Raw genomic sequence first — 144179 nt, 5'->3', positions numbered from 1 at the left:
AAGTTCTTGTTTATATCTCAATATTGCTGTTCTGCTCTAAATGTTAGAAATTTGTGATAAATTCATAGACTTAATCCCTTATTCCAATGTATAGGACGTAATTTAAACATTCAAATACTCGTGACACCCAGACGAATGCTTTACGAACATCTGTAGGATTTTATTTTGAATACTCAAGCATTTTCGAATTCCATCCGCCAAAAAGTTGCTTTATCATATTATCTTTTGACAATTCAGAAGGATATCATTAAATGGGTAGAACTAATGTTACTTCAACAAACCAGCTTTCACAAAGTTAACTTTTTTTACAATTTAGGTCTGTGATATCCTTATGTTTATAACTGTGACGAACGGCGAGTAACGATATATATAACGTTTTAATCAAATTGCATATTATTCGATATTCATCTCCACTTAAGATCAAGTTGAAATAAATGGGTTTGCCACAGATCTTGGTAAAATTTGCATACAAAAGACTTGTTAAACTACAACTCAATAGAAAAATAATGCATTTATCTTTTTTATTCTCTGAAATACATCTGATTGAATTTTTTTTCAAAATAAAAGATCATTTTGATAAAAGGCAATTAAAATCGGTGAAAAACGTCTTTATGTCTAACAGTCATAAAATTTCCGATTTCAAAAAAAGTTATATTCTTAAAACAACGTATGTTGTTCATACATTTATTTACTTTCTTAAAGATGTCATATATTAATAAGGTCATCCACTTCGTTTTTACGATATACTTTATAGAATGTGGTGATTTGGGTAAAAAAAAAACGTCGAAAGAAGCGTATTTTAATCCTTTTGTAATCAATAAACATCGGGTTTTCACTACTATCTAGTTAACATATTGTTGTAAATGAAGTTGTTACTCATATGATCATTTTACAGTTTTGAAAAAAAAATTGTTTTTGAAGAAAAATCTAGGTATTTGAAATTGACGATTTGATTATTTTAAGACAAATGTAAGCATTTTTTTCGACCACTTTCTATACAAATACATACCTATTTAGAAAGAATTGATATTCAAAAAGCTAAATTATTTTCAATAAAAGGACTTACAGCTACATCCTGGATAATATTCTGTTTCGGACGATGTACCAGATGGACATTTCACTGGTCCGCTACCTGTTTGTAAAAACAAAATCTTGTTTCCATAATCGTACAAAACATCAGAGCAAAACAAACATTAAAGCCTCATCTACTCATATACACATGCGTCATAAATGATTATTTTCATTTTACAGTATAGCTTTCATGTTAAAGGTATTATCTACGAATTGTTCATTGATTTCGAAAGCGTTTTTTTAAATTTTCATTTGTATTATCCTTATTTTTTCATTTTTTTAGTTATATAAGATTAATTATTATTAAAATTTGGTGGGTTCAAAAAGGTTTTTTTTTATTAATCTACACCAAGAAAGCTAAAATTCGAACCCTTAAAAGTCAAAAGTACATAAATACTTGATAAACATTACAACATAAACCATCCTGATAAGAATTTTCGAATGCAACAAAGGAATAATTTCCCTTGGGAGGTTGAATCTGCGTTGATAATAATTCATCAGAATTTAAGAGAGGTTCTTATTAAACCGTTGATGATGACATACCGACTACTAAACTGGTGACACCAAAGAGGACAAGCAGCTCATCAACAGCAGAATTGAAACAGTTGTAGAAAATAAAAATAACTTTAGAAATTCGACGCTTTAATATATGTACATTCGTCAGGTAACGTTTAAACCCGAGAACACAGAGAGCGAGGGATGTAAAAAAAAAAAGTAAAACATTTATCGAGCTATGTTGCAAATAAACTCATCAGAGATACTTCTATTGAAATTGTGTATCAGCCACTATCCATCAAAGTTCAATTGAAGTTGATTTAAACAATTATCCGCGACAGTATGGCCTTTAACATTGGAACAATGGTCGACAATAAAAGGCCCCAGTATGAAAAATATGTAACAAATTAGTAGAGAAAACGAAAGGCCTAATTTATAACAAAACAATTGAATCTACAGGCTCCTACATTTGTGACGGCATTAAACATGTTTATGAGCACTTGAACCTCTCCTAACACGGAACAATTATGTAAAGTACAAAATGAGAACAAACTATAAAAATCAGCTGAAACAGGCTTTACTGATCAGATGCATACTTACATAAATACATCTAACCAAAACATAGAATTGACGTGGATCGGTACTTGTTTATCCCAAAATCGAAATAAAAATACTTAAGTAAAGATCTTAGATACTCAGAATAAGTGAATACATATAAGTCTAAATAAATTCAACTGCCGATTTGTTAAAAACAAACGTTCAAATAAAATTGAAGACGGAATAGCGACCAACAGCAACCACTGCAATACAGATCCCTTAATTGGGACAGGTACTTTTTATAATGATTCATTTTCTTCGTGCACAAAAAGAATACGAAAATTCGCAGCAACGAAACACATCATAACACAAGTAGCAGTAAATGATTTACTATATATACATATCTAATAGATGGAAAGTTGGAAATTTTAAACAACTGCCACACAAATGGAAGGTTTATAGTTATGTATATATTTATAAACCAGGTTTAACCCCATTATCTTCGAAAAATTATTGTACCAAGTCAGGAGTGTGGAAGTTCACTTGTTCTGTTTATTGATAGCGCTTGATAAATTGGTTTTGTCAGTTTTTATTGACCACCCCATTTTGAGCTAGATATTTTTTGTTGTTATTATTTAGACATCATGTTTGCTATAATTACCAAAACAGTAAGATGCATTGGAAGGAGTCGGTTGTAGGTAGTATATATAGTATCCATTACAATTTCTTATCTCAATGTTAATCGATATTTCGCACACACTACTATTTGTCTGCATACACGCTTCTCTGGTTACATTTCCCTCTGCAAAATTTGGAAGAGTCCCTGAAATATACTATACTATCAAGTAATGCAATGATTTGTTTTCTATAAAGATCAAATTACTTGGGTTTCATTTATTTCGGTGTGTAACCATTTTGGCAGATTGATGGAAACTTACATCAGCATGACTATCTAAGTTTGTGGTTTGGAAAAGTTTGCATATATTCCTTATAAATTTTTAATTCGTTGAACATTTAAATTCGTGGTTCCCATGTTACCATGAAATCCACGAAAATTAGTATCCTTACGAGTATTAATGAATCCACAGTATTGGAAAATCGATTTCCATTGATATGTTTGTTGTATAGCTTATATTGGTAAGTACTAAATGGTTAAAGTTTCAGTTCTATAATTTACTTTGACAATTTATAAACATATTTCAAATTCTGGAGTAATTTCAGTGCTCTGCTTGCTGTATGATGCGATAACATCAAGGAAGTGTTTGACGATTTTTTTAAACAATTTGTAAAGACAAATGACCCAGCCGCTATAACACAAGACATTTTGTTAGTTTTAACTTAAATTGAAACTCGAAATCACTAAGTTAGAACATTAACAAAATGATTTTTCTAACCATTGAGCCAGATAGGGTTATCTGTTCCACAATGATATGCTCCAGGAGGTGAAGCTGGCATCAAAATATAGCTATCACAGTTAATTTTGTACCATCCCTCTTCTAATACTGCATCATTTATTGGACCATCTGTTGACCAATTAACTACAAAATCCTTTGAGCGTTTTTCAACATTTATCATCGTTGTGTATGACCTACATGGGTCTTTGATGGCTGAAAGAGTGTAAAACTATATTAAATATGTATCACTATTTTAGAAAAGCAGATATAAAAAACATTAAAAAAAACTTTGAAAGTCTTAGAACATTAATATGTAATAATATGCATTTCTTTATCCTGATATACTTTTTGATCAAACGGATAGTACAACAAATTGCTTCTAACTAAAAGTCTATACACTGCCTTATTCATATGATTATATGATTATATGTTCAACAAATTTTTCAAAGCACTTCTGATCTCATACTTTCTAATTGTTTACTAGTTCTTCAGTTGTACACACTCATGGACCTTTTATTAAGCACTGATCTTCTTCCTGTCCTTTCATTGTATTCGTCAGTTATATATTGACATGATGAAACAGTTTCTGTTTAAAGTCAACCTATTTCAGTGAAGTCAACAGTTTTATTCTAAGGTAGAAAATATTGAACAAAACTTTTGTTATAATTTTTCTCCGTGTTTACTGGTATTTAATCCGTTTGTCGGAATTTTTATTTTTTACTCGAAAACCGTTTTTTTTCGTTATGACTTTCGAATCCAACTACTGTAGTACAATCGCAGCTATCAGAAAGATTATCATAAGTAAAATTCATTTATTGTCTCATCAAAAACTACAGCACAATAGATTCTTTACGTTCAAATGTGATATTTTGGTTGTATAAAAGTACAAAAAATTATCTCAATCATAAAAGTTGTCTAATATTCATTTACTATACACTCTGGACAATTTCAGAATCAGACCTTAACATATGTATAAAATCTAAGTTATATTTACTCAACTTACGACGTAAGTCGCAAGTTCATTGTTTCTGAATGCATGCAATATTTCTTATAATTGTCTCTAACTAAAAGTTAAATGAAGGAGAACATTTACCGGTTTGGTAAAGTCTCGGCAACATTAACTTAAAATACATCAAGGAAACATTTGAAAGCGCTTGACAAGAAAGTCAATGAGAGTACCAAATACCATATCGTAATATGTGAATGGTCTTGACATGCAATTAGTTTTTTAACAGGAAAACAAAATTAACATTTCAAATAATTTAAAATATCAAATGATAAGTTTTTATAAAATTTGCTTTTCATAAAATCGAATTATGGAGTGAATACATTCAAACTTGTACAAAGAAAAGTTAAATTAATCTATGTGCAAATCACTATGTGATTTAAGAATAAAGTTTGGTTAATTTAGAATATTATCTTAGTTTTACAAAGCTAGGATGTGTCATCTACTGCAACAAAATTATTACACGCATATCAAAAGGACACCAAAAGCACCTCACAGCAGTTTTAGACAGTCCTTTACCTAAAAAAACTCAACCATAAATAATCACGGGTCATAAAGGTATATGGTAGATAACATGGCAGGACAATTAAGATGAATAGGGATATTTTTAAAAGGATTACCAGAACATTTCAATAGCGAATTTACCGACTGCGAGAAAAAAGGTAGCACACATGAGAGAAGTTATTTAAAAAACACTTTAAGATATAATAAGATAAATATGTAGCACTACGAAACGATTTTTTTTAACAATCTAGAAAATAAGGATATGGTTATCAATTTATATATTACGAAATCCCTAAACGTATATACACATAGCTTTGATTGTTTCCAAATTATAAAAGCATCCAGTTCAGGTATTATTATTAAACATAAACTCTAACATCCCTGCAACAAAATATTGAATGATACTTGAACTGCTCCTACCATTTAAGTGAGAGATTTAAGCCTCGGTCACACCTTACCGGATAGCACGAACGGACGCATAACGGATGAAAATAAAAGTTTGTATAAAGATGTATAACGGGCACGTGACGGATACAAAACGGAAACGAAACGGACGAGTACCATACAAAACGGAAACGAAACGGACGTGTACCATACAAAACGAACGCCTAACGGACGTCCAACGGACATTTTATCCGTTGGACGTTCGTTCAAAGTTTTGAACATGCTCAAAATTTTCCACCGGACAGAACGGACGTCGACGGATAAAACGTACGCTTAATAAACATGCAACGGATATGGATGGATGTCTATCAGATGAGAACGGAAGTCAAACGGACATGGACGGATTGAAAAAAGTTATCCGTTAGGCGTCCGTTCGAGCAGTCCGGTAAGGTGTGACCTAGGCTTTAGCTAGCTATAAACCCAGGTTTATCACCTTTTTCTACTTTTGGAAATGCGTGCACCAAAGCAGGAACATGACAGTTGTTATAAGCAAATCAATATTAAATGTATATCCATTTTCATCTAATAAAAAACTTAATTTGATATTCGAATTATTGTATCTGTTATTAAGTATCTGTCTGTGTAAATATTTTTTTTTAATTATTGACTTACTGTCTCCGTGATAGATCTTTATGTCACGAACAGACGAAGCCAATCTAGCTATTCTTTGTCGAGTACCTCCATATTTATTGACACGATACACATACCGATAGTCAGACCAGTTGTCTGTATAGTATAGATAGTCATTGTACACAGCAATGCCATTTATTGAATAATATGACGACTTGTGTGAAATTCGCTGAACTTCCTTGATATCAGTACCGTCCAATGTAGCGGATTTTATTGTGTTTCCAATAGTCCAATAAATTCTTTTGTCTACAATATCTATAAGCAAATCATCAATCGAATGTAGTGATAATGATATAGTTCCAAAGAATTATTGCATGTAAGATTTGAGGAATGAGGATAAATATGTCCACCACAATGAACTTAATAAGCAAAAAAAGAAATAATTCGTCTTTTACATATTTTTTATACCTTTCAAAATTTTGAAATATAAAATAACAGCAATATTATGATTATCATACAACATTCCAAAACGTATATGTTGGCATTCTTTTGTTTAAAACAATCGTTCAAAAGAAGTAAAAGCTACAATGATTCTTTAAAGACAGACAACCATTTTTCGTTCTCAATCAACTTTATGTGATATTCGAATACAACTATCATTAGATATATCTGATAAAACTGTCACCAGTTTGAAACAATGCAAAAAAAGAATATTCATAATTTATTTTTTACAATATATTTATTAAATATCTTTGAATTTCTATGTTAAATTTAAGTTTCGTAAAATATAATCACATTTCACTAGACTATATGCATTTCTCTTCAATAAAAGAGACACATACATCAGATTGTGGTTACAGCTTCTCTAAAATATATGTCCCATAGTAATAGCACGTTAAAACAGTATTGCTAATAATCCTTTCACAATAAGTCAATTTTGTTTTCTTATTTGCATTTTTGAAGCCAAAGTCTAAATATTACATGTAGTTATTTGAATAGAGATAAGCAACATAATATTTTAGGTAATTATTTTTATATTCAATGAGAACTAAACTATTGGCTGTTATAATACCTCACTAAGATATGGACAGATAATGTTTGAGTTTTATTGTTTTATCAGAAGTTTACCTAATGTTATACGTGAACTTGTGGTCATGAAACTATCAATTAAAACTCTTTCAGTATTGTTTCCATCTAATCTGCATCTATCTATTGTCCCCTCCGAGGCATTCATGAAGTAAATCCAGCTATAACTCAACAATATATATATATTAATGTTATGCTATTTAATAGAGAATTGTCTGAAAATCTAGCTGTTCACTTCCTTTTTCTTCATTAGTGGTAAACTAAAGTAAAAACTTTCATATAAGTAACGGTTGTGCAAATTCATCCTATTAAGGCAAGGAAGTAATTCAACAATAATTTATCAGCATATGCAAGATAACTTATCAGTATCAGGTATTTTTGGCAAACAGTCCGTGTATCGCGTATTTTATGTATGCCTGGTTTCTAATACCTCCATAGTGATATTAATTAACATTATTCTAACGAAGATTGTAATTTGATCTCTGTTTATTCAGTATTTTGTGGTCTTGAATTATTCTCCATTTTTCCTGTTAATTTGTTTGTCTTTCTGTACGCTCGTTTTTCTTCTAACCTATTTTACGTACGGTAAACACAGGCAACTGCTTAGTGAGCACGAGTCTTTAAAATGGGATCTTTTCATTTTACACCTGTTGCTCATAAGGAGGAAAATCATACGATCTTAAAAGTTCAATGAAAAAAACATTTATCAATGGCTTATAAAAATGAAGTCGTTAATATTATCAGCTTATCAAATAGTTCAACAAAAGTAGAAAAATGAATTCTTTTTAAACGTATTTCAATTGCTTACTTTTAAATTGTTAAACACTTTATTTAAATGTTTGAAAAATATTAACCATGATATCTGTTTTGTTTTGTTATTATATTTTATAATGTGTACCTATTGTTAAGATCTAAAGCTATATATCCTATGGCACCATAATTCCCATTTTCCAAAATAACTGTTTTGTTAAAACCGTTTGAGTCAGAGCGGATTAATGCTTCATAATGGTAATCTGACCAGTAAATATGATCATTATCAGAGTCGATGGCAAAACTGTGTGGATGATATAGTGAAGAATCTTCTATAATTATCTCTGTCTGTCTTTCATTTTCATAACATGGATAGCATACCCTTTAAGGTAAAAAAAAAACATATTTTTCAAATCATTCGTATGTACCCACATATAATATTTATCTGTTTTATATAATGAGTTTGCCAATATAAGTTATCATTATATGAACTCATATATTCATGATTGATGTAAACGGTTAAAGTTTCATCAACATAATTATATTAACAAATCTTCAGTTTTCTATGTTGTGTTTTGTATATTGTTGTTTTTCTTTTTGTTTGTTTTCGTTCGCTCTCATCCATCTCGTTGTCAGTTTGTTTTCGATTTATAAGTTTAAATGTCCATTTGGTTTATTTCACTCCTCTTTTACCAAACAATATAAATTCTTTACAGTTTGTCATACTATTCTTACATTTTCTTTTAAGGGGGCTCGCGGACCTAAATCATTTCTTTTTCTTTATAGAGGATTTTGCTATATTTTTTTAACTTTATGTTACAAAAATTAGAAAAATAAAATTTTAAAAAGGGGTCACCGTTCATTTACGCTCACAATCTGCCTTCGAAAGAAGTATACATTTTTGTAAAGGTACTTTTTTCTGTTGAACTAATAGGAGGAGTAGAGGTATTATCGAGATATAAAAAACGAATTACAGAAATCGCTAAAATTTTACAATATTTTAGTTTCAAAAATAAGTACAGCTTATTGGAAAATAATAATAAGATATTTCAATTTTAATGCAAAAAATGGAATTTTTGCACCAAAGGGAAATAATTATGCTATTTCGGTGATATATACATTTTAAAAGTCATCTTGGGTCAAAACTCTTTATTTTTTTTAATGATTTTTTTGTACCATATGATTAAGTGACAACTAATAAAGTTATAAATAAAGTGTGTCATTAAAAGAAAAAGGTGGTTTTTTTTTCTGAAATTTGCATACTCTCGAACTTCCTTAAATATATTTAAATATGATGTAGATCTGGTGATTCTTATTATAAGCCACATCTCAATATGTGTGAAACAATTTATAAGAACATAATATTTTAAGTCCTTCAATTTATTCATCAACTGGAGCTGTTGCAATGTTTGTTTTTCGATTTAAGAAATCTGTTTGATTTAGGCTTAGCTTGGTTCAAATGAATGCATCACCTGCAAAAAAGCACAATAATACTGGTTTTGTTTTATTATTACTGAATATCATTGTAAGCTTGTACTGTTAGCTTTATTTTGAATTGAAACTGAGAAAACGCGTCACTGATGAGTCTTGTGTACACGTAATGCACGTCTTGCGTATCCAATCATAAGCCTGGTACCTTTGAAAACGTATTAAGACAATTGAGATGATTTCAGTTTCTCAGGTGTAATTTTTCATTTCTACGCTGCCACCTTCACCTTTATATAAAGTATATAACTCTCAGATGATGCGATATTTTTTGTCATGGCGTTGTGGGTTTCTATTCAAACGGGAATTTTCCTTGAATATATTTCAGGTTTTTTTTAACAGCTTTTCGAACTTCAAACTTTAATGAAATATGAAAATAATGTTAAAAATACCTGCGCATGGTACCATCATATGAGCTAATCGTATAGACGTAGGACTTTGAGAGGTGATAATCAATTGAGTCATATGTGGGTAAATCAACTACTAGTTTGGTTACTGTACTATCGTTTCTGTTAATTAAATACAATCGGTATCCGTCCAAGGCCAGCATGTTAGGTTCAGTGCCTACAAATGACAATAGTATACCAATGCCAGTAATGTCAATGATTCTCGAACATATAAACACTTTAAAGTAAAAAAGGAAACGCGCATTAACGAACCGCTTGATTTGTCTTTCTTATATGCCAGTTGTCAACAATACACTTTAAAAAATGCATTTCTGTTTTAGTGCATTTGGTGATAAATTATTGCAAGCTCAATATTTTTCGAGTTTACTGCCGACTTTTACGTTAAAGAAAATACAAGTTTTAAGGTTTTCCATGTCGTTTTATTTATTTCAACAGTTTTTAGCAGGCTGTTCAGAATTATTAGGTTTTTTTCACTTCTGAATGACAATAAATTAATTTAAACAAAGAACTAAAAGAATTAAATACTGTAAGTTTGATATAAGAATAGATTTTAACTTAGACTGCAAATCAAAATTTTTCATAATGGTTACATGTAATTACCACTGAAGATAAACATATACTTAAAACGTTCAGTATTTTTCTTATCAAGAGTTTTGAATTGAGATCCACAAATTCAGTTAATGGCTAAATCTCATTTCTCTATCTATGTGTATGCATATTTCATCTTTTAATATGTAAATGCTTATATATGCATTAATAAACTGCAGTCAAATCTCTAAGGTGCTTATCATATTCTTGCAATTGTGAAAGAAATATAATTATATAACTATCTAGTAATTAGTTGCTGTGTGTACATGGGAGAAAAATACCCTTATATCTAATCAGTTGGGGCTGTATTTCATTTTTATGCAGCTCAAAACACCATCTTTTTAAAGGGGAATAATCCTTACAGAAATTGCTTGTCTCCCATATAACATTCTCTTCCATGTGCATTGAATAACTGTTCAATGTTCTATTGTCATGTATTTCATTTTATTATTTCATTGTTATAACACAAATCATTGTAATCATTGCATAAATTTAAAAACCTGCAAGGGTCCATAATTGGATTAATAAAGTATTCTTATTCTTATTCTAAAGATGCATTTTTCGACTGTTTGTTCAATTATCTTCAAACGTTGTTAAACATTAATTATTCCCAAAGAATGAAATAAGAGCATATTTATGTTTTACCAAAATCCGTTTGTGTTTATCTGTTGAAATAAAAAAAATCGTGTGTATATATCTGAAGGATAGAAATGTGAAAAAAAGGAAATGTCTAAAATACTAATATTTTTATTACATGTTTGAATTGCATATTTGCAAATTATCTTTTATGCAAATTTTCGTAAAAAGAATATCAAGGGATCGTAACAGTATCGTATGCCCTAAAATATAGACAACAGTAGTATACCGCTGTTCGAAAGTCAAAAAACGATTGAGAGAAAACAAATCCGGGTTACAAAATAAAACAGAAGTAAACACATCAACTGTATAAGACTATAACTGTAAGAGCAAGCGTCTCCTTAAAGGTTAAAATAATATTTGCCATGGGATGGAGTAAATTATCTTCCTCCTATCAACTAATAGGAAATCTGTCATTTTAACATGAAGTATATTTATATAAATTACTTACTGCTTCTTGTCCAACAACGGTCTTGATAGCAACGTTTTGTATAACATCCTCCGTGTCTCCAACAACAACTGTTCACAAATGCAGGGAAAGAGAACAGCAGAACAAAAAATGTCAGAATCGTCTCCATGATAGAGAATAACTGAAATTTAATAAACCTTTTAGTTTGTTTCACTGAAAATGTAACGGGTTTAAAGTCGTAAATTATAGTTCTAATTAACAATAATTAACAATTGTTCGGTTACAAAATTATCATAAAACATGCAACGTTGGACAAGAAAAATACTTTGGTTAACAATGAGGAAGTATGGGGGATTTTCAGTCATAAGTTTAACAAGGGATATTAAAAAATTAGAAACAATTAAAATTTCATTTTAAGACTTGGGTTGGTAGAAAATAGAAAAACTAATGTGACTTACTAATCAAAAGTATGATGTAAAAACGTTACAAAATATTAGGAATGTCAACTAGTACTCGAGCACTCGAGTATCGCTCGATAGTATCGAGTATCGAATACCAAAATGATACTCGACTAATCAGTTTCCTGTTATAATGTTGTCGCTTACTTTGAGCGTAATAAAATATTGAGAGTGCCTCCTGGGAAATTAATTATTAATAAAAAAATACTTAAAAAAATATAAAGTACGATTCAAATGTTTGCGTTTAACAGTAATTTAAAATTCCTCTAAACGGCGGAAGGATATATGAACAAGAGCAATTTTCCAAGGCTTACCCTTTAAGCTCATCTTAGACATTCCGCCACCTCTATATCATCAAAGCATATATTTTTTTATCAATAGTACTGTTAACTACATAACACAGTTTAGAAATTGCCTTGTCCCAGAAAAAAGTGACAATAAAGTTGAGAATGGAAATGGGGAATGTGTCAAAGAGACAACAACCCGACCAAAATAAAAAAAACACAACAGCAGAACGTCACCAACAGGTCTTCAATGTAGCGAGAAATTCCCGCACCCGGAGGCATCCTTCAGCTGGCCCCTAAACAAATATATACTAGTTCAGTGATAATGAACGCCATACTAATTTCCAAATTGTACACAAGAAACTAAAATTTAAATAATACAAGACTAACAAAGACCAGAGGCTCCTGACTTGGGACAGGCGCAAAAATGCGGCGGGGTTAAACATGTTTGTGAGATCTCAACCCTCCCCTATACCTCTAACCAATGTAGAAAAATAAACGCATAACAATACGCACATTAAAATTCAGTTCAAGAGAAGTCCGAGTCTGATGTCAGAAGATGTAACCAAAGAAAATAAACAAAATGACAATAATACATAAATAACAACAGACTACTAGCAGTTAACTGACATGCCAGCTCCAGACTTCAATTAAACTGACTGAAAGATTATGAATTCATCATATGAACATCAGGCACAATCCTTCCCGTAAGGGGTTTAGTATCATACCATCATAACATATATGAGAAGAACATAACCCGTGTCATGCCAACAACTGTTTTTAAAATAAATGTGTTTAGTTCCGACGCAAAGACCTTATCAGTGACTCAATATTAACGCCAAAATATGCAATCTTTAATGACTTGACAACAGTATCGTAATTATATCCCTTCTTAATAAGTCTATTCAAAGGTTTTGTAAGTTTATGAGGTGAATACTGACACCTTTGTGCTTTATAAAGAATATTTCCATAAAAAATTGGATGTGAAATACCTGAACGTATAAAAAGTCTGCATGTTGAGCTATATTTACGAATGATGTCTTTATACCGATGATAAAATTTAGTAAATGTTTTGACTAGTTTGTGATATCGAAAACCCTGGTGTAATAATTTTTCAGTAATACATAAATTTCTCTCGTTAAAATCTAAAACATTGTTACATACACGAGCGAATCGTACAAGTTGAGATAGATAAACACCGTAAGATGGTGACAAGGGAACGTCACCATCTAAAAACGGATAATTAACGATAGGAAATGAAAAATCATCCCTTTTATCATAAATTTTAGTATTCAGCTTTCCGTTAGTGATATAGATATCAAGATCGAGGAAAGGGCAGTGGTCATTGTTAGTATTAGCTTTATTCAAAGTAAGTTCACCAGGATAAATTTCATTAATATACATACTGAAGTCGTCATTATTGATAGCCAAAATATCATCCAAATATCTAAAAGTATTATTAAATTTGTTTATCAGATGTTGTTTTGATGGGTCTTTGTTTATTTTGGTCATAAATTGTAACTCGTAACAATACAAAAAGAGGTCCGCAATAAGTGGTGCACAGTTAGTCCCCATTGGAATTCCGATAATCTGACGATATACGGAATCCCTAAAGCGAACAAAAATGTTATCTAGTAAAAATTCCAGGGCATATATAGTATCAAAGCATGTCCAATTAACATAGTTTTTTTGTTTATTGCTACTAAAAAATGACCTAAAAGAGTTTGAACATATATATTCACATTCTGATTTTTTGAATGCCCATTTAATTAGGTGTGTGAATTTTTTCTTAATGAGAATGTGAGGCAATGTGGTATACAGGGTAGAAAAATCAAAACTTTGAACAGATTCAAAATCACCAATATAAGCATGCAATTTATCAAGTACTTCCAACGAGTTCTTGACACTCCAAAAGTAATTTATTCCACTATTTGCGAAGGCCTTATTTGAACAATTTATTATAAGGTTTTTAATTGTACCAAGTGTGCTGGTAAGAATAATAGACAATTTAGTAGTTGAACAATGGCTTGAAGACGAAATAAATCTATATTTGTAAGGGGTTTTGTGTAGCTTCGGAAGCCAATACATAGTTGGGTTTGGCTCTGCTTGTAAAGCGGTGGCTAAAAGTTTATGTTTGTTACAGATTTCGTTTTCTGAAAATGGAGTCAGTTGGAATGTTGGTGAATTTGTGATTTCCTTTTTCAGAACCTCAATGTAAAATTTACGTCAAACAATAATAATATTATTAGCAGCTTTATCGTCCGGGACAAAAACAAATTCCTTAGCTAGTTCTTTTAGTTTATGTTTGATACGAGAAATAGGTTTATTGTGGTTATTGCTAATAGTTAAATGTTCTTTAAAATGTTGAATACGTATATCAACTATCTTCATTACTGAATTAAAAAAAGAGTCCAAAGATTTTTTGTCAGCTTTTTCCCGTTTTATCTATTTCATACAGTAAGTATGGAGTGAGTCGTGGATGATATTACGACACTCATTCCAATTAATAATTGACGGGGGACGATATTTAGGTCCTTTACTGAGAAATGATTTTTAAATCTCGGTCTTGAACGATGTTAAGATCTCCTGTTATAACATGGGAAATGGGTCCATAAATATATTCGGAATTACTGCAATTACATGAAGTAGGTGTATTTTCACTGATATTAACATCTTTACACAATTGACTATAATTAAACACAAATTTCCGGGTAGATTTCTTGTAAATATAACAAATAAGAGGTAGTTCAGTATTGTCAAAATATCCAGGAATTTGTTCTTTAACAGAATGGTCGTTAAATATACCGGCAATATTTAAAAAATCAAAGCCTTTATTGACATATCTAATTTTAATAAAATGTTTTTTATGATCTTCAGGGCGATCAATTTTGGGAAATAATTTAGAATAACAATATGCCATAATAATTTGAACAATTTCATACTTAGGAATGCTATATGAAATTGTGTTGCAATCCTCCAAAATTTTATTTAACTTATTAACCGGTAAAGAACAGAGTTTTGTTAACAGATAATGTCTGCCGTTGTTTTTTGAAATAGAAATTAGGTCCGAAATATTGGTATGATTGGCCCGAAATTTTCTTTGATTGCGATTTGTTCTACAACCGTGAGAACGGTTTTTACGAACAGTTTTAGAAACAATCGTTTCACCATGTGTCACCCCTTAAAAAAATATTAAAGGCATTTGTAAGTTCTTATCTTCATCCAATTGGCGATCATTAAATGAGTTTTTTTACGGTTTCAAAATACTGTTGTTTGAATTATCTTTTTTTTTGTATAGATATTAACTAATTGCTAGATTACATGATAGCCAGCTTACACAATTAATGCATGTAATAAATGAACTATCAATTATGGTATAAACTTCTTGAACTATTATCTTATAATATTGTTGAGGTATTTTACGTTCATAAGGTAACGACCCACACCACATAAAATGGGTATAATTGTGTGTTAGCAATCTGTAAACATGGTTAATATTAAACCGAGCGAGTACTTGAGTATCGCTCGGTAATTCAAACGATTACTCGATTAGTAAATATTCACCAAGTTGACATACCCACAAATCATATCACACAAATATAGATAAACGCAACAGTAGTAAACCGGTATTCAAAGGTCATAAATCAATTGAGAAAACAAATGCGGGTAACAAACTAAAACCTATGGAAATAAATACAAACACGAACTTAACTAAAACTAGTGAAAATCTCAGGTCCTTCAGAAGGGTAAGCAGATCCTGCTCCACATGTATGTAGTATGTTTTAAATGGTCATTCATCTATTTACTTAGTTGTGGCGATGTACACTTTTAGAATATATATCTTTTTTATTGTACCGTAGCACCAGAGACTACCCTAGTTTTTGTTACGGTTCTTGCTGCTCAGTCTTAAGCTATTTATCAGATGTCTGTGTAATGTGTTTGTCAATTACCACACATAAATGAAAAAAATCTAGATTTGGAGCATGACATTCCTCCTTTTTATAATTCGACGATTTCTTTGACATGTAAATTTGTGTTTACTATGTAATGTCTTGATGGTACCATTTATCAATATCTATGCAGGGAGAAATTGTTTGGGGGAGGGGAGGGGTATATACTTTTTTTTACAAAAGAAGGTTAATCACGTTTTCTCACGTTTTAACAAAATAATTCATTTTGAATCTGCATTTTATAATTAGCATTCCCAATGTCTTTTATTTCAAATTACATAATAAATTATTTTTTAATTAAGTTTAAAAGAAAAAAACTGTATGGTTTGTTAAAGTATTGGACCCGAGCTACAAATGTTAAACTAAATCAGTTTACATTGCTTGCATACTAAGTCCTTATCGTGTTAGGTGATTTAAAGAACTTATATAAGATTGTGTATTCATTCAAACCTTAAAACAAATTAGCTTAATTAGCTGTTAAAATAGCGACCAGGAAGTAAAGATTTCTGCAATTGTAAATCAACACAATGAGTCCTCAAATGAGATATTTAAATTTATGGATAATTCCATATTCTTTATACGTTTTACAATGCAGTATCTTAAAAATTATTTAACGGGGCAATACCTAAAAGATATTTAAAAAAATGTTCAATAAGTAATGAAAGTGAAATAGTGAATTCTAATATGACGTGTAAAATTGAGAATGGAAATGGGAAATGTATCAAGGAGACAACAACCCGACCATAGAAAAAACTACAGCAGAAGGTCACCAACAGGTCTCCAATGTAACGAGAAATTCCCGCACCAGGAGGCGTCCTTCAGCTGGCCCCTAAACAAATATATACTAGTTCAGTGATAATGAACGCCATACTAATTTCCAAATTATACACAAGAAACTTAAATTAAAATAATACCAATAAAGACCAGAGGCTCCTGACTTGGGACAGGCGCAAAAATGCGGCGGGGTTAAACATGGTTATGAGATCTCAACCCTCCCGCTATACCTCTAGCCAATGTAGAAAAGTAAACGCATAACAACACGTACATTTAAAGTTCAATTCAAGAGAAGTCCGAGTCTGATGTTAGAAGATGTAACGTACTTCTTTCGCTTTGTGAACAAACCCATGCTCTAAATCCACTAGAATTTGTTTGCACATGCGTATATTAACTTCTTCAGCATAATGACTTTTATCAAATTATCATGCACTTAAAATATTTCCTTAACTTTAACACACTTTCAAACTTAAATGGTGCACAAGATGTTACTTATTCATTTATTAAGACTGCTATGGGTTGCATTCCGAAATTTACATATTTGACCGAAATACGACAACCGTTCGTGCTGGCTGTTCAAACTCCTCCCTCTGAAAATCACAGTGCCAGCCGTTTGCATTTTTACAAACCAAAAAGGGAGGCCCGTGGAAGAGCCTACACAAACGCTTTTACACTTATACTTTTCGGACATAGACATTATCTTAATTGTCCTATTCAGAATAGAAATAATTGATGCAAGCTTAACTTTATTGTAGTTTTTACATGGGTAGGCATTATTTCGTGTTATTTTAGCCCTCACTATTGTTCGGGCAAAAACAATTACGAATATAATGCCTACCCAAGTAAAAACTACAATAAAGTATAGCTTGCATCAATTATTTCTTCAATAATAATTCACTTTTAGAAGTCGGTTTGGTTCAATTTTGACAAACTAAGAAACATCGCGAATGAATTATTCATATAATGCACAATTAAGGGGTCATAGCATCGTAGTTTATAACGTGCCGTGCAAAAAATGTGTATGCTTGTATAAATGCTCATATCACAATTATGTAAAACTTGCATTATTCTGACCATATGAAAAACACTTTAATCTTAGGGTCACTTTTTATCCTTCTTGTTTGTCTCTTATAGTTGAAAAAGAAAACAACATTGTAACAAAAATATCTTTTAAAATATTTACTCGCATACAACTAGCTCTTAGACATTGCACAATCCAAATGTATACATCTCATACCTGTTATCCATTTATCATAAACAACCCTATTGTTAATAAGTGCATAGTCTATCAATAACGAAAATTGTAATACGCACAATGTACTTATTTTGGAATAATGACAAAAATAAATTGGAACCAGTTCTCTAACTTCTGAAATAAGGCAAAAGTTTAAATGAAAAAGGTTCGTTTACAAATAAGCCTTCCGTGTCAATATCTGAATACAAGTCAGCATGAAGCAGACTTAGCTATAGTTAATAGTTATCAAAGGTACCAGGATTATAATTTAGTACGCCAGACGCGCGTTTCGTCTACATAAGACTCATCAGTGACGCTCAAATCAAAAATATTTATAAACCCAAACAAGTACAAAGTTGAAGAGCATTGAGGATCCAAAATTCCCAAAAGTTGTGCCAAATACGGCTAAGGTAATCTATGCCTGGGATAAGAAAATCTTTAGTTTTTCAAAAGGTTCAAAGTTTTGTATACAGGAAATTTATAAAAATGACCACATTATTGATATTCATGTCAACACCGAAGTGTTGAGGGCTGGTGATACCCTCGGGGACGAAACGTCCACCAGCAGTGGCATCGACCCAGTGGTGTAAATAGTTATCAAAGGTACCAGGATTATAATTTAGTACGCCAGAATAGATGTTAAAAAATAAATAAATTGCTCTTTTACAATTTACAATTTGTTTGTATACGATAGTTATTCTTATTTGAATTACATCAATGACATGTTTCTGTGTCTTAGAACTCTGTTAATAAAAACTACGTTCATTTATTTCTTTTTCCTATATTTTTCATTTACAGCATGTTTTTCTATTATTTACAAATTCGTAATATAACGAATCTTTGATTTTTTTCGACTGCGTTATTTTAGTTTTTTGCTTGCTTTTCCGATGTATGAAATTTGTATTGTTGACAAATGTATACGTTATGATGCGTTTCACATCTGTAAAAACTTTAGTCTTAATTCTTCATTAAAGGACGCCGAGCTATAAAAAAAATATAAGCACTAAAATACTGAACTCCTAGGAAAATTCAAAAAGGAAAGCCCCTAATCAACATGGTTCGCTGTGACAAAGGGTTACTTTGTTTTCTGTATAACATGAGAGTACCCATTGTACCTATTTTGATAGTAGTTTTATCTACGTTTATTAACGATCCAGAACAGTTTACCATACTGTGTCTATTTTGTAGATGTACTCTTAGACTGCCTTAGCTGTATTTGGCAAAACTTTTGGGAATTTTGGTCCTCAATGCTGTTCAACTTCGTACTTTATTTGGCCTTTTAAACTTTTTTGGATTCGAGAGTCACTGATGATTCTTTTGTAGACGAAACGCGCGTCTAGCGTATATACAAAACTTAGTCCTGGTATCTATGATGAGTTTATTTACTACTTTGAACCACATGTATAATTGGGAATCAATGTTAAATCATAGACAAATTGGATTTGAACAGATCTCCAAACAATCTAAGATTCTGAAACGATGATTACCCATGTTGCACCAAGGCTTAGCTTCACATCGGAAAAAAATGAATACCTGATGTTTTGTTTTATTTCCCACTTTTTAGTCGTCAATTGGCACTGCCTACTATTCTTTTTTTAAATGATAGATGCCGATTACACATTTTAAGTGCTTATTTTTTAAAGTTGACTTTTTGTGCATGTCACATGGCGACATTTTTATAGATTGTATTTATTTTTTCTAGGAAACTTATCTATTCAGACAAAAAAAACACAGAAATTAACACCTGCAACAATGAGCAAAGCCCATACTGCAAAGCCAGCTGTAAAAGGCTTTTATTGTACGTTTAAAATATTAGAATATTGAGATTTGTTACGATGACGGGCATAATGTCAGTCATAAAAAACAAATTATTTATGAAAACTTTAAAGAGCTATGCTGTAACTTTGGCTTAACGAATGCACTTAGAGTACTCGGAGTGAATTGGATACTGTGAAATTTGTATTTAAAAAAGGAAAAAACTTACAACTAACAATTCAGTCATTCGCATTCATCTCATGGAATCGTTCAGAAGGTGTAGTTCTACTAAAAAAATCACAAAGCTTATCAGTTGAAACTGTTTTATGATATGCTTCAAAGTCGATATTTCAATAGCATCCGAAGTCATCAATGAGTAATATTTTGTATCGGTTCGGAGGTTTCATCGTCATTGTTTTCTTAGTTAAATAGTTTGCTATACAAAACGGTGAATTTTATATTTATTTTTGAAATCAATAAATAAGTAATTAAAGTTTAAAAGCATAGTGAAACAATCATATTACATTTTATCATTCAAGCTTTCTTTGACTGCCCATGAGATACATGTGCATTTAGATATGGATTTAACTTTTTCTAATTTGGGACCCATCCATTGTTCTCCACAATATTTCAGCAAGTATTTGTTATGCAGGTGGAAAAGCAGCAATTAACCTTATATAAAGCTGCAATTGTCATAAATAAGTCAATTTTTGGAGTTTCGAAGCTTGTAACATACTACTGTTTCTGAACTACAAGAACAGACGAAATTTTATTAGAAACTATTTAGTTGTAAAAAAAAATCTCACTGAAAGTTTTTGATATTACTGAGGTATTTCAATACATTTCAGATACCTTTTAATCCAGTCTCAAGTTATGCACATAGAACAAACAACCCAAATGATTTTTGCATATTAAGATGTCCATTTGGTATGACAGTCATTACGTGCCAAAGCGAAATTATAGGTCTGCATTCACTTATAATTAATATTTATTCAATGTTCCAAGGTTGAGATAGTGTGGCTGTGTAATTTTATGTTCGGCACAATCCTTAATGTTGTTACATGGATTTTGTAAAACGCCTCAAAGATTCTCAAACTATAAAATTTGTATAAAGGTACGCAGGAACTTTATAAAACGCACAAAAACTTTGATTGCTGTCTGCTATGTGTATGTCTCGTTTGTTGTTTTGTCATAAATAAGACCGTTGGCTTTCTCGTTTGAATTGATTAATATTTTTTCATGTAGTAGTCTTTTAAAGCTGATATATGGGTTTTGCTCATTGTCATGTTTTGCTCATTGTCGAAGGTCGAATAGTGATAAATAGTTATTTACATGCACTCTAGTAAATAGTTGTCTCATTGGCATTTATACTACACCCCTGACCGTGGGTGACTATCATGGGTATTCAAAGTCGTTAAACATCTCCAAGTAGGTGTAACCGACATCTTATTTTAGCATATATATGTGTACCTTTGTAACTAGCTTCTGTGGTAAAATTAGAACATCAAATGTTGTGATTTCTAATTTGGTAGGTTTTCTAGAATTCTAGTAGCATAATTGTTACAGGGAAAAGATTTTTGCAAACTCTACACATTCTATCCAACAAATAATGCTACCCTTATAATCTAACCATATACGTTTTACTTAATTCAGAGAAGCATAATTTCAGCAGCCCTAGCGAGTTGAGTGTATAACTATTATATAAATGGCGCTTTCGTTTTCCAATCAGGATTTCCTTAATAGAAGGTTGAGTTTTTCAATAAAACTATTAGAACTATGTTAAAAGTGCACCTTTCGAAATTTGTTTGAGCGCTATCATGATATGGTCGTTGCCTATGGAATTTAGATGTCAGAGATCACCACGGATACGTAACCACATTCCCTTCTTTTTTCTCCGATTGTGACATTACTGAATGCAACTTATTAACTTATATTTGCAGTCAAAATATCACTACGTGTTCTACCATCTCTTTGTATTTTTGTAAATTTGCTCAACTTTCATAGTAATTTAAACGCTTTGAACAATAAGTAAACCACGTAATAAGCAATATGCATCTAATCTAAATAGAGTTTAGACATTTTTTTGGCAATATCTGCATACACTCCTCATTAAAAGAGAAGAAATGTAAGACGTCGATAATATCACAATATGGCCTAATAAATATGAATAACTTATTGACATTTTATGTTATTACTTGTTTGCTTCAAATTATGTATTAATTCTATCAAATTTAAAAATAATATTGGACATACGTTTTTTACACATAAACGAAAAACTATGAATTTTTCATCATTTTATTTTAAATCAATAATAATCATGCTACATAAAATTTATAACAAGTGAATAAAAAACCCTTTCCGATTATGCTTTCGATATCAAAGATTTAGAAAACCTGCGATTAACATACAATATATAGAATCTGTTAAGAAGATATTTCATTGAACAAGCAGAAATGGTGGAACTACAATAAACATCGATAAACTGTAACATACGGATTTCATTCACGACTGTCAGCCGATAATCCTGCCTAGGTGTAACTCCCAAAAAGGGAGCAGATGTTGTCAAAGATTACTTCCTTACCTATTGAGATACATGAAATGAAGAATATCTTTAATGTATTAATATCCGACGAAAGTTCATCAAATTGAATTTTTGCAAAAAAATAAATTTAATTCTTCAGAAATTTTTCTGTAAAGGTTTTTATCAAATTTTGTTTGGGACAATTTTTTTTTTTTTTTAAAAGACGATGAAACACATTAGATTAATCTGATATTTAGGCAATCCGTAATATTTTGCATATTTGGTAATTCAACAAGCAATTCAAAATTAAAATCAAACCTGACTTCAAACCTTGGTGCTAGTGACATGGAAACTATACAGCATGGACTACGTATTAAAGCAATATTATGAAGTGCGTTTTTTTTTTTTTAAATATCATTTTTTAAACACCAGATGCCTGATAGAACAGGTGGCAATACCAATTTCGCGCGGACAATTTGTTTTGTCAAATCATTAACAAGATAGCTGATCTAAGTCTCATATTAACTATTTGATAAATTGTGTATTCAACAGTACTGATGCTTTCTATACAGTAGTAATCAATTCTTATTGCACAATACATAAACATGATTTATATGAAAATGATAGTCCAATTTATGTATACCAACCAGAAAAGAACCCCGTATACAGTTTTATATAAACAGCAACGTGTCTTGAAGGATTTAATGAAAATGATTTAGCATCTTTGTGAGCGACCATGTTTCCCAATAGTTTGTCCTCTTATTATCTGTTTCATTGCTAATCCCACCTTTTTGCTCTGATGAATAGACCTACTTGACGGACTTTGTTGAATCGTGAGGTCTGATACTTTAGTTTTTGTCAGAAAACATTTTTTATTCTTGGTCCGTTGTGATTTAAACGATTCAGCGAATTTCGTTCTCTGGGTATTGTCGTTTAAATCGAAACGCACTTTCTTCTGTAAAGGTTTTTGTTCTTCTGATTCTATAAGATTGTATTTTTGAAATTTATTTTCCGCTTTGAAATTTTTGTCTTCTGCATATATTGGCACACTCTCGTTTTTTTCATCGTGTATATTGCGAGAAGTTTTTGTCACGTGATCTTCAGTTATTTTTAATTCGTCCGCAAAACTTGTCAATGTTGTTTTTCCTGTAACGTTCCTTTTCAAATTTAATTCTTTGACTTTATTTTCAAATATATCCTTGGATACCGATGTGGATATCAACGGAGGGGAACATTCCAAGGTATCCATTATTTTACTTCCGGGTTTGTTAACTTCGTACACCATGTCAATAGAGTTTGTTGTACTTTCTTCACTCAAGATGAACTTAAGTTTATCCCAGTTTTCCGAGTTTCGCATTGCTTCCTCAGAGGATCTATGCTTATATTTAATGCGACCGCCATAATAATCAGGACTTTTTGTCAGAGGAGGGAGACGCACAATATTACTTTTCTGTCTCGTCATTGCTGTTCTAAAATGATCAACTGCGTTCTGAATGGAGGGTAACATCATCGGTGAACTGTTAGTAAAGAAATGTTCTCTCTTTTTGGTTTTCATAGTTCATTCATTCTTAAGATTGTCACATTTCTTTATAAAAAATATTTATGCGAAACATAAACTGTTGGTTATTTTTTGTAATGGTGAAAAGCTATGTCTTCTATGCTGCTATATTTTTTTGTAATATTCGTCTACATCAGTCCTTACGCCACGTCTACTTATAAGATCACCTACAAATAAAATAATAAATATCACTGGTGTTAATTTCTTAACATTTTTGGAATATTTCCACAAATTCATAGCCCCATTGCTGTCTATGCTAAATTCTGCAGCTTCAAGCATTCATAGATATTATGTCTTAAGTTCAAATAAAGTAACAACTTTACCTTAATTCGTACTTTATTTTGGCCTATTTAACTTTTTTGAATTCGAGCGTCACTGATGAGTCTTTTGTGGACGAAACGCGCGTCTGGCGTATATACAAAATTTAGTCCTGGTATCTATGATGAGTTTATAAACCCGTAGAAGTATTATAATGAATGTTTATATATATAACTATGCGAATCCTGACTTGTGCTGAAAAATGAACATGTCTTTAATTGGATATCTGAACACACTGGTTCCCTGGAGGTCGGTAATACAAAACAGGTATTTATTCATTTTTCGCTTAGCATATGTACTACTTTCTTATGTTCATTCTGATTGGGGCCAAATTATTCTATTCATATTATGATGTAACAGTATTCAGATAAATCTAGCAATGGATGGTGAGGGTCAGGAATATATTTGTTAATACATGGAATACGTAATGACCACTAAAACTGTGAAATATGGATACTACAGTGATACACTTTGGGGACCTCAATGATCTCCAACTTTTAACTATCTTATTTGAGCCTTACTGCTGTGTCTAAAGTAGACGAAACGCTCTTTTGGAGTAAAAATATCGTGAAGGTTTTTTTTTCTTATATTGACGAGTTTCAAAGCAAAAATAGGTCAAATCTAAACAATTGATATACATTTTCTATGTGAGTGTAAAATGAAATTAGGAGTGCCAATTTAACTCCCGACTTGAGATATAAAATGCTGGTCTAAACATAAATTTCTCTTCATATAGACACATCAGAGTATCTTATGGAAAGAACGATATGGAATCAAATCAAATAAATAATGAAACTTAATACAAATATATTGATCTAGCCATCCATACTATCTTTTACTTTTCCCTGGTAACCAATTATCAATTCCACGAATTTAAGGACCTGTAAACTAAGAAAAAATTAACAAACTGACAATCTAAGTATTACATCATTACAAAAACCTGGTGTAGCGATGTGTATAGTTTTTAATTAAAGAAATCAAATAAAAAAAAAAATTCTTACCATGACTGAATTAGTTTCCAAAGAATCAATTTATCACGACTGGTTACTGAACTTCCACTCTAGTAATTATTGTATGTGTTAGAAATTCATTTTATTGTTAGATGTATCGATCTATTGCATTATACAAAGTCTATCAACATTCCATTTTTCTCTTTTATCTTTTGCAATATCCGTATTTTACCGAGGAGTGGAATACTGTTATATGCTGTTGGTGGTTTTCTAAGAATTGAAAGAACTATTTGAAATGATACCTACGTAGGAAACATATAACAGTATAAAAACTATATCTTTTTTGAATGCATCACACAGCGGCTTGCTTATATTTATTGACCTTTTCTCGGGAAGCACTTCCTGATTTGTCACTGAATCTTTAAGAATTACAATAGAAAAAATAGAAATCTTAAGACATTTTACTTAGTCTCCCTGGACAACTACAACTTCTCATCCTAGAAGTAAACCTTGACTTTTTATTTAAAACCCGAGATTAAAATCAGTCCCCAGGAAATGCTCTAACTCATTAATGCCGCATTCTTAATGGAGAATCAGCAAATAGTATTGTCAAGTACGTGGTTTGAACTGGCCGGGTATCTTACCGACGAACTCCTGCACTCGAGGATAAGTCCTTTGTACGTATTGAGTGGTGTCGTGGTAATGAAAAGCATTTTATCTTCAAATGGGAAATCAAATGAATATTCAGGATATGTCAATTCGATAGTAATACAAAGCACCATGTTTTTTTCCTAGACCGACAAGCTGAACCAGATTATAAAGGTCAGTAGGTAGGAAATGTGCAGGAAAATATTTAACCCTACTCAGACACATTATTCCGACTTAACCAATATTTTGCTCTTTTTCCAAGACTTAGTGTATAAAAAGTAGATACACTTTAAAATCTTCGGTTTGAACAGGCCGGGGATGGAACCAGCAATTTCCCTCATCTGTTAGATCGGTTTTGCTTGTTGTATGTATGCGTATATTGAGAAAGGTGGATTTTAACACTCGAACAAAAAAAATAATCAGAACAGATGTATGAAAATGATGTTCAACATACAGCCATAGACACTGAACAGGTGTCGTTTTTATATATATCGCTCAGTTTTAAACAATTAGAACGTTAAGTGACAGTTATTTTACCAATCGTTCACAATCATGACAGCCAGTTTACTAAATTGTATTTTGCAAAAACACATTAAGTTTGAATATTCCTTAAGTGTATATCGCCTTTTTCATAAGCATTGTAGGCCTTTAATAATATAGAGTTTGATCATTCCTGATAACAGAATATCTAGAAAAATCTAGAGGCAAGAATGTTTATGATAAAACAAAATATCAAGCTTATTATAAATTGTACGCACGCACGACGCAAAAAAACAAGTTTTAGTTAACCAATATCAAACAATACCGAATATCCTCAAAATGACTTCAAGAAAAATATTTAGTTTCTGATAAGGCAATCAAAATTTATAGCTTCAAATAGATATTGGCCTCTGTGCTTCATAACAAATGTGTCATTAAGTAAAACCATCAACAGGACACACAGCGACGAATTTTTGAATTTCGTAAATTTTTTGGCCTTTAAACTTCTATGATTCGAAAGTCACTGATGAGTCTTTTATTGACAATTTACACAGAATATTTCTACCGCTACTTATTTTTGATTTTTTGTTTTGTTTGGTGGTTGTTTCTTTGACGTTTATCCATATCACCTCTTATTCATCATGTTGTTAAAATTGTTCATATAACTAAAAATTATCAGGAAAGGTAGTCTTAAAATTCTTTGTTCTGCGATTTATCATCAAACTAAATATTTTTGTTAATTAATCCGTTTTAGGAAATTGTCCCAAATAAACCAAGATCTTCGTATGTCTAACCTATCATATATATACTTTAGTACCTTACCTTAAAATGTAAACTTTTCAGCCATTAACGATTCTCGTTAATTGAGTATTGATATTTTGTATGGTGTATTACTAAATATTTTATAAGGTTGATACTAACTAAACTTGGTGTTATTTATCCACTATAACAGACAACAATAATGTTTTTGTTAAACTGTTAAAGGTCTTAAAGGTGTACTATGTATCTTGATAAATCATATTAACACCATTTGATTTTACAAGATAACTAAACAGTGTAAAAGGACCTATTATATACTGTACCGTGCGTATTTTCATAGTATGCCAAATTAATGGATTGTCACGATTGTAATGTTGATTAATAATTTATTGAGTCATAACAATGAATTGATCTTACTATCCCTAGTCCCAATAATGCAGTCGTTATATTCTGCTGCTCTACTACACTGGCTGCATTCGTGGGAGAAAATCGGACACGGAGAGGGAATTATTCGAGTTACACTATCCTTTGTGTTCTGTTCGAAGTAGAAACAATGGGATTCTATTCCAACTAGATTTTCTTTGGTTGAAAAAAAAGTTCCCTTGCTAAAAGTTCTGATTTCACAATAAGTCCTTATAAAATGTTCACAGCATGACACTGGACGTATTACATTGACAATATTGTCAATATAAAACGTGAATGCCCAAACTTATATCTATATTTGAGCAAGCATTATAAAGGAGAATAAGTACGTACATGATACCAGTAATTAAACTAAAACAAACGTAATTTGTATTTTGTCATTAAATGACAATTTATATACTAGTCAACAAAGAAACGATATACGACTTTGAAAAAAAAAATACAAAAAGTATTAAATATAAAACAAAATGAGATACACTATTTTAAAAAGCTTTCATTTTCAATGCATACACATGTGATAATGAAAATCAAAACTTGTCGGAAAGTATCTAAATTCCATTTAAACGATCATATGGTGCAAACTAGTTTTGCGAAAAGTTAAAGAAATCGACACATCATTTTTAAGTACTAAATAAAATTTCAAATTTGTTTAAAAATATTCAATATGCAAACAAGTTATGTTCGTGTTGTAACTAATGGGTTGAATTATTGTTTTTTTTCAAATTTTTGGGAAAAAGTGTTTTTTGAAATCTAAAAAAATGCAAAATATTTTTTTTTTATTTTCGTCTTAAATCAATGCTAAGATATGAAAACAACACAAAGTAAATTTGGGACCTTTCGGATCAGTTTTAAGATTATTACCGCTTTTTGAATATCACTTTACACATACTGTCTATGGTAAATCAGTTGATAATGTATACATTTTAACGATTTCTCGTGGGGCCGAACTTTGCTTTACAAATAAACAAAGAAACTGTATGATTTTGAAAAATTAATTGATAGCAAACATTGTCTTTACCTTTAAATGAGAGGTTGGCATCATTAATTGGAACTTCTGTTTTTAAAATTGTCGTTTTACGTAAATTTTGTAAAAAAAAATCGCGAAAAAACGTCACGACACCAAAAAAATATTTTTTTTAAACGGATTTATATTTCCATAATGATTACTACCTTCAATATTGGTCCAATGAACGGAAAACTTTATCTTAAATTTGAAAAAAAGTCTTGTATCGTTTCTTTTGTTGGCTAGTATATAACAAAATCATTATGTCAACTTGTAATTTCATGCAATTTTGAATAGATATTCTTTCGTTAAAGTTTGAGTATTCAAGTCTTATAAGAATATTTCCGTACCAGCATCATATAAAAGTTAAACGCCTGTTTTCATCTCTAATTGTCATCCAAACTCTTGAATTCTTAGTCTTATATATTTCCTGTAAAAAATATCTTTACTACATAAGCGAAAAAGCTTTTTATAATATGGAATTAGAAAAGGGTTATACGAATTTCTCGGTATTTGTCATTTACAGGGTCAAGCTCAAAGTATTGCCGAATCCTTCTACAAAAACAAATAACAATACGAATCAATTATACATATTGCTGTTGAAAATATATTGATTTCGCGTTTTTGTACAATTTTGCATTCAAAGGTGTCGTCAACCAAAACTAATTAATTTCTATCCAAAACACAAAACATAGCTTTACTGTCAACATAGTTTTGGTTTAAGCCAAATATAACCTACTTACACATTGAATGTGTAAAGACTCTTTATTTGTCAAAATCTGTCAAAATACAGTTTTTATTATCTAAAGAGTTTGCGATTTTGGTGATATGTTAGGAAATAAACTATAACTTTGTAAGAACCTTACAGTTTACATATTGGGATGTTTTAACATGAAGTTTGGAATTATTCAGAAGAAAACAACATTTTTAATGGCTCTGGTATGAAATGAGGTCCAGGTAAAATTGGCCCAAACTTTTTGACTGCTATTCCTCAGGAAGTGTGATACCATTTATTATGAATGTAAGTTTATAACAAGAGGCAGAACTAATTTTAATTGTAAAAACAACTAAAGTGTTCGGGTTCCATGGATAACTAACATAAAAGAATAAGAATCTTTAAATTAATGTATAATTTTATTCAATTTCTTTGCATCGAATAGAATTTTTATCATATAAGAGCTTAGCTGTTACAAACACGAACAGTGTATTGGTCTTGTACAAAACAGTTTTAAAGTTCTCATCCTGAAGTGTATTTGCACAAGACGTAAAACACCAATCATCATTATTGAATAAGTGTGTAACTATCATCGTTGAAAATAACTAATACAAGTTAACAATAATCTCTCAGAATGGACAAAAGTAAAAATGCAAGGGAATATATAATTGAAGTAATATTTCATGTTAGGAAATGTGAGATCATTTTAATAACTTAGAGATCATGTTAATAACTTCGGCCAGATTATATATTAGTACAAAGCGACATAACTCAAGTATATTTTTTTAACACGTTCAATCGGATAGATTTTTAAATATCAACTCTTCTACATTATACACTTCATATTTTCAAACATTTTATCTTATTGGTGAAATTGATGATATATCATTCAATAGAGCATTTTTGTCATTTTTCTAAATGGAAAAAGAAATGTTTCCTCAAAACGGCAACGATATGAAAAATGTAGAATGTTATTGTGTTTTGATGATCTCCTCTTTCATATGTGAGATTTTGTGTTAATTTTGTTGCTTTTTCGATTTGTTTTGGTTCGTGATGTCGCTTTCTATTATTTTGTTAACTTTGAACAAACCTTCATCGTTCCATTAATATAAAATGGTTGTTATTTTATTACCAAAAAACGACGAAAAATTGTGAAATAGTTTTAGTCACGTTAAAAGTTAATTATGGTCATGAAAAATTCAACATCGCTTATTACTTACATTGTGTGAGTTCATAGAACCACTTTTCGTGTAAAGTTCCAGAGATAATGGGTTTACTTTGATAAAATATTCATGATACAGATAATTTTCTTTAAAGGTATGAACGATAGAAAGGCTTAATGAAGTTGTTATATATTTCATCACGACATTGATATATCTTAGTGATGATAGAATAACAAAACATTGATGGGTTAATAGAAAAATCAATTAAGATTCATAAAATCTCAGGGCATTGTGTAAAGTGTGGAGGAAAAAAATCAATTTGTCACTACTATAGACTGTATTGTTTAATAACAAAAATAACACTTTAATAAACTTTCTGCATCTGATGTGCTTTCGACATTTGTAACAAAAACAAACTTTTAGCTACTTCTTTACAAGCAGAACCAGATACAATGAAAGTCCCAACTATGTACTGGCTACCAAAGCTACACAAAAAACCTTACAAGTATAGATTCATTTCATCTTCAAGTCATGGTTCCACTACTAAATAGTCTGTTTAACTTATTAGTACACTTTGTACAATAAAAAACCTGATAATAAATTGTTCAAATAAGGCCTTTGAAAATAGTGGAATTAATTACTTTTGGAGTGTCAAAAACTCGTTGGAAATACTTGATAAATTGCATGCATATATTGGTGATTTTGAATCTGTTCAAAGTTTTGATTTTTCTACCCTATATACCCCTTTGCCTCATATTCTTATTAAGAAAAAAATTCACATTCCTAATTAGCTGGGCATTTAAAAAGTCAGAATGCGAGTACATATGTTCAAACTCTTTTATGTCATTTTTAGTAGCAATAAACAAAAGAACGATGTCAATTGGACATTACAATGTATGACTAAAATTAGCAAAGACCCATCGAAACAACATTTGATACAAATATTTAACAATACTTTTAGAAATTTGGATGATATATTGGCTCTCAATAATGACAACTTCAGTATGTATCCTGTTAACATACTTTAAATAAAGCTAATACTAACAGTGACCACTGCCCTTTCCTCGATATTGATACCTATATCATTAACGGGAAGCTTAATACAAAAATTTATGATAAAAGAGATGATTTTTCATTTCATATTGTTAATTATCCATATTTAGATGGTGACGGTCCCTTCTCACCATCTTATGGTGTTTATATATCTCAACTTGTACAATTCGCTCGTGTAGGCAACAACGTATTAGATTTTAGCGAGAGAAATTTATGTATTACTGAAAAATTATTACACCAGGGTTTTTCGATATCACAAACTGGTCCAAACATTTACTAAATTTTATCACCTGTATAAGGAAATAATTCGTAAATATAACTCAACATGCAGACATCTTATACGTTCAGGTATTTCACATCCAATTTTTATGCTAATATTCTTAACAAAGCACAAAAATGTCAGTATTCACCTCAAATGATTACAAACCCTTTAAACAGACTTATTAAGAAGAGATATAGTCACGATACTATTGTCAGGTCATTAACGATTGCATATTTTGGCTTTTATATTGATATTTATTAAACAGTTGTTGGCATGACACGGGTTATGTTCTTCTCATATATGTTATTATAGTATGACACTAAACCCCTAACGGGAGGGATTGTGCCTGATATTCATATGATGAAGACATAATCTTTCAATCAGATTAATTGAGGTCTGGAGCTGGCATGTCAGTTAACTGCTAGTAGTCTGTTGTTATTTATGTATTATTATCATTTTATTTATTTTCTTTTGTTACATCTTTTGACATCGGACTCGGACTTCTCTTGAACTGGATTTTAATGTGCGTATTGTTATGCGTTTACTTTTCTACATTGGCTAGATGTATAGGGGGAGGGTTAGATCTCATAAACATGTTTAACCCCGCCACAATTTTGCGCCTGTCCCAAGTCAGGAGCCTCTGGCCTTTGTTAGTCTTGTATGATTTCTATTTTAGTTTCTTGTGTACAATTTGGAGTTTAGTATGACGTCTATTATCATTGTACTGGTATACATATTTTTAGGGGCCAGCTACATGACACCTACGGGTGCGGGAATTCTCGCTACATTGAAGACCCATTGGTGGTTTTCGGCTGTTGTCTGCTCTATTGTCGGGTTGTTGTCGCTTTGACACATTCATTATTTCCTTTCTCAATTTTATTTCATAATTTACCTTCATTAAGAACACTTAAACGTTGTTTTTTTTATTTCAATAAAATTTACCAATCTAAGCAGTGAAGACCGCATGTGATTCTCGTGGGTTTTGTAATTTCTGTTTCCTCCGTCTTCTAAAAGGATAGTGTATACTGGTTAACATCTATTATTTCGTTCATGTATACATCTAAAAGTAACAAAATTGTTTGTCCAAATGCTGTCAGCAACAATAATTCAAAGATTCGTGATAAAATACTTTAAGTTTCATCACGTTGTGCCTTATCGTGTGGCATGCTTTATATTAAGTCAATTTTATCTATTTTAGTGACGAAACTTTTATCTTTGAACCAATGTTTTTATGTAAACAATGAAACTTTGGTCTCATTTGTCACAGCAGTTACTAGTAATAGCTTCTTAATTGGCATAAAGCACAAAACGTCCCTCGGATATTCTACCGAAGCTTCATAGAACATAGAACGTGTGTTTTTTTTTTTTTTATTTAAGTATGAATTAGAGGCAACAGTAATATACCGATGTTCAAATGTCAAAGCATTATCCTGCGTATCTGTAACACATTAGCGATTTCGTACCTTTTTTGTTCTGTGGATTTTGAGATAGGGGTGTTGTTAAAACCTGATTAAAAATTTCAACTTATCAAATTCACTATTTTTAGAGTTTTCATCTCGAATACTATTGATATATATACAGGTATATATGATAAGTTCTAACTAAAGGTTACGGTCATTTTTATCTTCATCTGAAAAGTCTGAAACTAAAACCGTAAAGTCTTGATAAAAGTTTCAGTTGTTTATCAGATATTTTCATGTGGTATAAAAATGCAGTTCTGTTTATACAGTATATTCAGTACTGTTCGGTACATTTTAAGACACTGCAGTGGGTTGTATCTTTGTATACTCACTGAACAGTCTACAAATATCAATTGTGAAATGTCTGACTGAGCAGTGATGAATTTACCGCAGTGTGTAAGGATAAAAATGGACTCAAACATTGACCATCACTTAAAAACGTATTGATCAGTTATTTAAGAGCTGTTCAGTTCAAAATTTTCCTCTCAGTCTAAAATTGATTTACTATTGGAATAAAAAGGAACTTTTTGTTCAAATCACGACGGAACATTATACCTGCAGCCATTGTGAAAACAAGTGTGACACAATCAAAACTTGTTTGGTTTTAATTGCATTTTGTTTCTGTTTAATCATATCAGGAATTGATTACCTTAGCTGTATTTGGCAAAACTTTTAGGAATTGTTGATCCTCAATGCTCTTCAACTTCGTACTTTTCTTAGCCTTTTTAACATTTTTTGATTCGAGCGTCACTAATGAGTCTTCTGTTTAATAGTTTCTTTCAAACCTGACGAAGCCCATTAGCAAAAATGAAAGACAAGAATAAAAAAATCATTAGAACAATAACACAAAGAGGAATGAGTTTATCAATGACGCCTACTTGCAACTAATATATTCTATTAGTTTACTTCCTTATGGTTAGTTTTTTTGTTTTAACATTATCCTGATGTGGCTTGAAAGCTACCAAACCCAAGCAGTGCATGTGTTTTAATCCTAGTATCAGCACTTATAGAAAATTTCAAATATCACCTTGCATGCAAGACAGATACTTTAAGCTTTCTTGTGACGAGGAATAAGTATATCGGGTTTTTTTGAGAATCTATAAAATACATTGAGGCTTAATATCTGAAAGGACAACACTGTTTATAGTTTTGCTCATAACTAAATCATGTAGAGACCATTTTTAACACTTAAGTGGTTTCAGTTTTCTATTCATGATTTTCATACTAGTAGTAATGTTCAGAAAGATGTATTCCGTTTGCGAATTGCATTCTAACCATATATTGTGAGCAATCACTGTCCTTGAACGCTGGTTAGTGTGACATGCATAAAATATGCATATACTTTCTGTCCAGTGTATAGGCAGACAATTGATGAACCAGAGGTATGGCAAAGAACGTCTCGTCCTTTTTCTAAAAAAAAAAATCAGCGGAAGTTACCAAGACCTTGTTGATAAATATTTCGTATCAACTTCCCAAATAATACACGATGGTCTTGAAGTAGAGATTCTGGTTACTGACGTTGTTTATCGTCTTATCAACGAGTTGTATAAATCTTTTATTTGTCGTAATGAATATTACGTTTACTGGTTAGTCTTTTTCTGTGATATTATTAAGACGTGAATCCGTGTTTATTTATCTATCCCTCATTGTGTTTAACATTGTTCTAGTAATTTTTGTATTCTTGTCTTTCATTTTTGCTAATATGTCTTGTCTATATGCATTGTTGTGTTTCTTTGATACATATGACTTGGTTCTGTACTTCTACATCCTGTCATTGTGTTATTTTCCTATGATAATTTTTGTATGTTTGTCTTTCATGTTTGCTTATGTGCTTTGTCTATTTGCCTTTCTGTGCTTCTTTTGTTAAATTTGTGTTTGTAGTGATTAAGTTTATAACACAATGTTGACTGCTGTACCAATGTTTTTGACTTTTTTTACTATTATGTCTGTTTGTTCACACATCGTTGTCAATATAATCGAATTTGAAGTGGCTGAGATACAAGTGAGAGGTTTAGCTAGCTACAAAATCAGGTTTAATCCATCATTTTCGTCGGTATTAAGTCAGGAATATGACAGTTGTTATTCATTCTTTGGTGTACTTTAGCTTTTGCTTTTGTCATTTGATTAGGAACTTACCGCTCTGAATTTTCCTCGGAGTTCAGTATTTTTGTGATTTCACTTTATACTTACATTTCTGCAGCTCAATATAACTCCCTGTTTATACAAGGGGTTCGTACTGCTTAAAGATTGGACATTATATAACAAGAACTTTGGTCTTGTGATGTATGAATTAAGAAATTAAAGAAAACACAAAAAAGGCAAGGAACAATGATTGTGACACCAAACAATAAATAGTATATGTTAAATGTAGAAAAAAATATATGCAAAAGTATCCAATGACGAAAACATCTGAAATGACTTTGTCTGTATCAATAGTAGGGGAAACTATGTGCTTTTAAGGAGCAAAGGGTAAATGTTAATTTAATGATTCGCTAACTCTTATTAATACCGGTAATTTTAATCTGTTTTTGGGTGGTCTGAATTTATAGGGGAAAAAAACATTTCAAAACCCATTTTCACGTCAATACCTAAATGTTTCTTTTCTTCTAACAAACATCAAGGCGTGTATGAATAACAAATACATTTATTTGATTTTACTATTTACTACTTTTTTTCCATAAACATCATCTTAAATTTTTATGTTTAAAGTTAGGATTGATATATTTACTGTATCTTAACATTTTTTGTACATCTTTAGTATTCGCTCGGTTAAAACCGCCAGCAAATCCGTGTGTCTTCCTGAAATAGGATAGTCTATGTGCAGTAGAAAAAGGATCAGGGTTTACATCAGTATGTGAGGATTTAGCACTAAAATGTCGGCCATAATTATAAGCATTGCTATTACTTTTGTCTGATTGTACTTCAATGCGAACTTCATTGCTATTAGCAACTTTTCGCCAGCCGATTTTACTGCTAGTAGGATGAGAGTTAGATGTTCTGTTCAGTAATTCATCGGTACAATTTAAAACTACCGGAAGTTCGTGACTCTCGTCAAAACATTTGTCTGCGTTCCTACTTTCAGCACTCCCGTCTCGAGAATCTGTCCTCTGCTGAAGTTTTATTCTTCTAGAAATATATTTCGGCATTAATGGCGGCGCACACGAAAGAGATAGATGATGTTGTTTTGATGGCTTATTAGTTTCATACACGATGTCTATATAATCAAGATCGACTTCTTCATCGAACACTGTTCGTAATCTTTCCGTATTCTTTGAAATCTTTTCTAACTCGTCTACGCTTCGATGATGGTATTTCAAACGATGTTCATCACTGTTGTCTAAGAAAGATTGTCTTTTATTTAAGGGTACTGAAATGGCAACTACTTTAGGAGCATCTGTTTTTCCTTTGAACTGTCTAACAGCATTATCAACTGATGGAAAATAGTTTAGAGGAGCTGACAAATTTGTGTTTTCCCGATGGTTGACACGATGCAAGCTTGATTCCGAACTGGCACGTTTAGATAGACGAACGAAGCTTTGGTCCATATTCTCATATACTATGGTTTTCAGTATACTCCCAAAACTATCGTTTATATCCTCAGTAGTATTAGACAACTGTTTTCGAACTCTTGTTGATGTATCATTTACTCGTGTTAAATCTTTTGGTCTCTTCTGCAACAAAATGAAAGAAATTCATTAGAAGTATTAAATTACTCCATGTTTTAATACTGTAATGCATTACAAGCTGATTTTTCAATTTAATGTTCTTTACAGATGCTGTAACAACTTTGAATAGATAAATAGATATGAAAGCATGTGAATCTTTTAAAGTTTAATTGATCAAAACTTGTTAGTTTGTAAGTCGTCAACTGAGATTAAAATTCTTTTCAGTTGAATGCAACCGTGAAGATTACAAAATGAAAATAATCCTTTTTACCACTGTTAAATCATGGTTTTAATACACGCTTGAATCACTCACTATTTTGAGTGATTTGTTTTGTTTCAAATAGATTGTTATTTGAAAATTCAAATGTTTTGAAATATCGTAATCAAGCTACGAACAGACGGTCCCGTGCAGAGATTCTAATACGAATTAGATTTCAAGTTATTATTCTATGTACTCAAATGCATATACTTCAAACGGTTATTTCACTTAATTGTGAACAGAATTTCCATTATTTTGATGCAGTTATTGTAAACTGTCAATTTTGTTGCATGTTTCTTCTCAAATCAAAAGATGGACGACCGAGATTATAAAACTAAAGTACTATTCGTGACCTTCTTATTCAACTATACGGTATGCGTTTTGCTCATTGTTGAAGTTAGAACTGTTAAATATCATTGCTAAAAATCACTCTATAAAGACTCTGTAGGATATATGTCTCATCGGCAAGCATTTCTTTATTCTATTTGTTACAAAATATCCAGGATATCTATATATGCATGTATTAGAAAACCCAATGCGGTGTTAGCCGATTTGATGTATTTATAATTTATGATTTACACCAAGATATATATGGTGATATAAAGGCATTAATACAGATTTCAATAATATAACAGTGTGGTATTTCAGCAATTCGATATTTAAAAATATGACAAATTCTTGATATCCAATTGCATTTGATGTAATCTTGATGAAAGTTGTAATAGAATGGCTTCTTGGTGTACTAATATATGTATGGTTCGCTTATTCTGATTCAATTTTAACCACTTTTAATCATTTTTTGTTTTTTTGTTAAACCAAACGTTAATAAATTTTGGTGTTAAATCCCTTCATCTACCTTTTTTATTTCAATTTAATCTAATTTCATATCATCAATTGTGTATGTATTAATTCCATATAATCTATTAGTGCTGCATGCAGACAGTCTGGCTTAAACCAGCAACTACTATCCACAAGTGAATAGTGGGGCTGGCTTAATTACGTTAGACAGCTATTGAAACATAAACAGTCATTCCATCGTAAAACATCGAAAACCAAAATATAAATATTAGTTAGTTTGTTAAACTACTTACAGTTTTCCGTTAAAGGTTCTACGACATTTTTATATAATTTCAAAAAATATAAATTCAGTTTTTAAACAACATAACAAAGTATATTTATCCTTTAAGTTCCAAATATAGCAGTTATCCGTGACTTTTATCCCAAAGATATTATAAGTCTGTATAATATCGAATGTTTCAAAATAAGTATCAAGTGTGCAAATGAATGTCAAACTTTTCTTTTTAAATTATATTATGCATATCTAATTATCTATTACTTAACGCGAGAGTTTAAATAGTCATTAGGTTTGTCTGTGTGTATTGACCGGAAATAATTTGAAGAATTGAAAAACAGCACGGTTCGACTAAACCATGTAATGGAACACTTCTTTTGTTGTGAAATCATGATACTTGTGATACAAGAAAAAAATGGAATTTTCTTGTGAATTTAGCTTGAATATTATTTGCTTACCAGCTTTAAGGTAATTTTCAGATTCGAATAACTAATTGCAATTGAAATATTTGAGTTTGTTTCTCAAATAAATACAATTAGGAATAAGTAGTGTTATGGAATATGAACAAAGGCGGCAATTTTGACTTCAGAGTATTTTAAATGCGACTTTATTTGCCTTTCGGCTAAACTAAGGATTGTATATTTAGATATACAATTTCTTGGCTAAACACATTTGAACACACAGTGAAAATTGGGTTTAAGCTAAAATAAACTGATTACGAGACTTGTTGATTGTATATTTCGACATCTTACGAAAGTTTACACTCTGTTATATAGTAAGTGAGGTGGTAATGCCTTTTATTTAAGGAAATTACATTCCGAAACAGCAGATTTTCCTTAGTTTTTCATCAGTCAAAATTTTCCAGAGCCAAATATTACAAGAACAATATGATACCGCAAAAGATTATTTATATAAATGGTAATGTTGTTTTTCTATGCATCTACAGACAAGTTACAATTATACTTTCGTGAACCTTTCCCTCTTGACTATAACAAAATCTATTGAATCTTGCGTGATTTATTTTTAAATACGCGCGCAATTAAGACTTTGGCTGGTTTCTTGTATCTATATTTTCAAAGACTTAAACAAACATATAATATGAGTTACACATGAGGAACAGTAAAATTACTTACAGATTATTTTTTAAGCTCTATTTTCATAACAAAAAATGAACATAAAGGGTCAAAATTGATCTTATATATTTACTGCCACACAAATAACATCAATATCCATTTGGAAACGAGAGTTTAACCAGAGTGTCGTTTTCTCTCCGGAATCAAAACAATGAGTTAAAGATTATAGGTCTAGGTATTGCATGTGATTGGGCGTTTGACAAGATTTCGAGTGTGGTAAACTGATGAAATGTCATTATGATTAATGACTTGAACCCTGTGTTGACACTATCAACGTTTTCTTAGACTAATGTTCAAGTGATTGATTTTATTATTTTTATTTCCAGTTATTGTCAATTACTAGTAGCTAGAAAATAGTTTGTAAAAAGTGTTATAATTTCTTTGTTGTTGTTCACGTTGCCACACAATTTCAATTTTGCTAATTATTTCTTCAAAATTTGGTTTTCTAAAAAATTTAATAACATCATCGAAAAATCTGTCTGATTTTTTAGAGTAGCAAAATTTGAGTCTTTCATAAGAACACAAAAATGCGCAAAGCCTTCTGATTTTTTGCGTATTGGATGTCTTCTCGTTTTCAAATGCATTCAATTGATCAAATTGTCGGTTTTAATAGAATTGAAAGTTTTTTCCTTCGCCAGTTTAGCCATATGACCGTTAGTGTAAGGCGTTTGCGTTTATGTATAAATAAAAGCATTAGTAATATGCATTTGAAAAGTATAAGTTTTTAAACGAAAAATAATTTCTATCTTGAAAATAAAACAACGAAAACTATGTATGCTGACCTTCATATTTCTGTTTAATAATCCGACACTGTTGTACTTTTAATAACTAACCCAAAAGCTGTACTAAAAATTCAAAGTTTTGGCTTATATATGGCAAACTGTAAAAAGTGGAAAGACTCATTGATCAATTGATTCATTGATAAAAACAACATAAAATAGCGATGAAATGATATGGAAATTGGAAATCAATTTGTACGTCCATTTATTTTCTTCCGTACAGATTTTTCTCATACCCTTTTTATCTTTAAGATTTAAAATTTTGACAGAAATTTGGCTTCAAAGCAGGACAGCTATGGACTCGTCGAAGAGTTGTTTCAATGGTTCTTAAATGTCTCACACTAAAGTTGTAGAACCATCTCAAAATGTTACCCATAATATGACTGTGTTATAAATCTAAGAAGATGCGGTACGATTGCCAAAGAGATAATTATCCATTAAAGACCAAAATAAAGAGGATTTAAACAAATATCCGTTTGGCCTTCACCAACGAGCAAAACCAATACTGTATAGTAAGTTAAAAGCCATTATGTAGCATGAGTTTTGTTTATTGTTGATGGCCGTACCGTGACCTATTGTTGCTTTCATCTTCGTCATATGGACCCTGGTAGACTGATAGTTGTCTCATTGTCAAGCATACCACAATTTCTTATGTTCAATATTAAAACAGTATCTTACATAATTGTAAAAAATTATAGATATTATATAAAATGAAGGGGTTATTCTTTTTTGCAGTTCCTATCAGATTCGTCACTAATAATAATTTGGTTACTTGAAATGAATATTAGAAAACTTCCTTCTAAAATATAGGATATTAACATGTTGAAGTCATTCTTCCAGAAAAAAACTAGAAACAAATCAAAATTGACAAAAACATGCTTCCAATAATAGAATATATCAATACAATATTCGTTCATTCTGTGTGGTAATGAAAATCAATTACTAAACTACAGATAGTAATAATATACCGGAGTAAATTTAAACTTACATTTCAAAATCTCAAATGCATGTACACTTAAATTGAAATATCTATCTATGCTGTCGTAACTAACAATCGTTATAACGTTAATTACAATGTTACAAAGGGTAATTCAGAAATTTAACATAAAAAGATACCATTTGGGGCCTTTTATATATATATATATATATATATCTGACTATGCGGTATGAGTTTTGCACATTGTTAAAGGCCGTATGGTGACCAATAGTTGTTAATTCCTGTGTCATTTTGGTCTTTTGTAGAGAGTTCTCTCATGACAATCATACCACATCTTCTTTTATATCTCTGTTTATTTGAAGGTATTATAAATCTACCTCTTAAATCTTATCCATATTGAAATTGAGGTGTGAAGTGTTGTGTTATATTTTATTCAAGTCTCGTTATGATGTATGTTTCTCCGTCTTCGTATGTTACTTTTAATCATGTCCACGTGTTCGGATTTTTTTTTCAAAAGGTGTTTGATTCAGATTTAAAAAAATGTTTGCACAATTACTTCTGTTATGGCAATTAGTTTTAACAACCGATGAACATGCACGAGTGCAACGGTTGCATGCAACCATGAAAACAGTAGTTATACTTTAAACAATGATGATACAATTAAAAGGATATGCTGCTAGTGTTTCCAAAGTCAGGTTCATTTAAACTTGTCTGCTTTTTTTTTTAAGCACACACAATTTTGATAGCTTTGATGATTTTTCTAAAACAAAATCGTCTTGAATATCTGGGAATACGAAATGTATCTATCAATTCGACCCACTTTGATTTAGCTTAAAGTAGTACCAGAGCAATATGTATGCGTATCTTTCTGACAAGTTGCAGAAAATATAATTCCGTTTCTAATTTATACTTGTGTACAAGTTCTTCTAGTTTCAGTGCCTTATAAAAAGTTATAACATAACAAGAAACTTATAAAATCATATATATATACTTGGGTACATTTTATGAAAAGGTGTTTCTCGGTGAATCTAATAGTTAGTTGACACTCAAACGATCAGAGATCATAATGAAGTTCTGTTTAAACATACAATTTAAATTTACAAGTTTTGATATATATTTGTGATTGAAGAGGCTGTTATGATAATTAAACTTTTTTCTAAATTATTTCAAGTGGATGAATCTTCAAATCAGATATTTTCCAGTTAAATGAAAATGGGACGTTTACAATGTTTAGGGCGTTTAAATCAAATATTAAATCAGCCTCATAGTGTTAATTTTATTTTAACCCTTTTTTCATTCTTTTTGTGTATTCAGTCGTGAATATTAGGAATATTCGCGAAAACTATATTGAGTTTAAAATTCTACCATTTCTACCAATTCTATATTTAAAAAATATAAATATACTTCAATTCATACTAAATAAACTTTGTTACTAAAAAACTATAAGCTACATTTTCAATTGGAGAAGCAATTATAAATATACTTCAATTGATATTTAAAAAAAACACTTACTAAAAAAACTATAAGCTACATTTTTTTATATGGAGAAGCAATTTATTTAAATTTCATTTCCCCAACTTTAGAATTTTTTAATTTCAACTTTTTTACTAGGTATATGTAATTTTCCTTCTAAGCATTCTAAATTGAGCAATTTGAACGACCATCTATCAATTTCTGTTTATAGTTTGTTATAGAAAATAACGATAAAATCAACATTATGTACTGTTTCAGATTTTTAAAATCATATTTGCTGTTTAAATTCTTTGTAAATGTTTACATTGAAAACACTATACACACCCTTAAACATTATTGGTATAAGTTATAAGATAATATTTGCCGGAGACACACGTCTTAACAAATATGTTGATCCAAGCACTAGCCAATATATTGGGTGAAGTCAAGAAAAAACTTTGTCCAAATTTCAATCTGTGAAAAAAATAAAATATACGATTTCCCTCACAGAATGTTCAGTTATGACAAGACAATGATAGGAACGAACGATGGTCTTCTTTGTTACAACTTCATAGTTTTGATGAGGTTTTTTATTCTGTTGTTTTTTATAAAATATTTTTAATAATATCTAAAGAAGCCTATAATTTTAGGAATTTTGGATTTATATACATTCTTCTTGATCGAACAAACCAAGGAATTGTGAAGTTACTATACTAATCCTAAAAAAATATTCTTACATTTTTATTTACTAACCTTGCGTGGTCAACAACTGTCAGTCCAGTGTTTTGGTAGTGATTGTGAGCTTATTTATGTATAAGGTCAAAACTATATTTACTTAACAGCGTATTTATCGCAAACAAAAATACAGTCTGCGGTGTCTGAGAAATTTATGAGGGAAAATAAAATCTAATATAAAAAAAGAAGATGTGGTATGATTACCATTGAGACACAAGAAACCAAACGACATAGAAATAAACACCCATAGGTAACCATACGAACTTCAACACTGAGCATAACCCGTACCGCATATATCTAACTTTTTTTCTGTGTTGTGATGTTATACTACTGTTTCCGTTCGAATGGTTTTACACTAGTAATTTTTGGGGCCCATTATAGCCTGCTCCTCGGTGTGAGCCTAGGCTCTGTGTCGAAGACCGTACCTTGACATATAATGGTTAACTTTTATAAGTTGTGACTTGGATAGAGAGTTGTCTTATTGGCGCTGATACCACATCTTCCTATATCTAATGAAATTGAAAGTGTTAGAGACGTCCTTATGTTTGCTTCATTTTTTCAGTGTTAATACACGTATAATATACATGTAGAAAATATCGTTGAAAACATCAAAAACTACTTTCAATTTAGAACCCTTTTGTTCTAAATGTTCATTTGAAGCAGCAACTTTGTATCAAGGATCATGTAAGGAAACACAAACAACCGAATATCGTATCGAATTCATTGTCTATATGCATGCAGGAGTTATTAGAATTTTGCTACACACAAAAGAAAAGTTCACAATTAAAAATCATCCCGGTTGTCGTAATGTTTAGTTTTTAGTTGAATCTCATTATCAATTTATACATGTTCAAGATATGAAGCATGTAGACATGACTTTATCTGAGGTAAAATAATTCCTTTCAACCTAAAAAAAAAAAAAGTAAAGGTGCGTTCAACACAATGACAAATTCACTGAATTATTTATCTTCGTCGTTATGCATAGTCATAACAAAAATAACAAACTCCAAGGCAAATTCAAAATGGGGGAATATATAAAAAAGAAGATGTGGTATGATTGCCAATGAGACAACTATCCACAAAAGACCAAAATGTCACAAACATTAACAACTATAGGTCACCGTACGGCCTTCGACAATGAGCAAAGCCCATACAGCATAGTCAGCTATAAAAGGCCCCGATAAGACAATGTAAAACAATTCAAACAAGAAAAATAACGGCCTTATTTATGTAAACAAAATGAACGTAAAACAAATATGTAACACATAAACAAACGACAACCACTGAATTACAGGCTCCTGACCTTGGGACAGACACATACATAAATAATGTGGCGGGGTTAAACATGTTAGCGGGATCCCAACCCTCACCCTAACCTGGGACAGTGGTATAACAGTATAACATAATAACTAACTATAAAAATCAGTTGAAAATGGCTTAACTCATCAGATAGACAAAAAATACAAGTGGACGTGGTCGGGTACTTATACATCCCGACACAAAAAGACATAATTAACCGATCTGAGAGTACTCGCAGTTATCTGACAGCTAGTTCAAAGCCACTAACAACTAATAAAAAAATCAATTACAACTGACAAAATCATACACTTATAAATTAACGGAAGAAATAAAACCAACGGCCATATGCTTGGTCCTTGTAAGTATTCTCCGAACAAAATGGTGAATTAAAACTAGTTTTACAACTAGCTAAACCTACCGCTTGTATGACAGTTGATTATAGTTTCGATATATTGACAAAATTGGATGAGTAATATATAATTAATAGGTTAATGGGACAATGATTGGATCCAGCAGCAAAAAATGTTTAAACATACAGCACAACTGACTAAAAAATATTTAACTAAAAATGTATCTTAGAATCAATAGTGAGTTTCCGAGACAACGTCATTCCCAACGAAGATGTATATAGATAGGCTATCACGTGACATTGTTCTAGGCATCTGTTAAGTTTTTCTCAAAGACGATTAATGCTCTGTGAAGTAGAGATCATGTTATACTCTTACTCATGTGTGTGTCGTTTAACGTCAATACTTAGTCCAGAAAAGATAAGGCACATTCATCTTTGGACACACAAAAAGCAGTAAAATAGTGGCATCTCTGCATCATAGAAACAGAAATATGCCGATGAAAAATTTAAGTACATCGTAAATATCCAAGCAGATTACTGAGGGAAATGCTGAACCCTTTTTTCGACAAAGAACAGCAATAAAATCTTTCCAATCCTTTGTTTTGGATTTTGTCAAGTGTGTGTAGGGTTTTTTTGGTCATGTGTATTTACACACCAATATTTTCTATCATGGACAGGGAAACGAAGCCTAGACTGACAACATATATCTCTTTAGATTATTTTAAGTACACTCGTGCAATTTTCAAGTTATCGTTAACTCCCGTAATCTGTAAGTTCGTTCAAATAAATTCTCAGCTAATACATTGACCTTAAAGATTATTACGTAATGTCTTATCCGTATCCATCCATCATTTTGACTTTTTATAGATAGCACTGAATAATTGTTTGGGCAGTAAATGAAAACAAAGGAGAAAAGTCCAATATTGATATTCCCGCAACCATGGAGTTATAAGTTTGCACTTCTATATTTTTCTCAATATAAATGATGACTTTGTATCATCTTCAGCACTAAATTTAAAAAGGATCCGGGAGGTGTCAGGGTGTCCAATCTCCCCTCACTTTATGGCTAAACATTCTGGTTTTATTAATTTATGTAAACTTTTTACTACTCTCGATTAGTTTTTTGTCCGAGTAACATAAACTGCAAACCAGCTTATATAAGTGACAAAGGTCGGGCATTGAACATTAGAGGTGTGGGTGTGGGGAAGGAGGGGTACATATTTTATGAAATTGACTCATATACAACTTTTGATAAAGATTATTGATGCTTAAATGAAAAATTGCACACACATGAGCCTGTGCATCTGCTGTTATGTAGTAATTTCCCCCATTTTTTTCAAACTTGGGAACCTTTTCAAAACTTTTTTGACAATGTAAAACAATTCAAACGAGAAAACTAACGGCCTTATTCATTAAAAAAAATGAAAGAAAAACAAATATGTAACACATAAAAAAACGAAAACCACTGAATTACAGGCTCCTGACTTGGCACATACATAATATATAATAATGATATGTTGTGATCATCTGCTCCTGCAGTTTTAATTTCACAGAAATATTAACATCAATTGAAATTGGTTTAACAATAAGAAGATGTGTGGTATAATTTCTTACTCTCTTCAAGAGAGCCAAGCCTATAACTCGTAGTCAGCTATAAAAATCCATGAACTGACATGCAAATGTAAACAATCCTTACGAAAAAACTAACGGACTAATTTATATACAAAATAATGAACGAAAAACAAATATATTACACAGCAACAAACGACAAACACAGAATACATGCTTCTTTTATAAAATATTAGTTTGAGGAATTTACTAAGTCACATCCGTTTTATTTTTTTTATTTTTTAAAAATGTTCACAATACATACAATTTTTGGACGGGTTACCGATGACTATATTGTACTTGCAGTTTCTGGAAAAATGAAGTTAATTGTGATTGTAATTTTATTTTTAAATATTATTTGTCAATTTATCGTGTTTCTCAGACTTCAAAAATGAAATAACAAATGTATGACTTTTTTTGCACAAATAACAGATATTTTTAAATGAGAAAATATCATATTTACCTGCAATAATGGGATGATACAAAGGTGTTTGAAAGTCGATCTTTTATTAGCTCTATTTTCCTAAATGTTTCCTTTAAATGACATCGTATATTGACAATCCATCAAGAACTCATTAAAACGAACATTTGAAAGTTACACAATTGAATAAGTTATTTAAATATTTCAAAAGTTTCTTATCAAGATAGATTATGTCAGATACAAATGACAAAGAATATTTATTATGTCGTCTATACTTCATGAATTACAATCGGCCAAACTCGTGATTGTTTCTATACGAAGTTCAAGATTTATATCGGGAAATGAGTTGTTGTTTTACATGCCATGATTACCTTTATCAATATTAGCATTATTTGTATCTATATAAAGATATATATACCTTGTATTTGCTATTACATTCATGACTGAAATAGAAAAGAATACAATGAAAATAACGTAAAATAAAACCCTGAGATTTCCACGGTCTCGTGAATCTACACAGATATGTTAAACCCGAATCAACATTAGCTATCTTACTAAGTTCATTAAAAGAATAGACAAACAATACATGATCAATAGAATATCAAAATATAGAATCAGATCAAAATGGGCCCAAAAAAAAAACCAAAGAGATGCGCGAACAATTGGTTTAAAAAGAAGATGGGTTTGTTTTTAAATTTAATATTCCACTGTTATGTATGCGTACCAAACCCATGATAGTATGATTAGCTTGTTTATTGTGACCATTATTTTACAGATTGAAGCAGAAGAGTTAGAAGAAACCCACGAGTCAAAAAGTGTTCGCAAAACAACATAGACAAAAACAAGGCAACGTTAAAAGGGGCATCAACGCTAGAGCTAAAACAGCCTGATGCGAACAGTACAAACGACCATTATTTCACTACCAATACACACTATTAGTATGTTAAATAAATATATATATACCATAAATACATTGATTGATTGTTGATTGCTTAATAGTCAGTGGCAAATACTATACAGACAACACTGGTGTCTTAAGAATATGCTGAAATGATATATAGTAGTTTAATGTTTCGTGTGCGACAAATGATGGTATTGATTATTGCATTCAATATCTAAGAGGATAATAAGACAAATCTTGTGAGAATATCGTACAATTATTTCTCAAGATGTGAATGATATGTTACATACAAGGGTCAACCATCTCCAGTGCGAGACCCTAAATATTTGGATTTATCTTGAATGAGGTTGTGTAAAACATACGGAAGCGTATTAGCGCCACACATTTTTTTTTTCATTTTTCTTCCTATGTTTGCCTTATTACGCAAACCTTTGTGTTATTACGCAAACCTTTGCGTTATTATACGCAAACCTTTACAATAAACGCAAACCTTTGCGAAATAACGCAAACCTTTACGTTTAACGCAAACTTTTACGATATAACGCAAACCTTTGCGATATTACGCAAACCTTTGCCTTATTACGCAAACATTTGCGTTTAACGCAAACCTTTGCGTTCTAACGCATATATCTTGATTTCAATTATTCGTTAAGTTTTGTATATATGTCCGTCTGTCATTCATTTCGGATGTGTTTTACTAGTAGATAAAAAAAAAAAGAAACAGACATACAAGGCCAAATCATTATAATAAATATGCATAGGAATTATGGAAAACTTGAAGTGCAATTATACATAAATTAAGACTGATTTGTGCGTCAGAAAAGTATATAATTTAACAAGAAAATAGATATAGTTTAGTATATAGTCATATTTAAATTGAAAGATCAAAAATAATGTCATACAATTGTAAAACCTCCAAGTCAAATAGACAAAATGATCTTTCTGCTTTAAAATAGATATAGGAAGATGTGGTGTGAGTGCCAATGAGACAACTCTCCATCCAAATAACAATTTAAAAAGTAAACCATTATAGGTTAAAGTACGGCCTTCAACACGGAGCCTTGGCTCACACCGAACAACAAGCTATAAAGGGCCCCAAAATGCATGAATTATTAATAAGGAAACATTTTTTTAAATCTCAGAATATGATCAAGATTCTTTGATAGAAAGTCATTTCAATACGTGAAATGAAGTATTATTAAGATGCTTGGGTAGCAATTTGAATAGAGAGAACATAATTTTATTAATAAAACATCTTTATTCTATACATTTATTGCTAAAGGTTAGCTTGTTTGAATCTAACCTACTTTACACAGTTCCGAGTCAAACGAGAGCTTACTTTGGAAGTATATTTATAATCGGTTATAGCTATATATATAAGAAGGGTTGATTTTTTTCTTAGGTATAACCTCAGTTTACTCAATTTTCTTTGTAATATATATACTAGTAGTACAGACCTTCTAAAATTCAAACTGACCATTATTCCGTGCGTTCATCGTGTATCGTGCGTGTTGCGTGCGTGCATCGTGCGTGTATCGTGTGTGTACCAATCGTGCGTTCATCATTCATCGTTCCGTGTATTTTCCGTGTAACGTGCGTGCATCGTGTATTCTTAATCGTGTATCGTGCGTGTATCGTGCGCTCATCAATCATTCATTCTTAACCGTGTATCGTGCGTGTATCGTGCGTTCATCAATCATTCATTCTTAACCGTGTATCGTGCGTTCGTCAATCGTGTATAATTGTGTATATCAAATAATGTGCATTTGTCAAACGTTCATCTCTTAAAGTATAATATATATTTGTCCCGACTTTAAATAAATTACAGTCATACTTACTTTCTTGTGAACACTTAATTAACATGTTCATACAGATTCATGACTTCTTGTGTAAATATTTTATCGTCTGTAAATATTTCGAGGTTATTCAGTGAATCTTTGTCTGAGACTACACATTTTGATATAATGATACATTTTGTACGTACACACAATAACATGAAATTGACATTAAATTTTCTACGACAAAAGAGTTAAAATTGTAATTTCTATTACACTGAGCGAAATGGACTTAAAAATATACTGTTGGCCAACTGTTATTTGTCAAAAATATTCTGTCAATTTTAAAAACAAAAGTGCTTTTGCAAAATTTAGACGTGGGGTAGCTCCACTAAAAAAATGAAACTGGAAAGTATGAAAGAAAAGAAGTCCACGAGATGACATGTGTTGTAGCTCTACTATTGAAGATGAACTTCATTTCATTCTAAAATACCCATTATATGTAGTTTTAAGACAAACATTATACATTTTAATGAACATTTTAACCTATCATTATCAGATAGCGAAAGTTTTATATTTTTTTTTATAACGGCAATGTTGCTGGTTTAGTCGCCAAAACACCAACAATATTTTATTTTAAAGAAACTATACAAATCCTTGGTTGAACTATGCTAGATTTTAATTCTTCGCTTATTTGGCCAATTCATATGCTACTAAGATATTTCCAAATATTTAAGTTTTGATAAATACCGTTATAAATATTTTGTCTTTTTTTCTGATGATCACATGCATGTTATGTTATTCCATTGAGAAAATACATTATACAAGATTGTCGGGTAAATGTGTATTGCGGATTAAAATGTTAAATGTCAAACTTGAATTCACAAATTAAACTGAGGTGAATTAACACGAATATATATCCTCTTCAATATTGGTAGAAATCTCTGTTCTGAATTTCATTTAAACTAAGCTAAATATGTTTTGTGGAAAATTGAATAAAAATAAACATTATATATATATGAAGGCATTTTTTAATTTTTAATTAAACAAATATAAGATCAGGCAAATATATCATGTATCATCATATTCCTTAAGAAGGATTTTAAATTGAGAAATTTTTAAAACTTGAAATTGAATTTACAAGTTAAGATATAATCTTGGTTTTTTTTTGTGTTTTTTTTTTATAGAATAGTTAAAAATATGGTATTAACAAAACAAGTCTTTATTTGAATGGAATAAACATGGAACACTTTCACAGATTTATTTTTCATTGTGTTCATGGTTGCTTATCAATGACACCGTTTTTAATGTATGTCTAAAAGATTGTTATCCGAAAAAATAATTCACAATAGTATGTTGTTATCAAGGTTGGTCTGCTCCGTAAAACCAGAGACATATAATATAATGTATTATATGTCTCTGGTTAAACATTCAGTATGCCTTCGGAATATACAAATATTAAGGTATTGTCAAGAATTTCAATAACGGCCGGGAAACAGACTACATGTAGTTGTTAACCTTCTATGATTATTAAAGAATGATGGATGGTTTTTTTTCAGTACGTCTAAACACTGCTAAGGAGTCCTTATTGCACTAAGGCATTGACTATGCTACTAAGGTCTAGAAGGAGTGCTGTTATATGTATTATTTTGATATATCATGTTAGAAAATAATATTTAATGCTTAAATTTCAAATTTTACAGAAAAAATATTCGTAAATAAACGAAATATTCAACATTATTTAGACACGTGCCGTTTTTTCTTTGATATGCCGAAAATCAATGAACCGATTGACACGTTGTTCTTTTTTTAAATGATAAAAAGGACAAATAGTTTTGCTGTTGTTTTATTTTTTTCCCAACAAAATGTTTTGATATATGAGCACGACTTTTATGTGTCCTTACTTATAAGTAAGAGTGTGGTCAGCTTGTTAAAATGTTTATGTAAGATATGCGAAGACAAAAGGAATATATATAATTATAAATGTTTTGATTTTATTTTAATTCCGACAAAGATGCGTGCATATACCAATGGTTTCAATAAAAACCGTAAATTCCGAAAACCATCATAAGAAACAACTACATGTATGTTAAGTTTCATGAAATGTATAAGCGGTTCTCAAGTTACAGAGCAACATATAGAAGCCCGGCGGACGGACATACGCCGTACATTTGTATACAATAATACATCCCGTCAAAATGTTGACGGGCGTATAAAAAAAAGCGTAGTGCGCCTGTATGTCAGAAGGAAATCTGATTTGTATGTTTTTTGTCGAGTCTTGACTTTAGTAAAAAAAAAAAAAGCGAGACTGAACGATCCTACATTCCGTCGGCTTCGGCGGCGGCGGCGTCTACAAATATTCACTCTGTGGTTAAAGTTTTTGAAATTTTAATAACCGTTTCTTAAACTATTTTGGATTTCTACCAAACTTGGAAAGAAGCTTGTTTATGCTCATCAGATAGTATCAAGAAGTTTTTATAAAATATAAGATTCATAAACTGTTCTGGGTTTTTACCAAACTTGGTAATAAGTTTCTTTCAATGAAAAGATAGTATCAACAGGAATATTTTATTGATTTATTTCCTAATGTTTGTTGAGCCTTCGATTAACAGAAAGAATAGGCGAGACACTGGGTTCCGCGGAACCCTTACGAATTTTTTTAACAAATTTTCTGTTTAACATGTTGTATGCGATAATTTATGAAATAATGACTGTGGTATATTCATTTCTCACTGTTGAAGGCTGTGGGGTGATTTATGGTGAAAACTTCTGTGTCATTTCATTTCTTGCGATGAGTTGTCTCATTTATCCCTACGTATTCAAAATGGTGATTAACTGGAAACCACAGAGTATATCAGAATTTGTAAAAACGCTCCACGACAACAAGTCAAACTGACGACGGACGACGACGAAGTAATACCATTTTACGAACGCAAAATGTGTATGCAGTCTTTTAAAAACCGACATTAGATATATTGCTCTGTTGACAAATTTATAATTTACATGAAATATTTACAAAATACACTTCAGAAAATACTTCTTCGTTCTGATTTTTTTTACAACTATTCATTTATTATATATATAGTATCCAACCTTAATCCATCAACGTTAACACAACAGATAGGAGGATCCCCGTGTAATCAGACCAGGCAGAAGCTAGCGAACAATAGCTAGCGAACAATAAGCCAGCGAACAATAAACGACAGAACCACCATACAAGCATTTATAGTCAACACAACCAGAAAGAGTTCCAATCGTCGGACGGGGAATATGAAGGCTTCCAAGAATGACCAAGTGACATGTCTGACTCTGAACAGATAGTAAACGGACTATCGACATCGACCGCTTGTTCTTGATATTTTAAAACTGCATGCATATACGTATACGTTTATGATAGTGATAAGCTTTTGTGTCTGACGAAAACTAAATTCCTGCATGGTTATATCTCGCCATACGTTTATATTGGTTTGGTAGGTGATCACTCAAAATCGTTATTTAAAAATCCTGTTTGTAATATGTAGATTCACTTCAATACCGATCTGTGATTTTACTATGTTCATAACTTCGATGAACCAAAGCAAGTTAAATATCGACCTGTATTTAATTCAAAATGGTTCTCTTTTTCTTCTTTTTGTATACAATAGTCCATCGACATCCCATGATAAGATACTGTTGTCATGCGAGGACTGAGTCTAGTCCATTTACAAAACTTTAACCCAAATTAAGCAAAATGTATGTTTCTTTCTTATGTTCAATGTAAAAATGCCGGTATATAATTTTAAATTGCAACTATCTATAGTTCCGTAACGTTCTATCCAGGCGTATAAACGAATGGTTGACAAGTGCGTATATTTTTGTTAAATCAATATTTCTTGTATGTTTCAAACTGTTCTTCACTTTTGACAACGAGACGAGTACTTACATTTTCTCAAATTTACTCTTGGAAATTTTTTTATTTTATCAAATCTTTTTTTTTTTTAAATTATTTAGATTTTTATAAATAATATTCTTTACACCAGAAATGTTATTTATAAACAAGCGTATGAGTTTTAGTAATATTGACTAGTATATATCACTATCGGACACGCAAGACAGAGATGTATATTATACACCCGACAGGAAATCGCTTGAATACCTGGACGTGTCACCTCACAATACCTTAGGAAGTAATACCTTTAGCCATGCAGGTGATCAGACAAGGGAAGGTCCGAATTTTTAGAATAAGTTTATTACATAAAAGAATTATGAACAAATTAGATTTTCGAAAACAAATTTCACGGAACACTTATTTATGATCATTTATGACTTTGAACTATGACCTTTTAACCAATTCCCATATAAACAGTTAAAAACGACATGCAAACCTTGGTAATTACAAAAAAAAAAAAAAAATCCGTATCAAATTAGTAAGTCGGATAATACAACCGTACGATTGACAAGATATCCACTCGCAATAACGACTACATAAGGTTACTGTTTTGGTCTTTTGTGGTTCAAAGACATATCGTGGCCAAAAACGGAAAAAATGGTCAAAGATGGTCAAACTGGCGGCACGCAGAGAATTGATACTCTAATTTTAAAATCGATGGTGATCTCTTGTCTAGCAGAATAAAATTTAAAATCAATGAATTTGAGCATTTTTACAGAATGGACATAATATCAATTCATGAGTTTGATTTTTTTGCGGAGTTTCCCTTTAAGCAAATTGTTTCATCTCGAAAGAAATGCATCTTTTCCCGATATTTCACATGTTGACGTCGCGCAAAATAACATTTACGGCAGCAATTTTAAATGTGTCAAAAAGAAAGAATTCTTCAATTATTAAGTAAGAAAATTTCTGTCAAAAATCATTACATAGGAAACTTTTATTAAGGTCATATGATATGTGATAAGACTGATAATAAAATACTATTTCAATGTCATGCAATAAGGTTTAAATGCAAAAAGTTTTTAAAAGAAAGAGTTTAATGTCTGCTTTTTTAGATTAATTCTGCGAATGGTTTTTGTCTGTAAAAACATCAAACAGAGAGATAAAGAAATCGCAACTAATTGAATAAAATGGAGGATTGAAATGGAGAATGTGTCAAAGAGACAACAATCCGACCAAATATCAGAAAATGGTGCGTCTAAACACGACTAAGGACTCCTAAGTGCACTAATGAGTTATAATATGGTACTAAGGACTAAAAGGGGTGCTGTACAATGCAAACACATTTCAAATCTAGATAGATATTGATATTTAATGCATATATTCTTTAATCAATAAAAGATCATAAACGATTATAGAACAATGCCGTGCCGGTTTTCGTTCATTTTTCCGAAAATCACTGATCTATTAGACACGTGTCAAATTTCAGAACTGATAACACTTTATTACCTTAAAAAATGAAAAAAATAATTATTTGGATAAGAAAATTACCCTGACATTTAAATATATTTACCATAAAAATATGTTTTAAATTTTTAAAATATCATTTAATATGCATCGGTTTATGATTAAATGAAAATATATAGAAAATTGTTAAGCTGTTTTATTTCAGGAAGGAAAATAATGTTTGCATCGAGAAAAATAGCCCCTCTCTTATAAATGCTAAATGGGTGCTTAAATTTGGACACCGATCGCGAGGTTTGACTGCCATAAACAACAGATTACGAATAGCAAACAGTGGATCTACCAATTGATATGTATGAAAGACAACGACGGACACAAATTTATTGCACTGTAAAATTTCAACTACCATTAAGATCGATTTTTCAAATCTCCTTATCAAATAAGACCTGCATTTAAAAAAAAGATGGGATATCTAATACCTTTTTGGTTTCAAATTGGAATTAAAAATTGCACTTTCCCAAAGAGTTTTAGGTAAAATCCCGAGAATCTTACCTCTTAGAAATTTGACTGAGTGTAAGGATGTTTGGAAATATGTATGAATTTTCTGACATACTTGAAATTGTATATAAGAGATAAAAACAAATTCAGTATGTTTACTGTACAAACAAACAACAGACACCAATTGTGTCAGTTATATTGTTTAATTCATTTTTACTGAGAGAAAAATTTGATTAATTGATTATTCAGTGGTTGTTTAAACGTCCAGTGGCAATCAGTTGTTTTGTCAGTTCGCTCGTATCAGTCGGATCAATGATTTTCGGCATTATCAAGGAAAAACCGACACGTTCTTAATAATGTTCAAATACTAGTACTCATTTATTGGTGAAATTAACCTAATATGTCCTGTTGATAAGTATATATGTACAGAAGTACAAAAAATTGCAGTGAATGTTAACATACAAGAATCAAATACTTTCTGCTATGCTTGTAGTGAATACAAAAACAGCTTACTATTTTTTTAGATAAAAACATATAAACCCATCAAAGTGAAAAATTATATAACACGAAAATAAAAATACATAGATCATTCATTTATTGCAATCAATTATATCAAACATGTAGTTGAAATAATTTCTAGAACCAGTCACTGTCTATAGATATAATGCGTCGGACATTGTATGCATAAAAATAAGATTTAGATTTTTTCCTGTATGAAATAAAATTAGTTTAGGGTTTCGCGGAACACAATGTCTCGCCTTCGTTTGCCGTAAACTTGAACTCTCAGGCTGAACTTTAATCAAGACACTATGTTTTGATTGTTAGGAGCTTCTGTATAAGTTCAAAAATATTTACGGTGCCTATAAAATAGCCGACTTCAATTTAGTTATTTGAATCTGAGCTGGCAAAATAACATATTATCTATTATGCTGGTATCGACAAAACAGCTACAAGTATTGCCTTTAATTACAATGCATATCAATTTTAAATACTATTCTAAATATAATAGCTTTGAGAATCGTGTAAAAAGCGTTCGTTGTTCATTCGTCAATGAATCATTCAACGTGCGTGTATCGTGTATTTATCATTCATCGTGCGTGTATCGTGTATTTATCATTCATCGTGCATCGTGCGTGTATCGTGCGTTCATCATTCATCATTCATTTTGCGTTAATCCTTCGTGTAACGCTCATCGCTCATCGTGCGTGTATCGTGTATCGTGCGTGTACCGTGCGTGTATCGTGCATTCACCGTGCGTGTATCGTGCGTGCGTGTATCGTGCGTGTGGTCAGTTTGAATTTTAGAAGGTCTGTAACATGGATATCGTTTTTGGGGACCTTTATAGATTGTTTGTTCAGTGTGAGCCAATGCTCAGTGTTGAAGACCGTAATATGGCCTATGATGGTTTACTACGAATAGTGACTTAGATGGAGAGTTGTCTTATTGGCACTCATACCAATAACTAAGGCCAAATCACGAAGTCCCGAAAAGTACTTTCGCCACTCCAGCGAGTAATAACAAACATTCCTCGGGTACAGTTCTTTCGTATCTTAGATGAAGGTACGGAATTGTCCGGGATGTGATAACAAGTTCAAAATTGCAAAAAGATGGTTGTTTTGGAAAGAAAAATAACGATGTTAATTTTTAAATTTTACAATTTCTCGTATTAACATTTACTCCATAAAGGATGAACATACTAGTATGTCTAACATAGTAAATTGAGTATAATAACTTAATGACGAGGTTTTACATCTATACTATACAGTAGATATATATAGTAGATAAAGATCAATACATGTCCTAAGCAGAACACTGTGAAATATATAATTGAATCTAAATGACAGTTGATCGAACACTTCTTAGAAACTGACAGCTCGGTCATTTCGATTGTCGATATAAGTACGCGTAATATTGGTCTGGACTTGATGTCGTCATTAGTTTATTGAAATGTTTATTGTTAAATCAGTTTAATGAGATCAACTGCCCTTAAAAGGAGAGGCTTATGAGTATGTTATCGTATAGTTGTAAGGGAGTTAGTTCATAATGTCTCTTTACTTTCAACTATTTGTTTCTATTATACTAATTTGTCAAAATTGGCTAAATTACGGAATTATATCTTCCCATGTATGACCAGAGACATATAATGCATCGTATTATTACTATTATATGTCTCTGGTATGATTTCATATTAACCAATATTAACCATCTGCATGTTGACTAAATCATTAACATATTGATTAGAGATAATTCTAGTTAAATTCTACTGGACAAAAGTTAAACAAAAAAATAATGTCACATTCCAATATAAGGAAATAAAATTATAAATTGTAATTTCCCAACAGTTTCTCGGTGTATTTTGAATATGCATGCATCTTCAATGCACGACAAGATGGTTTTACGTTTCCTAAATTAATAACATTAACGATTCCATTTTTTCTGCATGTAAGATGCGCATTACAACCATGTCTAAGGCCTCTATGGTGCATGAGACAAAACTGTTTGAATGATCAAAACTTATTCAAAGTAGAAGAACTTTTAAACCAAAAAAGAGCTAAACGAGGTAAAGAATCAAAGCTTTGCACGAGGGTTATATATTCTTCAATTTATAATAATTTCCAAAATTTTGTTACAGAAAATTTCAATTACCCAATATTCATAATTATGTGCATGTCAGATCTCATCTGCGTCTTATTATTTTATATACTAACACGTTTTCCTGCGAGCTATAACTTTGTGAGATACTTGTATCATGTTAGCCCATCAGCCAGGACTTCGGCATCTATAATTATGTGCATGTCAGTACCGAAGTCCTGGATAATGGGCTAACGTGATACTTGTATCTCAAATAGCTCGCAGGAAAACGTGTTAGTATATATAATAATCAGACGATGAGCAGATCTGGCTTAGCTCATAGTCCGGCAAACTACATAGTTTATTGTATATCATAGTTTATTGCAACGGAAGGGTAAGCAGATCCTGCTTCGCATATGACACACATCGTGTTGTTCATGTTTGTACCAGCCAAAGAGAGGTTAACTATGTCCACGCAAACAGTCTTGCTCCGTTTTGAATCTATGCGGTTACCTCTTAGTTTTGTGTATGTATTATATTAGTGTGTCTAAAGTCGATTTTCGGGATTTGGACGTTCGGTTAACTAACGTTTCCTCTAAATTGTTCACGTATCTGTTTCTATCAATTCTCCTATTTTCATTTTAACAGCCGATGTGAAGAATTGTTGTTTAAATTCTCAGCAGGTTTAGAACGACTCTCATTTCATAACAAAGAAACACAGTTCAAAGAAGAATAACTCTATGCTTTAAATCTATTCTAATCATTGTATCATACGATTGCATATAAAGAACAACTTATTTATACCTTCTACCAGGAACATTTATATTAATATTATAGATATACTGTTCCCAGCTTCTACATAAATAACTGTCTTACATGATATGTACAACAAAAAATAGATATATTTAGGAAGGTACCAAAAACTTGTTGATAAATATTCCGTATCAATTTCACGACGGAGGTGGCACATTTATGATGGTTTACACAATATAAGATCAGAAACGAAATAATGAAGTAAATCGTAAAATTTAATCGCATTACTGATTTAGAGTTACTGTTAAATAAACATGTATATTAATTATGTTTCTTTAAGATCTTGCCCCGAGTTGCGAGACAGTTTCTAACTAATTTTATGTTGATTGGAATAACAATAGTAATCAATTTACTAGACAACTGATCTGTCAAATTAATTACAACGACGACATTTTTAAAATAAAACCTTACTTTTTAATGATTTCAATACAAATTCATATATAATCTATCAAAATTGAAAAAAAAGTCCGGTTAACCGGTTAGCGTTTTTGGTTTCGGTATTCGGTCGTTCGACCGGTTAACCGGTTAATCGTTGACAACACTACTACTTATACATCCCGTCATTGTGTTATTGTTCTAGGTTAATTTTTGTATTCTTGTCTTTCATTTTTCATTTGTTTATTTTCATTTTTCCTAATGTTTTGGTCTATATGCCTTTTTGTTTTTCTTCGATTCATATGACGTGGCTCTGTTCTTATACATCTCGTCATTACAAGTCATTGTGCTATGGTAAAATTTTGTATTCTTTTCTCTAATTTTTGATCATGTGCTTAGTTTATATTCCATTTTGTACTTCTTTGTTACATATTTGTTTCTTTTTATAGTAATTACGATTATAACACAAAAGTGACTGTGCATGCTTTACCCCTATTTTTACAATTTTACCTATTATGTCTGTTTGTTTTGTTCACACATCGTTGTCAATATAATGGAATTTGATACGACTGCATGTCATAAAAGTGAGAGGTTTATCTAGCTATAAAAAAAGGTGTTTTGCACCATTTTCTACAATGCCAGTACCAAGTCAGCAATATGACAGTTGTTATCCATTCTTTTGATGCGTTAGAGCCTTTGATTTTGCCATTTATTTAGAGACTTTCCGTTTAGAATTTTCCTCGGAGTTCAGTATTTTTGTTTTAATTTTTATTTCGGTTCCTTTGCTGTCCAATATATGCAAACAAACAACAAAGGGTATGCACAAAAAGGCACTGGACAGAAAGTCAAACATTTAAATGGGTCAAAAAGTCACTGGACAAAATGTCACAACAGAGAAGCGAAATATACCTAATTGACATTCAAACTTATAAGTAAAAAATAAATTGACAAAGCAAAAAAAGAAAAGATAAAAAGATGCATAGACAAACAACAGTACACAAAACACAAAATAGAAAACCACAAACTGGTAGTGACCTCAATTGCTCAGAAAGGGTAAGCATATTCTGCTCCGTCGTGGTTCTTATGTAAGTGCAATATATATAGTCGTTAAGGTGGTATGGGTGTCTTTCGCCATCTTGGATTGTAAAAAAACAGAGAATCTAAGGTCCATATTTTCTATCAAGTTAGCAAAATTTGATGCAGGAATGCAGAAATTTAATGTGAATTTTCATTTAAAAGAACCAATTTATAAGAATAGAACTTAGAAATAATAATATTTTTACAAGTGTAGATTCATTTTGGTTGTTTTTGAATATTTTCAAATCGGCATTTTAAGGGGAGATAACTCTATAACAGTGCATTTTCTGAAGGACTCTACATGAAATTTTCCTATTTTGTCATTTAGCCGAAAAAAACGGACGGTGACCCTATCTTTTCTTTTGATATTCTCAAAGCATTGTCTGAAAGCAATCTTTTCCTAATTTATTTTACAATTCTATCATTTTGTTTATTTGCAATTCACAAAATGGGTTTTTTTCCTGTATAATCCATACAAATTTTGTCATTTTGTCACAACCTGTAGTTTGAGAAAATGCACGGTGACCTATCATTTTTATAATATTTTTGATCATGTATCAATAGATACTACATTTTGACAAAGTATGAACAAATTCTATCATTTTTATTTTAGACTCCTATACCACCTTAAGTCTAATGCAGTAGGTCATAATCGGGGGAAAGAGAACAAGATTGCAGTTACAACAACTGGAACATATCCGTAATCTGTGAAACAGATATTCAAAATTGTCAACCAACTCATTATGACGTCCTGAAATTTACGAATGAACGGTTTCAAATTCATCACTTGAAACTATTGGTGTAATAGCTTCCTTGTGAGCAGCAACCCCCACCAAGAAAACATAAAAGGAAATATACGCTCTGAAATATGGTATCAACTTGGAGATATATACTTCATATTCATGCGATGTTGGAATGTTTGCAATAGTTATCAAAAGTACCAGGATTATAATTTATGCGTTTACTTTTCTACATTGGCCTTTGTTAGTCTTGAATGATTTTTAAAATAAGGCTCTTATACAAGTATGTTGATTGTTTGAATATATATTATAAGAGAAAATCTTGAAATAATTTCTTTTTATTACATTTATTCTTTTTACAGTTCAGGAAGTTGTCTATCAGCCTTGACGAATCAAGACCTTTTAAATTTTAATCATGCAAAGAATATATTTTAAAATTTAGAAAGGAAATGGGGAATGTGTCAAAGCGACAACAACCCGACCATAGAGCAGACAAAAGCCGAAGGTCACCAATGGGTCTTCAATGTAGCGAGAAACTCCCGCACCCGTAGGTGTCCTTCAGCTGGCCCCTTAAAAAATATGTATACTAGTACAGTGATAACTCCGAATTATACACAAGAAACTTATTTTAAAAATCATTCAAGACTAACAAAGGCCAATTTAGAAAAGTAAACGCATAACAATACGCACATTAAAATTCAGTTCAAGAGAAGTCCGAACTGCATAGTACCTAAAGTTGTTTACACAATAGCCTTATTTAACTGTGCTTAAAGATAAGGAGATGCGGTATGATTGTCAATAAAACAACTATCCACCAATGTTTACAGCAGATTTCAGTCAGTATGTAGCTAATGGTAATATCTTTGGTTAGCTTGCTTGTTAGCTGAACCGTGAAGTCATTGTTAGGTAAGGTATACTACCTTCCCTTTAAAGTTGCTTAGTCCTACAGAGAGATAGATTGGTTATCTGTTGGGTTAGTCTACTATTAATGGAGGGTAGTTTACCTAACCTAACAATGACTTCACAGTTCAGCTAACAAGCAAGCTAACCAAAGATATTACCATTAGCTACATACTGAATGAAATCTGCTGTAAATGAAGAAGATGTAAGCAATTATTGGCAACCTTAAAGCCTTCAATAATGATAAAGCCCCATATCGTGAGGTCGGCTTTAGGCCCCTACATGACAATATGAAGCATTTTACCTCAGAAAACAAACGGCCTCATTTATAACAAAACATTTTACGAAAAACTATAATATGACAAACATGAAGCAACAACAATAACTGAACTTCATGCTCCTGGCTTGGGACAAGCACATAAAGAATGAGGCAGGGTAAAGTGCAACATTTTTGTGAGCGCTCAACCCTCCACTAATCTGGCACAGTGCGGTTACAGTAAACAACATGAGAACAAACTATATAATTTAGTTGAAATTGCTTAACTCATCAGATGGATACAAATAGAACTATATACGAAGAAGACGTGGCTGGGTACTTATACATCCCAAAATCAAAAAGACTATGTGCCTGTCCCAAGTCAGGAGCCTGTAATTCAGTGGTTGTCGTTTGTTTATGTGTTACATATTAGTTTTTCATTCGATTTTTTTTTTAAATAAATGAGGTCATTAGTTTTCTCCTTTCAATTGTTTTACATTGTCTTATCGGGGCCTTTTGTAGCTGACTATATGCGGTATGGGCTTTGCTCATTGTTGAAGGCCGTACGATGACCTATAATTGTTAATGTTTGTGTCAGTTTGGTCTTTTGTGGATAGTGGATAGTTGTCTCATTGGCAATCATACCACATCTTCTTTTTTATATCTCAAGTACAGATCCCAAGATTTGTTTTGAATGTGTGACCCTTCGGAAAACCAGTATAAAAACATTTGCACAAACTAATTTGCAAGATTTATTGTTTATATCTTGGTTGTAAAAAATGATCTATGTCGGGAACGGCAGCACTTAAAACCAAGATTGCTTCCTTCCAAAGTTCTTAAAATAATAATCTTACACGAAAATAGTTGAAAAATATCGCCGGTCTATTTTGAATGTTCAGATAATTTGAAATCATTTAATCAGAGAATTATAATGTAGCAATTTACGTCAAACGGAAGTAAAGTGCGAAAACAACAATAGAATGTGTACATATTTTCTTATTTATAATTAATCCATTTATAACTCTGTCTACAGGGGATAAACTAACCATTTAATGTGGGAAATTGTATGTAATAATCTGCTATAATGGTGATCCGGGATGTTAGGTTTCACGTCTATGCTACAACAAGAAGACACGATCAATACCTGTCCGGTGTCTTCAACCTATGCCAACATTTGATAAAAACATATTCAATCTATGCCTACAAACAAAATACAATAAGTGTTGTTATAGCAATTATTAATTAATAAAAGGTAAAATACAGTCAGTATATTTAAGCATTAAAAATAAAGTATTTGGAAAATAGTGTTGTAGTAAAAATGGAATAACTTTTTTTCTAAAAGGACAAAAATTGTTAAATAGAACCCTTGATACTAGCAAAATTGTGTTGAAAAAAAAAAAAAAAAGACATGACAAAAAAAAAAGACTATCTTTCTGAAATTAAACACTTAAAAATATAACTATACTTGAGAAAAAAAGAGAGAAAAAGCTATTTCATTGGTGCAAATTTTTATGATAATTTTTTTCATTATTTTGTTGATAAAATGATGATAATGAGATAATTTGCAAAACTACTAAAAAATTAGTGTAAATTTATACAAACAAACTTGTGACTATTCTTAGACCATCATTAAAAACCGCTTGTGTAGTCCTTACTTTGTGACCAACTTTAGAAAATGTCAAAATTTAGGACCACTTTGTGAAACCCACTAAGGGACTAGAATAAACTTTAAAATCATTCTATGACATGTCTTACTCCTGAGATATCGTTGTGAAACTTGCACAAGAGACCAAAGGATAACATGACACCAGTTGATTGTGCAGATGCAGCATCATATCTTATAGTATGACTTTTGAGACAATCATAATAGTAAAAATTTTCTAATTCTATGTACAGTAGTTGTCGTTTGTTTAAGTAATTTATACGTTAAAATCAATCGGGTCCAGGACCAATGCAGTATATCTTATGATAATCCTTCGTTTTCAAATCAATTTCCTATGTGCATACATTTAGAGTAATAAAGAGCTGGTAAACTCGGTGTATGATAAATATTTCTGGTTATGGAATACATTCTTCTGCATTTATTTCCATATTTTTCTAGAAATTCACAATTGCATGTTTGTAGTTCAATTATTGTGTGTATACTAAAAAAAAAGTGTGAGCCAAGACTCCGTGTTGAAGGCCGTACATTGACCTATATGGTTTACTTTTATAAATGATTGTTGCTCTACGGCGTATTAGCACAAAAAGGCTATATCGCGGGGAACTTTTATCAATGTTATTTGGATGGAGAGATCATGTCTCATTGTCACTCACACCACATCTTCCTTTTTCTATATGTTAAAATTTATAGTGAACATTTATAATAGATATTTTACATGATTCAGTGCTTATTAAATACACGAGTATCAATAGTGTATTATGCCTTTGTATTTGAAGAAAACTATTTTATATAAAATTTAATATTTTGATCATATATTTTACATTACATATATTTATGAAAATGACACTGATATATATTTAATATGACAAGATGCTTGCTTCTCTAATAAAAATCCATAAAATTCTTCTTTTTCCTCATCATTTCATTATCTTAATTTTTAAATAGTTCCTTTATGATAAAAAGATCAACACACACAATTATAACTACATTTTCACTTGTGTTGTACTTATAAAACCTTTATACTTTAACGGTAGGTTTAAACTGGTTGTAAATTGATTAGCCCCTGATTAATTTATGTTTTTATAACACTTAATCTGTAACAAATTATTCAACCTATGCCAACATTTTTTCATACAATTTTATACCTAAATTTCAAAATGTTGGCATAGGTTGAATGAACCACCTGTCCTTACCAGACCAATGTGTTATAATTGGACGAAAATGACAGTTGTCTAAACACTGCTATATGAAATTGACATCATAGTCGATTGTTCTAACTATGTAAACATGCTTAATGATTGTCTGGACTTCTGCAGTCTTTACAAGTTTATTGAGATGTTTAATATGTTGCCTGAGTTCGATCGGCTACTAGTAAATCTCAATTTCTGTATTTTACGATTTTTTAGGGATTTTTCTTTTAGAATGAACAGTTTTAAATTATTGTATTTATCATATATTTCTATCGCAAGATGACGTCTGAGCAAAGTGTAGGGTGTATTGAAGCCCATAACCTGATGATGAAGTACGTTGACTGAACTTCGCCAACCTCGGCATCGACCGTTTTCAGTCCTTACATGCTGACTTTACATGACAGAAAACCAGTACACAAGGCTATACATATATAGTCTTCAGTTGAGGACATTTGCAGTTAGTTTGATTTGGATATTCATATCACATAAGAAGATTCCAACTTAAAAACATCTCTTTAATTTATCATGAGGTTGTGACTGTGGGTAAATTTAATTTTGCTATCGATAATCGGTTACAAAAACTTGCACGAATCATTTGAAGAAGAGAAGAGAGAGGATAATTTTTGTGGATCGATTATACATTTTGATATGTTGCTATCAATATTAATTATTTCTTTTCAGTTCTTGACATGTCAGGATTTTTATTTTCTTAATCCTCTTGCCACCGTTATATCAAATAGTTGTTCCCTTAGTGTGGGAATGGAGTACCCAATTGGCAAAGCAGAGCACACTCTTTCGCAACATTCCCCAATACAGCTAGTTGTTCTCATCTAAGTTATGATATAAATAAAACATACAAATACAACACATGAGACTGTAAAGCCATAGTCTGCTCTATGCCTGGGCTAAGTAACTACCATAATACTATACACTTTTAAAAAAAAACAGCATTGCCGTTTACTGCAGCACACACGATAAGTTTAAATTTCTAATTGTGTATTTCCCTTTCCTGAATAATAGTATACCCATCTCTCAATTCCATAAATTGGAGAAGCAACATTCTAATCTTAAATAAGCCTACTAGTATTGCAATGTTTACAGTTACGGCGGAGCTTAAGTTTAATCTCAGTTGGGCCTCTGTTGTGCTACTTAATTAGATTAGAATCCTGGGTAGCGATATCATCTTTATAACAGATACGTATATAAGTATCCTCTTATTGTTACTGATATAACAGATGTCCAGTAGAGTTATCTCATTAAAATATAGATCTCTCATAAGACTTTCCATACGAGTAAGCTAGTTACAGCTAGAAGATCAGAGATTTTAATCAGATTGTCCAACATAGTTGATCAGCAAATCAAGATGGCCACATGTTGTGTTCGCTTAATCATCTTTAGGGTATCTCGTTTTAAAATGTATCCGATGATCATGCATGGGGGTAAAGTTTTGTCTATCATTATTTTAACCGTTATAAATAGCGAAAAAATGAAAGGGAAAAAAATATTCAGAATAATGAGCTCTTTCAATTGTATATACTAGTATGTCAAAACTGTTAGACAAATTCTTATAGGAGTTACGGCCCATAAATGATAAATTTTACAATTTTTTGTCTTTCTTTTTGTTGATTATCATGGAAACTATGATACATAGAGAGAAAGATTTCTTTTAAAGTATGCCTCGAATTATTTAAATTGTACTATAGATAAAAAGAAACACTTTAAATTACAAAAAAATATCAGGAAGGCAAGATCTATTGATAAGTCATGCAAAGAAACTAAACAGATTAAAAGATCACTGAGTAATACAAGGTCAACAAAATAGAGATTTTGGTCATGAATATAAAAAAGAAGATATGGGATGATTGCCAATTAGACAACTGTCCACGAGGGACCAACTGACACAGGAATTAACAACTATATGTGAACGTACGACGATCGCCAACAATGAGCAAAGCCCATATCGAATAGTCAGCTATAAAGTCCCCGAATGACAAATATAAAACAATTCAAACGAGAAAACTAACGTTCTAATTTATGTAGAAGTCTATTCTCGTCTACAATGTTGGAGAATGTGCTTAATGTTTGATATGCCCATAGACAAAGGTTAGCAACACAGACTGTTTAGAGTCTATAGTTATAGTTCGTTCTTATGTTGTACAGATACACCACTATCAAGGTTACGGAAGGTTGGTATCGCGCCGTGCTAACCCTGCAACATTCTGTATCTATGTACCTGTCCCTAGTCAGGAGCCTGTAATTCAGTAATTGTCGTTTGTTGATGTGTTATACATATTTGTTTTGCGTTCATTTTTTTTGTGCATAAACTAGGCCATTAGTTTTCTCGTTTGCTTTGTTTTGCATTTGTCATTTCGGGGTCTTTTATGCGGTACCGGCTTTGTTCATTGTTGAAGGCCGTACGGTGACCTATAGTTGTCACTTTCTGTGTCATTTAGTCTCTAGTGGAGAGTTGTCTCATTGGCAATCATACCACATCTTCTTTTTATGATTGATCCTTTACTTTCAAGTTCCGGCGTCGGACTCGATCATCCGTGATCGGGCGGTTGATGCCGTACTGAAATTGCTAGCTGTTCATATTTCTTGACCGAGATTCAGAAGCTCCTGTCATCATGAGATTTGAAAAAAAATTATTAAAGTGACAACTTAAAACGGCAAAAAAAAAATCATAAATTAATTTTAACATATGATATTTAAATATATATAAAAAAAATGAAAATAGTCTTTTCCAATTTTCCTTTCCGAGTTCCTTCTTGCAATCGACTCATCAGCTCCAGATAAGACTGGGTGTACAATCTCATAATATTGTCAGTGAGCTAGACAATGGATTATCTGATCTTCTTTCATTTTAAATTTCCCTGAGGAAAAAAACTCATTTAAATATCGAAATATTACAAATCATTATCTTAGAATTTCAAAGAATTAGACGTTAAAAATAAAAACCGGTGACTATTAAGCACACTTATTGAGAAAAAAAAATATTTATCTGTGATACATATTTTAAAATGCTTAGGAAAAAAACAAAGAGAATATTCAAAGTTATTGATTTATGATTCATCATTTGAATTTTCACCCTTCAGATTACGGGTTGCACAGCGTATGAATACATATCTGCAATTTACATTCAATTTCATTTTCACGTGTAATCAAGCGAAATTATGTATTAGTGCACGATATATTCAAAAAAGAAAATCGTCGATTTTATCAAAATTGTATTCATACAGAGTATGACTATTTTTACTCGCGTATTAATCACGCACTGACTATGCAAACAGGCTGAATCATATTCCCACGGACGCTTATGACAATTGTGGACAGTTTTGAACCTATTTCTACATTTATGTTGTTTTTACAGATTAATTAGCCTGGATTAAGTGATAATGAAAGCAAATCTCATATTAGTAGTTTTTATACAATCTGTATACTTATGTTTAACAGGTAGGTCGAAAATAATTATAATGAAGATCAGTGACAGGACGATAGTATCATTGTTATTCATAAACACACTGACACTTTTCAAATACCATTCATTTGGCATTTTATTGAACGAGATTATCTGTAGGAAATTGTTTAATGATGAGATAAGATAAATAATTGGTGTTGTATATAGTGATCTGATAAACTAATTAACAAATTCTGCCTCTCTGATGATCATTTTTTCAACACTGTTTAAATATCTTTAGAAAATACATTTTTTATTACAGTTACAAATGTGTAAACAAAATAGGATTATTTATTTTAGAAACCTTTAAATACATGAGATCAAGAAAATTTTAATGTGTGGCACAGATGGACAAAAAAATCATTATTTATGTGTCACAACTCACAAGTGTACATTTTGTAAAAGAAATTTTGAAAATGACATACATTTCATGTTTATTGATTCTCAGATGGTTTCCCTCCTTGCATAAAATTGATGTCAGAACTTTTCAATCATATCACATGTCTTATTTGTAAAATCAGACACCCCAAGGATTGCAATATCAGGAACTTGCATTGTAATACATTACATTTTTACATAACTTATTCCACATAAAGAAAGAAGGGAGTTGGGTACAACAGTTGTACAATGGTGTATATCAATGCAACAGAAGTCAGTGACAACAATCAGATATTGTATGCACAATACTGTAATCAGAGGCATAATTTATTGATTCTTCAAATATATTTTGTCTGATTATAATTAATATGTCTAGATCATTCATTTCTTTCATTTTTCCTGCAGTAAGCTTAATTTTAATGAACTTGTACAAGTTTTTGAAATCAAGCCAGCTTCCAATATATTTTTATATTCCAACACAAAATGAATGTGGAGAATTCAAATCAGATGAAATTTAAATTTGCAGATATCTTTTTAAATTCAGTAAATACATGTATATGTGAATTATTTATATACATGTACATGAATGAGTTTATTTTAAAAGAAATATACAATTGTGTGTACAAATGCATGAACAGTTTTGTATTTTGTGAAATGTATACATGTTTCTTTATTTACCTGTATACATATGTCGTTGCAATTTAAACTAGTTTAATGAGATATAGGCATAATATACATGTATATTGTATTACATTTGTAGCTTGCTGCTTCTAGCAGGGGAGCAATTGCCAAAAACTGAATATACATGTATATTGTATATGCCAAGTAGGGGTTGGATCCATTCATTTTAAAAAAAGGGGTTCCAACTATTCATGTATGTCCCGACCTAAATACATTGATTTAAAAAAAAAAAAGGGGGAATCCATGATTACCAATCAAAGCAAGGTGAAACAATTTTGGACTAATTATCATGTTTATGCTAAACAATTAAAAAAGATCAATCAAATCCTCCGTTGAATTATAGCACTTGCTTTAAAATTTTCCTTTCTTTTGAACTGATCTTGCAATTGACTGACAACAAAGACTGCATACATGTACCTATCTACAAGACTTTAAAGTTATGTTTTCACAGTTGTATAAGATTGCAAGAATGTACAAGGATGAGCCATTACACGTGCAATAAAAGTGTTTTACAGAACAGGGTGTTGTATTTTTTACCACACAAATAAACAATGAATTTCAAGTGAAGTATAAAAATGGCCTCTTTCCAAGTGAGATTAAAGGTAAATTATTTTTGAAAAGAGAATAGCTGTTTAGATACAGATATGAATTTCTCTATTTTAATGAGATAGTTGTAAAGAGAGTTTCGACAGATGGTGAAAACATGCTTACAGTAAACTTTCAGGTACATTTAATTATGACCTTGTAGTGGTTAGCTATAAATTCTATTAAACTAATTTATATAGCTATTCCATGGCCAATGAATACACATTTTTGCTTACCAAGTACATTGAATGTATAGCAATTTCCTCTATTAAGTATATTTGCAAGATGCCATTGTATGCACATTCAGAATTCTTTCAGTTTAAACCTAAATGTGCATACATGTAGATGGATTTTTACATTTTTTACAGTAATATTTACAATATTTAATCTTAAATTCAACTTATCAAATGTTCGGTTCTAATTTTAAATTCTTGGAATCGCAAATTTAGCCGAAATTTTCAGAAATGTTATCTGGGCACATCAAAGAAAGTTTTTTTTCAAGTAAATGTGCATGCACGCTTGCTCCAATGATTTCATCATTTGTTATGATTACTTGCAATTATATAATATAAGTATTTATTTAATAACTGCACTCCAGATGTCATTTACATGCACAGATGTGCATTGCACTCATTTGATGAGCTAGTCTACATTTTTTGCATAATTGTATGATAATATAGGATAGAAAGAAAATATAAAAACATGAAAGATATAACTCATAATTATAATGAATTGTCAGTAGTAAAGTGAGAACATTTTGGACTTGCAATAGTTACTTTGTTGAATAAGTCACAAATCTTAGAAACTGTCACAGCAAGCAAGAGTGATGGAGTGATTTCAATTATCATTTTGATAACAGGATGGAGGGAATGGTAGTATTAAATTCAAAATTTTTCACACATAAAGTGACATTAATGTGTACATTGACCATATTATGTTTGCCCTGGTTTCAATTTTCACTTCACCCAACAATCACACAGTTTAAAACAAAGGCAGTGCATTTGGTATTGGTTACACTTATACTTTGGCACATTTTAATTTTAGTGGCAAACATTCTTGTGATGTTAATGATTGTTGAAGACCTGTGTATTGAATTGCTTATTAGGTGCTGTTTGGCTTGTAAAATTAACAAACAAAGAGCTGTTTGAAAATGTTTATCTCGCCTGACAAAGTCATACCTGTCATAAGGTATATTGCTGTGAACAATTCAACTAATTGGTTCAGGCAGTAGTATGTAAAGAAGCCAGATTTCAGTGATAAGTTCCCTTCTAATAAGTGTCTTGTGTGTCAGTTAATAAAGGAGCCACACTTTTTTATTGGTTTAAGTGATTCATATACTTGTACACTGTGTATAGATTCAAATTTTTATAAATTTTAAAATTTGAAGTTTATCCATTGCTTTTTCAAAATGGTGAATCAACACCCATGAATCCACCACATGTAATTTAAAATGTATCTGGCATGTGTGCTTGATCCCGGTTATCATACTTCCACCTAACAAAGTGCCCTTGATTCAATGAAGCTCCCACAATTCCCTCAAATAAGACGTCTTTGAAGTCTCAATACCATATTGTTTGTTAATTTACATTTCGCATCTTTAAAGTGTGGGAATCACATGACCACACGATCATAAACAGTTAAAAAGGGATCATTTTAAAGAATAAGAATTGAATCATAAATTAAAAAGTGTCATAAAGAAATAAATTATAAATTTATGAGATTAAAATTTGTGTTTAACTTAATTTTGGTTACTACGTACATGTACATGTATTTAATGGAAGGCTGGTTCACATGATTTAGTTATCTACAACAATCTTTTTGATAAAGGTTAACTCCTGAATGTTAGAAATCCTGCTGATGATCTTGATAAAATTAATAGCTGTATAGCTAATATGCATTCATATTAGCTTGATACATGTACATGATAGCTAGTTGAAACATTATGAAGCAGTGGTGTGGGAAATTTCCATTTTCCAGTTACATGTTATTTACGAAAAGTCCTGTTGCAAGGACATTTTTCTAGATTTCGATGAAAATAAGATTAATTCAGCTTAATAGTCCCAACATGCTTAATAAGAGGGTTTATTCTAAAGCTTTTTTAATAGAAAGGAAGGTTCCAACTTGAGTCCTCCCAATTGGTCTCCTATCTTCTTTTGCCTATTAAAGTGTACATACTGAAAAACTAATTTTGAAACCTGTTTCTGTAAGTGTTCTGATGACTACATTGTATGCATGCACCAGTACATGTATGTCTCAGCTCAGAATCTTGACTGCTCTAGAGAGATTCTGATGTGTCTGTCATATTCACCACTCCTGTCAACTAAATTATTTATTAATGAATTAAAATTGAGTACTTAATGTAACATCATTCTTGAAAATAAACTCATCATAGAAACCAGGACTAAATTAAGTTTATACGCCAGACACGCATTTTGTCTTCAAAAGACTCATTAGTGACACTCGATTCCAAATAAGTTTAAAAAGCCAAATAAAGTACAAAGTTGAAGAGCATTGAGGACCAAAATTCCTAAAAGTTTTACCAAATACAGCTAAGGTAATCTATGCCTGTCAATATTTTTTAAACAGTAAATTTATAAATACTAGTATATATATATAACCATATCAATGACAATTCATGTCAGCACAAAAAAAGTGCTGACTCCTGGGCTTTTGGTACCCTTGGGGGAAATAAATCTCCACCAGCAGTGGCATAGACCCAGTGGTTGTAAATGTAAATGAAAGTGTTTATTGTGGAAGTCTTTCTCGAACAAAAAGAAATGGCATATATGCATGTTCACTTTTAAGGGAGGGGCTCAACATAAAAGTATGGAGCGTTCTATGTCCACTCAAAAAGATTGGGTTGCTAAATGCAATCATGGGCTAATGGAAATGGCTTATTACACTTGACCTGTAGTTAAGGTCAGTAGGACAGTTCTGTTGCATTTTGAATAGGTTGCAATTATATCTCTCTGTACAATGCTTGAGAATATGATACATGTACAATGAGCAAAAATGTATACATAGATCTGCAAATGTACAGTGATACTGGAATGTATCTATAGAAAAAAATATGATTCTAAGATACCCTTTTAAACTACAAGTAAATGTAGAATAAATTACATATATATATTATTTATGATTTTAAATGTCAAATGTTTATTTGTCATTTATTTGAGTTAGTTTCACAAAATTTATAAATAATTTGTATCGAAAGCAAGTCTTGTGCATAAAACACAAGAAAATGATGAATAATCCTGAAGATGATGTCATCGCTTGTAAAGGTGTTCGTATTGATTGGAGGTGACTTATTAATGCACCTTGATAGATGCAGTGTTTTAATTGATTTCTGCTAAGTTAAAATGCTGCAAAAATCAATCAACTAAATGTCTTTCAGCTCGGCTTGTCAACTTAATTACAAAAAATGTATAATCGTATTGAATTAAAATCATTGCTTTTAAGAATATTAGCACTGCTTTATTGTATAGAATATATACGTCTCTTATATGCCTACTCTCTAAGGATTAATTGGAAATTACAATGTATGACAGATTTGTATTTTCAAAGTGACCTTTAGGACACAAAATGTCATAACATCATGAAAGTATTTGCTAGACCAAAATAAACCTCACCAAAAAACCCAGTGGTGGACCCAGGGGGAGAGTTCCGGGTGTCCGACCCCGACTATCAATTCATTTGAATGGGGACATATATTAGTTGCCAGGAACCCCCTTTTTCTTCTGGGTTGGGAACCCCCCCCCCTTTTCAAAATGATTGGAACCACTGGTTTTTGATTGGGTTAATGTTGCTCAAGCCTCAGTCAGCAATTTTATTTTATTATGTTATTTACTGTTGTTTTCCTTTTTGTCTGTTTGTTTTTTTGCCTCAAGGTTGTCAGTTTATTTTCTACTATTGAGTCTGTTGCACATTTTGAGACAGAGCTTTTTTGAATGAAATCTTATACCTTAATGGAAATGCAATTTAGGGGTACGTACCGGTATATATAGTATGAATTACTTGAAAGCTCAATTACAGTTCATATATATCTATATATACTTCTACTTTTAATACTGTGTAATTTGATTACCAATAATAATCTAGGACAATTGAACAGTTGATAGAATAATAAATGGTGAGGAAATATCGAATATAAAGATATAGAATCTAATAATGTCTTGACCAACCAACAGCTATCTTTAATATCTCTGAATCGGAACGAATCCAGAATAAATTGAGTTGGAATTCCCGTAGGATAGGAATTATATTGTCCATATGTCCATAGATAGTTACATAATTTATTTTATGATGCATACAATTGTACAAGATCCCTGATCTGCAGTTCTATTGGAAGTTGACTCAGATTGTTATTGATTAAACAGTTGTAAATCCAAATTCTAAAATATACATAATGTACAAGCTTTAAGGTTTCTGCTGTTTGACAGCATTTTCATCCTGACTCAGTTTGGTATTGATTTTGTCTCTAGATGGAAATCCATTTCAGGGAAAATTCCCCCACACAGTCAGTAATACAAGGTATAATGCCAGATAATCAATAGCTGTTTTTAAAACAAATTATTTCTTTTTCCACTGTTTAAATGCTTATTTGAACTTTATGTTGGGATGCATATACATGTATCTATACTTGTATTGGTCATTTGAATTCTTTTCCAAACTAAAAATTATATTCTGACACCTTTAAGAATTCAGTAATCTACAACCTAAATTGGGCAGGAATATGCAATGTATTATATCAATCAGACATACGAGTCAGCAAGTGCTATTAATAGAAAAGAGAATGTCAAAGAGACAAAACCTGAATAAAGAGCAAAAACAGCCCAGGGCAACTAATAGGTCATCAACACAGCAAGCATACTCAGTTCACTAATCCATATTATTGAGAAATGAATTAATACATATACTAATGCGGCAACTTCCTGTTTCCTTTTAAGTTCTCTTAAAGCAGTTGCATGCAGCGATGCAGGTCCCCACTGACCAGTATTGGTCTCATTTTGCCTGCACCTGTGTTTTGTTTGGAGTATGAGGGTGAATTCATAATTACAGATGAAGTTATAATCAAGTTGTGGAATATGTGTCATTAGATATCTGAGTAGTAGACAATGCCAGACATGGCATTCATGTTCATTTGGTTTTCTGTTTTATCTACATATACTTATACCATGTTTATAAAACTTAAAATCTGTTTTTTGCCATTCAACAGGATGACTTCATATAAAAATTAACAAAATAGACAGATTCTCTGTCTTTGAATTGTATTTTTTTATACAATTTTGCACTGTTTTCGGTATACAAACTTATTCTCAATTAATTAATACTGAGTCTTATTGAGATATAAACATGCCTCCATTGGAAGATGGAATGTTAGATATTTCCAAATATTCACTAAATGTGTCACTGCAACCTGGTAGTAATTAAACAAATGACTGATGGTCAGCTTAGACTTGTCTTTGTACCATGCATGATCAGCTTCTTACAATAAAGTATCTATAACATCACACAGCAGGTGCTTGTTCTAGCGGCATGCTTTGTTTATTTATCTGATGTTGTTGATGATATGGACAGTGAAACTAACATCTGTACATACCATCGTGCATTTCACTGTACATTTGTAGTCAGTCTATGCCCCAGTAAGAATTTAATCAATCTTTAGCTTGTTAAACATCTTTAGCTGATTATAAAAATTGAGAGTTATGAGGAGTTCTTAAGTTTCAGTTTTTAATGGATTTTGAGAAATGAGTAGTTGAAAATGTGTATATATCATGTATATATAGGTCAAGGATTTTGATTAGGAAGATAACTTTTGGGGAAATTAACAGATTTTATGAGCTGTTGAAATATTGATTTTTTAAAAGCCAGAATAATTTGTAACATATATCATGTTATATGCCTGGCATGTGCATCATAATTTGAACTCATTTCCTGAATTATTATTTGATTTATGTAAATTTATCATTTTTACAATCCTAAAAACTGTAAATAATTCAGAACTTTTTGTGAAGTTATAATATTGCAAAAATTGAAACAAGACAGGTGATGCCAAAATAAAACTCTGTTTTAAAATTTTATAGCATTTTTTGGTATGTGCAGCATTTTCTGAAATGCAATTAATTCATCTCGCATTACGTCTGTTATCCAACAATCGATATTATAAAGGCACACAATAATTTCTGAATTTACAATAGAAATTTAGCAATGTACATTGCAATTATATAATTTTGACAAATAATTATATGCCCTAAATTTTGTTTGCCAAATCTAGGTTAAAGCAGATATGAAACATGTGTAATAACACTATTCTTCATTAAAGAATGCATTTAGCCTTGGAGATTACATAACCTTGATTTCATGGTTCAGTAATCAGAGATAAGTTGTTGGCTTTTTTTCAAGGCACTTTGAAATGATGCAAGTGTAAAATCAAAATGTCATCTGTGGTGTTAATATAAAAATAGGAAGATGTGGTATGATTGATAACTATCCTTGAGCAAATGTTGAGAGACCAAATGACAGAACTTTTACAACTATATGTCACTGTAGTGTTCAACAATGAGCAAAACTCATACTGCATAATAAGCCATTAATGGACTAGGACTGAAATGACATACGTAAAACAAACCTAGTAAGGAAACCAAGGGCCTGAATTTATACAAACCAATTCAATAAGCAATATATGTACAGGAACAAATGATAACCATTTGATTTCATGCTCCTGACTTAGTACATCATAAAGGCACCATCACTTCAAGCAATACATCTTTAATTTACCACTTGTTGAGTTAGTCAGCACTATTTCATTTAAAATCTACAATGTTTAATTGTTCAGTACTGAAGTCTACTGTTTTACTGGTTTGCTTTAAGTAAAGAACACATTTGTTAAAAGTTTATGAACTCTCCTCACAGTACTTTTAGATTTGGATGAAGTGAGATGAAACACATAGTTATATTATAACAGTTTAAAAGGTGAATTGTATCAGTTCCAGTGCCAATAAAACAACAGGGTTTCCTGATACATGCTTAAAATAATAAACAGTTTATAAGCAAAACAGTTAAATGACTGATAATACTTTTTTGAAAGTTTTATGTTGTCATCGGTTAATTAAATCCTAAAGGACACCCTTGTGGAACTCGTGCATACAAAATCGAATTTACCTCTATTTTTGATTTGATTTGAAAATCATGCTTTCAGTAAACTTTTTATCATGCCATTAAGTAAATTTTAATTTTTATCAATTACTTATATTTGATAGTAAATTACAGTTTGATTACTACAAAAACATATTTTAAAGCGCCTGCTCGTCTATCATGCAATCAGCATCTGATATCATTGTGTATCCAGAACACTAATTAAAGACATTAAACTTAAAGCCAGGAAAGCATTCTTGATCATGGAGTCTTGGGCTGGTGTTTGCTGTCATGTCAAGTCTTTTTTTTTATAAATCATAATCATTAAATGAATTTTTCCCGCAATTTCTAAAATTTTAAAGATGGTGAGAAATTCTGTGAAATCTGATCTCAGTAGAGTTGGCCATGGTTATTTCCTGGATTACAGATTTTCAAGCACAAAATAAATGGGTGGTCAAAATAAACATCTTTATCTATGTGATATAGGATCTCTTATAACACTTGATGAAAGCTAATGACCATCAGATCATAACAAAGATATATTTATTGGCATTAACAACACAAAAATCTGGAAGGATGAAGACATATTACTCTCATGCATATCTATCAAATGGAAGAACATTTTAGATGTTCTCTCTGAAAAGCTTAAAGTACTGAAAAATGTGCAAATGTTATTGACAGGAAAAGGACTTCTAAAGAATTTCTGGTAATCATAGGACAGTTAAAAACCTCAAAAAATGAAGACTGTACAATGCAAATGTACTGAAAGATCTGTATGATATGATTTATTTATTAGCTGAAGTTGGCTTTGAACTAGCTTCAAGTCTGACCTCCATGTACATGTACTCTTTAGTTTTAGACTAGTACTTCATTTCTTTTGTCTTTTTGTTTGTTTATCTGTGCTTCTTGTCAATCTTTTACCCTTTCCTTTACTTATTTGTACAGTTTATTCTAATCTTGATTTGTGGTGTTACACAACTATCACAGGTTAAGAAATAAGCATGTTCAACTCTGCTACATTTCTTATGTACCTGTTCTAAGCCAGAAGCCTGTAATTTAGTGAAAGTCATTGGTTGCTGTCCGTCATATTTGTTTTTCGTTCATTGGTTGTACTTTATGTCATGTATGTGTATTATACATGTATCATTATTTTAAATTTTCAATGTTCCTTGTTATACACAAAACATAGATCATAACTCATTACTTGGTCTTGCATATGATACTTGGTATGACCTTTTATATAAAAAGATAACAAATTAACTGAACTTCAAAATGTATCCGTTGACCTTTTGATATATTTGTGTTTGTAAATTAAACTCTGGTTCTTTACTTTGAACTGTGGAAATAATTGCAAATTTGGTAGAAATTGATAAGTCCACTGTATGAATTTAACATCTGGAATCCTTGGTCAATGTACATTATGATCTTTTTATACTATACATGTATGTGTTTGTGAATTATTCAAGCTATGAAAATAGTTGCAAATTTGGTAGAAATCATAAGTTTGGTCCACTGTTGGTAAAAAATATGATGAAAATCAGTTTTAAATGTAACTTGGTTCATGTATATCACATTTGACCCTAAGTACAGTAGACAACATTTAAACATACCCAGCCTATTAGTCAGAACAATGAAGAATCTTCAAATAGATAAAGTTAGTGTTATTTGATATATACTTTACAAGATACAATAGATATATGTCTCGTACTCAGACATATTCCTATATGGTACAGCAGTATATATTTCAATAGACTGTTTTTGAAGCTAGGTCGATGAAAATGTCAGAAACTGTCAGGAATGTTTGGATGTGCTTTCGTGTGGTATTTCTGTAAATTACATTAATATAGACTGAAAAAGTTGTTATAGTGTGGGAGTCTGATTGTTAAAGTAATTGTGTGAATCAGTTGTTAGATTTGCTATCATTTATATCAACTATATTGATCTTTTGGTGGAGAGAAAATGCCATACCACTGGCAATAGCTAATTAATCTAAAGTTCATTTTGAAAAACAAATGATTTGTGTGAAATTCTTTAACTGATCTTTCTTTAACATCATAAATATAAGACTTTTTATTGCTTCTAAGTTTGTTAAAATTACCAGTTTAATTTGTGTTACGATTGCCATAAAAAATTGCTGCACTTAACATCACTTTCAGCAATATTTCTTTTTTGATGCATCAGTTCTTATTGGTTTATAGAATAACAACCTTCGGCAGAACAACTGATAATCCTAGTCAACTAAGATTGGAGTTGTGTACATGATTGTGCATTTATAGCCACATGATTTGATCTCACAACCTCAGTATTAGACTACTAAGACCTCAGTCTCGAAGGAAGGCCCCATTCCAAGTAGAAACGACCCTCCAGTTATTAATGCATGTTGTACCATAACTATAAAATTCTATTAAATTATTATATTCTGGACTGTCTCTGTCATGTGAAAGGTCTAGTAAACTTGCTGTGTTTAACTAATCTATGGACTGCTCTATGGTCGGGTTGTTGTCTCTTTGACATATATTCTCAATTTTCATTCTCAATTTTACTTCAGTATGGTAAGCTGATGGTCATGTTTGCTGTTGCAACAAACTGTATCATATAATCACACTTATTTGTACATACTTGATGCACAAGTTGGAATCCCTACAAGGGAAGAACAAAAAATTTACACATCTAACATTGTTGGACTGACTTGTAGACAAATTATTATATATGTAACAGAAAACTTGAAGAATATAACACAATTATTGTTATATATTCTCACTTGAGTGGCTTTAATATGTAGTTTTATTATTCAATATAAATGTAAATCTTGAATAGGTCCTTTAAAACCATGCAAGCACATGAAGTACCTGGTACTTAAAAATGCTTGAAAAGTTGTTACTTTGAAAGCTAGTTTTAAAAGTTAATTTCCTATACACACTTTACTTAAGATACTATTTCTTGTAATTAAAGCGTTGATTATCATGTCATTTTGTCATTATTCTTATTTCAGAAGGAAAAGTTAGTTATCAATTTGGGGATGTTCGGCAGGCGGCTGCCAAAAAATATCCGCGCACATTCAATTCAAAAAGCTTTGACGAAATTGCTCTATGTTGTTTCCTGTGACTAGATGAAGGTTTAGTTCAAGTTTTATGATTTAAGCCTTTATATTGTTGTTTTAAAGGTGGAAAAAGTGATGCGTAAATATATTTTGGCCTTTCGATATCTGATTGCTTCTAGAATACATTTGATTTTTTTACTTGATCAAGTTTGGGGTCCTGATTTGCAAATATCATTTCATGCTTGAATATATATCTGCATTGATGACAGCATGCCACTCAGCTGACAGCCTCTTGTTTTAAGTTAAAATCCTCATGTGAGCTTAACAAAGGCTATAATTTGATTTGGTCATATATTTATTAATGATCTGTTAACGAAACTTTGAATTTTTCTAAATATTTAGGATTTTCTACCCCAGGAATAGTTGCTTTTTGGGTTGTCTTTTGCAAAGTTGTTTGGAAATTTGGGTTCCTCATGAATTCTCTTCAAATTCATACTTTATTTGGACTTTTTCAATGATGTTTTTGTGAAAGTAGCTTAAATGCATTTTTCCTATAAATAATAAAAGTAAGAAGACAATATGGGTTTGCATGTATAAATCAAATTACTTAAAGCATAATTTACAAAAGATGTATAATTGCAGATTAGAAATGATTTAATCATTGTGTTTACAGAGTAAAGAATATATAGTATTGATTTATTAACCTAAATGTGTTTGTGATTGGGCTGAAAGTCTTTAGGGGGTCTTGCTGTGGTTGTAGAACATAAGAGCTCTCTGCCCATTTATTAAAACTTTGAAATCAATTTGAGGGGATAAAACTCCTGAAAGCTTTTGTTTTGGTTTCAGATAAAAAGGTCAATGTAAAAAGGGGGGGGGGGGGGGGGTAACTTGTTAAGTATGTTTTGCCAGCTCAACAATCAATCCATATATCATTTTCTAGAAATCTCGGAAACAGAATTACTTTATATTTCTCTTTTCCTCTCATCAGATATCACTCTAAATAATATACATTACAAAAAGTGTAAATACGGTATATTTTTTTAATTTCTCATCCAGTTGGAAAGCATATGTAGCTAAAATAACATGCCAGCTTGGAAAGTGTAAATTGTGTAAATAAACCTAACTTTTGACATGAAGTTGTCAGTTATTATAGCATGTACAACTGTTAAATAAATAAAGTTTTCATATTTTGATAGTAAAAAAAATAATGGAAGGCAAGAGGAAGTTATTATGTAGTTATTAACCTCCCCACCATTAGGAGACTGGTCTGCAGGAGAGGAGCCTAGGTGGGCAAATGGCCTAAGTAGTCTTACTACTGTATCACTAGCCTGTCAACACAGTTACACTTGTAATTTAAAAAAGAAGATGTGGTATTATTGCCAATGATACAACTATCCACAAAAGACCAAAATGACACAAACATTAACATGTTACAGGTATTAACTGTAGGCCTTCAACAATGATCAAAGCCCATACCACATAGTAAGCTATAATTGGAATCCTGCATGGAGAGTTGGACTACGCAACACAAATCTTACATTGACTAGGATCAGTTTTCTACAGAAGGTCAAGGTTCTCTCTGGGCACTTCAGCTTCCTGCACCAATGAAAAATAAATCATCATGAATATGTCACATTAGTGTTGAAAGTGGTGTTAAACACCTAATGATTAATCTGCATAAGAGAGATCTTTTTCAATCATAAACATACAGGCATGGGTCCAACATGTACCTGCAAGAGTTAATTATAATGTCCCATATATATATGTCTAATTGATACATGTATCTGAATCATTTTGGAATGACTGTGATTCCAAAGGTCGCAAATGTTTACTTGTACCATTCAATCAAACAAATGTTGGACATATTTGATTCATGGGATCCATTGAAATTTAATCATTTGTTTTTTGTACCGGTAATGTAAGGTGACAAATATTACAAGAATGTTCACAACAAACAGAACAAGGTACAAAGTAACAGTTCCTGAATGAGATAAGGTTAGCATTCTTTAATGTGTGACTGAAATTAATATGAAAATTTGAACTGCCACTGAAAAAAGGGATTTTGGGGTTGGGAACATCTTGCCATTATTTAAAGATAACCTATAGCTAGAAATCCCGTTGTTTTAAAGTTCTAAGTATGGCACTCCCACAGCAAATACTGTATAAATAATAAAATTATATAACAAATGGAGATAATTATATTATTGTCGATATAAATGTCATATAATGGTCATGTTTTGTTTCAGTATGATCACTTTTACTGTTATACGAAAACAAAAGTTATAATTATGATTGAATGCGAGAATTTTTATATTAAATTTGCACACATATGAGCCATTTCTTAAATTGATATAACTTAAGTGTCTTAATATCATTTATAAGCACATCCTTGAATTTGAATGGAATTAATTATGTCCCTCAAAAGTGTGGTGTACTTGACATTGTCTAGATTCTAAATAAAGCAATAGGCGTTGAAATATAAATCATATGTTCAGGAAGTTAAGAAAAAATTGGCAATTTCAGAATTTTCAGTATTTTTGGAAATTTAGATGTTCTTACTCCAATTTTATGTAAGCCAATCAAAACATTTTGGTGTTCTTTTGTTGAATTATTACCCAGAGCTATAAATTCTGTAACAGCAAATTATTGTCTGATAAAAAGGGAGGGTTACATTAGCGACTGACTTTGTCTCTGCCATTAATTTGAGAACTACATTTGTAGTGCATTATTACAATAGGATTAAAAGAGTATCTGATTTCTCTTGTGGATGGTACAGATGTATTGATTCAAGTGTTCTATGTTTGTGAATTCTCCTAATAAATCTGTCTTGTGATGCTTCTTTACAGCATTATCTTTTACATGGCAATTTCCAGTTAGGAAACTACAAAGGGGTAGGGTTTGATGTCAGTAACAAACACATACCTTATTTGCAAAACATGGCGCCAAGAACATTAGTTTTGGGTTTAATGTACATGTAGATCAAATTTATATTTGAGTTGCAGGTATGGGAAATTTATTTGAAGCATGGAAGTTGTATTTTAAACTTAAAAGGCAGTGTGGGAATGCCATATAAAGGACAGGGTCAAATGCTATTTGAAATTTATAAGTCAACAAATGGTTCATTCAGATGAACTCCTTGAGAACTATAAAAATCGTTCAGCAAAAATAAAATACAATAAATGTGATTTGTCACGGGATATATATAACTCTTATATAAATAAAATGAAAATCATACAAGTAATTTAAAATTATGTCATTGTGTCTTGCAATACATTCTACATTGTATAATTGAAATTATAACATTTTTTCTGTTGCAACTCGTTCTATAATTGAAATACAATATACTTCTTCTAAAAGTAGTTTAAAATATTGACATCTTGTCCTTTGCAGTAAGATTTATATGTATGATGTAAATATTATATCATACTTATGAAAGGGGTTTAAAATTATGAAATCTTGGAATTGTATGAATATTGCAATATTTCTATGATTTAAACTCAATTGCATACTTCTAATAGTAATTTAAAATTATGACATCATTTCTGTTGCAATACCTTATATGGTTGAAATACAATCTAGCTTGCTTCTAAAAGTGGTTTAAAATTATGTTACCTTGGAATTGTATGAATATTGCAATATGTTCTATGATTTAAATACAAAAGCATACTTAAAATCTTTTATGGTTGGATAATACAATTACAGTTTAACATACTTCTAAAAGTGGACTAAAATTATGAAATCTTTTCTGTTGCAATACCTTCTATGGTTGAAATACAATATAATGCCTCTGAAAGTGGTTTAAAATTATATATCTGTTGAATTGCAAAATGTTGGTTTCATGCATCTATATTCTTAGTACATTACATTATCTATAGAGTTTTTTTTATAAAGCTGTTATCATTAAAAATTGAAACTAGTGAAGTTTAGTCATGATTCAGTAGACAAGATTATGATTGGAAGCATATGACTCATTATAACAATGATTCTCAAATTGATTTTTACATCATTATTAAGTTTAATCAGTTAAAGGTCTCAGATCCCTGCATCTGTTGATGTTCCCAATGAACAAATAGGTTCAGTGGGTATCACTTATATTTCATCTTTCTTTGTTAAAAATAACATTTATGCAAATTGAGGGCAGATGGCCTGTAAAGTCATGGCAAGATGTTTTTAAGATAGTTTAAAACCTTTCATTGTATTTGTCGTTTTATGAGGATAAGAAACTTTCTATGCCGTTTATTGATTAGTAGAAATATTATAAAATAGTTGATCTATTCATTCCTGTGAATTACGTAATATTGTTATGGCTTGAATTATTAGCTGACTAACATGGTTTATTATTATAATAATACAGCTAAAAACAGAATTGTATAAATTCGATACTTTTAGCCAATCATATACAATACAATACATGTACATGAAGCAATTCAATTGTCCATGCTATTTAATATATTTTAACCATAGGGCATCTGACATTCTGTTTTAGCCTGTTGAAACAAAAGTATTGACTTTGTAATGTCCCAAGTCAGGAACATCACCATGGCATTAATTGACACTTGCTATTGATAGTAGTAAATCACTCACGGCATGTCTAGACTCTCCAATCTAGAATATACCATGTAAGGACATTTTCTACCATTGGAGACCATACATGACTTCTAGAACATACCATGTAAGGACATTGTCTACCATTGGAGACCATACATGACTTCTAGAATCTTGGTTCATTATGTATTGTTCAGTTGCTCTATAATATTTCTCTTTGTGTGCATTAATTTCTAAAGTCAACATATGGAGTAGAAGAATTGAGAGGAGCCTTATGGCAAGCTCAACATGCTCAATGTGTGACTAAATCATCATTGAATGAATATAAAAGAGACCACCAAAGATCAGACATGTTGAGGTTACTGGTTAATTGGCTTTTGTGTTGCAACAATATGATTCTACTAGTTGTTTGTCTTAACAGTAATTTGTTTGTATTGTATTACTACAATATAAATTGTTTATTTGACAAATAAACAAACAAATAAATACAGTACATATATACAAATGTTAGTTATCTAGGATCATACATTGTATAGGAAGTTTTTCTAGTATAAAGCAGTGTTCTTGTCATGTCTGTTTAGCATTACCAGGATGCAATTTGTATACACTTTTAACTTATGTATTATAAATAAAATTCTAGTATTTTGGAATCAAAATATGATTCTATAATATATATTACAAAGCAAGATGCCCCTACAAAAAAAAGATATTAAAGATATAAACGAGGCTTATCATATTGTATGCCTGCGTTTTGGATTTTAAAATATTATATTATTACTTATTAAAATGATCCCTTTGTTATGTTTTCATGGGTTAAGCCCCAATCATTGACAGATGACATATGACTTTTCAATTACTTAGGGAAACCTTAAAAGTTTTTGAATCATGAAATATGCTTGATAGACTTATTCTGAAGGAGTATCTTTCCTTCTTTGTAATGGCATTGATTGCCTACATTTACAAGTTGCTAATGCTATGTATTTTTCCCTTCAAGACATTGTAGAATGATGGACAAATTACAGCCATTACACCTATCATTAATTAGTTATCCCTCATTGAAACTTCAATTAAGCTACTGTAAGTTAAGAAAGTAATTATTTGTAATGATGATGAGAATGTCTCTTCCTTGGTCAGATCAGAATTACTTTAGCTAGAGGTTTTATGATGAAATAATACAAGTGAAAACAACTCCTATTCTACTTGGTGTTTCTAATTGGAAGGAAATACGAAGAAGTAGAAGAAGATGATGTTTTATTTGCCAGCATTTGGTTTTAGGAAGGTAATGGAAGAACATTGTTATATTTATGAGGGAGTCTTTTATGTGTATAAACAAGCCCATCTATATAAATGTTACTGTATATCTAAGATAGTGCTTAAAAATGTTTCATACTATATATAGTACTTATATAATAAAAGTGTGTTTAAAAAAACAGTCCTTTTCATTTATGGATAGGAATCTAGTACGGTGGGTTAAGTTTATATAAGATGTTTCTGATTTTAACACACAGTTGGTGTAAATAACACACTATAGTCCAATATTGATATACTGTGGATTCATCATTATTCATTCAATTTTCTGGGGTTTCCAAGATACAGGTGACTAATGAATTCAAATGTTCAACGAATAACATATTTTCAATAGGCTTGATATATATACATAAAATGTAGATGGCAAAACCACAAAATCAAATATCCATGAATATGCAATTTTCCATCAATCCAATTGGAATTTGATACCCACAAAAATAAATGAATCCACAGTATTGTATGCCAGACTTTGAGAAAATTTGCCCCCTAGGACAAACAGGTCAGACAAATTGAACATCTATTAGTGTATAATCCATCTGCTTGTTTCGAATTCATAATAATGTGCTCCTGCAGTTATATTGATTCTATTGTAAGAGAAATAAATCAGCACATATTCAAACCAGAACAGCTATATTTATATTATAGAATTGTTATTGAGACATATTATTAGTACATTAACTCTAAACTTGACAGCTTAAAATGATTGTTAGTTAAACATTATCGGGTCCATCTGTTTTTTGTACATACCATAGATTGTATATGTCACAATGATACAGTACACACAAGATGATTAGGTACAAAATGTTGAAAATCATACTTGGCACTGTTGAGTGACTGCTTTTGAAAACAGATAGGGAAAGAAAACACTGTCATAAATTGTGAATGTTCAAAAAGATATGGAAAGAAAACTCTGTCAGTAATTGTGAATGTTCAAAAAGATATGGAAAGAAAACACTGTCATTAATTGTGAATGCTCAAAAAGATATGGAAAGATAACTCTGTCATAATTTGTGAATGTAAATAATGGTAGATGTACTCAGAAATCATCAACATTCTTCTGCATTTACTTCGAAATTATTACTGACTTTTGACTTTTTCAATAGGTGACCTAATCTGTGATAGTAGATTCTGGAATTTCAGTTTACTGGTACTTACTCAGTTAAGTAGGAGTAACTAAAAGATTTTACCTCAAACTTACAATATGTTCAATTTGGGGGGTGGGGTAGGGTGGAATTATACAGTTTTATGATTCTATACAAGAAAAAGATCGTTGTCAAACAAATTGTTTTCCTAATTGTGTAATACAAATCATTAGCTTGATTTGACTTCCAGAATGACATACCCGATGTCAGGAAACCAGTAAACAAAATATTTACTCTGGAGTCAACAGTAGGTACATGTGAGTGTAATATGAAAATAGTGGCCTTGTGACAATGTGTGTACTGTTATAATGTAACAGTACAATTATCCATATATACAAATGTCAAAATGTCAAATGCCTACACAGAAATAATGCTCTGCATGGCATTGTTAAATTCTTTAAATAACATTGTGCTTCTCGAATTAAAACATCAGGCAGTTAAAATACAATAAAATTATAGAAGTGTGATGACTTGATCTGTAGGGGAAAAATTGGGAAAAGAGTTCTTTTGATGGACATGGTACAGAAAGCGAAAGTAAAATTCCTCCATGTATTATTGATATATTGTAAAGTGTTATGTAAGCATCCATTTCCAAGCTATACAGCTGACTGATTTGATTTAGACAATAGTGATTCTATCTTTTTGATTTCCCTCCCGAGATGTGTTAAAATATCGGAGGAAGAATTAAACAGTCCTGAGCATAAAGTGAATAATCAATACAAGACGCAAGTTCCATTGATGGCTGCTGGCGTATATTAGGTGGTGATATCGATTGACTATATATATAGAAGGTTAAGTTTACCACTTCATTAGCTTCTTGAGGCGAAAATCTATCTGGATGAACAATCTATTGGTGTGCTTTTAATTTAATGCAGAATTACTAGTTACGCCATGTATATCCTTTATGAATTCAAATAGAAAAGTATATTGACAGATTGAAACTATGCTTATATATAGATATAGGAAGATGTGGTGTGAGTGCCAATGAGACAACTCTCCATCCAAATAACAATTTAAAAATTAAACCATTATAGGTTAAAGTACGGCCTTCAACACGGAGCCTTGGCTCACACCAAACAACAAGCTATAAAGGGCCCCAAAATTACTAGTGTAAAACCATTCAAACGGGAAAACCAACGGTCTAATCTATATAAACAAAACGAGAAACGAGAAACACGTATATATTATATAAACAAACAACAACTACTGTACATCAGATTCCTGACTTAGGACAGGTGCAAACATTTGCAGCGGGATTAAACGTTTTAATGGGCCCAAACCTTCTCCCTTTTTCTGAAACAATAGCATAACATCACAACATATAAAAACATACGATAAAATATCAATTAGCAGACTTAACTCAATCAAAAAACGTATGGTTCTCTTCTCAGGACATTTTTAGACTCCTATTGATTTGGAGCTTGACAGAATGTGGAAAGCCCTGTCTATTGTTGAAGGCTGTATGTTACACTCTAGATTTTTGAGCTATTTGTTTTTGTCTTTCATTTGCTCTCATTGATGTAAACCCCATATTTTTTTATGTCCCACCTAGGCTAGTAGAGGGGCATTATGTTTTCTGGTCTGCCTCCTTCCATCTGTTTGTTTGTCTGTCCGTTAGTCTGTTATTCCCGCTTCAGGTTAAAGTTTTTGGTCAAGGTAGTTTTTGATGAAGTTGAAACTGTTTTTACCCCAATTTCATGGTCCACTGAACATAGAAAATGATAGTACAAGTAGGGCATCCGTGTACTATGGACACATTCTTGTTTTATTCCCGTTATGCTGATTATAGCAACATTGTGTTGAAAGCAGATTGTCACTTAAGAATACATATAATTTGGTGCTGACATGAGATAATAACCATTAAAACATTTATTCTTGAACATGTTGAATAAATAGTCGAGAATTAAAAAAAGTTTAAATAATTAAAAATTGAACGTCTCTGACTGGCTTCTGGTAATTGGTAAATTGTCTGTTTATATATCTTTTACTTATAATTACCTGAAACAGTGAAGAGAGAAGATAGCAGTCATTAAAGATAATTGTCTTATATAAATAAAAGGAGATGTGACATATACGTCAATGAAACCAAAACTCTACGAGACTTAAAAACATAAAAAGACATAACAAACATCAAACATTTTGCAGTCGTATATTGGTACCCTGTCAGCATTGTCCAAAGACATTTGGTTTCCAGACAATAACTTTAGTATAAGTGAATTGAAACCTTGGAAATTCCAATACAAGGTTTGAAACCACAAAGGGAAGGTTTCGGATTGATTTTGTGGGTTATGGTCCTAACAGTTTAGGAATTGGGAACCAAAAAAGGGATCAATGAAGCATTTTTGTAGTTTCCAGTCAATAACTTGTGTGTAAGCGTATGGATCTTTCTGAAAGAATTGACCAATCTTAATCAAACTTAGTATGACCAAAGCTTGAAAAATTATCTGACTGCTGACAAAGTTTCAATGCAATACTTTTTTTCTCTCCTTTATATCTTTTCAAGCAAGATGACCCAGTGTTTTAAATGACAGACATATTGACAGAAAATAGACCTCTGTCATGATTCTTTATATAATTCATTAAATTCCTACTGAATGTATAATAATAAATTTTATTTTCCTTTAATTCTTATTGTGTCACCTATAGCTAACTACAATCATTCTAAATATAATTGATTAGATGTTGATTTCAATTTGAAATAGAAAGCATAATCGTTTTCCAAAGGTTGTCCCTTGTGTCACATATGTATTTTCAGTGTATGAATTAAATTTGAAAAGAAATCAATATTTGTTTGGTTTTCTCTAAGCACAGCTGTGTTCTATTAATTCTGCTACCCTGGTATCTGATTAAACAAGTAGTGGAACTTAACCTTTTATTGATGTTGCCAATATAGCAATGAGAAATCATTATTAATAGCATAAACCCAGTTTCTTTTGAAAAGAGCCCACCAATAAATCTTCTAAAACAGAGCATGTAAAAAAAATTAATAGCGAATGGAGTCCTGTTCTAAATTTGATTTAGTAGCTTTTGCTAGATATGAAAGATCATGTAATTGGCCCCTCATAATTTGCATCCCTTTGCAACAAGCTGGATACTATACATACCAAGTGTTGACAGATAAGTTTAAAAAAATGTTTTCATATAATGCACTTAATTCTACACTAAAGGGAAAAAGCAAACATATTTGTTAGGCCAAACTCGGATGTGAACTTTCTATTTCTATAAAGCAACATTCCATCACAACCTTGAAATGGAGTGGATATCTGCCAGTTGATTATCAAGGCTTGTGTTTTGTATCAGAATTTTTTAATAATTGATTTCTACTTCATGGAAGCTATTGAATCATTTTTCATAAATTCCTATGATTTGAAGTAATTGTTTTAAAATCTTAAGCATAAATGTTGTGATTATATATTTACAATACTTATCTTTGCAGCATTGAAAATTTTACTGGCAATAAGTATTTCTTAGTATATGATTTCTGACCCAGATTTGGTATCGAGAGTACATACAATTCTTTGGGAAAAGCATTATTACAAAGTTTTTGGGACACTTAAAAATTATCTAGTTGTTTATGTGCTAGTGCTACTATAGTGGGTCTCATTGGATTATAAGCGTGACTTGGGATTGCAGATTGTTTTGTTAGCGTGACACGTGAAAGTCATATTATTGTGTTGTGAAAACGGGAAATTACAAAAAAAATTAGATTTGCTTATGTACATAGTGCTAGATACTGGAATCTGACAAAACAGCAAGCGGGATCCGGGATCAGAACTCCTCTAAATGAGACCCCCACTATACATATAGCTACCATTCAAGGGTTTGAATGACTTAAGCTTCCATTGCAGGTTTTGTAATTTGACTAAAGACTGGGATACATATATATAAAAGAAAAAAGAGGTCATTAACGTCTGATAATAAAAATTATGACTTTATTGAAAAAAAATAAAAAATTGGTAACACATTAGTATTACGATACAGATATTAGTAGAAGGCATATGTTTAAAATTCTTTCACTGTTTTTTTTCAGATGCTCAAAATATTATTATAGAAGGTGATAACCCATTGGTAGCAAGTGGAGGTGAAAATAAAGTGATAATGTGTAAGGTTGTCTCCGGCATTGCTAACGGAGAAAATCCTGACCTGAAATGGTACGACAACAGAGGAGACTTAGTCCCCTCTGGTGGCAGGTAAGACATACAAATGTAGACAATAGATTTGTAAACAAAGCTGTAACAACAACAGAGGGAACTTAGTCCCTCCTAGTGGCAGGTAAAACTTAGACAATATATTTGTTTACAAAGTTGTAACGACAACAGAGAAGACTTAGTCCCTCCTAATGGGAGGTAAGACTTAGGCAATAGATTTGTATACAAAGCTGTATCAACAACAGAGGGAACTTAGTCCCGCCTAATGCGAGGTAAGACTTAGACAATAGATTTGTATACAAAGCTGTAACAACAACAGAGGGAGTTTAGTCCCACCTAATGGGAGGTAAGACTTGGACAATAGATTTGTATACAAAGCTGTAACAACTTCAGAGGGAACTTAGTCCCACCTAATGGGAGGTAAGACTTGGACAATAGATTTGTATACAAAGCTGTAACAACTTCAGAGGGAACTTAGTCCTGCCTAATGTGAGGTAAGACTTAGACAATAGATTTGTATACAAAGCTGTAACGACAACAGAGGGAACTTACAAAAATGACTTAGTCCCACCTAATGGGAGGTAAGACTTAGACAATAGATTTGTAAACAAAGCTGTAACAACAACAGAGGGAACTTAGTCCCTCCTAGTGGCAGGTAAAACTTAGACAATATATTTGTTTACAAAGTTGTAACGACAACAGAGAAGACTTAGTCCCTCCTAATGGGAGGTAAGACTTAGGCAATAGATTTGTATACAAAGCTGTATCAACAACAGAGGGAACTTAGTCCCGCCTAATGGGAGGTAAGACTTAGACAATAGATCTGTTTGCAAAGCTGTAACAACTTCAGAGGGAACTTAGTCCCACCTAATAGGAGGTAAGACTTAGACTATAGATTAGTATACAAAGCTGTAACGACAACAGAGGGAACTTAGTCCCTCCTAATGGGAGGTAAGACTTAGACAATAGATTTGTATACAAAGCTGTAACGACTACAGAGGGAACTTAGTCCCACCTAATAGGAGGTAAGACTTAGACTATAGATTTGTATATAAAGCTGTAACAACTTCAGAGGGAACTTAGGGGAACTTAGTCCCACCTAATGGGAGGTAAGACTTAGACAATAGATTAGTATACAAAGCTGTAACAACAACAGAGGGAACTTAGTCCCGCCTAATGAGAGGTAAGACTTAGACTATAGATTTGTATACAAAGCTGCTGTGCATACACATTGCAATGTACAAATATTCAAATTGACATTACAATGTACAAATATGTAAATAAACTTTAAAGTTTAAAGCTGTACATAAACATATCAAAGTTCAAAGCTGTACATAAACAACAATATACAAAGAGGTACATAAACATAACACTACAAAAAGATGTACATAAAGATAACAGTGTATAAAGATGTACATAAACCTACTAATGTACATTAATACAACAATTTTAGAAAGATGTAGATAAACAAAATACTGTAAAAAGCTGTACATAAACAATAATGTAGAATGATGTTCATAAACAATGTTTTTATATAAATTAGACTGTTCGTTTTTCGGGTTTGAATGGTTATACACTAGTAATTTTAGGGGCCCATTATAGCTTGTTGTTCAGTGTGAGTCTAGGCTCTGTGTTGAAGACCGTACCTTAACCTATAATGGTTTACTTTTATAAATTGTTATTTGGATGGAGAGTTGTCTCATTGGCACTCATACCACATCTTCCTATATCTATGTAGAAAGATGTACAACAATAAAACAATTTAGAAAGATGTATGCACATAAACATAACAAATGCATAGCTGTACATAAACACATAATAATTTACCAAGCTGTACATATTAGAACAAATTGTTCTGACATGGTATTATTTGAATAACATCTTATTAAAAATATTTGAGTACACTTAAGATTCTTTGTATGGTATTATCAGAATACAAATGTTCATAGAAATAATAGGATAACATATATTAAGGAATACCTTTGTATTCTGTTCCTTAGTATGTTATAAAAAGTATATATAAAATGGTTTTGTTTTCATTAGCATGATTTAATAGAGAAAAAAGTAGGATCTCCATGTAACATCTTTTTCAAAGTTCAAAAATATCTGTTCCTTTGGGAAAAAGTTAGTAATGTGATGAATATTTAACTATTTTTTTTTTCTTCAGAGTTTTTGTTATTGGTAACTCTGCAACGGACTTAATGTTACTGTTGAATAATGTCCAGGAAGATGACGCTGGTAGCTATAACTGTACAGGATTTATAAATGGCCAACTGCAGTCTGCTCATGTCGTAGTGAAAACCAAAAGTAACTATTTTTATCATGTTGTTAAGATGTATATGTACTGCAAGTACTTTTGGATAAATGACAGTCAAATTTGCATTTTTGAACCTATAAATGACACTTTATAAAACTTTGTGCATTCAAAGCTCTTATTTGGATTTATCCAGCAATGAAGGGGGCATTAAGTGCTACCCTTTGTTTATCTATACATCCTGAATTTGGTTTTCGTTGTTTACCTTAAGGGTGCACTCCACAGTTAGAAAATAAAATTAAAAATGAGCCCCAAAATGTTTTATCATCTCCTATTCCTGGATTTCTAATACATTAACCTAACTGTTTGTGTTGTACATGTGCATATGTATGTAATCAGTATCTTCCATAGATTTGATTTTCAAAAGTTAAAAGGGGGAAAATTAATTCCTTTTATGTGTATCCATGGCAACATTGTGCATTTATTTACCATAAAATATTGCAAAAAGGGGGGTGAACGTGTCACATATCCCCCTAAAATTTGGATCACACTAGGATTTCAATGCATTTGGGTGATACCTTTTTATACGAGCGCAAATTTTGAAAAAAATTTCGTCGTATATTGCTATCACGTTGGCGTCGTCGTCGTCGTCGTCGTCGTCGTCGTCGTCGTCGTCGTCGTCGTCCGAATACTTTTAGTTTTCGCACTCTAACTTTAGTAAAAGTGAATATAAATCTATAAAATTTTATCACAAGGTTTATGACCACAAAAGGAAGGTTGGTATTGATTTTGGGAGTTTTGGTCCCAACATTTTAGGAATTAGGGGCCAAAAAGGGCCCAAATAAGCATTTTCTTGGTTTTCGCACTATAACTTAAGTTTAAGTTAATAGAAATCTATGAAATTTTGACACAAGGTTTGTGACCACAAAAGAAAGGTTGGGATTGATTTTGGGAGTTTTGGTTTCAATAGTGTAGGAATTAGGGGCCAAAAAAGGGCCCAAATAAGCATTATTCTTGGTTTTCGCACAATAACTTTAGTTTAATTAAATAGAAAATAATGAAATTTAAATACAATGTTTATGACCACAAAAGGAAGGTTGGTAATGATTTTGGGAGTTTTGGTCCCAACAGTTTAGGAATAAGGGGCCCAAAGGGTCCAAAATTAAACTTTGTTTGATTTCATCAAAATTGAATAATTGGGGTTCTTTGATATGCCGAATCTAACTGTGTATGTAGATTTTTAACTTTTGGTCATGTTTTCAAATTGGTCTACATTAAGGTCCAAAGGGTCCAAAATTAAACTTCGTTTGATTTTGACAAAAAATTAATCGGTTGGGTTATTTGATATGCTGAATCTAAAAATGTACTTAGATTCTTGATTATCGGCCCAGTTTTCAAGTTGGTCCAAATCGGGGTCCAAAATTAAACTTTGTTTGATTTCATCAAAAATTGAATAAATGGGGTTCTTTGATATGCCAAATCTAACTGTGTATGTAGATTCCTCATTTTTGGTCTTGTTTTTCAAATTGGTCTACATTAAAGTCTAAAGGGTCCAAAATTAAACTTAGTTTGATTTTAACAAAAATTGAAATCTTGGGGTTCTTTGATATGCTGAATCCAAACATGTACTTAGATTTTTGATTCTGGGCCCAGTTTTCAAGTTGGTCCAAATCAGGATCTAAAATTATTATTTTAAGTTTTGTGCAATAGCAAGTCTTTTCAATTGCACAGTATTGCGCAATGGCAAGAAATATGTTATTGCAAAATATTGTGAAATAGCAATTTTGTTTTTAATTAGAGTTATCTTTCTTTGTCCAGAATAGTAAGCAAGAAATATCTTATTGTAAGAAAAAATTTTATTTGGAGTTATCTTTCTTTGTCCAGAATCAACTTAAATCTTTGTTATATATACAATATACAATTTATATTCACTTTTTACTACCAACTGATAAATTAAAATAATCTTTACCATTCAGTGATAACAAGCAGTTTTTTTACATCTTAATATTTTATGATGTATTTAAATGAGTAGTAATTGTTGCAAACTCCATTAGAAATTTTAATTGAGATTAGTTTTGGAATAAGGGAAAGGGGGATGTGAATTAAAAAAATTGGGTTCAATTTTCTCATTTGAAATTTCATAAATAAAAAGAAAATTTCTTCAAACATTTTTTTGAGAGGAATAATATTCAACAGCATAGTGAATTGCTCTAAGAGAAAACAAAAATTTTAATTTCATTAGAACACATTCATTCTGTGTCAGAAACCTATGCTGTGTCAACTATTTAATCACAATTCAAATTTAGAGCTGAATCCAGCTTGAATGTTGTGTCCATACTTGCCCCAACCGTTCAGGGTTCAACCTCTGCGGTCGTATAAAGCTACGCCCTGCGGAGCATCTGGTTAGAAACTGTTTTCATAAATCTTCCTTATAATCAAATAAAAAATGGGTGTCTTTTGCCTAATTTTTTCGTAAAATCCAATCACAAAGTTTGTGCGATAAAAAAATGGGAAAAAAATATTACAATAATTGCCGGACCAATGTATGGTATGGACATGCAAATATGGACTGTCATACAGAAAACAGCCTATATTACATACATTACATAACCTTGATGTTCATATAAACCCAATACAAAGGCTGTTTTAATACTCAGCTATCCAAAAATGAATTTTATTACACACTAGCTCTCTTATTAGAAAAATCCACAGGGGCCAAAATGAGAAACTACACACCTAACTGTAGAGTGCTACCTGAGTTTGCCGCAACCAAATGTTTACGCAACTTTTACACAATGCTTATGACTGCAAAAAACAGATTAAGTTTGAATTTAGTTTCCGTCACTTTTACCATTCTAGAGTTATGCCCCTTTACAAAGGGAAAAATTGTTGAAATACTCATTAACACAAATCTCTGAGACCAAGTGCAAATTTAAGGAGCATCACTTTTACCTTTCTTCTGTAATGTTCTTTTATAATTATATATAATTAATTATCAAAGGTACCAGGGTTATAATTAAGCATGCCAGACACCTGTTTCGTCTACATAAGACTCATCAGTGACGCTTATATCAAAATATTTATAAAGCCAAACAAGTACAAAGTTGAAGAGCATTGAGGATCCAAAATTCTTAAGATTGTGCCAATTTAATCTATGCTGGGATAAGAAAATCCTTTTGTAAACAGGAAATTTATAAAAATGACTACATTTTTATATTCATGTCAACACCGAAATGTTGACTACTGGGCTGGCGATACCCTTGGGACGAAACGTCAATCCAACAGTGGCATAGACCCAGTGGTGTAAATAATTATCAAAGGTACCAGGATTATAATTTAGCATGCCAGATGTACGTTTCGTCTACATAAGACTCATTAGTGATGCTCATATGATATCAAAATATTTATAAAACCCAACAAGTACAAAGTATAACTTTATATGTTATGCAAGCAGGGGCATGATCTATATCCAATGGACACATTCCCAATTTATTTAGCAAAGTTTTTTGTGAACTCTTCGCCTACTCACTTCCTTGAACTAATTCTGAGAAGATATGGAAAAAAGATCTTTAATTTTTGAAAACCTAGATGTCAGGGGTTGAAGTCATAAATCTTTGCTCGGTGCTCGGAGCACAAAAATCATGCTCGAAACATGAAATCCAGCATTTTGATTGGTTGATTCTTGAGTCTGAGTACAAAAATCATGCTCGAAAGTTTTATGACTTACCACATCAAGCAAAAAGGGCAAGTTTCTCTGCCTTAGGATTCCATATTGGACTTTATCAAAGAGATTCCAGATTTGGTGAAGAATCTTTTATTTTTGTTAGTACAAATATTCATGGATGAAGGAAATTAAAAAAAATATATATAAATATTTTATTTCTTGTATTTGCCCAAGTCTGCATACAATTTTTTAAAGAATTTATAGTTTGTTGAACATTGAAACTTGTGGTTCATCAATACCAACGAAATCTACAAAAAGTGGTATCCCACTAAAAATAATGAATAAATGGCCACAGTACATTGTTCAATTTATTTATACATGTACTACAAGGCAAGGAAATTGTACAATAACATAAGTCATAAAATAGGCTCTTAAAACATAATAGGTGTGATTGTGTCAAACTTATTTGTTCTCTCCTTGTTTGGCTACCAGTGGGAAGTCACTTTAAAATCCTGAAAAGGAGTGACCATCACCATTCACAAAACCTAGTGTATGAAGCAATATTTATAAGTAATAATGATAGAAAAACACATATTTTTTTTCAGTGCCTTTGGTTATAACAGAGGAACAAGCTCCAAGAACTCAGCTGTTTCCTGAAGGAGGGTCTGCTCGCATTAAATGTGCACCACAAGGACAAGTTACTGTTAGCTGGATGGATCGCAATAATGTTAAAATAGAAGCATCCCGTAAGATATAGTAGTTTATCCAACTGCACCAATTTTGCATAATTGCCTATGCAGTTCTGGGAATTGTTAAAATTTGTACAATGTGTGCTGACCAATTTGACCACGCATCATTTTCAGCAATTAGCATTTAATGAAAAATATCAGTATAGTCTGAGCAATTAATAGCCCTCTTCAAGCAAAGACAAAGGGCCAAGTGAGCTTTTCTCATCACTTGGCGTCCGTCATTCGTTAGTTAATGCTGCCACTCGATTGATAATTTTAAGGAAATTTTGTCCGTTTTTCAGTTATAATCTTGAAAATTATTATAGATAGAGATAAACTGTAAGCAACAATAATGTTCAGCAAAGTAAGATCTACAAATAAGTCAACATGATCAAAATTGTCAGTTGACTCCATAAGGAGTTATTGCCCTTCATAGTAATTTTTTACCAATTTTTCATAACTTTTTGTTTTCTTTTACAAAAATCTTCTCCTCTGAAACTACTAGACCAAATTTATCCAAACTTAGCCAAAATCATTATTATGGTATTTTGTTTAAAAAATGTTTAAGGTGACCCAGCCAACCATCCAAGATGGCAACCATGGCTAAAAATAGAACATAAGGTTAAATGTTGATTTTGGATTATAACTCTGAAACCGAAGCATTTAAAGCAAATCTTACAAGGGGTTAACTTGTTTATCTAGTAAATATCTATCTAATTTTATAGATAGAGATAAACTGTAAACAGCAATAATGTTCAGCAAATTAAGATCTACAAATAAGTCAACATGACCATTAAATTTTTACAAAATGTTTTCCTCTGTAACTAAAGGGCCAAGTTCATTACAGATAGAAAAAATTGCAAGTAGCAAGAATGATCAGTAATTTATGATCTACAAACACATCACTATCACCAAAACACAATTTTCTCATGAATCCATCTATTTCCTTTGTTTAATATGCACATAAACCAAGGTGAGCTACTCAGGCTCTTAAGAGCCTCTAGTTATAGTTTGTTCTTATGTTGTACTGTTATAAACACTATCCAAGGTTAAGGGGAAGAGTTATGGAGCCTGCTTACATGTTTAACCCTGCAACATTCTGTATGTTTGTGTCTGTCCCAAGTCCTGTAGTTCAGTGGTTTTTGTTTGTTTATGTGTAACGGTGACCTTCGTGTCTTAGTGTCTTTCCCAAACATCTTGTTTTATATAAGATCATAAATAGTTATTGGTATGATATGATATTATTTTCCTTCTTTCAGATGACAGATATGTGATTAGCCCTGGTTATCTTGAGATTCCAAATATCAACAGAACAGATGATGGAACATATAAATGTGCAGTGATTGGAGTTGGCAACTTCATGATGGTGTCAATAGTTGTTACAGTAACAGGTAAATGATGCAATTTGAGAGTTAAAGGGATAGTTTTGAAATAAAAGGGCCTTCATTCAGAAGAGGTTCTGAGTGGAGTTTACAGTATAGAGAATAAGGGGCAAAAAGACCCTAATATAGAGCAAATAATATAAAGAATATAGAATAGTGGGATGCTAAAATATAAAAAAAAAGAGAGAATATCAGGCAATTTGTTTTAAGAATAGGGTAAATATGGTTTTAGCAATTAAATAATACTGAAATGAAGAACCCCATGCTGACCCTCATAGAACTCATCTGCATAAATTCATGGTACTAAATGTTCAAGTTTTTATTGTTAAACTTGCGTTGAAATTGAAAGCTTTTAAGAATCACAAGATTTGTAATTAAAATCTCATTATGTGAATCATTCATGACATTGTATTCATGTCATCATAGTTATTTCAGAATAAAAGTAAGATACTTGTAGATTTTCAAGGGTTCCTCATTAAAGAAAACCAACAACAAACTTCATTGTTTAGATTAATTAAACAATCTTTTGAAAACAAAACAAAATGTTGATTCCCAATTTTGTGTGTTCATTATTGCATGCTCACATTCTGACAGAAAATTTGTAATAAGATTTTTTGTATGTCTCCACCATAGTGGAGGGGCATTAAGTAAGACCCTTGTCCATCGGTACGTACATCCCAAATCTGTCTATTTACACAATATTCTATAAGTACTTTCATTGATTGATATTTTATTATTTTGATAGTACCACCAGAGATAGTTAAACCACCAACAGCTCAGAGTGTTTCAGTGGGAGAGGCTGCAAGATTTGAGTGTGTCGCTACTGCCAAACCAGCACCTAAATATTATTGGTATTTTGTAAGTGGCTTAGTGATTTTATTACTCTGTCTTCCTGGTACCTATTTATATAAGTGTGTTCAATGTGTTCATTCATTTAAAAAAGATTTTTTTATGCCCTAAACGATAGCACACAGCCATTATGTTTTCTGGTTTGTGCGTCTGTTTGTTCATGCGTCTGCCCGCTTCAGGTTAAAATTTTTAGCCAAGGTAGTTTTTGAAAAAGTTGAAGTCTGAACAACTTGAAACTTAGTACACATGTTCCTTATGATATGATCTTTCTAATTTTAATGTCAAATAAGAGTTAAGACCCTACTTTCATGGTCCCATGAACATAGAAAATGATAGAGAGATTGGGGCATTCGTTCACAATCTTGTTTCTAGAGGTTATTGATGTGTAAGCAGGGGGTATTAACTCACTAAGTTATATGACTTCAACAGCGTCAGAATAATGTGTCTGAGTAAGGGGATATGCTCTTCCTAGCATCTATCCATAATCATCAAGCTGAAAGTTATGTGCAAAATTTGTATATATCCCTTAAGGAAGAAGTAGGGGAAAAATGTTTCTATTTTCATGTATAAAGATAGCTTTTGAAAAGTATCAGTCAAATTGAATTTTAAATTCAGTTGAGAGGATAATTTTATAAGATACTTACAAAGTATGTAATGGTGTCTGTTTTACTTTACTTGTTATATAGATTTTTTTATTTTAGAGTTTACTTATTTATTTAAGGTCTTGACAAATAAATTTTCTGGTTCTCAGACAATGACTTAAAAACAGATGAGCAAGGCAGGGTATTAAATTTTAGTATATCTCTTGTATGAAAAACCAAGGGTGATAAAAAAAATAATAACAAAAGCCTACTAGACAATCTGTTAGTTCCTTGACAGCTGTCAAATCACGTACATTCCAAAGCAGAAGTATCCACCAAAACAGTTAAAGTCTGATGTATGATGGTATACTTGTCAATGCTGGTCCGAGACCACAATTAATTCGTAGTGCATTTCTTTTAGAACATAAATGAAAATATAAAAATCCCACCTGCGCTTTCTCAATGAATTTTTTTACAGTGTGTTATACTACTTTTTGGACAAATCATATAAAAATTATAGAAAACTTCATCGGCTCTAACTCAAAATATGGACAATTTTGTATTTATAGTGTCTTGAAATCTTTTGACAGCTTCTGAAGTGCTAATTTTTAACCTTTTTCAGCTGGACCAAATCACTACTTTCCTGTAAAATTCTGGACCCAAATTTATTTACAGTGTAATTTCACCCCCCTACTTACAATTTGATGCATTAAACATGGAGAAATAAATTTGGATGGGGTATAAAAATAAATGGCAAGTAACCCACTGTTAACGCTAGGGACTATATTCGTGAAAAACGAAAATTGAGAATTTGTTATCAAGTTCTAATTTTATGAATTATTTTTACTTACCAGTCAAGGAATATACATAAGGATTATCTCCCTTACAACGTTCTCATAACTCGCAACACCTGGATGATTTCAAACATCTTTCTAACATTGATCATCCGGGTGAATGCCTCCTCAGTTTATCGGCGGGAACAAAATATTCCCTTTTACCGAAAATTATTTATAACTGGGGAGGTGGTGGGAGCCTTGACTGGTAAGTAAAAATAATTCATAAAATTAGAACTTGATAACAAATTCTCAATTTTATATCATATATATTTTTACTTACCAGTCAAGGAATATACATAAGGATTACTACTGATTTCAAAGCAGTCTGAACCTTAGGAGGAGTGTTATAAATAAATTATCTCACCTGAAGAGACTTTCTACAACACATGTACACATCTAATAACAGAAAAACTTCTCTGTGATTCTTTGTCATTTCAAACTTCATCATAAGTTGAAATGTAGTTCATGTTCATATTTAAAAACATATAAAATACTTCCACCATTTAAAATGCTTCCACCACTAACATTTTAATGAATAACAAAAACATACTGTGCAACTCGCCGAAAATATCAACTTAGTCTATTTTCTGTAACACATTTACATCTAATTCACGCAAATAAAATCTACTAAAGGTAGATTCTGAACTCCAATCTGCAGATTCTAAGATCGAATTGATAGATGCTCCTTTAAAGAATGCCCAAGTTGGGTCAATAGCTCTTGTAGAATGCGCATGTATTTTACCTTTCCCTGGATATTCAGAATCAGAATAAGCCTGTTTAATAATTTGAACAATCCAATGTGAAATTGTCTGAGAGGTAACTGATTTGTGAGGTTCACATAAAGCTAAAAAATAATTTCCCTCTTTGGTCCTGTTGTAATTTTTTACGCAACGATTTTGTTTTATCTAAATATTACAACAGACTTTTCCGTGGATCTAAAGAGGTATTCTCAGTGTATGTAGGTACGAAAATTTTTTCTCCAAAATGTTTCTCCCTATCCTGTTTGGCTAGGCCATGTCTTATAAACGTAATTCCTTTAGTCTGTATTCTCATGGAGCCTTTATCCGTTCTTAGTGCCTGCAGATCGCTACATCTCCTGAAAGTAGTAATGGCAGTTAAGAATACAGTTTTTAAAGTCAAATCTTTTAAAGTCATTTGTTTAACATTGTCAAAAGGACTATTTTCTAACATTCTTAATACTACATGCAAATCCCATTCAGGTAATAGTTTTGCAACTGGAGGTCTTGTATTGAAAACACCTTTAATCAATCTAATTATTTTAGGATGTTGTCCAATTTGGAAATTATCTATTGGAGGTAATACCGTGGACAACATTGAGCGATACCTTGCAATTGTTCTGTATAGCAAACCACTATCAAATAAATATGATAAAAAATCAGCTATCTGACTTAAAGATATTTTAAAGGGATCAATTTTCCTTGTACTACACCAGCTATTGAACCTTCTGAATTTTTAGCAGTAATCTTTTTGAGTACCCTTTCGCCATGAGGCGGAGAGTAACTCTCTAACCCCTTTAGAAAAGCCTTCTGTTGTAAACCGTTCGTTGATAGAAGCCATGCAGTCAGCTTGAAAAGTTGTGCAAGACTTTTGGGATCAGATAAATTGGGGGATAAGCATAGGCATACATTCTCTCCCATGAAATTGTCAAAGCATCCAGAGCTAAGGCTTTCTGATGTGGGATCCATGAACAAAAAATTTCTGTCTGACGATTGTCTATTGAGGCAAATAAATCTATGAGAGGAGTTCCCCAAATTTGAAATAGATTCTGAACCACAAGTTTGTTCAGAGACCATTCTGTATGTTGAATTTTGGTTCGACTGAGTTGGTCTGCTAAAATGTTCAATTTTCCTGTTATATGAGCAGCCTTCATTCGAATATTGTTTTGAATTGCAAGATTCCATAAATCCCATGTTTGGTAGCAAAAAGTGGGCGATTTTGTCCCCACTTGTTTGATTATATATTGGACCACTGTGGTATTGTCCGATCTTATCAGAACATATTGACCTTTTAACTGATTTAGGAAGTGTTTCAGCGTTAAAAACACTGCTTCCAATTCTAGGGAATTTATATGTTTCTTGCTCTGCATTTCTGACCATTCCCCTTGAAAAATTTGATTGTTCATAAAACCCCCATACCCGGTTTTCGAAGCATCTGTCGTTATGGTTACAGAAGTTTGAGCCAGTTGAAAATATTGGCCTCTCAGCGTGTTTGCTGAATGAGATGTGATTTCAGATGTGGTGTAACTGGTATCTTTATGGAAAGATCCTGACAACTTGGTCTCCAAAATGAGAGGAGATGTAGTTGAACCGGTCTCATGAACAAGCGTGCATTCGGAATTAACTCTATGCAAGATGCCATTATGCCTAGTAATTGTAGGAAGTGAAATGCTGACACTGCATTCCCTGATGAAAGAATTAGTATTGCCATATTCAATTTGTCTATTCTTTCCTGAGTTGGGCAAACAAGTCCCTTGTCCAAATGAAACTGCCCCCCTAAGTATATCAAGTTTTGAGTTGGCACTAGACTTGATTTTTCTCTGTTGATGAGAAAACCTAGTGAATTTAGGAAAGTGTCCATTTTGAAATGTATTTCTTGAGATACCTGTTGAGGGGTATGAGATTTATTACTGGTCTCATTGTCCCGTTCTTTTTGGGGACTAGAAAAAACGTACTGTAGAAACCTGTTGCTGCATCTTGCTGGCGAACAGGTTCTATAGCATCTTTTCCTATTATAGTCTTTATTTCTTGGATTAAAATATCCGAGTCTTTTAAAGACACAGAGGTTTTCCGTATGCCTGTCCAAAATAGCATTTCTAGAACCCTCTGCTATTATTGACAAGACCCATTGATCGTCTGTTATTTTTTACCAATTGTCTCGAAAAAAATCTTAGACGACCCCCAACTGGTATCTCGGCCTGATTCTGATAAATTATTACCTTTAACTCTGAGTCAGCTACTGTTTTTCTTTGGGATCCGAAAAGAATTCCAGTTGCCACCTGCTTTCTTTTCTTCATCTTTTTTCCCAAAGTCATCAGCTTTATTGTCTTTCTGGAACTTCCTAGGAGCAGATCTCACAGAAGATTTATTATAACTAAAACCTGAACGTTTATCAGCTGAATTAGCATTGTTATAATTAACATGAGTATAACTATTGTTAGAACTATATCTAGGAGCTTTATTTTGCCAATCTTGACGCACCTGAGTAGATTCAAACTTTCTCTTATTATTGTTCTTATACTCTGGTAACAGATCGTCTAGTTGCTCACGTTGTTCTTTACGTTTCTCAAGTTTGTCTTCCAAACCTTTACCAAATACACCTTCATTCGAAAGAGGTAAATACAAAACTTTAGCCTGTATATCTTTCAAGTTATTTAAACCAGACTCAGTAGCTGCAGCCTTCCTGCGTATCATATGGTTAAACGCACCTGTGCGTCCTACCTGATCAAGAGACTTTGTCGAAATTGCAAACAAGTCCTTCACCATTTGACAAGTTTCATCACTAACATTTTCATTTTCAACCCTCTCTAATAAGGTTCCTAATGTTTGTTGCATATACAACACTGATATAATACCCATAGGTGAAGCCACCTGCCCTTGATAGGCTAGATTCTCTATCTGTTTTAAAGGTTGAGTAACCAACTGCTTATGTTTGTCCCATGACTTAACACTATTTGTACCATGAACAGTTCTTATCATTGGTTCTAATAAATCATCCAAACTGGGTACTTGCAAAAAGCTTTTAGATTTATCATTAACCGGAAAACAACTACGGTATTCATCTTTATAAGCTGTAAGTTTCTCTGGATTTTTAGTTCTCCAGGAACGTTCTAGAATTCTAACCTGTGCCTCATCAATGATCAAGCCACCAGAATTATCAGAAGATTCTGAAGGAATATCTTCCTTGAAAAGTTTAGACAATAAATTTAAATTATCTGACTGCTTGTCTACAGTTTTATTGTTATTATTATCAATGTTACTTGTTTGTCTCTGATTTGACTGACTTTCAACATTGTTACTAATAGTAGGTTGAGTTTGTAGATATTGACTAAATCTTTCAACATTTCTAGATTTATTGCCAGCCTGAGAATAAACAGGACTACTGAGGCCACGAGAATATTCATCCTCTGATGAACATAAACCAAGTAAATCAGCCTTTTCACGACTGTCTATATGAAGAGAAATTTTTGACCTATTGTCAAAATCAATATTTCTGATAATTCTAGGACTTCCCAAGTCCTCATCAAGATTTGCATTCAAAGAAATTACCGGTCTACGCTCCCCTGTACTTGGGACGTTATCTGAACTTCCAGATTGAGAAACCTGTGCAACAGTCGAACTACCTATAGAAGAACATGACTTGTTCATAACAGCAAATAACATATCCATTTTCTTATCAAACCTGTCTTCCATACTGTTTAACTTATTCTCAAGTTCAGCCGTCTTTCACACACCTTTCTTTTTCTTTGAAGAAGCGTCTTTTGTTGTCCTCGCCATTTTTTTCACGAGAAAATCACCCGTTGGCGTTTCACCTGCACTATCTGAATCTAAATTTTCAGCATTTGCGTCAGTCAGTGAGTGTCTATATTCTTCAGCCATCGTCCAATATTAGCGGACGATAATATTAAACGTACATAAATAAAAATTGCAACGAGGAGACTATAATAGAAAGTCTCAAAGTGAGAACGTCTTATTTTGTTGCCGCCGAAAGATAAACTGAGGAGGCATTCACCCGGATGATCAATGTTAGATAGATGTTTGAAATCATCCAGGTGTTGCGAGTTATGAGAACGTTGTAAGGGAGATAATCCTTATGTATATTCCTTGACTGGTAAGTAAAAATATATATGATATAAAATCAAGGGACGACAATTGTGGTCTCGGACCTGCTGTTTTTCATTTAAAGGATGTTTGTTTTGTTGTATTTGATAATATTATGTTCATATTTATGCATGAGAGGTTTTTTAAACTTTTACAGAATAGCATAACACTTGAGTTAACTGGAGAACGCTACAATTTATCAAGAGATAACGGAGTATTGATTATAAAAAAAGTCATTAAAGATGATGCTGGGACTTACAAGTGTGTTGCTCGAAGTACTGACAAGTCTGATGAAAAGGATGCAGCCCTCACTGTTTTAGGTAGAAATTTTGTATGAGTTTGTAAAATATAATGTTTAAATTGGTCTTGCTGTACAAGACAAATCAGACAAAATTTTTGTAAAGCGTATGTTTACACTGATTAGTAGTGAGGAAGTTTAATCTGCCAAATGATATGAAAAATGGATCAGAGCTTCTTATGCAGTTCCTGGATAGAGTCTTTTGAGCCATAAGCAATATTTTTGCCAATGTACCACGTTGGTTTTGATTTCGCTAAGTCAAATGTCATGGTACAAAATTGCATGGTCACAGTAGCCATCTATGAACTGTTATTTTGGCAAAACTTAGGTTTCTAGATGTTGTCTTTTGAACCATGTTTCTATCTTGAACATGGTTATGAATTTTAATACCGTTTATTTAAAGGGCATTAGAGGCATTCTCTTTAAAATATTTATATATATAAATGAGAAGATGTGATATGATTGACAATGAGTCAACATGTACAACAGGCCAGGAAAAATGATTTCTACATATCAGTGGATTGATACATGAATCTTTTACCCTCAAAGTAAACACACCAAAAAACTTGATATGAGAATATCACATGTTATATATAAAAATAGGAAGATGTGGTATGATTGTCAATGATACAACTCTCCAAAAGAGTCCAAGTGACACACAAATTAACAATAAAAGGTCATTTTTATCTAGCATAGTTGTAAGATAAATCTTTACATAGTATGTACATTGTACTAGTGTGGCTATCAATGGTTATGTAGAAATCGGAAAGATGTGGGTTTTTTTTTCTGAAAAAAAAATTAATCAGAATGGGGTACCTTAAGGAATTGGATATTTTGGCTATATTGCTTTCACCTTGTTCATTGCACAAATATTTTATAACACAATTCTCAGGTACTACTGAACAGAATCACTTCATATTTGGGCAGCAACTTGACAATATACAAAATCTACATGATAAATTTATTTTTTAAATAACTTTCAGTTCCACCACAAATTAACAAGTTGGACAATGCAACAGGGGATGAAGGTACTTCTGCAACAATTAAATGTACAGCATATGGAGAACCAATTCCAAAGATCACTTGGATGAAAGAGGGCACCTCAGTAGAAATTACTGATGGTTCACAAATTGTAAGTATTAAAATCGCTAGGCAAAATGATACTAAATTCTGCAGAAACTATATTTTAAGATCTTACTATCTGCAATTTTGGTTGTGAGAAGAATAAGAAAGATATTTTTTTTTCTGAAAAACGATTCATTAATTGTAAAGTGTGAGCCATTTTCAGATCTGTCAAACAACAACTTCCTGTTTGCTCAATGCTCATACTATTAAAGTTGAATTACAAAAATAAATGAATCACACAATTTTCTTGCTCTTCTAAACAGAATGACTTAATTTTCTAATGCAATTTGAGAATTCTAATAATCTTAAATTTGAAAATACTTTTTTTTTGTTACCAGGACAACTCAGACATTGTTGCATCTCAAGTGACTAGAGACGATCGTATGGAAGTTGAAGGAAGTTTACAGATTAGCAACTTGAAGTCCAGTGATGCTGGGTTTTATATATGCAAAGCAACAAATGAAGCCAAATCAGTAGAAAAGTCTGGTTATTTAAGCGTTCAATGTATGTACTCATTTTCTATGTGTTATTTTGGTATACAATGTATGTACTCAATTTCTACGTTATTTCAGTGAACAATGCATGTACTCCAATCACTTTTTGTCATTTAAGTGTACAATGTTTGTAGTAATTTCTGTTTGAATGATAGTTGGTGTTTAATACCACTTTATCACTCTTGTCTATTTTGTGGTGGCAGGTGTCTATTGTCAGAGGAAGTCAGAGTGCACTAAGATTCTATCGACAACATGGATGCTTTGTAAAATTGGTTCCAACACACCAAAAATTAAGCCTTATGAAGAAATTATTTAAAGTAAAATAACACCACACGGAACAAAGTTCTGTAGACTATAATTTTTTGAACCATCAGTCTATCTGTCTGTCAGTCCTCTAACCACACAACAGAATTTCTTGAAATTTTGTAGATAATAAGAACACATAATGTAGATGTGCAAATCGACCTGAAATTATGGTTCAATTATTTCCTTAGAGTTATTTCTCTTTGAACTTAAAATCGCCTAAATAAACTACTGCAGTCTGATCACTGCAACACATCTGTCAAACCAAATAACTGAATTTTATGAAACTTTGTAGATATTTAGGACAAATAATGTAGATCTGCAAATTATGTTTGCCCAGTGACAATGTTGAGCCATGGAATATGTGGGCATGCTTTCAAAGGTTGTTTAAATGAAAGTTATAACACTGTGTATTGATCATTGATGATTATTTAATTTGTATATGTTGAAATTTTTCAGACAAACCTAACTTCTCAAAAGTAATGAAAGATGTTATGTACAGTTGGGGTGGACAAAGCACAAATATTAAGTGTATTGCTACTGGTGTCCCTAATGCAGCCATAACATGGATGAATAAGGAGGGACAGACAATTAATGCAGGGGATCAGTACTACTCTCTTAGATCTGTTACAATTGGGGAAGATACAGAAAGCACTTTAACAGTAAGTGGTTGGGTATTATGCTAATTTAAAAAAATAGGTGTTTAAAAAATAAGGTGTTATACTTTAAATCTGATTTTTGGGGTTTTTTTTCAACAAGAAGTAGTAACTTAGGAAAACAAATCCTCTCAGACAGTTTAATACATAAAAAATAGCATTAATTATTTGAATTGAAATACTGTGGATTCATTAATATTCATGGATACCAATGTTCATGGATTTTCGTACAGGAGAACCACGAACTAAAATGTTCAACAAAAAACAAATTTTCTAAAGGAATGAGTGTAGACTTTGCCAAAACCACGAAATTAAAAATCCACGAAAATGTCAATTTTCCTCAAACCACGAAAATTGGTACTCACGAAAATCCACAGTAAACGAAAATAATAGATATTGGGTAAACTTCAATGAGACAGAAATAACCATGAGATGTCCAGCCCCACAGCCAGGATAGCAGTGACGCGGCTATTTTGGGTCAGAGGTCTATGGGGTTGTGAATTAAAATGTTGTGACCACTTACTTTAACAAAATTTAGTTCTTTTAAATTATTTATTATGAAAGTCTGTGATTGTTTATTTCAGAACTTATCTTTGACTAGTTGCAATTGATTTGTTTTAGGTCAGTGTAGATTTCTCAAATGAAGGAATTGTGTTTGGAACTTACACTTGCAAAGCTGGAAATGCCATTGGAGAAAGTACAAAAAATTTCACTTTACAGAGAGCAGGTAATATTTTAGTTGTTAAATTGTCTCTTAGGTCATTGGATAGATTTCACTTTATTTTGTAAGGTTCTAATCATTGATGAGATTTAATTTCATTGTCATCTCTGCCAGAAATATATTGATGTGATATGAAGCAAGCTTTTTTAATGAATTTGTTTTTGTCATGGTTTCATGAAAAAAATGGCTGTCCGATAGCATTTTTAACTGGGTTTTCTGAAGGAAAAAAAACCCAATTATTAAATTGGTGAAATATGGTATTAATCTGTTCATGTAATAACTCAAGAACTGTTCAACCAATTGTTTTGAAAATTTGATATGCTGATACTAATGACAAATTTCAGGATAATTTTAATATTAAAGATTTTTCAATTTTACTGTTCAGTAGTCATGGTCCTTGATATACAGTAAATTGGGATATTTTGGCGTCTGGATATTTCGGGGGTTTTCTCTCGAAAAAAATGTGTTTTCTTTTGGTGTGTGTAATTTTGGTGCTTCGTCCATTTGATATGTTTAATTTTGGAAGAACAGTAGTGAGCAAGTTCATCCATATTTAAAGTGTTTATTAACAAAATATCATGACAGATCAAGTCAGAATTTTGTTCTGTGCTGATGATTTTGTCCAGAGTTATGGTCCATGAACTTAGTAAATTCACTTAAATAATAAATTTTCCACACTTTTGCCATGAAATACTCTCAGAATGCATGTTCATTTAGTGTATTATTGGTTTTTTTTTAACAGATCCACCACCAAGTCCTAGCGCACAGTTGAAGGAAGTAACTCCAATATCTATCACTTTTGATGTAAACATTCCAAAAACCTTTAATGGGCCACCTGTGCAGGAGATAGAAGTTCAGTATTCAAATGCCCAACCTAAGAAAGTGAGAGTTGGTATGTATAAAGTTAATATTATTCATATAGGATTTAAACATAGAAATATAGCCTTGTTTCAGGGGTGCACTTAAAAATTAAAAAAAAAAAATAGCGACTGAATAAGAAAACGCTGGATATACATTGATGAGAAAGCAACTCAAAAACATCAAAAATCAAAGATATTTTATAGGTAAACAAGCTACAACAATTACCAGAGTATGCACAGTTGTCAAGCTATTATTAATCATTAGAGTATAGACTTATCAAAAATCTTTTGTATACACTGAATTCCCTAGAATAGAGGTAGGAACACTGACAATCCTAGTCAAATAAGATCCAGCGCACCTGCAATGTGCAAGGTAAATCAAAAACCTCAGTGTTGACAGGCTAGTGATACAGTAGTTCTACTACTTAGACCACTCTGCCACCAAGGCCCCTGCTGACAAAGATGGGAGCTAATGTTCTGGTTTATCTCTGTCTGTCGGGATCACATTTCTCTCTTTTCTAAGCAACTACAAGATAAAGTTTCTTGATATATGGCCAAAGCTTAATCTTATTATGCCATTCTGAGTGTTTTCAGTTCTGTGGATGTTCTACTGCATGTTGGCCAATAATATGTTTGATATACAGTTATCAGTTCGATAATACACCAGATGGTGGTATGAACTGTAATTGGAAGAAGAACTCTGGTTGTCTCGAACTCGGTTGACTCAAAATTTTGGATGAGTCTTAAGTTTTGCCCATTGTATGAAACTTTGTTTCGTATAAATGTATGTATATCGACTCCTGATGAGTCGAAACTAAGGTTGACTTGAACTAAATTTACGGTCCAAAGATTAAGAAAAGCATTCAAAATTCGTCATTTGTCTCCAACTTATACACTTATGTCAAAACATAACATCAGGGATTTAAATGGATTGAAGAGATAATCTGACAATACAAGTGTAAGTAAAGTTCCGGTACTGACCACTGTATTAATTGATGACATTCTTTTTCTATGAGTGTTAACCTAAGATTATGATGAATAATTAGTGATACATGGTTATAGTTTATGAACAATTATTCAAAATGTTTTAAAAAAAAATAAACAGTAATCATACGCTTGTTAGCTTGGTTGTGTATAAAAAAGGGGTTAAGACTTTCATTTGGTGATCAACTCAAAAACGTTTTGTATTTTCTCTTGCAGAAAAAGATTGAAAAAAAAAATGAAAGAATTCTAAATATTGAAAAAAAAAAAAATATATCGCTTGTTTACTAGAAAAAAACAATTTTGTCAACTTTAAACCACGCTTAGATCAATCAGAAATTACTCTCAAGCTAAAAACCACTGTGAAAAATTGTAACTGTACAAAGAAAGAAATAAGAGACAAAAGGACCATAACATAGAGATACATTGATCTGAGACCAGAATATCGATCCCCTACCCATATTCATCAGGATTTATTTTAGCTTTCAGCTTTATCAGGCTAAGCAAGAGTTGTGTCCCTTGGTCTGACAAACTTCCAGTTTTCGTTTGAGTCGAACTTAAGGTATCTAGAAATGTTTCTTCAGTCTGGCCGACTTCCAGATAACTAATGAGTCGACTGTATGTATTTTTTGAAAATAGAGTAAAATAATTAGCTAATTGATATGCTTTTTGGTGTTCTGTTTACAAGTAGACATTCTACTCTTTTTGGCTGTTCTCTTTGCAAGTTGACCTTCTCTTTTGGAAGTTCTTCTTACAACTTTAACCTTTTTTTCTGTGCTGTTTAGAAATAGACCCTTATGGGTATATCAACAAGGCCCCAGCTGACAAAGATGGGAGCTTATGTTCTGGTTTTCCTCTGTCTGTTGAGAATACAATTCTCTCACATTTTTCTAAGCAAAACCTATATGTTGTTTTGTTTAGAAGTTGACTTTTAGGTTGTTCTGTATAGAAGTCGACCCATTTGATTGTTTTTTTTATTGACCTTTAGGTTTTACTGTTTAAAAGTTAACCTTTAGGTTGTTCTGTTTAGAATTTGACCTTTAGGTTGTTCTATTTAGAAGTTGACTTTTGGTTGTTCTGTTTAGAAGTTGACTTTTGGTTGTTCTATTTAGAAGTTGACTTTTGGTTGTTCTGTTTAGAATTTGACCTTTAGGTTGTTCTGTATAGAATTTGAACTTTAGTGTGTTCTATTTAGAAGTTGACCTTCAGGTTGTACTGTTTAGAAGTTGACCTTTAGGTTGTTCTATTTAGAAGTTGACCTTTAGGTTGTTCTGTTAAAAAGTTGACCGTCAGGTTGTTCTGTTTAAAAGTTCACCTTTAGGTTGTTTGTTTAGAAGTTGACTCTTTTGTTTGTTCTGTTTAGAGACCTTTTAATTTTGTTTCTGCTCTGTAACAAGTTGAACCATTTGCTTTGTTCTATTTTAGAAGTTGATCCAATACTCATTGGCTGTTTATATTTTTTTTATGCCCCACCTACGATAGAAGAGGGGCATTATGTTTTCTGGTCTGTGCCTCTATTCATTCATCCATTCGTTCGTCCTGCTTCAGGTTAAATTTTTTGGTCAAGGTAGTTTTTGATGAAGCTGAAGTCCAATCAACTTGAAACTTAGTACACTTGTTGCTTATGATATGATCCTTCTAATTTTAAAGCCAAATTAGACTTTTGATCCCAATTTCATGGTCCACTAAACATAGAAAATGAAAGTGGGAGTTTCAGGTTAATTTTTGGTCAAGGTAGTTTTTAATGAAGTTTAAGACCAAACAACTTGAAATTTAGTACACATGTTCCATATGGTATGATCTTTCTAATTTTAATGCCAAATTAGATTTTTTACCCAATTTCATGGTCCATTGAACATGGAAAATGATGTATGTTTCTCTGTAAACTTGTATTTAGTTTTTAGAGAATATAGTATCTATCTATCTATCTATCTATCTATGTTTTTCAGGTACTATGGATTCAAAGATCGAAATTGTATTGGATAGTCTTACACCTGCTACTTCTTACAATGTAAAAGTGTACGCTAGGAATGAAGTTGGACTTAGTCCAGAATACAGTTTGCCTTCCAAAACTCCTGCAGCAAGTAAGTTGTAAAATATGTTAATAATAAAACACTTAATTACCTTTTCTCCACTAAGTGTGTTGACTAATACCTAAGCCTCTTCATGTCATTTTGACAACCTATAGTCTTTAAATATATTTCAACATTTGAATGATACCATGGAAATTACACACAAGGGAGACATATCTCTATTTCAACTGGACATTAAGCAACCAACAATCAATCTATCTATTTCAACAATTCATTGGTTTATGATGATCTAGTTATAAAACCTTTGTTTACATTATAAATATATGTGATTTGTAAATGTTAATTATTACTATTTTGTAGGAAAGCCTTATCCAATCGTTGTGAGTTCTAAACCATATGGTGACTACCCCCTCAAATTCGATTTACAGTGGAATACGCCGAATAATGGGGGATATCCCATCTCAAGTGTCTATGTCAAATATGCTCAGGTAAGTCCTAACCTAAATCTAATGTACTTCATCAAAATGATCTATGTCCAGAGGAATTATGTAAGAAGTACTTAATAAAAATAAGGAGATGTGGGTTGATTGTCAGTGCGACAACTATCCACTAAAGTTTACTAGACTTTCAAACTACTTGATGTAGTCAAATAAGAATAGAATCTATTTTTACATATTTACAGTGATTGATTTTCGCTTTATTTTTTTACTTACAAAAGTAGTGAAAAATAAATTGCTTGCTTGAAAATTTGTTGGGTTACAGTATACAGTTTTATTATAACAGACAAATATATATTTTTCACAGGCAAATATATGGTTAAAGAACACATTTACAGTTTATACCAACACATAAATTTATAAATCTAACTCAAACAAATACACAGTTTTCCCCAAATAATTAAACAAAATTTCACTAACAAATGGATAGTGAGCAAAAGAAGAAAAAGCATTTTGGTCAGATTAATGTGTCATAAGTAACATATTTAATAGAACTAAGATTGGAAACGGGGGATGTGTCAAAGAGACAACAACACAACCAAAGAGCAGAAAACAGCCTGAATATGAATGTAATATTTGTTGCTGGACATTTAGAAGTTTTTTTGTCTTATTAAATATTGATTTTTTTCCAACATTTTTTCATCCCTTTCTTGACAGATTCATATAAAAAAGTACAAAAATTATGAAAGATGTCTAGAATCTTAAACTTCAATGACGTAAGAAACTTTTACTCTTGTTATGTTATGCAGATCATCTTAAGATTTTAATATTTAAATGTAGGTGGAAGTATTTCCAAACAAGTCTGCCAGCGGTGAATTCCAGAAAAAGCAGTTGTTGTCAGGATGGATAGGACCCATTAAAGTCGATGGAGCAGCAACAGCATACCAAATAAATAGTTTGAGACCATCCACCTATTACGAAGTTGAAGTGACAGCGGTTAACAACAAAGGGACTTCAGATGCAAGGTCATTTATCTTTGTTACTAGAAAAGGTAAGATCGGATTAGTTACTATGCTTGATTTTACAATTCACAATTATCAATGCTGATTTGAGATTTTCAGTAAGGCAAAAAAAATTGATATGAAGGTTTTCAATCGACTTGTAATTTTTGTCTCTGAACCTAATTTTGTGTTTAATATTATATAAAAGGTTTAGGCATTGATTATTAATTCAATTAAACAAAAATCTTGTCATTTTTAAAAATATAGGTAATCTGTCAACTTCTTTTTATTATTTACATCTTCCTGAGAGTAAAATTAATTTTATTGATTTAAAAAAAGATTCCTTGGGGTTTTGTAATATAAAACTGTAGGTTTGACAGTTATATAACATGCCACAATATTGCATACAGATAGATTTTAACAAGGATTAAAATAAAAATACAAACGCCTTTGTGCTAACAAAGAAGTATGACTAGTGACAACTTCTGTAAGGAAAGGGCAAAATATTTTACATGGAAACAAAACATATTCCTTATGAAGTAACTTATATGCTTGATAATTATAATTTCCTTTACCAGATTTTACTTTTGCTATATGCTGATTTCGGATGCAATAAATGGGCGAACTGGGTCACTGTTTCCTTTAGGTGACAAGTCATTGTGTCAGCTTAAATTAAAGAAGCATCTCAGTTTTTGTCCTTACCTATATATTTTATCATTAATCCAATTTACCTTAGATGCCATATGGAAATTATCTAATTTGAAATATTCTCTCTCAGATTTATACCAAACAAACACTCAAATAGTGTCTTTTAAAACCAAATTTTGTGACAGAATCTGAATGATAATTATTAGGATCAAGTCTATTAGGCATGCTTTGAAAATTATTGCAAAACAGTCTTTTCTTTCTAATTATATTTTGTACTTCAGGGATTCTAATTTCTGTATACCTTGTCCTTGGGACACTTTCCTAGTTGGTGAAACATGTCGACCAACAAAAGTTACATAATTGTGTTTAGTGTTGAATTCAAGACACTTCAGTATAATATAATTGTTAATATGGCTTCACGGGAGATATGGCCTCATATTCCCTGTCAGTGCTCTATATATTCTGTGCCTGGTGGAGATTTCAAACCCCTACAAGGAATATGAGATAAATCCAATAGGCCCATTCACGGTTATTGCGGCCATGTTGAATAGATGGCAGATTTTCATAATAAATGGAAGTAAAAATGGTTTGAAAAATACGGGAAATTATTATTGAAACAGAACAGTAGCTTGGAAGCATGCATAGGATTTCCCATACTTTCATACTATTTCCACCTCTAGTAAGGCTCTATCCAAAAAATCTGCACCCTATTCAATATGGCTGCAATAACAGTGAAGTGGCCTATTTATAAGATTTTACTTTGAATCATGTTCCTAATTTAAATAATATCATTTGGTTACGTTTAATAAGTATGGTAAAATATATTGCTGTGTTTTTGTAGAGGGTAAAGGGTTACAAAAGCCTGGTAAGGAATTAAGAATACATGTTATTTTTTTCAAACGTTTTGCATGTATTGGATGGTGACCAAAGGGCATTTTAACAGGGATTTCAGACATTAGTTCAAACATCTTTTTAAAAGTAGTATCAGATGGTTTGATGAATTTATATCTTTTCATTTGGCTTGAATAAAAAAAAAATCTTTACAGGATGATTTTTCTCTGGTTTTCATGATCTGAAAAGTTTAGAAAAAAAATTATTTTAAGTTTGAACCCTCTGAAGTGCCCTACACAACACCCTCATATACTGCATCTTTATGTTATACTAAAATTGTTTATCTTCTCTTTAAAATATATTTATGTATTTCCTGAGGCACACTTATAGAAGTGTTATATCTTTGGGAAGTGTCTAGTACAAGCCATCTGTTTGGTTTTTTGTTCAAAGTTGGAAAAGTGTTGTGTTTTTGTTTTGCTGTCAGTTTAGAAAATCAGGTTGGAGTGTGTGATGAATTGGTATCAATTATTTTCAGTTGACTACAGATTTATTGATGGTCATTATAGTATTATTCTGCAAATTCCTATTATCAGTCCAGTTGAATATATTTATAGGAGTTTTGAATTGGTATGATTATTTTGAGAAACAGTTGGTCAACTTTAAATATTTAGTAAAAAGAGTGAGCAAAATTAAGAATATTGAGCGATTGTGAAAATAATCAAATTTATGAAGTGTTGAGAAATTGAGTGACAGGATTTTTTTGCATAATACAAATATTAAGAAGATGAATATGAGAAATTCAGAAATACTATTGAGAGTATTAATAGCCAAATTATGAGAATGCAGTGAGTTTCGAAATCATGAATATTCAGAGAGGGGAGCATTTGTAAAATCAAAAATATTATGTGAGTGCAGTTTCAGTAAAATCAAGAGAATCAAATGAGAGAAACTACAGATCAAGAAAGTTGAGGGTTTTGAGGGAGATATATGATTAGAAAAGGATACAAGTATTTATGCTGACAGTGAACACTAAATAATCTATGATGTGTTTTCAGAACCATTGGTCATAAACTTATTGTTTACACAATACTTATATTTATAACACATAATGGCCAATGTCTGTCACTTTCTAGGGAATTACAAATAAGAGCTACCTGATCTTTTTTATCAGGTTTCATAATGTAAATGTTTGATATTTTTTTCAGATTCATTTCTCCTTCCATTATTTTAATATACAAGAATGAAAATATCTTTATCTTAGAAAAAAATGTGAACATTTTAAAAAACATATTGTTGGGGTCATTGTTTAAAAAAATTTGATTTGTTTTGCGAGCTTTATGTATTTCCCTGCTTTTCCTCCATCCGTTGAATTTTAGATTGATATGAAAAGAACCCCATGCATTGTAATCTATTTACTTAAACCTTTTTATGCACTTTCTTATATGCCATTGTCAAGTCTGATTATTTGAATAGATGTTGTTCTACTCCTCATATAAAAGTATGATACTGTTAATTCAGAAATTATCGTGATTTTAAACCAATGGACAAAATTGCAAGATTAGTTATTGCCATTTCAGGAAAAGGCGCTTAGAGATATATGTCCCAATGAGAGTACTTATATTTGCTCAGTTACAAATTTGCAAACATCAGTGTTCATCCGCTGCAAGAAGATATAAAATATTATGGATAAACCAGATATTTATGCGACTTGAAAATCTATTAAACACTTATTTATTAGCAGTTATCATTTATTATCTAGCGACACTTAGGGACCACTTTTGTTGTTTTGTGTTGTCATACATTCAGGCCCGTAGCCAGGAATTTCCAAAAGGGGGGGGGGGGGGGGGGGGGGGGGGGGGGGGTTCGTTGGACTCGCAAACTTGACTTTAACAGTGCTTATTTTTTTTCAAGGGAAACCCCTGGCTACGGGTATGGACTTTCTACGTTATTATACGAAAAACTTGAAAACTTGCACAGACTCTTTTACAGGACACCATGTAAATTTTATACGACCACAAAATTTATGCCGTCTTATTATGGTATGAAGTCGGCTATGGTGTCGTCATTGTCCAAAGACATATAGTTTCAGATAATAACTTGAGTATAAGTGAAATTGCACCACAATGTTCCATACCACAAAAGGAAGGTTGGTTCATTGTACCTGTGGACCTTATTTCCCCTTGGTTTACCATGCTGTCTGAAATGAATGCTATGAATGAGCCCATGTCTAATCTAAAAAGGCCCATTTGAATTCATGTTTATATGATATTTCTTCTATTAAATGTGCATTTTGAATACTTATATGATACGTGTAGATAGATATTTAGACTTAACATTCTGGTTTGTAAAGAGACCAATTATCAAGAAATGCTATCAGAATCAAACTTAAGCTTATGATTTCGTTTGAGTAAAAAAGAAAATGGGAGAGCATCATGTTTACAGCTGTTTTGTAACAGCCTTATTTTTTTAATTGTTCAAAAGGCACATAATTTATGACTTTTTTTGGTTCCGTGTGATTAATTTTACAAATTTTTATAATAACCAATTTTACAGTTTGGATTGAACAGAAAGTTGTATAAATTGTTTTCAGTCATGTGTCTAAGAAATTTCGTTTAAATGTTGTTTAATAGTTTGAGCAACTTTTATTCAACGATATGACCATTTCTCACATAATAATTGGTGCCTTACAATCTAGACATTTTATTTTTAATGCCTCTTGTTTATATGTTGTCTGCAGTGTAATAAAATTTATTTTGCTTTTTGTGACTTTACTTTTTCTGCTTTTTTCAGTTCAAAGCTCTGGTTATGTTGGATTTGCACAAGCCCTGCTCCCGTCTAAACTTGTACTCACCATGGCAACTGTTCTCTGGGCATGCTTAGGAATACTCTTGTAACCTTCATGACAGAAGAGTTCTGAAAGACTCTTTATTCTTTCTTCCTTCTCAACTGAAGAATTCCATGCAGACATTATAGTGCCATAATGAATGAAATCTGAAAACGAATACTATGCATGTTTCATGCAGCAGACATTATTATAAACCACCATGCATGTTCTACATACATATGAATGTTGTTTGCATATTATATTCATTATCGAAAAAATTTGTAGCTTGCATTGATATTAGCATACTTTTATTGAAAATTATATTATATTATTAATTCCAAGGGAACATTAAATGTCTTGCAAAAAGATATGACTGTTCTAAATGTATATATACTTTTAATCTTGAAATTTAAACTGCTGTTTTATTTTTAATACTTCGATGAACATCCGGGAAAATATATCTTCCAAGGAGTTAAAGCATTCAAGCCATGTTTCATGATCAGATAGCTAAATTAGGCACTAAAATTTTCTGATTTAAATATTGTGATTCTTTGTCTTATCACCTTTTGATGTTATGTACCAGTTAAGATGTAAATACAATATGGCTGGTAAAAATGAAAGGTTAACATATGTGATATGTTTGAAAAAGATAGAACAGAGATAGAACAGAGAAAAGATTGTCAGTATATGACTTCAGTCCGTATCAGATTTTTCACTATCAACTGGTGTTTTTTAATCATAAACAGTTTTAGATAGTGCAGCCAACATCACAGTTAAATTGAAATTTTGTATAATCGGAATTCCATTTAACATTTTTTCTGCTAATTTTTTGTATTTTGCCATTGAACAGGCTATTATTTGAACTTGGAATTATTTTTAATTATGGAATTTGCTTGATTTCTTATTATTGAATTTTTTAATAAATTCCATGTTTATTTTGTACTGAAATGTTCTGTGCTGGGCACAACACTTTCTATTGCAAAGAAAATAGTATATTTTAATAGAATGTACTGTGCCGTGCACAACACTATCTACATTGGATGGAAAGTGTTATTAACCAATCAAAAGATTATAATACCAAATAAACATGAAATTTATTATAAATTTTAAACACAAGAAATCAAGCAAATTCCATAATTAAAAATAATTCCAAGTTCAAATAATAGCCTGTTATTGATATTCTACTTAAAGAACAATTGTACGCATAAAATTTTGTAAAAATTGTTGTTTTTCATTACTTCATAATATCCATTGGATAATTATTATAATACTCAGTCTTCATGTATTTTCTTCATAGTGATTTTCCTTTTCTACAATTTATACTTTAATCAAACATTTACAACCATTTTGAAAAGCTGGTCTTCTAAACAATGCTATTTAAAAGAGAGTTTGAATGCATTTCACTGTTAGTTTATCTACCGTACAACTAATTGTGAGAAAAATCATTAAAATGACAACTTTTGGCAATTTGTTGTTTCAAAATTAAGAGGCATTCTGGGTAATGATTTCAAAAGCAGGCATCAACATGTTGTCATTGGTATGCTATAGTCTTAATACTGATAGCTGACCAATAGAAAACATTACCCATAATTCCTTAGATTCTTAAAGTCTTATCGCATAAATGTCATATTGTATACAGAGCTGTATATTTTTGGTTAAAGTGCTGTTGATTCTTAAGTGCAATATTGTGTAAATTTTGTATTATTTTGTAAATCTTTTGTATATAATCACATAGATTTAGAACTGTTGTACCTCATTTATGTTGTATTGCTACGAGAGGCAAATATATATAAAATTTAGTTGATGAGTATTTGTTAATGAAGACAAGAGTTTTAATTAACAATTAGAATGATGTAATATACATGTCTTTAATCCGATATATTACAGATATTTCATACGTTGAAACCTAATATTCTGTTAGGATTATAATGCGTACTTTACATGTTGTCCAATTATAATGGATAGGAATAAGCCTCCATTGAGTAAAGCATGGCGTTAAAATCTAAATTCTAAATCCAAAACAAATATAATTTTTAGACTGTACAAAATATTCTTATGCTATAAGTTAGAAGAATAAGTCTGTATTAAAGTCATTGTACATATATAAAGAAATAGAATAAGAAACAAAGGTCAACATCTAAAGCCAATACTAAAACTCATTTTTTCTTCAAATCATTTCTAGTCATTTAAATCTTTTATCAATTTTATGCACTTATATACTAACCTCAGGTTTCTTGGATGCAAGCTCATAGACATTTTAACTAGTTTAATTAAGCTTAATTCTAATCATTTTTTGCTGTGTAGCTATTTCATTTAGCTATGCTCAAGTTAATAGTAATCAAAATATTCAATTGATATTCCACTCAGGTTGCATAAAAAAAAGAAGAAAATTCAGGAAGATTTTGAATTTCATGTTGATAAATTCAAGATTTAAAATGCAAGTAAATGTTTGAAAAAAACCATTGTATTAAGATTTTAAAGGGAACCAGTTAAACAATGAATGATATTTTCAGACTTTATGTGGTATTGTTGCCTTTTAATTTTTCTAGTATTTTTGGATCCATATTGAAAAATAGCACCATAGTGTGTTTCAATGTTTTAAGAAAAAGGATAGTTTACACAAAAAAAATAACGTATTTCATTTAGAAATTACTTAAAATTTAAACCAGCTCTGAAATGTATCCAGCTGCCTTTTTCAGTAAAATCTTTCTGTTGCTGGTGTATGTCAAATAATGAAATAAGTAACAAGTCTATTTCACTCTTCAATTGTCATTCCTGTTGACATTATTCCCTCTTTTAAAATTATTTTTTGTAAGAGTTAATTCCCCTTTGGGTAGGTAAGTTTAATTAGAATAAAGTTAAATGTTTTAAAAACTTTAATTTTGAGTTATAAATTGACTCCTTCCCTTTGTATAAAAGTGTGAAGAAACTTACCCACAAGAAAGATAACTCTGAAATAAACAAAGGGAAATAACTCTTGAAATTGGAAAAGAGGGAATGATCAAAATAACATTCCTTTAAAATGAATATTTAAGTACATAAATACATATAAAATGAAAAGGATAATCTGATATTATTAGAGATGGATATAAGAAGTGTGTCCTTACTGCAATATTAATAACTTGAAAGAGTTTTGTATGGGAAAACTTAGGAAAAAATTAGCTTCCAGATAAAGCCATTAAATTTTGTGTCATGATTTATGTATACGAAATTATTGTAAAATTTTCTAAGCATAATGATAATGTATATATTTTTTGTATAGTATTTTGTATAATTTATTTAAATGCGGCAATCAAATAGAAGATAGTTTGCTTTACTTTTATAGTCCCTATTGAACATTTATACCTGAGCTATATATGTAAGCTTATTGCATCATTTGTTGTCCATCATTCCTGAATCATTTTTTATCCCTTCATCCTCATTTAGTGTCCCACAGCACTCCCCATTCAATATCTTTTTGAATATATATCCATCATCAAGTAGAATGAAACAGATACTGCAAAGCAGTAAAACCTACAACTATTCCTAATCTTCTAAAACTATCCATTAGAAATTAACTGCATTGTTATTATAACCCTGCAAATGCAGGTACTGATAGACACCTATCTTATTTGACAAGGATTGTCAGTTTTCCACAAATAAAAAACTGACCGCCATGATATTGGCAATTGCGCTGAAAGTTGTGTTAAACACTTACATTCAATCCATCATTGCGTTAATATTTTATTGAAAACAATATTGTTACTAAGAGTGCACTTTACTATTCCTCGTCAACATTTCGGAAAATTTAATTTACAAATATCTTATGCATCTGCAATAGAATTTGTTTTGACTTTATTTTTAGAAGATTAAAATATTTAGAAGATAACAAGCAATATTATGACTTTCATTCTTTAAATGAGCCAATTCAGTCACTGAGCAATACACTATTTATTGTGTAGTTTCTACAATTTTTGTATCATTTTCATATATTTTTATATTGTTAGTGTATTGTTTTTGATTTATTTCTTACAGTTGTGTATTACAACTGAACTTTATATTGTTTACAATTGTTAAATATTCTAGTTGTCTGAAAGGAATATGTCAATAGATAAAGAATGACTATACATTTTCTCAAAATGAGAAATTTATTCAATGTAAGACTTAGGAACGGATATTATGTGGGGCTTTCCTGAGCATAACTATTTTGTTTCCAATCTAGAACTTATAAGATTAATGTTTTGAGACAACGTATGGTTGATATTCTGCAACTTTTTTAACAAAATATTTATAAATATTAATTACACAGTTGTTATAAGTCAAGATCAACACCAAATGTTTGATTACTAAAGGTCACCCCCGAAGTGTTAAGGTCAACATCAAAGTTAACTACTAAAGGTTAATACCAAAGTTAATGACTAAAGGTTAATACCAAAGTTAATGACTAAAGGTTAATACCAAAGTTAATGACTAAAGGTTAATACCAAAGTTAATGACTAAAGGTTAATACCAAAGTGTTAAACACAAAATTTTGGTCACAGTGCTAACGACTAAAGATTTTAGACTCATGGTAAATGTTTTGATGTTTAAAAATGAAAGTAAACACAAAATTGTTAGTTAATGTTGCCACTGTGTTAAATTCTATAGTTAGATGCAAAAGTGTAAATGAATAAAGACTTACACCTTATATTAGCTTTTAAGTTGAAAATTATGTGTTAATATAGGTAATACAAGTTGCAGTACTACGGTTCTACCTAATTAATGGTGACTTGATTTGAATCCTCATTGAAGGTGCCCGAATTCTTTTTTTTAACCATAATATTTATCTCCACATATTTGTTTATCATGTATTACTAAAGTATTTGAAATGCTCATAGTGTATAAAAGCTACTCGTAGATGTTCTAGCTTTAAAGATTGTGTATTAGGAGCTAGAACTAAGAAGTGTATTGCACACATCCGTTCATTATAGGGCTATGACACCAGCTAGAGGGAGAATGAATGTATTAAGCAATATAAATTATGATTCTCAAAAAAAAAAAACATCATTTAATTAAATGTTCAAATTAAGATTTTTTATTTAGTTAAAGCATTACACTTACATGTGAACAAAATTCTAAAAGACAACTTTCTATTGTTTTGGAATTTTAATATGGTGGCTCAGTTTCAAACACATTTTGAAATTTTGTAGAGTTGTCCTAAAAAAGAAAAAAATTAAAGTACCGTATAGGAATTTTATTCATCAATTTATTTCTTTTCCTTTTAATTAAACAAAACACTCCAGACCAAAAGGTTTGATAGCCAATCATCGAAATAATTTGTTTTCATTAAACTGCAGAAAATGTATTGGTATGTCATAGAAGTTTATTTGTTAGAGACAACAAAATCACACAAAAAGTTCCCTTTACAAAAAACAAACAAATGAGAATAATTTTTGTTTCCCATTTTTCCCTTAATCAAAAAGTGATAGCTTTTTTTAAAGATTTATATGATTGAATCATCTTGATATAGCTGTTTGTGCTTTATTTGAGCAATCATCAATAAGCCAATCTATCATAGATTTACGTATCTTTCAGATAATTTAATATAGATGATATTATTTCCAGAAAGGGACCAATTTAAATCATTTCTCAAATAATATAAAAACTAAAATAATCTTCTTGGCGAGTATAAAGATGAATATAACATAAAAGTTAAAAATGGTTGGTTAGCAATTTTTCAATTGACAGGCTCAATTGAAATATTGTCAACTGGCTTCAGTCGTATCATGCTGTGTCAAGCTTACTATTAATTGTTTGGTGTTGAAAACATTTGAGATACTAGTTACTTATAACAAGAATTTATATACCCCTAATCATTGTGCTTTAATTGTATACGCATAAAGTCATCTGTTTTTATTTTGTTATTAAATTAATGTCGGTGTGAGAAAGATTAATTGTAGTTCTTAGATGTTCTGAATACATGTATGTGTCTTGATTTAAAATACAGTATTTTACACTTGTGAAAAAATAAAAGGCTGAAGATACAGCCGTTCAAAATATGCATTGTTGTTTATTATAGTTTTAGCAGGTAAAAAAAGTGAATTGGGGGAAATGTATTTGTAAAAAATTATCAGCTTATATCAAAATACACAATGGAAGTTGTGGTTTATAGAGTTTTAAAAAATATGGAATAGAACAGACTGATAATGAATTTGTTGCAAGTCTCCAAAACAAAATGAAAAGCGAAGATTGGTAAATTTATGATAGAAGAGTGGCAACATTAAGATCTAAGATTTAGTAAATGTATGAAAGAATTGTGGTAACATTAAGATATAAGATTTGGTCAATGTATGAAAGAATATTGGTAACTGTATGATAGAAGATTGGTATCATTATGATAGAACACTGGTAAATAAATAATAGAAGATTGGTAAATATATGATAGAAGATTAGTAATTGTATGATAGAAGATTGGTAAATGTGTGATAGAAGATCGGTAAAGTTGTGATAGAAGATTGGTAAATTTGTTATAGGAGATTGGTAAATATTTGAAAGAAGATTGGTAATTGTAGGATAATAGTTTAGTAAATGTATGATATAAGACTGGTAATTCTATGAAAGAAGATGGGTAAATGTGTGATAGATGATTGGTAAATGTTTGATTAAGCATTGGTCAATGTTTGATAGAAGATGACCATCATGTGCACTCTGAAAATAATTGAATGCATCCAGATCACTGAAGTGGACAATAAAAGAAGATGGAATCATGTCTAGCTCCTTTTTGAAAAAATTAGATACTTATCATGTTGATTCACAGTTTTAAAATTTTAGTGAGTGTGAGAATGTGAAATAAGTTTTCTGATCCTGAAGTGATAGAGAGTGAGACAACATAGAATTATGCTTTGTGGTTTTGGTATTCACAGTAATCAATTCAGACATTTTAGTTGTGATGGCTACTTGAGGTGGATTTTGTTTAGGTTTTATATCAGGTCATGGGTTCATGGCTTTTTGAGGTATTGGTCATTGTCTTCATATCAGGTCATAGGTTCATGGCTATTTGAAGTCATGGGTTCATGACTATTTTAGTTGTTTTTCAATGATTAGATCTAGCAAGGGATTCACCTTTTCATCATGGACTATAGCTATACATTATTAAGCATCAAATCAACATTTTGTGATCTTTTTCTGTTACTTTTCTTCAGACCAACCAACAACAGAAGCACCAGTAGAAGAAATAACTCCAAAACCAAGCAAAAAATCCCAAGACACTAACTCTTCTGGTAGATCCATCTAACCACTTTATGAAGAGTTTTGTTTTGAAAGTTCTGCATGTAAAATGACTTGGGTAAAGTGATGTGTATCAGTTTTGTCCTGATATTTCAGACAGAGCTAGAAAAAATAAACGTTTTGGAAGTACCTTTTTGATAAAAATATTTTTCATCATTATTGAAAGTCATTTTGAATCTTTTTAGACATTTCATATAGATAAAAGTAGTAAAGATTCAGAAGCAGAATAAGGAAAAAGCCTGCCCTCCCCCTTTTATGGAACATATCTGATTTTACAAGTATCACTACACACAATAGTCTGCTAGGAGCATGTACTTCTAATCTTAAGGTTTGAATTCTTAAGTTCAGGGTTATTTTGAATTTTCAACTTTTTAAATAAAATTGAAAACTTGATATCATACAATAGCTCATAAAATGAAAATAAAGCTAAACACCAGAGACCCATGGTAAATTTTATTCTAAATAGATATCTCCTTCTTTGGAACTTTGAAATATCCTGTTCCATCATACAGTGAGAAATAATAATTGTGAGCACATGATCATAGTTTTAGGAGGGAATAAGTGCAATAACTGTGGCAGCTATTCTAAAATGATCATAGAATTGTGAAAAATTCTTCATATGATCAAGATGCTCCCTCCAACAACTTGTGTAATCACAAACCAGTTTAATAAAGGCAATTAGGAATTGACAATTATTCTGAAAAACTATAAGATGTGTGAGACCAAGGTAAGATGACCCTTATCTGATCTATATTAAATGTTTGCTTTTTAGCTCACCTGTCCCGAAGGGTTGCTGCCCCTGAATTGGTAATTTTAAGGAAATTTTGCTGTTTTTGGTTATTATCTTGAATATTATTATAGATAGAGATAAACTGTAAACAGCAATAATGTTCAGCAAAGTAAGATTTACAATAAGTCAACATGATGGAAATGGTCAGTTGACCCCTTTAGGAGTTATTGCCCTTTATAGTCAATTTTTAACCATTTTTCGTAAATCTTAGTAATCTTTTACAAAAATCTTCTCCTCTGAAACTACTGGGCAAAATACTTCAAAACATTAACTGAATGTTCCTTAGGGTATCTAGTTTGTAAATTGTATCCGAAGTTATGATTTATCAACAAACATGGTCGCCATTTCTAAAAATAGAACATAGGGGTCAAATGCAGTTTTTGGCTTATAACTCAAAAACCAAAGCATTTAGAGCAAATCAGATAATTTTAAGGAAATTTTGCTGTTTTTGTTTATTATCTTGAATATAATTATAGATAGAAATAAACTGTAAACAGCAATAATGTTCAGCAAAGTAAGATCTTCAATTAAGTCAATTTGACCAAAATTGTCAATTGACCCCTTAAGGAGTTATTGCCCTTTAAAGACTTTTTTCACAATTTGTTCATCATGTTGACTTACTTTAAAAAATCTTCTCCTTTGAAACTGCTGTATCAATTTCAGCCAAACTTAGGCTAAATGAGTTTCAGAGTATCTAGTATAAATTTTATATTTTATTTCCTTGTATGTCAAGAAACATAGCTACTATGGCTAAAATAGAACATAGGAGAAAATGATTATTTTTTTTGGCTTTTGAAGAAAATAGGACGATCCAAAAAACATTTAAATAAATTGAAAAGCCAAAATAATCATTGATGAGAGATTTAACCAAAAGAATTAATGTGAGCGATTCAGGCTCTTGAGAGCCTCTTGTTTATATAAAACTATGACAAAATTTAAATAAGAATGCGTCTAAAAAGTCCTAAAACTAAAGCATGAAATTCTACAATGATACAATTGCCACTATCTACTAACAAGTTCCCTGTACAGTAAATTTCTTTATTAGTCAGAACATTCTGTGTATATACTGTACTAAGTAACTGCAAAAAGCACATTTGATTTTAAGTTATTGGCATTGGCAGACCATTGATTAATAAAAGAAGATGTGTCAATGGGACAGTACACCAAGACAAATATAATGAAACAGTAGATGAGGAATAAAAAATAAGACCACTACCAAATTGTCTCCCTTTTGTCACAGCATCAAGGGAGATAATTTAATGCTTCTCACTTTATGAATTGAGATTTTGGAACAATCTTTGCTCTGCTTTGTGAATGTCAAATACAAATAGTGAAAATATCTATTCAAGTCACTTTACATCAGAACTTCAACAGAACTCTGACAAAGAAAACATTTCTTTAATGACCTAATTGCTTACCATATTTTTATTGTGCTGCCAGCAAGATAAAAAACTGCTGATTGTTAGCTTTTCTTAATAGCATAGGGTCAGGTTATAAAAAGAATACTTGCAGCTATATTTTGTTTATGGCTTTTGCTTGGAAAATGATTCAATGCAAGCACTCTGAATGAACTCCTGGTAATTCATGCATGGAAAAACTGCAGCTACAATTATTAGCTTAATAGATAAGTTTTGAATTATTAATACATAATATTATAGTTGAGAATTCTATAACACATTACGGTAGTCTCAGATTATAATAGGGTCTTGGAACATATCCATATTGTCTTGCAATTTTTTTAAATATTAAGTATTTGTATTTGCAAGATCTTTTTGAAAAATTGTTTCCTGTTTAAAACAAAATTTCTTACTGTGAAACCATGGAAACTTATGTGAATTTGATAAATATCATTTATTATTTTAAGTTAATTACCTTTATATACAACAATCTAAATGAATCTAGACAAAATGGATGTAACACGACTGAAAAACAAATTCAAAAATGTATTTAAATAATTGTTATTTAACATAGAAAAAAATCGTCACTAAATTTTCGACCTTTGCAGCTTTCCATGCTTGTATTCCTATATATCTCACTAAGGCTTTTTCATTGGTCCATGGCTTATACTGCTGGTTGAGGTTTCTGAAAGTCTTTGGTCTGATTTGGTTGGCTTTTTGTATTGCATTCCCCAACTGCATGTTTTGATGGTTAAAGAAGTTTAAAAGATAAGTTGTGTCAAGGAAATTGTTTTGTCTTTTCTATTTTCTTTGCATGTTGTATATTCACTGACACCTGCTCTTTTATATTGTGCACTTTATTGTTGTTATTTACAGTAGTAAAAAGAAGTTGATGCATGTTCTAATTTATCTGTCTTAATTAAATTATAAGAAATGACCCTTCATTTTTACATTGCAAAAATTTCAATTAATATATTTTCTACAATGTTCAAGATTTTGTACTCATTTACTGTTCTCATAATATAAATTTTAATTGTAATTTAACATAAGAATTGAAATAAAAAATCTGTTTACAAATACCTATATTTACCCACAAGATATTGTTGAATTAAAAAAAAAAAAGGAAAGGAACTGTCAGAATTATTGAGTTGTAGTTGATAAACTCCTGGAAAACAGACAATTCATTTGTAGATATTTAAATATATTTCTTGGAAATAAGTGACTACTTTTGGTCAAATACTAGAAACCCTCACAAAAAACAATTCATAAATGAAAGTATTTTCCAATTTTATATTTAATTTTATGCGATCGATCTGTAAAGTTTCACAAATATCAAACTTTTCATGCAACAAAAAACATTTGAAAATGTTAATAGCTTTTAAATTAAAGTTAAAATTTACTTAATAGTTTAGCTTACCTGTAGTAAATATTGTTACACTAATATGTATCGTGATGCATTTTTATCATATTTTTAAAACTAATTTTGCATCTTTCTTTTATTTGTTGTATAGTAAATGTTTGTTTATTCTAGATATTTTGATGTTGTGCATATTTTGTGCATGTTGTCTGCATGTCTGTTCGCAGAATAAAAGGGTAAGTCACATGTAAATGTCATATTTTGAACGATGAGAAAATATTATTTCTGGGCATAAACTTTGTGATATATGTTTTCAGGGTTACATGTAAGTTTTTGTTTAGTCTTTTGATGTTGGTCTTATCAGTAAGAGAGACTGCTTATTTGACAAAAGCAACTGGTAAAAAAAAAAAAAAAAGATTCAAAAGGGTAAATTAAAAACCACAATGAAAAGAAAAATAAACAGCACATGGCCAATAACCACCAACAGCCACAAGACTACTGTCTGTCTTAACTTAGATTGATTGTTGATTTCCTAATGTCCAGTAGCAAATATTTCATGCATGTTCAGGATTAATAGTGACAAATTAAACATGTTTGTCAGTGATAAAAATCCCCCTAACAGATTACAGATTTATGCATTCTGATTTTCTGATTTGTCATAAGTTATACTGAACTTCACCAATATACACACTTGACATACATTTTGAGGGGGGGGGGGGGGTCATTTTTACACAGACAATATGCAGTCAAGAATAAGTTAATTTATTATTGCCTCTATTTTACTAGGGTTTGGCAAAATCATGACATAAGAAAGACATAAGAAAGAGCAAACATTTCTCTGATTGCCAATAATGGAAAAAACAAATAAGTCCTGATGATATCACTAAATTTTTGGTGAAACATGTAAATATTATGAATTCTATAACATGGGTGTTGATGTCTTTATTTTCTTTAGAACACCCATTGTTTTTATACATAAATTTGCATAAATTTAAGTTCATTAGAGTGAAAAAGTAATATGTTGGGTTTTTTAACGAGTATAAGTTTTGTTGTTATTGTAAATTATTGAAAAAAGTTGTATGCTGTAACATCAAATTTAATAATTGTATTCAACTGGAAATTAAGCTTAATTAAATAAATCAGAAATGTATTGCTGTTTGAAATATAAAACTCTTTTAATCATTTACTATGATCAACTTTTAATATGTACCTTTTATTTATAGCCGACCAAGTCCCACTTGGAATCGTGATTGCAATCATCATTATCGTAGTTATCATCTTGTTTATTGTGATTGATGTCACATGCTACTACAAGAGGAAGTGTGGGGTTTTCATGTGTATCAAAGAGAGGGTTGGCAGGACTGGTTCCATGGAAACCAGGAGTAAAGAGAAGATAATTGAGGAAGGAGATGCTGATGGGTAAGATCGAGCTCAGGCTCCATAGTCAATTAGAGTTTTGAATCAGAATTTCTTGGTTTAGTCAATGTTAGTTCTACAAGGGCCAATGTTTGGTTGTTTGAAACTTTTATGGGATCAAATCATATTACCATTCCTATAAACTGAGATTACCATAACTAATAGCTGAAATATAATTTATGAAAAATCCTCCATTTCGTTTCTTAAATGGATCTATTTCAAAAGACCTTAATCCTAGGTGAAACAAATCTCTTCATAAGAGCTCATTAAAGGCTCCAAAGTTAACCCATTTTGGATAAAATATGTTCCTCAGCTAAAAAGTACAAAGGTTTAATAGTGAATCCCTATACACAACTATTCTCTGGATCAGGGCTTTGGGTCAAAGTATACTATGCTGAAAATTATTATAAAGTATAAAAATATTAGACCATAACTGACTTTTAATACCATTATTGCATAACTGGATAGTCTACAATGTGATGTGCCAAAAGGAACTTATTTTTTATTCATATAATATCACATTTTACTATTTACATGCCATTTGTTGTATTAAAGCAACACTGAAAAAAAAATTGGGGAAATTAAAGTTTTATGAATCTACCCATTACCGTAACTTCCAATGACCTAAACTAGCAGGTAAATTGGTCAAGACATGAATAAATGTTACAATTGTAAACTAAACATTTCCCAGTTTATTCAACGTTGACAGTTCAAACCAACCTTTACCTCAACCATAATAGGGAGATTTAGTTTCAAATTATTTTCTCTTTTCTTTTTTATTTTTGGTATGGAAAGTAACTCTTACAAATAAGAGATTTGTTAATTATTGAAAAGTGAAGAAGATATTCAGAATTAATTGCTTAAAATAGAAAAAAGACTGCTTTTTGCTTTCTTTAAGAACTTTAAAAATATTAATTATCTCAGGAAAACTGTAAAATTACAAGAACAGAACAAAAATGGAGTTAAATTACAAGACCTGAAAAAGGAAGAAAAGTCCAAAAGTACACCTGATGAAAGTCAGGAAAAGAAAAAGGAGGAACCAGTCAGTGTAAATAAGGAAGCTGAAAAGAATAATGGAGTGAAGAAAAATGGTAGTGCAACATGCAATTTGTCTTCTGAACCAAAAATTGAGTCATCGGAGAAACCTCTTGGTGACAAACCAGAGAAAGAGAGATCAGATGTGAACAAACAATCAGCTGTTTCTAAGCCAGAACTACCAAAAGATCAGACACAAAATAACAAAATAAAATTAGATCAAACTGAAAATGGTGTTAAAAGTTCAGATATCACTACTCAGTCAAAGACAACCAATCAGAAGCCAGAAAACAGCAAACAGGAAATAAGCAAGGGACCAGTCATTTCAACAGTAATAAATGGTAAGCCAAAAGATAAATCAGACCAAAAACCAGTTGAACCAAAAGAACAGAAACCAGTTGATTCAAAACCACAGAAACCGGTTGAAACAACACATCAGAAACCAGTTAAAACAACACAACAGAAACCAGTTGATCCAAAGCTGAAGAAATCAATTGAACCAAAGCAACAGAAACCAGTTGAACAAAAACAGCAGAAACCAGTTGAATTAAAACAACATAAACCAGTTGAACCAAAAGAGCAGAAACCAATTGAACCGAAGCAACCTAATCAAGATGAACCAAAGGAAACTGTTGAAAAGAAAAAGACAGTCAAAAAGCAGTTAGACTTCAAGAATGATGAGTAAGCATTCACAGAATGCTGCAAATGTTCACAACTAACTGCATGTGATTGGAGATATGTAAAATGCTGCATTCAAACAGCAGCAACCCAATATATATAAACACCCTGGTTTTCCTTGTTGGAGCTGCATTTTTTTAGGCATTTATGTTATTGGTGGAGGAAAGAATGATTTGCCTGAATGAGGAAACGAGTAACTGCATGTGACTGACAAGAGATTGAGAGTACTGAAATCTTAACAAGAACTACTTATTTATAGTGCCTTTGTACCGTGTCCATTTAGGTTTCTTTGTAGCATTCCTATGAATGGTGGAAGAAATTATCAATATTAACAGTATTTTCCAATATTTGCTACTCACTGCATGAAATTGAAGGACATATAAAGTAATAGATTCTAAGAAAAGTAATCACCATGTAGACATGTGCAGTTCATGTTCCTGTTTATTATCAATTGTATGCTGGCATGTTATACCCAGAATGTTGCAGTTTCAGCACGGCTTACACATGGTGTTGAGCTGGTGCATCATGTTATTTTTTCTAACATAAAAGAGGGGGGGTCGGAGGGGTCCTGATCCCAAAATTCCAGGCTAAAAAGCATGAAATTCCTAGGTCTCGAATTTAAGAAAAAAAATTAACTCCTGACATCGCAAAACCCAACAATTCTGAGATCCTGAAAGGATCAATCCCAAAATCCTGAGCTTAAAAACACATGATCTTGACGTCCCCAAAAAAGGTGCTGCCCCCCCCTCCATTCACAAAAAGGAATAAAAGCAATATTATTAAAGATAATTTTGATCTCTTGTACCCATTGGTCAGTTTTCCCTTATTCTTAAATGATTGACAGAATTTTGACAAATTAAGTTAATTTGATCAACAAGCAAAATTGAGCTTTGGAATTGAGTAAAATTGATATAAGTTAGATTGGAGATGGTGAATGTGTCAAAGAGACAGCAACCTGACAGAAGAGCAGAAAACAGCCTAAGACCACCATTGCGTCTTCAACCTGACAAAATCCTGCAAATGCAGGCATGCAGTGTTATACTAGAGTTTTAGGGCATTTAATACTACTAGTTGCATGAAATTGAAGGTTGATTTGAAGTACTTAATTTGTATGCATGAGAATTAGATATGGAGTATCATGATTAAATTATGTATTCCCATGAGGGAAATGTATTTTTTTCAGTTGATTTTTAGGCTGCAACTCAATTGGTTTTTGTCACATATACATTTTAAAATTTTGTTTGTTGTGTAATCAGTGCTAGATAAAGCTTACAATTAAAAAAAAAAGTTTCTTTTTTTAAAAACAGTTAAACTCATCAAACTTTTGTATGTGAAATTTCTTATGTTTAATCTTTTCTGATGACTTTGAAAATGAAAAGAGCACTCTATCTTTGCCAGATCTTTCCTGGTGTTATGGGGATTTCCCCTATGGGAATTGATGGTCAGACTTGAAATTCTCCCTGTTATAGACCAAATACTAAAAAAAACAATTTCAAGTTACAAAATTGACATTTAGACACAGACACAATTATTAAATTACAAAATAAATTAAATTATTAAATTAAAACACTTCTGAAATTGACATGTTAAGAAATGCATTAGGTCAACTTGTGCTAAAAATCATTCATGGAGATTTTGAGAAGTTGGTAGGTAGTTGATTGCTTTAGTTGTAAATGCATTTATGTTGTTTGTATATTGTAATACAAAAATTATTGTGTTTTAAGCTCAAATGATTGAGGGTTTCCACTGATGGAGACCACTGGGAACTGTCTTCTGGACTCCCGTTGTTTGTTATCGTGATACCTAAACTTTAATCAATTTTATATATTATTTTATCTGTTACAGGGAAAAGAAGGTACCTTTACTGGCTGATAACAAAGACACTGAAGGTTCTGATGCTGACCAGGAAATAGGAGAGTAAGTTGGGTTATACAAATGTTAAATAGCTGAGATTTAAAGTCATAAATATACATCCATCATGTTCCTAGCATACCAAGCAATTATAATACTGATAATGCTTATCTGAGCTTGTGTTTTCATAAGAATAATTCATGTTTTTTTTTTAATGAAAACCAAAATATCATTTTCTGGAAATACCCCAAAGGGTGACATGGGAATAGAAATATGATCGTCTTCCAACGAACAATAAAACCCTTGCCAAAGTCTAGCTTTTGTTTGGCTGTATGGAATGTACAAGTATGCAGCCACATCCGATCAAAATGGGGACGTTTAATTCAAATATTTCGTGTAGAGAGAGTGCAATGGTTTCTGCAGGATACTATTTCTGTTCCTATCCAATATACCCATTCTTGTCCAGAACTTGCATGAACTATTTGCCACTGGATTATTTAAAGCAATCAACAATCAATTTACCAATGCTGCTATTGAATTGACGTCAATGTTGATTATCAAAATTATTAATTATTTATTCAAATTTATAGAAAAAAAAAACTGTTTTGTACAAATTTATAATTCTAAACATGCTGTTTTTTTCTCCAGAACTGCTCCAGCAAGTGACGAGAAAGAACCAGAAGATAAAGAAGAAAAACCTATTACACCAGTAAAAGAAGTAAGATGACCATATACATTCCTCTGAGAAGACAGATGTGCCCAAAACAGCTAACAAAAACTGTCTCATTGGCACTCATACCACATCTTCTTATATCTATATACAATGTAGATCCAGATATCCTGACCTGGTACAGGCACAAAATATGTCTGGGTTCAACCAATTTCATGTGTGCACAGATTTCCCTCTATGCCTATCTTATAAAAGTAAAGCCCACAATAAAAACCTACACAGCTTAGCAACCAACAGGATGTCCACTAACTTGAATAAGGAAATAGAAAACAAAATATTTAAGAAATAATTCATGGGGGCTTGAATATATCGTGATTTTACCACGGGTTGGCCCTTTATGACAAATATTTTACCCTGAGCGATAGCGAGGGGTAAAATATCGGCATAAAGGGACAACCCGTGGTAAAATCTAGATGTATTCAAGCCCCCATGAATTATTTCGATTCTAATAGGACAAATACGGCAATTATTTTGGATCGAAGCGCTCTAGGTGATGGCATTATTTGCCGTTCCAATATATAAACGCACTATTAAATTGACGTAAGATAACGGAGCAAACTGAATAAATGATGATGCTTAAACTATTTATAATAACATATTTAGATAATTTTAGATTAATCTAATTATTATTGTACTTATATGTCTCATATGTATACAAAAACGGCTAATATAACTCATTTTAGCATCATTTGTTAACGTTTCCTTGTTGTGATGATTTTTCGTTTCACAAGCGTGCATTTTCCCGTAAATTGCTTATATTCTGACGTCATTGTTCTATGACGTCGAGTCGCTCATTCATTAAAAAACATATGACGTGGGGGTACAATGGGAACAGCCCATGAAATATATTCATATTTTACCACGGGTGTGTACTCAAAGCGTTTGAAGGACGTCATGTTAGAATGGTTAATATTCAAAGGTTAATTGCTAAAAGTCTTGTTTGTGTTCACAATATGCAAGTCAAAGTATAGTACATCTAAGATATTTAACAAAGACTGAGATGGCCAAAAATAAGAATAAGAAGGAATGCTGAAGAACTTAAAGAAAAAAGACTCAGATTGTACATTGTTAAACTCCAATAGCCTCACTATAAGGGGAAAATTGTCTCTTTTCAGAACATTGTGATAATAACTTAAACAAAGTTTTTTGGACTTCAAGATGAGATGAACTGGAAATAACATGAATTGGATGAAATTTCATTGTATATTGCAATGGCATAATTAATCGTTCTTGTGATTTCTATTGTCTTCTCTCAAAAGTTTCTGAAAGATTTTGTTGACACATTTTTTCTTTAATTTTGAATTTCCGTTGTGATTTTCAGGTTGAGGAGGCAGAAGAAGCCAAACCAGAAGACCAAGATAAAGCAGCCTCACCTAAAGAAGAAACAAAGGATGTGACAGATGGAAGCAAAGAATAAAGGGAAGAAATGGAATTGAATGTTTACTTTGACAATTTCCATAAAAACATTTATATAGAAAAATGGAGTGAGTGATTAAGTAAAGAACACAGAAATTTAGAGACAGAAAGAAAAAAAACCAATATACATGTTACATGAAGTGTATACCTGTTAAGGTGTTTGTGTTTTCCTTAAATTTTGATACAATAATGGAATTGTTTTTATTTTCAAACTTGTAGGTGTATTTGATAATAATTTTCAATGTTTTTGCCTTTTTGGAACTTTCCAAAGTATATTGCTTGTTGCAGAATAAGTAATTTTTCTTAAATGATAGATGATTATTTTTTTAAATCTAATTAAAAGTAATAAAATTTGAAGCATTTAAAATTAACTTTACTATAAAATTATAACAGTCAAGGGATGTTTTTCCATTCTTCTCTTTTTTTAGTTAGAATGCAAATATTTTTTTATTGAACAAAATTATTAAGCATATCTGCATTTGAGCATGGGCATTTTGAGAGATGAAGAAAGGTTAACAAGCATATCGAAATAGGGAAACACTCCATGTTTCAGAAGAAAGAGCTGTAGAGATAGACTTCCACTTGTAGTTATTTATTATTAGCTTGAATTCAGCAACATGAATAGGCTAAACAAATGTTTTGATCTTCGTATTTTAACATAACACAGGTTTTAATACTGGTATTTTTATTACTGATATTAATTTAAAAAAATGTAATGATATGTTCAGTTATAACTTAGTTAAACTTGTATATTTTTTTTAGATTTACCAAAAATAGTTATAAAGTTAGTAGGAATATTTCGTTAGTAGGTCAAATTTTTTTGTATATATTTGTTATATTTTTTTAACCTCAGGATCTTAACTATTCAATTCAATATTCAGGTGTTCACCATTTCAAATGTTTCTTTTAGAATAGTCATCTAGTACTGTAAATACACTCTGGGATAGTTTAAAAGATTTATTTGTAAAATTCTACAAGTGCTGAAAGTTTCTGTTATACCCTTTTATTTGTGATTGACTTTTTTAAAGCAATGTGGTAGAAAATTTAACCTAAGAAAGATGTGATTTTATTCAAAAATTAGAAAACTATTCATAAAACAACATTCCAAACATTGAAAACATTTGAAAGTTTTCTTCTTAATGGATTAACAAAGGGGTATTAATACACGGCCTCCTTTTAGTCTCATAAGAAATAAAGGGAGAGAATTTGAATTATCTCCCCTTAGTTTTGAAGTTGGGGAAGATAGCTACATATGTATTTCATGCCAATTTGGATTGAAAAGTTTGAAAGTTCTGAGAAACCTGTGTTTATTGTGTAAACCATTTATTTAGTTTATTACTATGACATGATGTATATAAATGTTTTGAGTGACAAACTTTAAACAATTTTTCCTCTTAAATAAGCTATTAAAATTTCATCTGTCTAAAGAAAATATTGTTCTTCATTATAGAAATATTTTGTCTATTTATTAAATCTATTCAATGTTGAAGTCAAATTGTTCTGGTGAAGCAAATTTGATTTTCGTTTGCTGAATCTTAAATCACTTCAGAAACAATTTCAATAGATTTGAACAGTAGAAAAACAAAATGGATATAGTTTAAAGATTTTCTCAAAATAATTTTTAATCAGTTAATAACTAGCATGTAGGATTTGTTGTAATATTAGGGACCAAGTTCCTGTGTTGTAAGTTAAGGCTTATCTGTAGAACAATGTTGTCCTGTTTTAATATGTGTGTGTAATCATATGCACATTATTTATTACAAATACTACATCATTAAATTATGACATCATCTCATGTATTTATCAGTTAAAGACTCATGTGCTCATAATGTTAAGTTTCTTTTTTGTAAATGGTATGATTGTAGTTGATACATTTGATGTATATTTCTGTTGTCATGAATGTTAAAAGATGATTGTCCAAAAGTTCTTTTTATTCTGGCATTGCAATATTACTTGCTTTTTGACATTTGAAAATCTTTCTGTAGCTATTTTCACAAGAAAATAGAAAATCTTGTTGTAGAAAATGCTCCATATTTTATGAAGAAATCGGTAGATCTTGCAATATTTTTTGGTGTGAGTTTGAAATAAGCTACAGAAGGTTTTAGATATGAATATATTTATGTATTATTCATCAATATATCATATTTCATCTTTTAATTGCTGTATCTCTGAGATTTTTTTCTTAAAAAGGATGAAATTCATTGAAACTAACACAAAGTATTGTTTCGAGAAGACAAGTTCAATATCATTTATAAAAATATTCAAATATAAAAATCATTGAAATTTACATTATGTAAGTTCAAAAATTGTTGATATAAATTAAATATACAATGTACATGTAGTTCCAGCTTTAATATTGTAAAATAAGATTCATAAAATATTCATATAGCGTTGTTATCCTGTAATAGTTTTAAAAACAGGGTAATATATTTATAGTTGCTGACCGCTGACCACTGACCAGTTTCTATCATTATCAAGCATTAACAGTTTTAGTTTATTTTATAGCATTGTTTATTACTTTATATACATTTATACCTCATATTCGAAACATATTATATAACAAGTCACAACATAGTTATCAATAAAATTAGTAAATGGCAAAAGAGAAAAAAGGCAAGGCTTTAATCTTTGACAAAACTGCCAGCATGCCATAAAAAGCTTTGTTAAGAATAATTACTGTAAACTTAATTATTTTTGCGTCCATTTATTTTCGTTACCTTTGGTAGCAGAGAAATGACGCAAATATGAATGATCACTTATATTTAAAATTTGGATCAAGAAATTTTTGAATGAAGTAAAAGATTTGTTGTTATTCGGTTAAAAGGCACTTACTGTAAAGTTTATCCATGAAAATACGTTGGTTTGCAGTATATTAACAGGCCAGTAAAGTATTAGATATATACTTGTATTATTCACTCTGGTAAAGTCATTTTGGAAACATGAAAGTACAAAAATGTATCATAATGTCTAGTAGAGTCATAATCATACTAGATAGCAAGCATGACCAGTAGGTAGATATGTATAAGCTATGGATTTTGAAGGATTTTTTTTTCAAGATTCAGTAGGATTATTTACAAAGTAGATTATTCTAGTTGGATATTTCATAGTTAAAAGTATAACAACATTTATAAACTATAGAGTATGCTTCATAGAGTATGTAATCTAGATTGTTTTCGAAATATTTTCTAGAGTTGATCAATTTAAGAATAACAGAAAGATTTTATTGATAACTAAATGTGACTGTTTATTATGCTTTTGTAATATACTCATGCACTTATTGATAAGGTTTTTTTCTTCATGTATATATGTTAAATGTTAATTAAAAAAGCTTTGAATATTAGCATATGTAATATTAATGAAAGCTTTATGAAATTTTACGTTTAAACTCATTTTTATGAGGACAGTGATCATAAGTTGATCTCTGATAATAGCCATAACCTTGATCTTCTGTGCATTTATTTTTATGTAGAACAATACACTTATATAAGAAATTTCTCACCAATTACTAATCAGAGGTATCTAGTTTTGAGTATCTTCCAAATTGTGCCATAATTTTTTACTGCAGAATTTTTTTAACTTTAAGATAGAGATTTGTTGTTGTTATTTGTATTTTCCTTATGGTAATTTTTATACGGTAGACCATGTGAAAATTCAGCACAGCACAGCAATCCTTCATACTGAATTCAAATTTACACAGATGATTTTACTTACAGCTCACAAGATTGTTTTTTTTCTTCCTCTTAACAAATAAACAGAAAGTTCACATGAAAATTTGTTTAGCTCAAAAAAGTTTAAATGACAAAAAGAAATATGTCACCCATGAAATCCATCATAAAATAATTTCTGCTGTTACTTAACTGGCCTGATTATGTGTTGAATTTCGGATGTTTATATTTAGACTTTGATATTATTGAATAAAAAGTAATTTTCTTTTTATTATGACAATCTGTACTTAGGTTACTAAAAATATCAGGGGAGATAATTTCCTGACTCTTATAATAATAGGAAATTGTTAATAGCAAAATTTTAAACTTATATTTGATTTTGTTAGCTACAAACTTCCTTATCACTGAATTATCTCCCTTGAAATACTCTGCTCAAACATTTGATTATGCATATTTATCTGTATAGATCAGATTTTGTTAACAATATTTTATTTTGAAAATATTGACGTAAACAAACGTTACAATTTGAGTTCTATAGGTCAGTTAATAAATTACAAGATCCAACTTTAAATAACAAAAATACAGTATTAATCATTAGTTGCTGTTTCAGCTTGCAATATATGTTATATTAAAAACAATTTGTTGGCTATGTGATGATCCAAAATTGGTTGTGACACATTTTTTTGTAGATAGCCCCCACCTACCCTTAAATACAGTATGTGTCCATAATTTAGTGGTCAATCCACAAATTTTCATATATTTCATACAAAACCACAATTTTTAAAAGCTTTCTCAGAAATGTTTGTCTGATTTTTATGAAATTTTAACCTATGCATAAATATATAAATCTGTAGTGTTGTGTTTAGTATTTATTAACTATCAAGACGAAATAAGAAATCAAAACTTATTTTTTAACATTCACATATAAATGAGGTAATAGTAATTCAAATAAGATAATTATACAAGGTTAATAATATCAAATATTGAAATAGAACCTTAAAAAGAGATGAAACAAAATGATAAATGTAATTAATTTTGGATTCATTAATTTTCATGGGAACGACTTTTGTGGTTTAATAAAATACTTGAATAATAACACCTAATTAAAAATGCATTTGTTGAATACTTGAATTAGTGGTTTACATCTATCCACACACAAATCCACAAAAATCATATACCATAAATGATAATGAATTCACAGTACATGCTTAGTCATTTTATGAGTAAATTTATTAGATATTTGGTAAAGAAATCATATTAAAAAAAATCTTGAATGATAACACCCGGTTACAAAAAAATCTGTCATGCTTTTTTATCAGCGATTAATAAAATGTTTTGTGTTTCAATCATATAATCTGAATTTAACATGCAAGTTAAAACTTAGAATAATCGCTTTATAGTGCTTTTGAATAATTGATTTAAATTGTGCTTTTGACTGATGAAATTAAGACTGCTTTTGAATAATTACACAAATAGTGCTTTTGAATGATGAAATTAATAGTGCTTTTGAATAATTACATAAATAGTGCTTTTGGCTGATGAAATTGATAGTGCTTTTGAGTAATTACATAAATAGTGCTTTTGACTGATAAAATTAATAGTGCTTTTGAATAATTACATAAATAGTGCTTTTGACTGATAAAGTAAATAATGCTTTTGGGTGGTTAAATACATAATGCTTTTGATTAATTAAATCAATAGTGCTCAATGAAAACAGAAGTAGTGCTTTGTCTGGTTATATAAATAGTGCTACAAATAAATGTGCAAAATGTATTTGTGTTTAATAGTGCTTTTAACCTATTGCTTTTAATAGTGCATTTAAATAGTAGTTATAAAGAATTGCTTTAAATAGAGCTTTTCAATTATTAATTGTGCTAAGTTGTAATATTATAGCTAAAATTTCATAAAAAAAACAAAATCTTAAAAATATTGTGGTTTTGTATGAAATTTAATGGGATTCTGGTTTTAGTACTAAATTAGAGCTTCAAACTGTCCCATTATAATTCAGTTCAAACATTCCGTGTTTTTGGTAAAATAAAAGCAGTTTAAGATTTTCCCCAATTCCCTGTTTATCTTGGATCCTACACAGCTTACAGCTTTCCATAAAAATTCAGAGCTTGCAAGTATAACTTTAAGAGATTTTACAAAAGCTTATCTAGAAATTGTCTGGATTGAAAACTGCAGTATTTTGCAGAATATTTTTTGTTTTTTTTATAAAACAGTTGGAAATGGAAAACTTACTATATGAGAAAAAATAAAGTCAATTATCTCCCTTTGATATAACTTTTTGACAATGGAAGATAATTTGGATTGTCTCCCTTAATTTAATTTGTTCAAGGGACATAATTGACTCATCTCTCATCAGGTACTTCTTTTATTTCAAATTCTCAGAAGCATAAGGTGCCCATTATATTTTGTTAGTATATCTCAGTAAGTACTAAGAAAATTTATATATAGATTAGTGGTGCTTTTGTGCATACAGTAGCTTTGTATTATTTCTATTTTATGAATCACATTTTTGTAAGTGTTGTGTGTAATAAAAAAACTATTTTAAAACTTCATTGTTCTCATTAATGCCTGATCAGTTATGTCCCTTTGTTAATACCGGTACATTGATATTGAAAGACTTAAGTGTGAAATGTTGTGGGTATTGAATGCAAAAAAGTTAACGTACTTAGGCAGCAACCATTTGATTTTCTGGGGGGGCTATGGATTTTTTTGGAGAGAAAAAAGTTTGTTTCCAGTCTTGGGAGAAAAAAATCATTTGTTTTTGATTCTGAGAAAAAAAATTGTTTGTTTCGCCCTCAGCTGCCACTATATGTCATACTGAAATTGAAAGATAAAATTGTTTTCGACTTGTCGCGAAAAAAATAGATTGTTTTTCGAC

At 31.2% G+C, this 144179-nt stretch overlaps 4 protein-coding genes across 7 annotated transcripts; 1 reads left to right on the top strand and 3 right to left on the bottom strand.

Annotated features, from left to right (window-relative positions):
* Positions 1-22619: 22619 nt before the first annotated feature.
* On the bottom strand, positions 22620-27306 carry LOC134723397 (uncharacterized). Its single transcript, XM_063587013.1, has 2 exons — positions 27135-27306; positions 22620-24083 (listed from the first exon to the last, which is right to left on the bottom strand). The coding sequence occupies exon 2, from the start codon at positions 23911-23913 to the stop codon at positions 23074-23076; it is 840 nt and encodes a 279-aa protein (XP_063443083.1). The 5' UTR covers positions 23914-24083; positions 27135-27306; the 3' UTR covers positions 22620-23073.
* An 8474-nt stretch (positions 27307-35780) lies between these two features.
* On the bottom strand, positions 35781-47126 carry LOC134723396 (uncharacterized). Its single transcript, XM_063587012.1, has 2 exons — positions 46902-47126; positions 35781-36821 (listed from the first exon to the last, which is right to left on the bottom strand). The coding sequence occupies exon 2, from the start codon at positions 36693-36695 to the stop codon at positions 35835-35837; it is 861 nt and encodes a 286-aa protein (XP_063443082.1). The 5' UTR covers positions 36696-36821; positions 46902-47126; the 3' UTR covers positions 35781-35834.
* A 21026-nt stretch (positions 47127-68152) lies between these two features.
* LOC134721236 (neural cell adhesion molecule 2-like) lies at positions 68153-143504 on the top strand. Of its 4 annotated transcripts, XM_063584058.1 has the most exons (22): positions 68153-68403; positions 91251-91410; positions 93536-93675; positions 97892-98032; positions 99274-99405; positions 100142-100254; positions 106658-106820; positions 107782-107930; positions 108262-108427; positions 109180-109382; positions 109998-110103; positions 110840-110989; positions 113888-114022; positions 114332-114459; positions 115249-115459; positions 116899-116922; positions 126873-126950; positions 131725-131920; positions 132842-133633; positions 135476-135547; positions 136130-136199; positions 137533-143504. In XM_063584058.1, exons 1-22 carry the CDS (start codon positions 68346-68348, stop codon positions 137626-137628), a joined length of 3483 nt encoding a protein of 1160 aa, XP_063440128.1. In that variant the 5' UTR covers positions 68153-68345; the 3' UTR covers positions 137629-143504. The 4 variants fall into 4 exon arrangements, with proteins under 4 accessions (XP_063440128.1, XP_063440129.1, XP_063440130.1 ...); XM_063584059.1 differs by lacking the exon at positions 116899-116922 and having other exon boundaries at positions 68154-68403; XM_063584060.1 differs by lacking the exon at positions 126873-126950 and having other exon boundaries at positions 68155-68403.
* On the bottom strand, positions 101765-106092 carry LOC134722234 (uncharacterized). The gene is made up of 2 exons (XM_063585845.1): positions 104619-106092; positions 101765-102758 (listed from the first exon to the last, which is right to left on the bottom strand). The coding sequence occupies exon 1, from the start codon at positions 106090-106092 to the stop codon at positions 104632-104634; it is 1461 nt and encodes a 486-aa protein (XP_063441915.1). The 3' UTR covers positions 101765-102758; positions 104619-104631.
* Positions 143505-144179: the final 675 nt, after the last annotated feature.

This window comes from Mytilus trossulus, chromosome 6 (assembly GCF_036588685.1).
Source record: "Mytilus trossulus isolate FHL-02 chromosome 6, PNRI_Mtr1.1.1.hap1, whole genome shotgun sequence".
Taxonomy (NCBI): Eukaryota; Metazoa; Mollusca; class Bivalvia; order Mytilida; family Mytilidae; genus Mytilus; species Mytilus trossulus.
Note: the sequence above shows the minus strand (reverse complement) of the source record. Positions and strands in the feature narration are given on the sequence as shown.

What these genes read in the sequence shown, in the direction of transcription:
- LOC134723397 (XM_063587013.1), bottom strand. Translation starts at nt 23,913, where the DNA reads ATGAAAACCAAAAAGAGAGAACATTTCTTTACTAACAGTTCACCGATG.
- LOC134722234 (XM_063585845.1), bottom strand. Translation starts at nt 106,092, where the DNA reads ATGGAAGACAGGTTTGATAAGAAAATGGATATGTTATTTGCTGTTATG.
- LOC134723396 (XM_063587012.1), bottom strand. Translation starts at nt 36,695, where the DNA reads ATGGACCAAAGCTTCGTTCGTCTATCTAAACGTGCCAGTTCGGAATCA.
- LOC134721236 (XM_063584058.1), top strand. Translation starts at nt 68,346, where the DNA reads ATGAAAGCAAATCTCATATTAGTAGTTTTTATACAATCTGTATACTTA. An exon ending in TGTTAAAATAGAAGCATCCC is followed by an intron (nt 98,033 to 99,273) that starts GTAAGATATAGT and finishes TCCTTCTTTCAG; the next exon opens with ATGACAGATATGTGATTAGC. An exon ending in CCAAGACACTAACTCTTCTG is followed by an intron (nt 126,951 to 131,724) that starts GTAGATCCATCT and finishes TTTTATTTATAG; the next exon opens with CCGACCAAGTCCCACTTGGA.